Source organism: Psittacula echo (assembly GCF_963264785.1).
Source record: "Psittacula echo genome assembly, chromosome: 5".
NCBI lineage: Eukaryota > Metazoa > Chordata > Aves > Psittaciformes > Psittacidae > Psittacula > Psittacula echo.
The window spans coordinates 43,865,631-44,009,809 of NC_137739.1; the positions used below are offsets into that span (position 1 = coordinate 43,865,631).

The 144,179-nt window shown below is 38.6% G+C and overlaps 2 protein-coding genes across 2 annotated transcripts; both read right to left on the reverse strand.

The window, feature by feature from the left end:
* Positions 1-2,968: 2,968 nt before the first annotated feature.
* Positions 2,969-15,945, reverse strand: FAM98B (family with sequence similarity 98 member B). The gene is made up of 8 exons (XM_080619410.1): positions 15,793-15,945; positions 14,813-14,961; positions 13,876-14,010; positions 13,094-13,272; positions 9,709-9,789; positions 9,208-9,324; positions 5,063-5,230; positions 2,969-3,571 (listed from the first exon to the last, which is right to left on the reverse strand). Exons 1-8 carry the CDS (start codon positions 15,855-15,857, stop codon positions 3,203-3,205), a joined length of 1,263 nt encoding a protein of 420 aa, XP_080475536.1. The 5' UTR covers positions 15,858-15,945; the 3' UTR covers positions 2,969-3,202.
* A 28,030-nt stretch (positions 15,946-43,975) lies between these two features.
* SPRED1 (sprouty related EVH1 domain containing 1) lies at positions 43,976-104,277 on the reverse strand (the record flags this gene model as incomplete). Its single annotated transcript, XM_080618479.1, has 6 exons — positions 104,148-104,277; positions 68,672-68,846; positions 58,981-59,149; positions 57,665-57,714; positions 49,054-49,212; positions 43,976-44,635 (listed from the first exon to the last, which is right to left on the reverse strand). The coding sequence occupies exons 1-6, from the start codon at positions 104,177-104,179 to the stop codon at positions 43,976-43,978; spliced, it is 1,245 nt and encodes a 414-aa protein (XP_080474605.1). The 5' UTR covers positions 104,180-104,277.
* Between the last annotated feature and the right edge of the window lie 39,902 nt (positions 104,278-144,179).

A 144,179-nucleotide genomic window follows, 5' to 3' on the forward strand; every position in this document is an offset into this window, starting at 1 on the left:
AGTAATCCCAGCCAGTATAACAGGGATGTATTTGTGACATGTCTGGTCAGTTGGAATTCTTCTATATCGTTATCTACAGCCTTCTGCATTTTGATCAAAATATATCTGTAATTTTTCAATCTCATAAAAAATATGTTCCATCACCATTGTAAATCACCAGCAAAATTTCTTCCTTACAAACACAAGAGGAACATATGACAGTGGATCCAAATAACACCACACAAGGGATGCAAGTAACTTCAAATACAGTACTTTATTCCTCAGTGTTTACAGCTGCTAACAAAAGTGTCTCAAATCCTGAAAAATTCCCCAACCCATTTTTCAATTCTTGAGCAAACAAAACAATACTCAGGTAGATATTCACTACGCGTGAATAAACACAAAAATGCTCACAAACATATATATGAAAACCTTTTGCTTACAACAGAATTTTTGAAAATATTTTTTCTCAAGACAAACATACAACATTTGAGAAGAGGTTTAAATCAATTATTTTCATGGTATTATTGCATTTTTTGATAAATTAAAAGCATACATTCTGACACCAGAGGACAGAAAAGGATACCTTGATGAAATGTGGTGCTTACTTTAGTTTTCAACTACTGGCTTCACATTTTGGAATTGCTTAAAGAGAGACTGAAATGGCCAGATAAAAAAAAAAAAAAAAAAAACCAAAACAAAATCTCCAACCTATTCAAGCTTCCATTTTCTACATAGTTTACATAAAGAAAACTGAAATATGGTATTAAAATAATTTAACTGTTAGAATTACATGTAGGCATATAGCTGGTTCACTTGATGGTTTACTTCGTTCAGAACCACCCTGCCCTCTACAAACAGGATAAACCAATGAGTGTAAAGGCACCAAGACACATCCACATACAATTACACCTGTTGAACTAACACCAGCCCATCTTCACATCTTAAGACTGACAAAATCTTTAGGTATAGATAAGCCACTTGATTTCCCTAGCATGCTTCCTTGCGGAAGCTAAATGCTTGACTTCTGTTCAGAAATTATTTGCAGCAAAAACATTACATTGGGATGAGCAAATAGAATTTTATATTAAGGCTTCAGTTGTTAAAAACTCCTCCCTCCACTCCTTTGCCGACCAACACTTCACCTCCATGGCCAGCGGTCTCACTTGGTGTGTCACCGATCTGTGAGCTATTGCAGAGCATTCAGCAAAAACCAGGCTCAAGAGCACAAACCCCAGTAGTATGCTCCAACACAACCCTTGGGGTGTCTCCATAATGACTGCAGAGGCTGACAATGGTGTAGGCCAGAAAGGAGTGTGGAAGAAAACTGGCAAAGGAGCTGTATTGCTAGCAATTGGCTGAGGTTAAGCCATTATTTTAAGAGTTCATGTCCAAGCTAACATGTTCAAGCAAGGAAGACTCCTGCTCTTCTTTGTTAGGCACCTGCCTGTACCCTAAAGTATGGGTAAGTCCTTATTCTTTCACAAGCAGCATTCTCAAGCAGACTATGAACAAAGAGGAAATAATGGAAAGAAACTTTTGCCATTTATCTAGATTAAAATTTGAAATGAAAAGGTTGGTGATGGCTTATTAACAAAATCTGACACATGCTTATTAAAGTGATAATAATTTGATTTTGAACAGAGCTTCATATTCAAGCATAAAGCTGCTGATGAAACAGGTCATGCTGCACATATTCCTGAAGGTAAAATAATATCTGTCACGCAAACCAGATAGGGACAGCAATAGGAAATTTGGGCAGAAAGAACTTGTAACTGTAGAACATAAAAGCAGAATGAAATCCTGAAGTTCAACCTGCAGTTAAGCCAACCTGCAGAGAAGCCATACTCAAAGTGCTTCAAGGTTTCTGAGCTATGAAATCAACAGACATCCCCAAGTTACCAGATGCCTTCCTGAATATCTCCATAATAACATGCCCCTGAATACTGTCATGAGTGTATACTTGGGCATCATCTCCCTGTTCCACTCTGTACTCAGGAGTGGCCTCACAGTAGAGGAGGAGATCTAAAAGATGTTGGACAACAGAAACTGTCCTTCTCTTTAACTGACAGCTCTAAATTTAATTCTTGCCTACATGTATTTACAGCCATAATTGTAAGAAAGTTTACTCCTTATTCTAGAGTAACACTGTCTATGAGGGAGAAGGCACCCATACGATATCAAGACAAAAGTTTCTTTCAGGTTATCAGGCTAATTGGCTGGCAGAGTAAGAGAGTCACTGAGGAAGGGCAACTGCTGTATAAGATGTCTTATTAGCTGTACAATTGGTGTTTTCCAAACACAGAGCAAGTGGGAAGGAAAAAACAAAAAACCCCAAACAAAACAAAAGAGAGGGGGGAAAAAAACCCCCAAACCAGAATGAAAAGCCTTCTCAAGAAGCTCGCTTATTCAACCTTAATGTCTCAAGGCTAATTCAGAAGGAATATATAAATGAGCTCTTACCAGATATGATGCCTGCAGAAGTTTCCTGCCCAATCTGACCTTAAACTATTTTTATGCAACACCAATAAAATGGAAAACGGGTAAAATGAAAACAGACACTATCAATACTCACTATGTTTCTTTACAGTACACGCTCTGACCTACACTTCTCTCATATAGTTATTAACACACTAAACAACCCGATTTTATTTGTTTCTGAAGAGTATTAATTCAGAATGTTCTTTCATGTGAATTCTGGAAGAATAAGAAACCCAACAGAATAATTTTGACCAAAGCCTTAAGGATTTCACTATTTGGCATGAAAATTCGTTTACATGTCCCATACGAAAAGTAGATGAAGACAAAAAGCCTGAAAGCAGCATTCTACTTTTTCAAGTGTTTCCATCAGGTTCCTAGGCGTATTTTGATATTTCTACACAGAATTTTGGAGCAGGGGAGTGGACATGTGGCATGCAATAATTTGAGAAGCTTGAACATTAAATAACGTTTGTTTAGAAAGAGTTTTATTCAGTTTTTTGAGGCTTATTTTAAATAAAATTACATTAAAACCACCATATGAACAGTACGAAAAAAAGGACTTTAGTCATCACAGTTTAGTATAAAAGTTCGGTTCAGCTAACTAGAAGAATTCAATGACAACATCAGTTGGTGTAATGTTAATACTTAATTCTAACCTAAACCCAAGTTAACATTATCTAAATTCCTGACACCAGTAAACACCACCACTATATTTTGCCAGACTGTTAATATTTACACTATTTCAGTATCTTCGGTATCCTCCCCCTCCTCTGCTGCCATACGGATCACCATAGCCTCCCCTGCCACCATAACCTCCCCTGCCACTCTGGAAGCCACCTCCACCTCTTCCACCACCCCTGAAACCCCCACCTCCAAACCCTCCCCCACCTCCAAACCCTCCTCCGCCTCCAAAACCCCCCCCGCCTCCAAACCCCCCCCCGCCTCCTCTACCCCCTCCACCCCCCCAGTTGCCCCTTCCACCCCCACCTCCACCTCCCCAGGCACCTCTTCCACCACCTTCTTGTCTCTTTTGCCAAGGAGGCATTTCAGGAGGAGGTGGTTCAATCTCTGTTGGTCTGCCCCCACGGTCAGGTACTCTCCCCATCAGAACCTATAGGGAAAAATAGGTCATTTTAAGTTTAAAAAAATAGTAATAATTTGAAGGGATACAGGGTACTTCTCTATGCACAAAGACATGCTGCCTGCTCTCTACAGGAAATATGGTACCCTTGGTGTGGAACTTGACAGCAGAATCCCTATTTCCTGTCCTTGTAACTTGCCATAACACAACAGAACTCTGAAGTGATCCCATTTTGCCCCTGTAAAATTGCAGTAACTGCAGCTGGCTAGCTCATATCGCTTTTGTGAAATATTTATGAAGGAAATACATGCCACGTGAAGTATCAGTATTACAATAAACAATATACATAATTCATGTAATGCATATGAATATGTAATATATGTAATTCATGCAATATATATTCATATAGAGAAGACTCTTTATGATGCAGCTCTTCTACTTAGATTTCAAAGTTCAAGCTCAAACCTCATCAGCTACCAAAAACCATGAACTGGCAAATTGATACGCAACTCTGAAAGGAGCACCAGTTTGCCTTAGGTTAGAAACTACTCAACTCACTAGGGGCTGGAACAGAGTACACAAATGCTGAAGTAACACCTCCAAGAAAATTAAAACAAAAGGGATCTTGACTTTGGTGGATATTACCCAGTGTACAAAAACGGAGACTGGACAAACTTAAACAAAACATTAAGTTAAAGAACAAAAAGGTATCCATGGAGGTCTTTCTGTTGTCTCCGTATTTCCTAAACCTTCTGTGTAATGAATGTTTACATATGCTGGTCAGTCCCAGGCACTTCCATTAAAGTCCTCTCAAAAAAACTCCAAAACTTTCCCTGAGATCCTACAATAATTAAGAAATTTCAGTATTTCTGGGATCAAAACATATTAAAAGGTATCTAAATGAGGCACAAAACTTTGGAAAAATTCATAAGTAAAGTTTTAATAAAAATAGGCTTAGTCACCATTTGCATGGTGAAACTAATGCCATTACTCACAAGCTTCAGCTTTTATCATACACAAGAAAGCAGTACAGTGTTATTACTGTAGCTAAATCAAATAATTTTGCTTTGCAGCAAAATGACACTTCCACAGAAACTTCTATCATTAGAATATACTGATAAACTAAAGCTGCTGGTTTATGAACTGAAGGACATAATCCTGGCAACAGTAGCCCAGGAGCTGATACCAGAAAGACTAACACATATCCTTAACATGAGGCGTGCAGTTCCACTGAACTCAAAGAGGTCATTTACACATATGCACACACATATATCTCCCCATACTGCTCCTGCTCATCTAGACTACTTTTTCACCCTGTGGCATGACTGAATGTGTAATAACATAAGAAAAGAAGTTGCCGCAATGGTTAGTGGAATGCTGGAAACCTTCCTTTCTTAAAGCACCAGATATCTTACAGAAAGAAATGAAAGTATTAAGCAAAGAGTGTAATTCCAGAATGACTATTGACAGGTCTGTAAACTCCCATGTCCTTGTATCACATCCCAGAAAGAAAAAGCATACCTTGTTGATTGCACAGACTGTATTTTCTCGTGTTGATCCACTACTTGTTCTTATGATCTTCGACAAATCTTCTCGAGCAGCAAGAAGGTGAGCTAACGTAATAGTTGACTTTGGAGATAATGCATAGCGCTTGGGCTGATAGATTCGTGCTATATCATCTGTTTTTACCTAAATGATAAAAATCAAACACAACTTATTTGCTAGGCATAAAATACGCAAACACGTGTACCGTAAACCATGAACTGGTCTCAGCTTCAATCTGAACACAGGGTGGAATGCCTGAAAATCTAGGTTATCTTACAAAATATACTGCCAGTTGTTACCAATTCCCTTCATACTGATGAAACTATTGTACAAATAATCCTGCTGATGTTTAATTGATGCTGAAATTAACACCATTACAAAGGAAACTCTCCTATCCACTGTCATCAGATTCTTTAATGTTTTCCAACACATCTAAAGTCTAAAATTTACGTAAAAGTCCAAACTGCCCTCTTAAGAGCTTTACACAGCCGTATTTAACAGATCACTTCTAAATGTGATGAGAACAGAGCAGCTTCAAAGTAAGATCAATTTGTAGAAAAAAACCTAATTGTATCAATTCAGCAGAACACTTGTGCAAGCCATGAAAAAGTGAAGACTGAGAAGGGGAAAAAGTGAGGCTTTTTCCAAACACACCTTGATGTTTCATTTGTTTAACAAACAAGAAAAATAAATACACTCCTGGGGACATCTAGAGTGATCTTGAGAGTAAAACTGGATCTTGGAGGACCAGACAACAGGTGCTGTTCCTTTACTTGACTGTTTTGCTAGGCAATTACTACACCATTTATGGATCCATTTCAGTCTGCAAACTTATATCTTTTAGGGACTGAACAAGTTAAAAAAAAGAATCTAAACTATAGCACACACAAAAGAATGCCACAGCATCTGTCCTGGTTTAGCAGTAGCAGTCATTTTTTCTCCTTCTTAGTAGCTGGTGCAGCACTGTGGTTTTGACTTTCAGCCTGGGAATAATACTGATAAAGCCAATGTTTTTGGTTGCTGGTCCAAGGACTTTGTGAGTCTCATGCTCTGCCAGGGCGGAGAAGAAGCCAGGAGGAAGCAGGGACAGGACACCTGACCCAAACTAGCCAAAGAGGTATTCCATACCACAGCACGTCATGCCAGGAGGTAGAACTGAGAGTTATCTGGAAGGGTTGGAACGCTGCTGGGTGGTGGAGTTATCAGTCGGCGGGGTGGGGGTGAGGTACCGGTTGGTGAGCGGTTGTATTCTCCTCGTTATTTCCTTTATCATTATTGGTGGTAGCAGTAGTGATCTGTGTTTTACCTTAGTTACTAAATTGTTCTTATCTCAACCCGTGGGAGTTGCATTCTTTTGATTCTCCTCCCAATCCCTCCAGAAGTGGAGGGAAGAAAGGGGGGGGGAGGGGGAAGTAGACTGCGTGGTTCTGATTTACTGCCTGAGCTTAAACCACAACAGCATCAAAAGCAGATAAAGGTATCAACACCTATTTAATGGCGGGAAAAAAGGCAAGTTAACAACTAAACTGAAAAAAGAGAACAATTTGCCTCTTGGCTTAAAAAAAAAATAAATCTGAACTGCATCAATGCCAAAATATTTTCAATCCCAAAACCTTCTTGGAGAAGTTATAATAAAATATTTTGACAATAAGGAAAAAAGATTTAAAATCGTACGTAATTTTGGATTAATATTTCACCTGGTTATTTCTGTAACTGCATACTATTTCACATCAACAGTCAAGATAGGAAAATGAATCATCCTACTACTCCATCATCATTAAAAATTTAAACTATTGTTCTATTGCAAAAGTGTATTCTTTTTCACATTGTTTGAATGGAGTAAGATCAAATGACTTAAAATTTTCGCCTAAGTTAGTCATGAGTTAACACCAACTACATTTCAGAACTACACTTTAAATTTTAAAATATATAGTTGCATTGGTACAGCTATAAGGAAGTTACACTCAGGGGGACCTGTCCTGGCTTCTGTAAGCTAAATGTCCTCCTATTCCTTTCCTGCAGCATAAAAGCATTCACAAACCCTGCAGAAAATAGTAAGCCATTCCAAAGCAGCACAGCAGCATCCAGACTCCTGTCTTCTAGTGAACTACTTAGTGAGCTTCATGAAAACAATTCTGTCTGCAAGTGTCAACGACAAATTGCGACACCAGAAAGACTAGTAACAATACATACTTTCAGTAAGCTTTTGAAGTTTTAAGACATCCATCTTAAGCTTTCTACACCAACCTTTTGAAGGAAAGTTGATCTTGCAGCTCATGAGCAAAAACATTGGCCTTCAGCTTTCCACATGTATATTCATCAAATTACAAACCTTTTGTATCCTATCTCCCCACTCTCTTGAATAGAAACAATATATATGTATAGCTCAAAAAGATCAAACTGGTTAAATCATGACCGTTTTTTAATATACAGAGTGCTACAAACAAATGAAATTATCACAATTAAAATTATACCAACAGAGAAAATCCAGTGATTCAGAATTTTTAGCCATCTGAAGGATTACAATTGTGTGCTTTTCTCATGAGCAGCTATTTAAATAACCTGTTCAACTGACCATCTGTAGTATGTAGTAGTAGTATGACCATCCAGTAGATCTGAATCCAAGACAGGCAGCAACCACTGTAATCTCACTGACTTTATGGGCAGTGACTCTTTGCACCCAGTTTATGCTAAGGCCCAGTGTTTATATTCCTTTTGCATCTGCACGAGAAATGCTGAGGATCCTTCCCAATTTACTTGATTGAAGGGTGAATATAGGAAATGAAAAGGGGAGATGTGAACTTACTAAAGTGAGAAGTCCCAGCAGAGGATGCTAAAATTTATAATTGTGAAGCTATAAACAGATGGGTGGACCACTCGGTGGATAAAGAACTGGCTGGATGGCCACACGCAAAGAGTTGTGGTCAATGGCTCAATGTCCGGCTGGAGACCAGTAACGAGTGGTGTCCCTCAGGGATGGGTGCTGGGACCGGTCTTGTTCAACATCTTTGTCGGTGACATGGACAGTGGGATTGAGTGCACCCTCAGCAAGTTTGCCGATGACACCAAGCTGTGTGGTTCAGTTGATACGCCGGAGGGAAGGGATGCCATCCAGAGGGACCTTGACACACTTGTGAGGTGGGCTGATGCCAACCTTATGAAGTTTAACCATGCCAAGTGCAAGCTCGTACACTTGGGTCGGAGCAATCCCAGGCACAGCTACAGGATGGGCAGAGAAGAAATTCAGAGCAGCCCTGCAGAGAAGGACTTGGGGGTGTTGGTCGATGAGAAAATGAACATGAGCCAGCAGTGTGCGCTCGCAGCCCAGAAAGCCAACCGTATCCTGGACTGCATCAAAAGGAGCGTGACCAGCAGGTCGAAGGAGGTGATCCTGCCCCTCTACTCTGCTCTCGTGAGACCTCACTTGGAGTATTGTGTGCAGTTCTGGTGTCCTCAACATAAAAAGGACATGGAACTATTGGAACAAGTCCAGAGGAGGGCCACAAGGATGACCAGGGGACTGGAGCACCTCCCGTATGAAGACAGGCTGAGAAAGTTGGGGCTGTTCAGCCTGGAGAAGAGAAGGCTGCGTGGAGACCTCATAGCAGCCTTCCAGTACCTGAACGGGGCCTACAAGGATGGTGGGGAGGGACTATTCATCAGGGACTGTAGTCATAAGACAAGGAGTAACGGGTTCAAACTTAAACAGGGGAAGTTTAGATTGGATATAAGGAAGAAATTCTTTACTGAGAGGGTGGTGAGGCACTGGAATGGGTTGCCCAGGGAGGTTGTGAATGCTCCATCCTTGGCGGTGTTCAAGGCCAGGTTGGATGAGGCCTTGGGTGACATGGTTTAGTGTGGGGTGTCCCTGCCTATGGCAGGGGGGTTGGAACTAGATGATCTTAAGGTCCTTTCCAACCCTAACTATTCTATGATTCTATGATCTAGTCAAATCCTTCTCCTTCCAGGACTTGGATGTTATAACCACTGATGAGAAACTGGTTGGAAAGAAAACAACAGTAATGGAAGTGTATTTACATAGTATGTACCATTCAGTAGGAAGATCTGGGGAACTGTAGCAGACTCCTACGTACAGGAAGCAAAAAATTCATCCAGCTTACCTTTGCTCTGTCAGACCAGCCAAAAGACTGTACTGTCACATCCAGCCTCTTCATTAACATGCGTCGGCGACATTCATACTCACTCCGAAGAGCATCATTGATTTTTTCCAATCTTTCCTGCAGTGTTATAATAAAAATTCAAACATTCAAATCTATAAAGTTATAGAAGTCAATTTAAAGTTAACCCCACTCAGCAACTGAGATGTCAATCCCCAGATGATCACTATGAACTACATAAAATTTGAGATGCACTTGTGTACTGCTACAGTAGTATGTGCATACAAAATATTTTGAAAGTGGATGAATCCACAGAAAGTCTGGTTTATAACATTAATTCGCAAAGTATCTGATTAGCATCATTAGTATTTAGCAATTGAATTTTAGTGTTAATATTCAGCAATAGACCACTGATTGTAAAATGGACAAAGTTAGATGAGGCCATAAGCATTAATTTTGACATCCCATTAAATACAGAAAAGATATTGAGAGACTTTTATTTACCACTTGTTCAGAATTCAGAGGTTTTGTTAGTAGTGACTTCCCCACATGGTTATTTTGAACTTTTGAGAGAATATCCTTTATCTGAAACAAAACACACACTTCTTCTCAGAACACAAATTATACTTCTGTTTATTCCAGCACAACTTGCAGTAATCACAATCTGCTACTCTAAGATCAAATATAGCACACTTTTTTAGCAGACTCATAAAACCAGATACAGTTCTTCTGGCTTACCCATGACAAAAAGATTTCCTGAATACTTTTACTGCATGACTAACCTCCGTACAAAAATATTTTACAGCACACCACTTTTCCCATTTATAATAGAAAAATATGTATATGGCAAATTTATCAAGTGCATACAGGCATAAGGGCTAGTTAAATTAATCATTTTACTTATTATTAAGTGTTGTACCTGCAACTAAGAAAATGTAACAACTGGAAGCTAAGAGTTCTGTTGCCAAATGCTAGACTTGGCTACAAAGTTCTGGGGATGGGTGCTAATAAGAAAGGCAGGAGATATGACAGGTATACAGTCAGTCTCTCTCTTCTTTCTCCTAATCCTGTGATTGCTTCCATTTAACACCAGGTTTAAGACCTTTGCATTCACCCCAAATCAGCATTGCTTATATTTCTTCCATTAGTTTTTGCCCTCAGAAATTAGGGATGAGATGTGCTCTCTCTTCCTGCCTTCCAAACTCCACTGCATTCTCCTCTTCCATTACAAGAAACCTCTACATCCTTTTCTTGAAGGAACTTCCTTTGCACAGCTCTTCTCCAGGGTTCTGACTTGTCTGTCTTCTAAATGCAGCCAACTTGTTCTGCTTTTAGTGAAGTGTGTACACGATGCCTCTCATAATTTACTTCAAAATTTCAATGCATCCAAGCACATAACATACTTGAATTTAGATAAGTATCTGAAGAATCAGAACCTGGAGCAATATAGTTAGATCAGCATGACAGCAAGAGATTAAGAAATAAGTAATTACTAGAGAAGGAATAAACAGCAAATGAATTAAAAGTCCTATATAGGCAAGAGGTGTCTATCCATATACCATTAAGGTCAGCAAAATAAAGTCAAAGGTTCTAATGAGTTGAAGAGAAGAATCTATTCAAAATGACATTGGCTTCTAGGACAAAACAACCCAGCAAAGCCAAAACAAATACTTGATGTAATTTATAGCTATTGAGTGAGAGAAAATTTGGAAACCAGTGATGCTGAATACTGTGTAGAGATTAGAATTATTGCAAGTTTAGCTGCAAGGGCAGCTAAGAGGTAAATACAACACTGCGCTCCACATACAAAAAAGCCACACATTCTGTCATCACAAGATGATCACAGTTAAAAGACCTAACTCAGCACTGCATACTCCTGAATGCCACAAACTGAAAAATGAAAGGAAGTTTAGAGAAAATAATTAGGGAAAAGAATCAGTGAATATCAGAACTAGAAGAAACTAGACCAGCTAAATGAAACAATCCTTTATTGACTGGGAAACTGCCTCCAAATTTCTCCAACCTTTCTCTCCAAGTTAAAGAGGATACCTATGTAATTTTACCCAGTAACAGGTTTATTAATCAAGTAATATTTAAGGAGGAGTCTTCTCACTGATGAACTGGTCTACGTTAATGTTTGTGACACACTATAAGGTCATACCCAGATTACTGAATCTCCACCTCACTCCCCTACTCCCCTCAGCAGAAATCTGAGGACATATCCTACAACTATAATGATGAAATAGACTGAGCTGCCTTATAGCTGCAGAATACATTGTCCAGCCTTGACTGATGACAGGGCTATGAACACAAGAGCTCTGACATACCCGTCTGCCAGAGGACAAGAATACAACTGATATGAGAATCTATGCTATAACCCACATTCCTAAACGCAACAGTTGCCCTAGATTAAGCATCATAAGCACAAGTTCAAAGAAAAGACACCATTGCAACCCAGAAAGAAGCTACTTCCTTGTAGTGGGAACAATACAAAAGGATTGTCCAGGTAAGACAGCAGTGAAAACCTACTCAGAAAAATGCAAAACAAATTGTAACAGCAAAGTCATCTTAAAGTTCTCACACACTCAGCTGTAAAAAGCAAACCAATTAAATGCTAGATGGAGACAAATATACTTGACTATTTGACCTTCTGTATAATCCATGCCCATGGTAACATAAAATATTTAAGGGATTGCTTTGGAAGTTCACATGCTCTCTAAAAATAGTTTAAGAACAAAACAGTTACTGGATTTGTTTGATACAAAAATATTTACTTCAAAATCTGCTGTATAAAAATATAGTAATTCTTGCTGTCCTGACATTTTAATCCTCACAAAACAGTACTAGAATTGTTTCCTCATCCTTTAAAAAAATTTAATGGCTATAAAGATTAGAACTAAATACATCAAGCACAGTTAATAGTGCAGGAACACACATCTTCACCACCACCTGGATGCTGCTTTTCATAAATGAATCTATTAAAGGTACAGTTTTGTCACACTAAAGTCCTACAGACATAAGAAAACCATGCAAGTAACAGGCCCTCTCCCCCAAACCTCTAAATATTCAACTGCCCCCTGGCTGAGGAGGAGGAAGGAAAAGGCAGCATAATCATGCAAAAATTTTACTCAGCAGCACAGAGAGATTCATTCCATGTATCTCCCATAATTCTTAAAGGGGATCGGTCACCCACTCTCTCCACAAATACTAGGGAGAAATAAAGAGCAAAACTTTTAAGCTGCCTGACAGAGAAGATAAATTCCATCCCAAGAGCCTATTTACATTCTGCAATGAGGAAGTCAGATTAAGGATTGCATCTGTGAAATGAATTAGAAACTGGTGGGACCTGAAAGATACTGAAAAAGCTATCCTGTTGAATAAAGCTTAAATTGGCTTATTCTCTGGCTGCCAGTAAGTCAAGCATTTTCATCCTCTTCTGCAACTTAAGGAAATGGCACTGTCAAGTCAACGCCTCCAAGTAAGAAGGTCATACGCTAAAAAGCAAAAATTTAAGTTCTCAACATTAAATTAAAATACATCCCAGAAACAACTACAGGTATATAAATGCACAATCAGTTATTGCCCAAAGTCTTCTGCTTGCTGCAGCACATTTGAATGGGTAACATGAAAACTATGTTACTTCAACTCATGCCTTAAATTTGCTCAGCGAAGTATACCTCACCAGGTACATCACATCCTCAGGGAAATGCTGAAATACTTCACCTCATAAACAAAACAGTTAAACACTAAGCTTGCTTTCAGAATAAGAATTCCTCTACACTTGTCAGATAGGGCTTTTGTGGATTAGACTGTTGGGCCCTTAAAGAAGAATGCTTTCAGAAATAATGCTTACAATTTAACAATTGAGAGAACACATAAAAGCCCATACCTTTTGTTCCACATTGGTTAACAAGGGAGGAATTTCAGAAGATGAGGAGTTTGGCAGGCCCAGTGCATCACAAACAGCTTGCACTTCCTGGTAAATTTCATTGTGTTTTTCCAAATGAGAGCCTTTCATTTTCTTGTTGTGCAGTATTTTTAAAGCCTGAAGTTCTGTACTTAGAAATACTAGAGAGAAAAGCATCATAATGGCAGATTTAAAGACACATGAATATTTCTGCATCCACATTCCCATACACAAATACAACTATACATTTATAAGACAACCCTGATGAAAAGGAGACTCTCAGTTCTCCCCTGGACAGGTCAGTATCAGTTTTCTTTTCCTTAGCTAGTTTTGTATTATCCCACTGGTTCCTGCTGCTACTCCTTTGTCCAAGTCCATCTTAAACCTAAACTTTACTTTTCTCAATCATGCACTTTCAAATCAGAAAGCATTTCCTTTTAGGATGTCCAGACACTTCTCAGAAACACAAGAAGCAAGGTCTCAGTTTCAGCAGAGCTGGAACTGGATCAGGAGAGGGATGTGGCCTCAGCAGATTGAACCATACTTTACAAATAAAGTTTAATTTCTACTAAAATAGTTTCCTAATAGTTTTCTATTTTCCATTTCTGCACAAGTGAGCTGATGCATGCTCAGCTAGGTTGTATAACTGTACACACATACTTAGATACATATAAAGCACTACTTAATGTAATTGTAGAATAACAACAGAGCATGCACATACAATACTGTATTCTAAGTGGGAATAAAAAATGCTTATAACTTACAGAGGAGTTTAAGACAATCTTCTTTTTCTCTTAATCTGTCCTTGATGTCTCCAGATATAAGTGATGAATATGGACAAGCCATTTCTCTCAGAAAGCCACTAATCTCAAGCTGGAAGCTCTCTATATCTTTATCACCTATGGGAATAAACAAGTGCAAAGCTTTGAACAAGGTGGTGATGCCACAACAGTCTTCGAAGACTGATGCGCAGCTGAACATCACTATGAAGTGAAGAGCTTACATCACAAAGCAGCATATCAATGTACTTAATTTTTTGATGAACAAGTTTTAGGAGTCATGAACCCATTATTTCCAAAGGTTGTTTTTAGTTTTACTACTTTTTATGTGAAAACACAGTCAACACCAAATCTTATCCAAGTTCTAGTACTCAAAAAAAATCAGGTAGCGGTAACATGCAACTCGAGTATCCACACACAGTGCTGAAAGGAACACTGCACTGGACCAAGTAGCTGAAAATATTAGGCAGTGGAATTTAAGCCATCAAAATCCCTGGAAGTCTCAAGGCCAGGATAGATGAGACTTTGAGCAAGCTGGCCTAGTAGAAGGTGTTCCTGCCAGTGGCAAGGGGGTTAGAACCAGATGATCTTTAAGGTCTCTTCCAACAATGATTCCATTAAAATATGATTACATAAAACAACTACTCAAGGATGCATGAATGTACTTTTTGTATTTACGAAAATCTAAAAAAAAAAAAAAAACAAACCAAAAAACCAAACCACAAGCATCTTTTTTCTTTTGAAAGAAACTTCACAAAACAAGACTTAATCTATGAGCCACATCCATGCAAATATAAGCCTGTTTGACTACCCTTTCTCTACCTGCTAAACTTCAACATTGTAAATTCATTATCAGCTGAACAATATGGGCCTAAACCCACTGAGCAAATACTAAACTGCTTTAATAAATTAAAACACACACCATCTGCTGCAGTGATGCTTTCTTCCATATTACAAAGTGACTTTATTTGGGAACCTAACCAAACACAAAGCTCAAAAAACTCTGGTGAAGACAATCCATTTTCTGCTGCTTTGTTCAGGGCTCCCTCCTCCAAGAGAGGACCAGTGTACCTGCAGAGAGAGATACACGTTACTGATATGAAACCAGTTTACCATAAAATATATATGTTTTAAAACCATTTTGCCACAAGCTGATTAGTAACTATACTGGAAGTAATTACTCTTTTTAAGTTACTTTTATCACCACTCATTTATTGATCTATTTTAAAAAAAAATAGATCAATAAATGAGTGGTGAACAAAACGGTCTGTCGGACAACAGGATGCAGGCATCCGCACGTATCATGTGTTCGTGAAAACAGTTTCATGTCTCAGCATATGCTGAACAGACAAGAGTTCGAGTGTTTAGTCAAACAAATTTCCCTACAACATTATCTTGGTGATGTACTTTTGGGACAACACTGTCAACACGATAACAGAAAACTGAACTCAATTTTACATTGTTTCTGCTCTGTTCTACCTGTAGCAGTACTTCGCGGCGGGCTGAAGCTGGGCGGACAGTGGGAGGCCCGGCCTCCGCGCCGTGAGTAGACACGGCCGCTTTCAAAGCCCCCCGGGCACCCCAGCAAACACCCGTCCAGACGCGTTTCCTTCGCCTAACCCCCATTACAACCAGGGTAAGCCGAACGCTCATGCTGTGACCCCGATCCCGGGAGAGGCTAAAGGCCCAGCCACTGCCGCCATCGGGCCTCCCTTGGCACACGCCGGAACTCGAAGCCCGTTCCTCTGCCGCACGCAGCACTCCTCCGCCCCCCGACCCGGGCCCGACCTCCTCCCCGATGCGAGGGGTCCCCGCTCTGTGCCCGGCAGAGCAGCGAGGCGGCGGGGTCCCCTCGGCCTCCCTCCCCGCAAAGGTGGGGGTGCCGCGGCTCCCCCCGATTACCCCAGGGCCTCCAGCGCGTCCAAAATGTCGCATTCCATCTTCACGGCGGGCGCCAGCTCCTTCATTCCGGTACCACGATTCGGGCTCGCCGCCGCCCTCCGCGCGGCGTTGTGCCCGGCTCAAACCAGCCCTCCGCAAACGTGCGCCCGCCGTTGCGTTCCGCTGCCGCCGCGGGCCCCAGGCCCGGCAGGAGGCCCAGGGCTGACCCCGCCCGTTCTCCCTGCGGCTGTCCCTGCTCTGAGGGGCTGCAGAGCCGCCCGATGCTTCCGAGTCGCACGCAGCTGGAGATGACCTGCCAGGCATGCCGGCCCTTGCATTCTTGCATCAGTGAGGAGCGCCCAAGCCCCCTCACCCTTCCCTGGCTGAGTTGGTCTGGCCTTGCGGCTGTCCCTGTTACCCTGCTCCGGTTTTGGCCCCAAGCTCACCCGACACCTACCCCCCACCGCCAGGGGTTTTATGTGGATAAAACAAGGTTTCTAGGCCTGGACCACTCCAGTGTTTCTGGTCTCTCTCTGAATTTCGAACTGTGAAACTGCCCGAGGTGGTGCAGACCACGACTGCGAGGCCCCTGTAGCCCCAGTTTTGAACTCTGGGGACCAGCTCCCAGAGCCTGGTTGAGGTTAAAATTCAGATTGTTTATGATATTTTTGATATATTACGGAGGGAAGCTGGGGTAGGGGGGTTGTGTTGCACAAACACAGGCGTGTACAGTACTACCTATGAACATGACCAGCAGCTGCTGCCTGAGGAACACAGCATTTCCAGCCAGATGTGGCTGTTGTGATGAAGACCTTGGAACCAGCACACAGCTTTGCTGCCCATGTGGGACTTCATACTGCACACAGTAGAGTGGGATGGCTCACTGTGTCTCTCTGAGCACATCACTTTTCAGTCCTGTGGCCTGCAGGGATTTCCAGTTTCAGTACTGTTAGGCCTGCCTATTAATTGGAAAACTGGAAGGAAGGTTTTCCAAAACATGTCTTTGCCTGAGCATTGATTTTCTTTTGTCTTCTATTTTGAGATGTCTGGCTTGTCATTTCCAAGCTTTTCTTAGGGACAGCAATGTTAAGAGAGAGGCATAAACTAGTGCCAGCTTTTTTTGTCTGTTTGGTTCCAGACTATCTCTGTTTTATCCCTTACTCCCAGTCACTTCTGGTGAAGCATGCCCAAAATTCCTTCTAAACATGCTGTAGCATTAGTTTCTCAGAGTGTCTTATTTCATGTAGTTCAGCCATAGGCTCCTATCTTTCCTATTAAGTAGAAGGGAAATTCAACTTTTTAATTCTTTTTTTTTTCCAGTCTTGCCTTATCCAGACCTTCAGAAAACCCAGCATCTGAATGTATGATGAAGTGCTGTAAAGGTGTGCAATCAGACAGAAGTAATTACAACATAGGTATTCATAACAAGCAAAATATCCACCGTTTTTGAAGCAGCTATTTTGAATTATTTCCATTTAGCAGAAGATGTGACTTTATTGAGTACTAAGCTTTAAAAAAATTGCGAATGAGGACAGCCATGACATCCTCCCACACACAGCGACAGAAATCCAGGAATTTAAAACATTATTTATGGCAGTTGGTGCAAAGAAGAGCATCTTTAAGTCTGATAGGGTTATGTCGACCATATGATGTACATCAGTGCCAGCAACTCGGTGGTCTCTTTCACAACTCTTAACTATGTCTTTCTCCATATGACTGAGCCTCAAAAGGACTTTTGCTTCAAATGGGTTAACATAATTTTTCTAAATGAAGGAACATGTATATGAGAGCGAAGATTCTAAAAACAAGAACTGTTACTCCTGTTTAAGCAACATGGATGTCCAATTATTAAAGAAAACAAGATATGCAGAAATAGACAGAAATAGCCAGTTTTCTTTCCCCCTCTTTTCTGAAGTTGCATCTTGATGCTAACTGCAGTGAATCGTCACTGCACAGTTGTCTGAGAGACCGAGTAGTTTTCATGTCACCCAACAGTGCATGCTAAGAAAAAGAACTGAGAACAACTAGAAGTGAAACTAGCATAACATAATCTATCAAAACTGAAAAGTAATATGGTAATTTAAAAGGTACTGTGTGGTACAAGTAGGTGGCAGCATTATTCCCTGGGTCTCTCTTAGTAAATTTTTCTACATGTCATAAATGTATTTTGTGAATTTGTACCACAGGACAATACATAAGCTGTTGATTTCTCCTACTGTCTTTTGATAATGTTGCATATGTATGATAGACAAGCACATGCATCAATCGCTCTTTTAATTCCACAATATTTTTTTTTAATCCTAACTTTTCTGTATAATAGAGGTATTATGTATATGAGGAAATAGAAGTCTGAATTTTACAAATTGTGTCTTAAGAACCACAGGAGAAAGGCATTTTTTGTTGTGATCATACACTTAGGTTGCCTAACACCTTCTCGCAACTCTGCTGTTCATTCAGTCCACAGCTTTCTCCTTGCCCATTCCTGAGTTTCCCATTCACAGAGGAGGAAAAAAATCGTGATAAAGCTGGCTAAAAAATATTTTGTAGCAGCCTAATTTCACAGGAGTAGACTTTGCATTTGCCCTTTGTAATAGACAAACAAGAATGCCAAAGGAAGAGGTCTTGGCGCACAGCTGCTACTTTCACAAAAAAGGCGTATGTGGCTTCAACAAGGTCATCAGTGCCCTCACACTTTTCAGGTTTCATCAGGATTTCTTTTTTCCCTAGTCTGCCAGTTAGCCATCTCTCTCAGCAGTCATGTAAGTCCCAGAGCTGGCATGAGGAAGGAGTAGAAATGCACAGCCAAGGTTAGAAAATGAATATAGCACTGGATTAGTAGTGACTTGAATCAACTCAAACTGATACAAAATGGCATCTTAATTCAGCATGCAGCTGCAGCTATCTACACCTCTCTTAAATATATTGGAGAGTACCCTGAGTTGAAGGCAAGGTGCAGATAGGAATTTGCGGGGTGCATCTTCTGCCAATTCATATTAAATCTCTACAATTTCAAGTTGTCTATAATCTTATGAAAACCCAAACTATATAACTCCATTTCCTATTGACATTAAGCCAAGGTAAATGTCAGCCACTTACCAAACTACTTGTATGAATATGACAAGTCATATGTTGTTATGCTATTCAAAACTGCAGGAGAGGTGTTCCTATTGCCAGGCTTGCAAACGGGCACCAGGCATTCTCATACTGCCTAACAGTATGGGTGGGGTGGAAGGGTGGAAGGACTGCTTCCTTCTGCAGCAGAGCAGTCACCTCCTGGTATGCACTGCCAACAGAGCAGGCTTTTGCTGGTATGTGGTATATGCAACTTGTCTGCTCCTAGTAAGGAAAGTAAAACTGCCCACAGGTATACTAGCTGCACATCTTGAAAGATTCAGTTGCTTTGTCCTTCTACTATGCAGCACAGGAATAAAAAAAAAATGGATCTCTTGAATTCAAATAAGGAGACTGGTTTAGTGCAGAAGAGGTAAATCTGTAGTACTAAGAAACGTTTAGCAGACAATTATTGACCACTAGAGGGAATCATAGGAGTGGAGGAGTTGTGTATACTACATAGTAAATGCTTTCCCCTACCACAAGCTTGCGTATGTGCAATGCTATATTGTATGTGCACAGTTTAAAAATGATTGAGAAAAGACAGCACTTCATGCATGCTTAAGTTGATATAAGAAGTTTATATTAATTGAGGTTCAAACAGATCAATAACAGGTTTAATTGTTAAAATGAAATAATTTGTTTACACAGATATTTGTTTATCAGTTTAAATTATGTAAAATGTAAAAAAGTAACCCTGTAAACTTTTTCGACTTCCATCTGTAAAAAAGTACTAGCCATTCTTTCAAACCTATTAAAAAAATAGGCACTGTTCTTCAGACTTGCGGACATTTAAACAACTGTAGCTTACTTGTTTAAAAGCTAATGTTAAATTGATTTTAATCCTTCTACAAAATCCTTCTTATATTTAGAGATTATTCAGGACTATCCACCCCAAGCATTATCAACATAATTACATCATTGTGGAACTGGACTGCAAGTTAAAATTGATCTACATATATATTACATCACTGTTGCAAATAGAGTAGATGTGAATGATGAGTATATGAACATCACTGAACCTGAGTGGATTTATGCTAGCTACAGGAATCCTGCCCATTAGTTTAAGGGGTACCCTTCTGAAATTGAAGCTGACCTCCCATCATAAACATTTGATTTAGAAATCACCCTTATAACATCTCACAGACCAAACCAAGCCACCTGAAGTTGTGATGTCAAAGTTTTCAATCCAAAATGAATTATTTCAAGATATTATACACAGTGATAAATTCTGCAGAATGAAAGTTGCAATTTCTTGAAAGTGGACTGCTCTCAGACTGCTTTTTCAGGGGACATATCTCTGCAAATACGGTGGGGGAGAGGTCAGAAGAGGGCAGTCATCAACACCTTGCACAATGACTGCATCATACTGACTAGCCCTCCTTTTCCAGTACTTGTCTAAGGAGACACTGGCTCTTCATTGTCCTTGAATTGGAATAAGATGAATAAGGCACACCGAATATATTAATACACAACAATATAGCCAGAAAGGTGTTGACCATAAGCAGCTTTACAAAAGGAAAGCTGAGTGACTTATGGTATTACCAGCACCTTTCACCTCTGTCACGAACTCAATTTAATTGTTTTCTCACTACCAAGATAGTCATTACACCATGAGGACTATTTACTTCTGAAGTTTCTCGTGGATTTTTTAAAGAGAAAGTGAGAAGATGATTTAGTCTGTAGGTGCCCTGTGAACATTTGTTTGCAGAAGAGGCTGTGGAATACTGGTCATAATTTTGTGGACATTATTCCATTATGAATGGGACTGAAACCTCATACTAGTGGAACATATTAAGTGAGCAAAAAAAGACAGACCTGCAGTAAGTCTTGCCACTGCTACAGCAAATGTTCAGCCTGGCAGGACAAAGCAATGAATATTCCAAGTTAGTATTTCTCATTCTTTTAAAAATAAACTGTGCCCATTTTGATCTTCAGACCATATGGCATGAATCATTTCAGTGAAGCATTCATCACATCATGATTTACACTGACATTATTTCTTAGAAGTTAAGTGGTGGGGCTTCACTGTTAAGAGCTTCATGTATTACAACTGTTCTCTGTTCTCTTCCACTTGTTTCACTGAAATGTGACTTTATTAGTCTCATCTCGAAATTAGAGTTACAGGAATGAAAAACCAAGCACAAAGTGTTCCCGCTTTTAGGCTTTCTGTCTGAAAATTAATCTCCTCATAAATGTACATAAACTTTTATTTTACTCTTTTGTACTCATGTATGATGTAGTCATAGGTGCCCCTTTGATCTTGATTCTGTTTTTTTTTTTCATTTTAAGAAAGTACAACAGGGAAAATCTTATGCTAGTTCTTAGGCAAACACCAAATTAATTAAAGTATGTTGAATATTTAAATGGTGAAGAAGGTATGTGACCAGGTATGTGAGTTGCCTGAGAGGGACTCTCTGAAGTCAGAAATCTGCTACTGTGTCCCCACAACCTATGTCAATAAAACACTGGAAGGCTGCAGAGTTCTCCAGGAAGGCGTGTGTTCAAGGGCACCACAGGCACTGCGCTGCCTTCCCAGGGAAGCCAGGTATATGGACTTGCAAAAGCTCCCTCTTTCAGTTCACACCTCTTTTTCTTTTTTTTTTTACTTAATCACTACTTGTTTCTATATTCCGTGGATTTGCCACAATTTAGTGAATTTTCTGTGTTTTGGGGTTTGTTTTGTTTTGTTTTTTCACTATTAGCTTCTTTTTGATGAGGAGAACTGAAATCGGAGAAAACTGCCAGAGCTCTTGGATAACATGACTGAAAGAATCTCAGGAGGAGAGAGGCAGCAGAAGGCTGTGAGAGGGTGAGAGAATGGACATTTAAGGGGCATCTGTGTGTATATATATATTTTTTTGATATTTTTATATTTTAGTATTAAAGTCTAAAAGCATCAATAAAGTTGAATGCTTATACAGAGTAAAGCATTCAAAAAGTCATTAAAGAAAAATCGTAATGGGAGAGGTGATTTAGGAAAAGAGAAAAGATTTTAAAAAATTATTAAATATTAGCATCTAAAAGGATACACTGGCTAGAAAGGTTGAGCGTGGTTGCTTCATTCCCATGCTTCTCAAGTCCTGAGCGAGAGGAATATCCAAAATAGGAAGTGGTGAGGATTTGGATGCCAGCCTCCAACCCATAACTTTAGAGTTTTTCTACAAGACAACAGAAGAAAAAGAATTGTCCAGTCTGCTGTCTTATCTCTGCCTTCTCTGTTGCTACCTCCAAGCTCATCAATTTCTCACGCATGCTTTCCTGGGGTTTTTGATCCAGAAATTTTCTCTGTTCATCTCAATCCTGTCCTTGCCCCAGTTCTGCTCATGAATTTCAAGATACTGCAAAGCATAGAAAGTGCTAAAGGTTCAGCAAAATAGTTGCTTAAATAGTCTGATCTGTGTGAAGCAGCTGAGCTGACAGGGCTGAAGTAATAAAAAACTGAGTAAATTAAAGGAGCATGAAGCATTTGAGCCCAAATGATTGAAGCCTGACAACATTAGAAGCAATTAAAAAATGTATGATGTGGCCTTTAATGCATACAGTCTTCCTCTCATGGAAAAGTTAATACAAACACACATAAATACATATATATACATGTATATAAAAAGGCAGGTCACTAACTTGTATTTGTGGGTGGGGGTAGGTTTGGGTTCTTAGGCTCTCTCTTTCAAATGATTTACCTGTGTAGTGCTTGTAAGTTCTTGACCTGATTCTATTGGGTTCTCCTAGAAAAAGAAAGCAGGTATTTTTAAAAAGCTTATTTTGCTTTGTCTTGAACTGTAGGCCTTTTTTTTTTTTTTTTTTTTTTAATAGTAACTCAGCCTTTTGGGTTTTCTTTCACCCCTTTCACCCCCTCTGTTGCTATTCCTTGAGAACTGTGGGTGGCCGATGAAGCAGTGAACATCAGATGATGTCACTTAGCAACCTGATGTTCATAAATAGCAACAATCATTTTTCAAATGGCTATTTTTTCCCATCAGGAAAAATGCTTAGACCCAGTCCATTCTGACAGTGCCAAATTCTTCCTCTACCTTCTAGCATATTTATTGCTTATGCTCTCCTTTTGGGGGTCCAATTTCAAATGTTAACATCATGGTTGATGCTCTGAGAAGGCTTCTAATATATTTCTGAGCTTACTGGTAATGTATAATGACAATAATTGTTAGCACCCTTGGAGCTCTTTAAGAATAGTCTTCTCTTCCTTTCCCCAAATGTCTGCATTGCATGAATCTCAGATGACTTCAACATACTGTTTCTGAGATGAAATCAGAAGGGTCATCCACAAATTACTGTTTTTTTAAGTGCCTTTGGGGAATACTTAGGAAGCTCAGATTTTTCAGTTCTTTCAGGAAGAATCTGGCAGGATTTTTGTGCATCCTCTTAATACAGTATAATACTTTAAAATACTTGCTATGTTGTAAAAGACTACCTTTTTCCTCAATTATGGGGTTTTGCCAATAGCATACTTTTACATGAGCTATTAAGACAGAAGCCAAAAGATAAGGTTATAAACTATGAAAAGTAAAATTGTGCAAGCCTTTGAAAAAGATCTTGCAAAAAAAATTGCTTAGGAAATATAGCAAAATTATGCAACCACCTAGGCCCAGTGCAGCATGTCCCCAAGGAGATCTCTGTCTGAGAGCATAGAAAAAAAACCCAAATCCTGTCTGTGCAGCATCAGTTCCCCTCTCCCTAACCATATGGCTGCTCCTCAAAGACTTCGGGGCTCTGTAACTGAGAAGAGGGAGTAACGTGGGTGAAACCAAGACACTGTCATCATGTGTGCATGACCGCTCTTCTCCTTCTCACTACTTGCATTGCTAATTTGTGCACCAAGTAACTGGTGGCTAAACTACACAGATATGGAGAAGTATCTGGATTTCTTGCTTCTTTTGGTTTTTTTTTTTTTGTTTTGTTTTTTTTGTTGTTTTTTTTTTTTTTTTAAACTAGCATACTACACAGCACAGAATAAAAGACTCAGCTACCTTTTCATATCCAAGACTTTTGTCATCTGTACCTTCCTTCTGTGGAGCTGTATTTCATTCTGCAAAACTGGAGGGGAAAAAACGACATTAGAAACATTTATCCCACAAAGCTTTATATATTTCTCACATAGCTGTACTATCTTATATCAGCAAACTGTTGTTATCTGAGCCACTTCAGGGACATAGGGTCCTATCTGGAGGGTGACAGCAATAAAAGCACTATGAAATTTTAACTTTGGTGTGTCTGGTGGAAGCCAGAAGAATAGGAACTGTAAAATGCACCACTTCCTCTTGTTTGAGGGAAGTAGGGACAGCAACGGTACTTAATCAGCAGCTCTCAAAAAGTCTACTAAAACCTTTAAACTGAGCTTAAGAGGAGGGGCAGATACAGTGATCCCTGTTACATATTACTTTCTGTTTCTTCCACAAGCAAGTAAAGTTAAGACTAATGGCCTGAAAGAAGAATTCCTCCAGGCTGGGATTTGGATGTAAATTATGCAGACTGAGAAAATGAATGAGAGATTATGACATCTGCAAATGCATGTCTTACTCCTTGCCAATGCAAGAAGGTTTATTTCTGTGTGTATGTGCGGGGTGTGTATATGTGTTTGTTGGGTTTTTTCTTTAATTTTTATTACTATGTACATCATGTGATTACTTCCCAACATATTTTTATTTGCCTTATAGGCATTTTACACATTATAATGTGAATTAGAATTGGGAGACATAGCTAAATAAAGGACAAATTGTGGGGTGTAACAAAACTAAAATCACAAACAGTTATGAGCTGCAATAAAGATGAGTTAAGAAGAATATTTCATGCTCTTTGTATGTCAGTAGATGGTGCTCTGTGTACTATCTACATATACAGTGTATGTGCATAGAATGGTTTTATAGATAGTGATTATTAGTAACCTTCCCTTAGTGTAATGGGAAGGAATTCTGGGGGGAAACAGTATATTAAATTCAATTATAACGATTTTAATTATATTTTAATTATATTAAATTTTAATTATAAATTAAAATTATAACGATGTAATTTTAATGATATTAACTTAAAAATATACTTTTTGCCCCCTTTTTTTTAAAAACTTCTTTTTTTTTTTCTGTTCAGATTGTTCTTGTGGGGTTTCTGCATCAGATTATAAGATAGTAAATAAAAAAAAACTATTAAATAAGTTTGCTTCACAAATTAACTGATTTTCATTGTAATCTCCATACACACTTTCCATATCAGTCTTCTTGCAGACAAGTTAATGGGGGTGCTTAAATCTTCAAGTAGGTTTTGTGTGCTACCAACTGTAACATGCAACATGTCCTGTTCGAAATGCCTAGCCTATACTCCCATGAAGTATGAAAAGACTTAGAGGTTGAAGGTGAAGTTCATAAGACTGAATGATCTGAGCAGGAGATAGCTTGGTTATCCAGTGGGAGACATCGAGGGGCAGGCAGGGATCTAAGTGTCACTGTTTTTCTTTTAAGGAAGAGACAAATTGGTTTGGTTTTCTTTTTGTAATACTTAAGAGGGATGGACGGTAGCACCTGGTGGGTAGAGGAATCACCTAGAAGCAATGACACCTGTGCTGATGGGGACCAAGCCTGGGACCCACAGCCTAAAGGGTTACTCAGACAGTATAACAGTATGAACTATTGGGACCACCTCATATGCCCATCTTACTGAAGAATTTGTACTTCAGGTTTAAGTAGTAAATAAAGAATCATAGATAAAAAAAAAAGATGAGGAACCTCTGTTTTGTGAATCCTGGCAGAGCTCTGCCCAGCAGCTAGCTGTTTGGCATGGTTGCAGCTTGATGCACCTATATGTCTGTCCAACAGATAACTTCGCAAATGAAGTATTAGGTATTGAGTGACTTTAGGTGCCTTTCCATGTTCAGCAGATAAGGCAACTGAATGTGTCTCTTCAGAGACACTTGAGGGAAAAATCCTTGCTCTGAACTTAGCCCACAATCCGTATGAGACTCACTTGGCTGTCCATGAAATAGGAATACTATCACATCCTTTCTTCCTGGAAGTATTGTAAAGGAAACAACTCGGTAGGACTGAGAATGCAGAGGCACTACAGCTGTAATTGACAGAATAAGACACTTAACTTCAGATACATATTTCAGGAGAAGAACATACATTTTCAGCTGAAAATGCTAAATAAGTTTCTTCCTAGGTACTGCAACTGTAGTAAACATTTATAAAGAAATGACCAACTCTAGAATCAAAAGGAAGGTTAACAGTTTTAATTTTATATGCTGGCAGACAAATTCTTTTCTCATTTTGTGGAATTCATCCAGGCTTCTACTTTCTAACTTTGGTGAGTTACTCCAGATTTAAACCAGTGTAAGCAAGGGCAAGTTAAAAATACTTGTGCCACGATTGGCATTGGAAAATACATTTCTCCGTGATAGACATTAAACTGACTGCTGAGGCAGACAGCATGTCTTGCCCGTAATCATTTTGTATTTGCTCCTTTTCCTCAGTCCTTAAAATGAGTTCATGACTTCATGACTCTAAGAGTAAATACATTATATAATGAATACACTTTTTATTCAATATTTGTAGGAAATTAAAGTAAATGTTATATGTAATAATACTGCATGGAAAAAGCAATGATAATTATCTGATGAGAGAATTAATATGAAGGGCATTCAGTTAATCGTGTGGTCTGAGGTAAATGGCAGACTATCAAGTAAACCTAATTAACATCATAAAATAAAGACAAACAGCATTAGCCCACCAGCTCTTGGCTAATCAATTATTTTCTTCAGAATACCATTGTATGAAAAGGTTAGGGTGTATATACTCAAATAAACCACATTCCATAAATGAATTGTCACATTGTACTGCTGAAAAAATACCAGTAAATACCTTCTATTCCATTTATAGTATATTGCTTATAAGGATATACTTTTAATTTGGAACAAGAAAGGGTTTTGTTGGTTTGGTTTGGTTTTAAAGGAAGCTATCATGCTATAGCTAAGTTTGACTCAGACTTTCAATCTGCACTCTTGTAAACAAGTCCTTACTCTTGCAGATAGACCTCAGGAAATTAGTTTTGCCTAATGGCGTTTCCTCCCCATTATTCAGGTAGATGAACATTGCACAGGGAGAGGGGGATTAGTGAGAAAAGGAGAAACTACACAACCATTGCAATAATAGTGGTAACATATTTCAGTGCAAACAGTTGAATGGTAATAACTTTGCTGCTTTAGGTGCACTTCACTATTGCATTGGTCATCACTGAAGGTGAAGCATAAGCACCTGGGAAAAGCTCCTGAAAACAAGTATCTTTTCTGTGGATTATATTTTTAGTTGGGGGAAAGGTTTTGTAACATTTTCTTTGGGGTTTTATACAGCAAATATACATAATGTATCATTAAATTTGATTTCTGGTCATCCTGTTGCCTCCTTGCTGTTCATTAAAACCTGGAGGACTCCATCACTTGAGATAGTCTTTCCATAAATATAGTACTGTGGATAAACAGTATGAGATGTAGTTTGGACATGACAAGGATAATGTCTTTGTAGATTTATACACAGATTCTTGGACAAAATATCAGAGGATGGACAATACAAAACCTTTTTAACACTGCCTTTTTTCCCAAGTTTGCATAGAATTGAGTGAATATGACTCAGAGGGTTTTTGAAAAGTGAATATTTATTTTCTTCTAGATGAGCCATGTGGGGTGAACAGTTTCATCTCTCAGATGAGGGGGGTTACCAGATAAAAATAGCTACCAGTATGATGAATTAGGATGTTTTTTTATAGGGAAAAGAGTGAAATAGTGTTTTAATATTTTTGTGTCCATACAGTACCTATATGCTGCTTAAAAATAAGCAAGTCATTTAATTCTTTATGTCAATTATTAAAGGGTGAAAGGAGTAAAATAGGGTGCTAGCCCTGAATCCTTGTTCCTCAGTCCTGACCTGGCAGGTGGCCTTTCCCAGGGAATGTCAGCAGGGATTTTGCCATATATATTAGGAGTGACTGGGAAGGTACATAGAGTAGCAATTGTCCATCAGCTGGAAATCTCTGGTATGTTGTTCTGTAAACATTCTCACTTTGACCTGGGTTTCTTCATCTAGGAAAGGAAGAGAAGAGGGAGATAAAAGAAAACTGGGATAGAGAACAGTTTTTGTACTTTAAACTCAGGATTTGTGCAAAACACTGAGTTCTTCGACCATGACTGATGAAATTCAGTGGACATTAGCTATAAACTTCCAAATGTTAGGGTTGGGGTTTTTTTGCATAGGTATGACTATGATGGACTTTGATTAACTTTTCTATGCATTTTGTCTTGTAATACTTTGTTAGCTGTATGGTCCTTTTCCTGTTAATCCTTCATGTGGGGTTTTTTTCATCACGCAGCTTTTTTTTTCTTTTTCCTTGTAATGACAAAGTGTTGTCTAGTTAGATTTATCCAAAACTTATCCAACTGTTTATCTTTACTAGGAACTAATAGAGTAGACAACTCACTATTAAAAAGTAAAGCAAGTTAAGAGGGATACGTGCACGTAGTAAAGAGGTGGCATGGAATGACAGGAAAAGGCCAGCAGCTTTAAATTAAGAAAGGAAAATGATGTAATAATGATTAAACCACAAAACAGAACTCCACCACAGTGAATGAGCAATGAAAATAAGGTAATAAAAAGGAGTACTGAACTAGCTCATGAGACATGTTATTACAGTGAACATTATGCTAGCAGTGTTTATTTTGCTTAGCATTATGGCCACCTTCAAGGTTGCTATGACAAATGTGTGTGAGCGTTTAATGGAAAGTGAAGGGGTTTTTTTAGCTGAGAAGGCATCCACCAGCTCTCTGCCCACTCAATTTCCTAAATTACGTGCCATATAAATTTAACTTTATTGGCACTAGACAAATGTTAACATTAACCACTTATGGGTAAAGCAATTTTGGAAATATTCAGTGTGTTTCTCTGTTGACATTCCTCAACCCATACATTGAAATCCATGCAGTTACACAGTTTGCTTAAGAAAAGTATTCACTCAAAATGTACAGTGCAGTAACAGCACCTAAATAAGAAGTTCTATTAGCTAAAGAGCTGACCCAGAGATAAAATGAATATATACAGCTTCTACTGGATTTAAGGGAAATTAAAGCTGTTTTCATAACTGACTTTTTTTCATGGCACTGAAAGAGTCTTATTCATGTGTGACTAAGTGACACTAAAATTTATGCAAGCTTCTTACAGCAGAGGGAGTAAAGGAGGAAAAACCCAACAGAGTTTCTCCATGCAACTTACAAAAACATTGTCAATGTGGTTCATTCACTGAGCAATGACAAACTCAGAGGCCCATTACCAGCTGGAATGGATGTACTGAACTAAACAAAGAGGGAAAGTGGAATTGGGACAACCACAGTCTGAGAGCAAGTTAAAAATAGAGCACAACAAGGCCATTGGAATACAACACACAGGAGGGTCACACATTGACAGTGCTGCTTGCCAGGTTGTTGTGTAGTGATCCAATTTTTGAAGATTAAAATAAGCATTTGGGAGCTTTGCTGGCAGAGGAAGCATGTGGGGAGCTCCCACCTGGCCTAGCAGGATATGTAGGGGGAGCAGTAGGAGTCTGGATTAGCCTTGCAGCACTTGAAGCTGTTCAGGTACTGCTTAATAATGTACTTAATGAAAACACTAAATGGCTACTGGGGTCACAACGGAAATTCTGAGGCAGGAAGAAAAGCTGGTGTAAAAACAGAATGAGAGATCAGGGAGTCCATCTAATCAGACCTCATAATTTCAAAAAGAACGACCAATTTACTCTGCTTGGAACACAAGCTGAAGGTACACTGCCTCTAACCTGATAACTACAGAATTTTGGGACATTATTGTTTGAAACCTTGCTATATGCATTCTCTTTCCTGAAATGTTGTTTAGGAGGTGCTCTTTTTTTTGGCAAGTTTTTCTCTTTGCTCCTAGAAGACGGTTGGTAGAAAACTCTGTCATGGTCTGTACATCTTAGCACAAGATTGCAATTTTATTGTTGGGGTGCCTGATGCAATGTAACACTGTCACTACTAGACTAACAAAAGACATCAGGAGGCTTCAAGTCACACCAAAGGAACCTGTAAGACTACAAATAGTATTGACCATGTTCTTGTCTGATGTTTGTTGTCAAAGATCCAAAGCTCATAACAGATCTAAAGAGCTGGCCATGACCCTGACAAAAGGACTCTAAGGACTCTATAAGCAGCATGCATGTAGAGGAGACACATCTACAAACATTCCCAAAGTTGATTTCTTTCTAATGCTACAGGTGGCAAACAGCATAAGAGCCTAACCATGTCCATCTGCTGCTCAAGTAACACTGTATGTAAGCAGACAAGTGAGTGAGGAAAAAACCCAAAACCAAACCAACAAAAAACCAAAAACCCACCAAAAAAACCAACCAACCAACCAAAACCAAAAACCAACCAACCAACAAACAAAACCCACTAAAAAATCACATTTCTGGGACGTACTTGGTGATGGGAGAGGCATTGCCAACATAAATCCCATCTCAGCCTTCTCATTCTAGTCCATTAATGCCTTGAAAAACTGGAAGCAACCTTATACAATTGATGTTTAGCATCAGCCCTCAATAACTCCTCATATTTCACCTGAAGAAGATTGTCAATAAGCCATTTTAAGACATTGTCTACAGTGTTATCTACCTGACTGATAAACTGCTGCTTGCTCACTGATATATTTCCAGGCCAGAAAAGCCTTCAGGAAGCTTAAATTTTTGGAAGAAACCAAGACTGTGCACTCAGCAGTAATTTGCATTCACCACATTGTATATAAGCCCAGTTAACATTTTAAGCAATTTTACACCCTTGATGCCTAATATCTATGACAACTATAAGTTGCTATATTACAACATATAATTCACTTGGAGGATACTATAAAAAACCCTGACATTTGGGAAGAATCTTTGATTTAGTTCTGATTTGACGTCACAAATTACTGTCAACTGACATCTAACAGTCAGTATCATAAACAGAGAAGGTACTGTGATGACACATGATGACATGGCAGGCTTTTGAATACTTCTGCATTCTAGCTACGTCCACTGACACCAAGAAGCACCTGTTGATACCTACCTTCTCTTGACTAGCTTTCTCCACTTTTGTAATACGTCAAGAGAAGAGTGAATTTGGCAACCTTTCATGATCCTCTCTCAGCTCTTGCTGTAGATGTGTTCTTGACAAGCTACTTACTGTCCAGAAAAGGAAGCAAAGAACTCACTGAAAAATCACATTAGCATGTTATTACCAGCCATGTTTCAGAAGTTGTTTGAAGTCTGGTGACTATCCAAACATAAAAGCAGCTGCTGGGATTACTGCAAGTAGAGCTGATCTTCCAAGTCAGAGGGGTAGTTAAGCCCTAACTACACCATGTAAAACAGACAAAAAAATCATTGCAAAAACACGGGCTGTGGCTGATGAGGTGCCACCTGACCATCCATGTAAACATGCAAACTGAAATTCCCCTTGGGCTGCATCACAGATGTCAAAGTTCCACCAGGTCCTGGCAGTGTGTTCACTAAATGCTCTGACAGCCAAGACTTTCATCTCAAGTGATGTTGTGACAGCATGTCAGTCGCTCTGTTTTTGCAGACATGAATCACTCCTGATGTCAACCTTTCCTAAATGACCTTTGCAACACATGGGAGCAGTTTCATTTAAATGTTCTTACATCCAGTTACCACACACACAGTTTTGAACCGGGCATGCTTAAAGATCTTTTCTACAATATAACCATTGATTACACAAAGTGAGATCTTTCACACATGCAAACTTTTCAGAAGGCACATAATCCCAGAAGATGTCCGCATGCATAGCAGGATATAGCTTCACTATTTACAAATCTATATCACTTTGGTATCTCGCAAAGGACGGTTCTTTAACCAATAGCTCAGTAAGGAAGCCTGCATTTGTTAAAGGCTCATTTGGGGATAAATGATGTTAATAGAAATTATCCCTGATTTAGTACATGCTACTTGTGAATTGAAGAGCAAGCCCATACGGTGTTCTGTCCAGGTCTACAACAAGCCTCTACTGTGTTATGTAAAGGTTGCCTGCTCCATGAAGGGGAAGGCTTTTGCACTGTCCTCTGAAGATTAAAAGTAGATTTTCATATGCAGGTGCTTAGGAAGAGAGTGAAAAAATACACATCAAGGGATCAGGGACTTGAAAAAAGCAGTTGCCAAGTGCAGGTAGCTTTGCGCTTGAGGTATAACTAACAAATTAACAAACCCTTAGGGGTATGTTAAAGGTTACTTCTAGATCATGCTTTAGCAGATACTCTCTTCTTGGCTGTGTATCTGCCAATTAGAAATACTTGGACTGGACAAAGAACATTGTAAAGGTTAGTTTAGAAGATCTGAAACTACTCTTAACTCTAGTTTTTTAAATTCTTCTAAATAATAGTAACTTTCTTAACATACTGTTACAATACAAATCCGCTACAATTCTCACCCTACTTTTTCCTCTAAATGTAAATGCATATGTTAAAGGATTGAAAGGTAGAAACAGAGTAGCTGAAGAGAGAATGGAGATAACTGTTGTGGCAAAGGAGTTTCAATAGATACATATGGGCTACAAGTTCAGGCTGTGAAGTGAGAGCAAGTCCTACAGCTCCAATGGCTGACAGTCCTGAGGCCTGTGTGATCATTCCTCCTTCCCAAAGGTATATTAATGCAAGAGAGCAGTGTAGGGGAGAGGGACCTGGGGGTCCTAGTGGACAGCAGGATGACCATGAGCCAACACTGTGCCCTTGTGGCCAAGAAGGCCAATGGCATCCTGGGGTGTATTAGAAGGGGGGTGGTCAGTAGGTCGAGAGAGGTCCTCCTTCCTCTCTACTCTGCCCTGGTGAGACCGCATCTGGAATATTGTGTCCAGTTCTGGGCCCCTCAGTTCAAGAAGGACAGGGACCTGCTGGAGAGAGTCCAGAGCAGGGCGACAAAGATGATTAAGGGAGTGGAACATCTCCCTTATGAGGAAAGGCTGAGGGAGCTGGGTCTCCATAGTTTGGAGAAGAGGAGACTGAGGGGGGACCTTATTAGTGTATATAAATATATAAAGGGGGAGTGTCACGAGGATGGAGCCAGGCTCTTCTCAGTGGCAAACAATGATAGGACAAGGGGTAATGGGTACAAACTGGAACACAAGAGGTTCCACTTAAACTTGAGAAGAAACTTCTTCTCAGTGAGGGTGACGGAACACTGGAACAGGCTGCCCAGGGAGGTTGTGGAGTCTCCTTCTCTGGAGACATTCAAAACCCGCCTGGACACATTCCTGTGTAACCTTATCTAGGTGTTCCTGCTCTGGCAGGGGGATTGGACTAGATGATCTTTTGAGGTCCCTTCCAATCTCTAGCATACTGTGATACTGTGTGAAGACTGGGGAGCAATCGTATTGAAAAGTACAACCACTCCCACCTTCCCTCAGCTTCCTTCCCATCTTCCTGGAAGGGTTGCTTTACAGGGCTTTTTGCTGCTCTTGGGGCAAAAACCACCTACTTCACTTACACTAATGTAAGGCCTCAAGGCAGTGTTTACTAAGAAATGAGATCTGCATTTAATCAGCGTAAGAAAACAACACTGTCAGTGGGTCAGCACTGCTTCCACCCTCATGAACGTTTGTGTCAGTTCAGAAATACCAGGCTGACAGAGAAGAAAGCAAAGAGGTGACATGTCTAAAGAGAAGAGAGATTTCAGCAAACAATTATGCATTTTTTGGAAAGACTGGTAGATCAATGGAGAGAAAAGGTACAGAGTGCATGAAGTCATCAAGGATAGTGCAGGAAGGACTTGAGTCATGATCAGCATGTTACTGAGTAAGCTGATGAGCCAGTTCCTGCTTCAGAACTGGCTGGAGGTGAGCTAGCAGGCATCCATAGACACCAAGGTACTTGACAAGCAAACAGTGCAGTTCAGGTAATTTTGGATTTTCTAGAAACACAAAAATGACCTTGGTTTTAGAATATTTCATTATCCTGAACTTTGTAAGAGAGAAACAGAAGTGTGAACTGGCAATTACATAGTTAAAATCTACTCTGATTTTAACCACTTGAGACAAGTGTCTGTCTAAAACCAGGGTGGATGTTTGTTCATAGTAATGTTACTTTGATATTTTAGGAGAGGCATGAAGGGGAATGACTCAATCTTCTCAACTCCCCACCCATCCTTCAGCTCTAGACACTGGGCACAGTATAAATTTTGCAGTAGGTACAGGGTCCCAGAGCCACAGCCATTTCTAGCTGCTAACTCTGGATGTGGGTGTCCTGACCCTGCAGTCCCACCCTGATGCTAATGCTTAAGTCTGAACCTGTGTGTGTGCCTCCAAAGTATGCTCTGCCCAGGCATTTTTGCCTGGCTTTGCTCAGGAAGCTTGCCTCAGATTCCAGCCAGGTTTCAGAGATGCTTTTAAACTAGGCTGGTAATCTGGAAAAGGTTTGGAGGGCCCAGTTTATTTACTTAATTTTTCTTTACTAAACTATCTTAGTTAGCAACTCTGGGAAAACATTTTCTGTGCCAAAGAGTGTGTGAAGCAGCTGTTCAGTCCTTATGCAAACACCTGTGCATATTTTTAAGCTTACTAACAGTTGGGATAGCTTTCCCCCTCACCTCATACTATGCTAATACCTATTGCTTATATTGAAGCCTTTGTTCATGAAATATATTCATATTTTAATAATTCTGTCAGTGAAAAATACTGAGGTATAATGATGACATGACTAAAATGACAATCCTTCTGTGGCAGTTGAAATAACCAAGCATTAATGGTAGGATTTGCCTCCGAATTGGAGAGCAGATTTAGCAGGTACAAAATCATGTGCATCACTTCTCTGAGGCTGCTCTCTTCCTTCTCTAAAATATTAATCTTCTTGATTAAAAAGAAGTTACAGAATTGCTGACGCTGTAAGTGACTTCCGGAGATCGCATTGTCCAACCCTACCTACTCAAAGCAGGGCCGGTTTGAGCATGTTACTCAGGGACATGCCTGGGTGAGTTCCAAATGCTTCCAAGGATGGAGACCTGTCCGCCTCTCTGAGCAACCAGCTGCAAATGCACTAAAGCCTTCTGGATACTCCTTCGCAACCATGACTTTAGAAATACAGGTTTACTTTACTAACATAGCTAACACTGAGATGTCTATGCTAAAATGATTTAGAACTCTCAATACCACTGCCACTTTGGAACAGAGTGTTAATTGAAATGTCTGGAGGGCAGTCAACCTCCAATACCAATCAATTAGGTATTCATCTCTACAAATCCCAGACAACCGCTACGTACAAAGAGAATGTTGGTGGATTTCAGAGACAGTGACTATTATGGAAGAGCCAGGACCTGGACTATAACAGACTTCATGTATTTACTAAGGTGCACAATGAGGCTCAAAAGCCCTGGGGAAGTTTGAAATCTCTTGTGAATACTGTGTCAACTTGTTGGCTCATCCTGAAGAAGTTAATTCTGTGAACAGGGCCCAGGCAATGCTCCTCTTCCTCTTCCTCCCTCTCCATTCCTGTTATTCTACACACACAAAATTTAACTTCTGTCCCACACAGTACCTTTTCATCTCAAGGATCACTATTCCTACATATCATGCCTCCACCTATTTCCAGGCTTCTAAGAACTTGTTGAGGACCACCAAGCCTAAGGAAGAAGAAACAGTCATTTCCTCACTCAAGTAGCCCTGAAAGGAAAAAAAATTCTCTCCTTCATAAGCAGTGTTTTTAACACAGAGCTGTAATATCATGGAAAACACAAGTGGATCCTGCACAGCTGGTGACTCAACAGCATTTCTAGCACTGCTGAAGGCCAACAGTGACAACCCTTCCAAACTAATTTGTTCCGCCATGTTGGTTTCAACAACTGTTGAAACTATTTAACTGTATTACTGATGTGTTTGTTAGGGAAAGAGCAAACCAAGAGTTGTTTGGAGCTTCAGGGTTTGGTGTGTTTCCCCCAATCCCTTGGAAAGAGTTGCCCTATAATGTACTAGGGAGTTCATCCCAGTACCTATTTACAGACAGTTGTGTGCAAACAGGCAAGAGACAAAAGAAAAATAAGGTAAAACCATCTCATACTCAGAAACCAATTCTTTGGATTGGTCAGCCTGTGGCTGGATGCCCACGTAACAGAAAATGTCTCAGCATTACCATATTCAAGAGAGATACAATGTTGCACATTCTTTTGGCCCTTGCAATACAACTTTTAAATACTATTTATAATGTAATGTATAAATTAATTATGCATTTATAACATATAATCAGCAGCTATAATCGTCAAATACACACAGAGCCTGTAAAAAATCTGTATGCGGGCAGAGAAAGCTGAAGATGACTTCAGAACACACAAAGGGAAAAAGGAAGGAGTTATAGAAAAACACAGGAACGATCAAGTCACTGTAACATCCTTCATCTAAAGCAACACAGAAAAGCACCTAAGCACAATAGCAGGTAGGAAGGGACAGTCACCTATGGCAAAGGGACAGTGATAGCTGCTGACAGCGCTGATGTATTTTACTTCAGAAATAATGAAAATAGTCTCATAGCCTCAATCTGAAAGAACAAATTCACTGAACTACTTGCTGTTTACATGGGATAAAAAATGGCAAGTTACCTCTGTTGGGGAGGAGGTCTTTAGTACACATAAATGGATTTGTTTTCTACAAATGTAGTAGTGGAAAGAGAGAGCTCATATAGAAAGGGTCTGGCAGGTTGCAATATTGGAGTAAGGAAGATTAGCCCATAATTCAAAGCTAGTTTTGCATGCAACAGGAAGTTTAACCATAACAGGCTTACAATTATAGCATTGACTGAAGAAACAGACTTGATCGAACAATACTGGATCTATGTTTAAAACGACAATTCCTTCTCTTTCAAATTATTTATTGTTCATCCCACTAAGTATGGTTCTATCATCCAAACCCCCCTAGTATTTTCCACTGTTAGCAAGTTCATTAACATCTGCACCTTGTACATGGTGAAATCAGAACTACCTTATTGCAAGGTTGCTCATCATCATGGGAAGCAGCTACATCTGTCCTTCTAAAAAGTTTCAATTTTTAGACAGGGGATCATAGTGCAATGGCTTGCATTTAGGAGTTATTTCATTATCTACCATCTAGGCCTGAGAAGGAAAAAGAGCTTTCCTGGTCATGTTTTTTGTTTCTTTTCCACCTATCTCCCACCAAACGCTGAGCTTTTTGGGCAGCTTACCTTAACCTGATACATCTTGGGCTTAACCATATCCTGAGCTGCATCAAAAGGAGCGTGACCAGCAGGTCAAAGGAGGTGATCCTGCCCCTCTACTCTGCTCTCGTGAGACCTCACTTGGAGTATTGTGTGCAGTTCTGGTGTCCTCAACATAAAAAGGACATGGAACTGTTGGAACAAGTCCGGAGGAGGGCCACGAGGATGATCAGGGGACTGGAGCACCTCCCATATGAAGACAGGCTGAGAAAGTTGGGGCTGTTGAGCCTGGAGAAGAGAAGGCTGCGTGGAGACCTCATAGCAGCCTTCCAGTATCTGAAGGGGGCTTACAAGGATGCTGGAGGGGCTCTTCATTAGGCACTGTAGCGACAGGACAAAGGGTAATGGGTTTAAACTTAAATAGGTGAGATTTAGGTTGGATATAAAGAAGTTCTTTACTGTGAGGGTGATAAGACACTGGAACAGGCTGCCCAAAGAAGTGGTAAATGCCCCATCCCTTACAGTGTTCAAGGCCAGGTTGGACAGGGCTTGAACCTGGTCTAGGGGAAGGTGTTCCTGCCCATGACAGGGGGGTTGGAACTAGGTGATCTTAAGGTCTTTTCCAACCCTAACTATTCTATGATTCTATATATTACTCAAAATCAGAAATTGCAAGAGTTTTTTCGTTGATGGTTAAAAAAAAAAAAAAAAAAAAAAAAATAAATCAATAAAGCAAGCAGTAAATGCCAAACATGAATTAAATGTTCCTGGGTGCTGAGATGTGTCTGGAGTCTACGAAATCGCCACTTAGCTGAGGCTGAGAGGCTTACTCTGTCAGTGAAAGTCATCTTCTCAAATATTCCCAATTTTATGAATTCAGGGCATAGATAGCTAAAGCTACATGCTTCTTGAGGAACTGACTTGTCTCTTTCTTTTGTTTCTAGGTAAAACCAAATACTTCACATCATCCTCATTATGCAGTACTCCAAACAGAATTTAGTCAAATCCTGTTGTGTGTGCATGCACACACTCACCAACTTCAAGTTAAAGGTCTGAAACATGGGATTATTTTTTCATTCTCATCCAGTTACAAGTGATGTCTGTTTCCAAGCTATTCAATTACATTACATAGGTCAGTGTTTGCTAGAGATGGAAGTGATGATATAACCCTACAGAGAAGAGTCTTTCCATTCTAAAGCAGGAGTGCACAGTGATCCATGACACTAAGCCAACAGGTTCAAAAAGCAGCAATACAAAATACTGAGTATTAATTGCTATATTGCAAGGACTACTTGGGATATTTTTATGAAACCCTCTTTAGAAACTGGCCACTAAGTCCGTGGTCCACAGACTATAATCTGTGAATTAACTTCAGTTTTGGGTTTAATTTATAAACCCCAACAATCAAGTTTGACTTGTCAAAACCAAAAAACCAAAAAAACCCCCAAACCACCACCACCAAAAAAGCCCCTCTTATGTATCCTTTTTTTTTTTTTCTTGTTCAAAACCAGAAGATTGTGCACTATCCGTGATGTTAAGGTAGAGCTGTCCCAGATCTAATACTAGATTTTTAATTTTTATGAAACCATGTTTAATGCAGTCACGTTCTCACATGTGGTCTTCACATGGTCCTATAATATTTGTTAACCTCTGACTTTGTTAGTCAATCCCTTTGCCCATTTCCTTTCTCTGGTAGAGCTGCATTTTCAAATCATCAGCTAAAAGCTCAAGTATCAGCAGTTAATAGTCCATGTAATGATTACACCCAGCAATAACAGAATTCTTCAAGTTAGAAATGGATCAGATGAACAGCAAGAATTACTTCATTGGTTGTAACCAGTAAGAAAACATTTGTGAAAGCTAGAATCAAATACAATTCAATTTAGAATAATCCATCCTAGGCCTTGACCACTGAGCTTTCAAATTACAGCCTCAGAGAATTCCAAGTGTTCATTTTTCCTCATGGACTGTTTAGTTTCTCTTCCTTTTCTGGTATATATCTTATTCTTTCGCTTACTCAAAGCTTAGAATTATATTCAGAGATACACATTTTTGCGGTGGAGTTGAGTGAGAACTCAAATACGATTTACATGAAGGAATCTTGACCTCCACAGCATGATGTCAAGGACAAATACTGCTGTAAATACAAGGCAAACTGGTAATAGGCACATTTTTATTTAAAATATTATAGCAACTCTTAAAAAAGGTTCTTATGATGAGAGATGCTGGAGCTTGAGGTTAATACAATGTTTGTTTGACCAGTCTTTAAATCATAAAATGATTTAACATTTTACTTAACCAAGCAGAATACTATGGCAAAATGATTACCTGTATTTACATCTTTTTGTTCTGTTCTTAAGCTGCAACATTTAACTTCGCACACACTGTTCCAAGTAATCCCAACACAGAATTGAAAAACATGTCAGTCGTTTCATTTCAAGATAGTTTTAATTGGGTCATTACAGGAAAAAACATTTAAACAATTTTCATGGTGTTATCTGCTATGTCAACTTACAAGGTATGATGTAACAAACCAGTTACAAACACAAAGGCATATTTACATTATATACTCAAAGTAACAAGCTATATTCATAAATGAAACACCTATGGGATGAGTTAACTAAATTATACATCATTTAGTAGAAAAGAAATAGCAGTTGAGGTTTAATGGAAACAATATACACACATGAGGCACTTTGAGGTCATTAGGGTGGAAAGCAAATGGCACCAAGCAAAAGGACAACTATGTACAGCTATACTGCAGCTTTAAACATGGAGGCTTCTTCTTCACCAAATGCTTTTGATTTCTTTAAAGAACCACAACTTTTGCAATTAAGAGAGAGAAGCTTTCAGGGAAAAAAAAACAAACCCAAACCTAAACCACCCGCCAAACCTCTCCTTGTGTTTATTGGTGCACTGAAGGAAATAAAAGTTTCATCCACACAGCTACTGGACTAACAGTACCATAAGGTATCATTTTAAAGTTGTTTTGTTACCAGCCACCACCCTTGATCTTCATTTTATTAATACAAATGCATCCCTGTATTGGCTGCATACTGTGCCCTAAGCTCTGAAAAGATTTAAAAACCTAATTTAAACCTGTGCATTTTTTACAGGGGACTTCAGCATTATCTTCCAGGTACACATAAACAGGTCATTCTGCAGAGAACACATCTGAAATGGGAATGTTGTATTCCAACATGCACGATTAAGACATTCTTCAAAATACTGTTGCTTCTCTAGAGGAAACTGAAACAGTTAAGCCTGTGTGGAACATCCTTTACATAAGCTATGGAAATGAGTTTTATGCCATCACTTGCTGCTGTTTACTAAAGCGTTACCACAGTAATTGTAGATTATTATCAGAATATTGCTGTAATCTTACTCACAGCTGTAGGTATGCCCTTTCCAACTACTGAATCGCATGTGCAGGCACACAGACGAACCTGTGCATACTCAAAACTTCATTCATATCACAAACCAAAGGGCCAGGTTCCCCCTGCATGAACATCAAACTCCATCACTTTGCTGTGGGAAAGAATTAAAGAGGAGGGGAAAATAATAAAATAAAAAATAATCTCTTATGAACCCAGTGACAGAATCAAACGAATTTAATTTTATTCCTGATTTTGATGCTCTTGTGTAATAGGCAGTCATAACTATTTTAAATCTAACAAAACATATGGTTAAAGTATTTTTACTTTCAATCAATATTAATAATGAAGCTTAAGAAGCATAATGAGATAAAGAATAACAGAGTCCAAATTACTATTTTATAAATTCATAACTCAAGCTTTACATATTTTTTTAGCTTAAATAGTGCACCGACAGCCAGTTAAATTATGATGTAGTCATAGTACTGGGCTTGAATGCAGCTGAGTATTTTTCCCCCAGTAGATGGTGCAGGAGTGCTGCTGGCATTTAATTTCTTTCCCCACTTTCAACGGGAAATACTCAATTTTCATGGTAACCAAGGCTTTCAACACACCAGGGACTTAATATTCAATAAGGGTTTCCCAAGGCTTGGGTCTCTCTTCCAAGCAGCACAAAGCTCTCCTACTACATGCCTGACAAACTACAGTTCTGACCTTAAGGGCAAGGGGAGGAGCAAGGACTGGGGAAGAAATTTCTCTCTTCCCAAATGCTTAAGTATTACAGATGAGACAGAACAAATGTTACGTGCTATCCAAAACAAAAGATGCACAGATAATAACATCCCGTTCCGGAATGGGCTTGCTTAATCATCTCCTAACTGAAACAGGGGGCAAGACCCCTAATACCAAAAGAAAAGGTATGCGTGCATCATACAAACCCAGCCCTTACATAGTAAGCAGGTATCTTTGCAGCTCTTTTAGTTGCTCTCAAACTGGGCATGCAGGCTGACACTTCCAGCACAAGAAGAAAAAGTGAACATGTCACGTTTAGTAACCATTACCCTTTTAAGATGGATCAAATCTTCAAAGAGGAAAGCAAAAGATGAAACCATTTTAGCAGCAATGTGATTAAATGCAAGGTGAAAATATTAATGCACACATTCAATAAAAATATTAAAGCCTATATGTTTCATATAAAATACAGTACAGGACCAGGAGTTTCACTATGTTGTATAGTGCTCAGAGGAAACTGTTAAACTCATTTCTTTCTTGAAGTATATATACAACAGGATTCTATAGCATTTTCCTATACAGCCAGCAAGTTCTTTTCTTAGGTCATTCATATGTTTCTTCACCTTGAATTAGGAACCTAGCATGTACAAATAGTAAATTCCTCTCATTCACTAGAAAAACATCACTTTTTATCAAAGTTCTTTTTAAAGTTAACAGTCTATTCTAGGCAACCAAGTTTAGCTGAAAATGTGTGAAGCACGAAAATCAATCAGAGTAGCAGCTTTCAAATATATAAACAGTAAAAACCAAGACCGCTGCTACCATGTCATATTCTTGGACTTAATTCATCCAGTCAACTCTTAATACAAAACTAGAAGCTCTTCCGTAACTTCTACAGTTATCAATATATTTATTGTCTTTTCAATGTGAAATAATACTTTGAGATGATCTATGTACACAAGGTGGTCAATTCAAGTTGTAATATAAATATAAATGTTTTCTTTTAAAAAGTATTTTTACAGACAGATAATATTATATACATTTGCTTATTTTACTCCTGGGCTACAAAGGAAAATTAAGGACACCGATACATGCAGAAAGAAAAATTACATAAAATACACGGAAGAAATGCATAGGAAGTGAGAAAAAGTAAGTAATCTTTTAAAATCAATTCCTTTTTTTGTTTGTCTAATAACAAGGGTACACTGAGGACAGTCAGTCCTACTCCAGCCAGGATACCAAATGGGCACCATCGCTAATGAATTGTGACTGGTTGTAGTGTTTTACGTATCTATAATGAGAAGTAAATGTTTCTTACTTCATGACAGAGCAAAGCACGTAATATTTTAACAAATTCTCTATGGGTTAATCAGTTAATTCTTATCTGAAAGTTAAACACTTAGTAAGTACAAAGCCATAACAAGTATCATACACAATATACCACCACACAGACACATACATTCTCTCTCTCTCTCTCTCCCCACTTCCCCATCCTCCCTCTGAATTTCCTCAGTTAAGAAGTTCCCTCCAATTTTGCCTGGGCTGTTAATTTATTTCTCAAGCTAAGTCTTTTGTTGTTGTTTTTGAAAAAAAAAAAGCACACGGTACTTTTGTTCTTGCCCATTCAAATAAGAAAAAGTTGAAGTTCAAAATAATGAAAACAATTTCACTTTTGTTATTAATCTTTTGTTTTAATCATAGTACTTGATAAACAGCTGAACAGGATCCTAGTTTAACAGAAGGATAAACAAGAACACTGATGACAATTTGTTACAACTGCCTTAATGTACCTTTTGCTTAATGAACATTTGAATATGCAATAAAGTATTTTTGGAGGATATCCCAAAAGAAAACAACTTGCTGGTTGAGCAACAGAAACAACTTCCTTTTTGCTATTATGTTGAAATCAAAGTCATTTATATATAAAAATAAATGTTATGTTCAAACAAGAACATTTTAGACAATTACATCTGTGCTTAACAAAAAAATATTGGTCACTCAAGACTAGAATAATTAATATTTTAAAGGTTTTTAGATTATCAGAATGTATGGATACAACTCAACATAAACTGTAGCTGAAGGGAACCAGGACTGAAAATATCAATTTGTCCATCTGGAATAAAAATGCGACTAAATTAACTAATTAAATATTTAAAATACTACCATGGAATGTGACAGTAGATATGGTCCATACCTACTACATCAGAAGGAAGGGAAGTTTAACATGTAATAATTCGTACCTTACACATTTAGTTAAATATAAACATTTGTTATTTATACATAAAGTTGCTTCCAAAAAACTATTAATAAGTGATTTAGTTGCACTTAAAATCAGTTTCATTTCTCATTTGCCGAGTATTAACTTTTCTTAAGCTTAAATCAACTGTCACTAGTGCACTTTTAGTTAAAATTTCCCCTCAGGTAAGTTTTAATCCTTTTAAAAGAGCCCCCTTACCTAAACCATGAATGTACAAAGTGGCAAAAGTTAATCCCTTTTAGTATAATCATAGTTTATATACTCATTTTATAGCCAATAATAAGAATAGGCTTTCCTTTGCAAAATCTCCTTCACAACTTGCAACAAATGCCACGCACTCAAAGGAAATAGCTAGGCGTGGCTAGCACTCGTAAAATGCCAAGGTCTGACAAGTCTTGTTGCTTCCTCCACATCAAGCATCTCTTACATGAAAGAAGATTCCCTTCAGCTTGCCAAAAAGCTTCCACAAATCCAAGTTAGATGCTTCCTGGAAACAAAGATTTTTCAGCTCTGTTTGGCACAAGACTGATTCATCCTGCAGCTTTATGCTTTCCTCCACAGCACCCACACACCTCACCGCAGTGATGGCATGCTCTCAAGGGGAGGTAGCAGCACATACATGGAGCAATGAACGAGAGTGCCACCAGTGCTAACCAGCGTAAGCAGAACTTGTCATCACTAGTGTCACATGAGCAAGGATCAGAAAAATCTCCTTCAGAGTCCGACATGCAGTGATAAAGCATGCTCTCTGCGCAAAGCATGCAACTAACTTGGTAGATACATCTTTTAATAGGATCTGGCGCATCTTGACATTTTCCTCTGCCATTATCTTCATGATTAAACCTCTCCTGGCAGTATATGCAGCGGGAACGCTCACCATCCTCTTTTCTTCTTTTTGAGTTTTTAAATTTTGATGAGGAAGGCTGAGTTTTAAATACCACAGAACTCTTCGAGTCTTTCAGGGAATTCAACTTAGTTCCATCCCCACATGGGTATAAATAGTCAGATTTTTTACTGTCTGATTTAGAAAACGGTATATTTGAGTCTGCGTCATCCCTCTCCAGGTCGTTCTTCCACATGTCAGGATGCCTGTAGTCTGCATAACGACGTATCAAAATGTCACGAGGGTTTATCCTAACAATTTCATCTTCATCCTGAAAACTAACATGTCTGATTGACTTCAGTGGCACCTGAAATGGCAAAGCAAGATAAGTTCACTATAGTGAATCCCAAATTTATGTCCACCTACAATGTAAAACTTTGGTTAGAAAATGAAAAAACAGGATTTTTTTTCCTTGCTGCTTGAAGACAGAAATTTCAGCCTATTTTCTTACCAGTACAATTTAAAGACTTCGCCACAATAATCATCCTTTTGCATGATATCAGGACCATGAGCTTTAATATTCTTTCCTGACTTTTTAGTATTTCATAAATGCTTTGGATATTTTGGTATCCCCATAAAACTTCATACTGTTCTTTGAAATATGCTCAGAATTCAGATTTTAACATTTTACAGTGGCAACTGATTCCACAGATCAATTACACCTCACATGAAATTGCTGATTTCACATCACTGATTATCCACTACTTTAGGATTTCAAATTCCCCAATACATTCAGTGAGTTACTTGTGTTATCTAGAAGAAGCTTTCCTTTATTCCTGCTCTAAGTTTTCAAACTTCCTCCACTTTTGCAATAGGAATATTGAATATTGGTTACTTATTTTCAAAACTGTATTCCAGATAAGGATTTACCATAAGATGAATAATATTCAGTGGCATGATCAATCAAAACTAACAGCTTAAAAATGCACCTCCCCTTAGCTTATATACAGTAGTTAAATTGATTAGCTTAGGTCACTGGCATGCAAACACCCAAGTACTTTTAAAATTCGCAACTTAGAAACTGACCATAATTCAAGTCCTTTTATCTCAAAAGGCAAGTAAAAGGGAATGTGCTAAACACATAGAAAAACAGCACAGAGATAAGACACGAGTTCTTGTTTATTCCACCTTACAATCAAAGGGCATGAAAAAGTTGTTGAAGGTGTCAAATTTGAATCATCTAAACTGAAATGCTGCAGACCTTAGATATTAAGACAGTGAACTGCCACTAAATGTTAGTGAAATCACATTACATGTGACTTCCAAGAAAAGGTAAAAATAATGACAGGATAAACATTTAGGAGGTGCATAGAAGGAGCTCACAAAAATAGCAGATAGTGAGCAAAACAGCAGTCTCAGTATGCCCCTGTGTTCCTGCCTCATAGACAGGCAGATATTTTCCTACACTGTGGCGCTATTATGATCAGATCCAGAATACAAGCAAGCTTCAAGTCAAATTCCACCTTTTTCTCCTGTCAAGTGCACAGCCAGCCATCTCACAGTAAAAACTGAAAAACACCCACTCCTTAACCCATTAGCCTTACAAAGTCTTCCAGAGTCATGAATTATTTGAGAAGGCATCTTTGGCAACAGTATTGTTCCTTTAAGAATATTTACCTTATTAGTACTGATTAAATTAATGAGAATTAATATGTCACTATTCCATTGTCTAAGACAAGAGTAGAACTGCATGTTCCTAAACTGTGGTGTGTAGCAACAAACTACTGAAGATGGTATTTTAAGATAACACTCTACTGTTTCACTTTGCACATGTCTATGCTCCTACTACACTGAAGTCTGCAGGCCCCTAGTTTTGGGGTAGGAGGCAGAGGAGGAAAGAGGGAAGACAGCTGGGAAAGAGGAAGGAATAGCTTCTTAAAATTTATGTCAGCTTCTGATTACATAAGAATACCTGTAGCCTGCTCTAACCATCACTTCCCTGCTTAATAATGCTCATGCGGTAAGTACAGAACTGTAATTAGAGCTGCTTTGCCCTGGTAGTTTCAACTGGAGTATGCTAACATGAATAATACTTTTTTTTCTTGGCTCCAAGCCATGTGAGCTGGACTTCCACAGGGTCTCAAGAGTACAGGATGAAGAAAGGTTATATCCTATTCAGCTAACATCAGTGCTTTTCCATACCTTCACAGGCTCCCATGGAAGCAGTTAGGACTTCCCTCAGCTTATAAAAGCAGAGTGCTTCTCACTTCTGTTTTCAAACAAGAGAAAGAACCTATCGTTTTACCATCAATAACTAGCTATGGCTACCTGGCTTTTCTGAACAGTTAACAGCATAAATTTAAGGGAAAAAGCATAAAAAATGGCATTACAATTCTGTATGTTCCAGGCACAAAGGATCCTACTCAACTGTACATACAGAATACTAGGCATGCATTTAAGACAGTAGATAAAATCCATTGTTTAGAAGTAAAAAAAGAACAAAACCCAAACCTCAAAACAAAAAAACCCACCTCAACCTCCCATTCCCCAGACAGCTAATAGCCATTAAAGATCACTGCAAATACTAACAACTGTAAAACCTGACCTCTCACCAGTCTTTGAACGTTTCTTATTTGTTTGAACAGAACACACCACATACATAGAACTCATTTCTTTTTCTCAAGCCCCCAGCCAATCAGGAAGGGAGGAAGAATATGACAGCAAATTGAAATCCCATAGAGAATCTTATTATGAACATGATTAACCAACTGGAAATTAGGCAGAAAATTTTTGCTGACATAACTGAACTCACTTGTATTACAACTTACTTGAACAGGTGCACCTTTAAGTAAGACATAGACAATTGCTTGGTACTGTAGCCTTCACTGCCTCCCCTCAAACAGATATACCTGAATTTGCCCAGCTTGCAACTCCACAACATGAGGGCACCAGAAACTAAATATATCATCGCAAAGTACTACGTATAAGTCAAAGGGACATCAATGTATCAGAAGCTGAAGAGTGGAGGGACTTCAGTATTTTTTAGTAACAGCCAAAGGATTACATGTAAAGATCTGAACTGTCATTAATGACTTCTTCAGTCTGGGATTTTCAACTTACTAGCACAGTCAATCTTATTTATACAAATTGAAAGAAACCTTGCCTCAAACAAATTTGCCTCAAGATCTGCTGTGCCACATGGCCACATGCATGGCGTTCAGCACAGACAGTGCAGTGTGTGCACATACTGAATGTGAGATTTTGCTGACTTGCCTATGTTCTGTGTGCACCACAGAACCATGCAGAAAGCATGGGGTGTCAGACGCAGTTGGTGCTATAGTATAAGAAAAATAATTTAAAGAACATCTACTTAAATTTCCATGGCATCTCCCGTAACTTCAGTTGACAAGAAATGAACTGTCATTTCAAAGAAATTCCTATTTAATTTTTATCAGACACTACCCAGTACACCATCGCTTAAATTATCATTTTCTCAGTAGCCAGTTCTATATGTGCTCTTAAAACATACAAGCATTTTAAGACCACCACACTTTCATTTAGGATGAAGACTAACACACATACATCACTGGTTACTGCAGCTGTTAAGTGTTAGCTGCAGTAACCTGACCACCCATCTATTCTACTGATATTTGAAGGTAAACGGGAAGAGAAAAATATGTATCTGTTGACGCACAGAACAAACAAAAAAATGAGGTGACTCATACAAAGAGATAATTGGAGTAGTTCAACGATTAAAGATAGGAGAGTTCATAATTTCAAGTTCCTTAGTTATTTCTTGCTTTTTTTGCCCAATAAAGCAGTTAGAAAACAGCTGATACAAGACTTTCATACAGTCCTTTCTTTCTTTGCAATAATGACCAAGGGTATTAAAAAGCTGTATTTCAAGTCACAATTTTCTGTACAAGTGTTCACAACTACTTGAACTTGTGCTCTGCTTTGACTTCTGTTAAACCTATTCTAAAAAGCTCCCCATGTGTGTGCTTCTGGGCGCAAGACCCTGAAAGTAATTATTATCCAGCTCACTATTAGGTCTACTTTTACAGCCTTTAAAAACTGTCAGTTATTTGAGGCTTAGAAAAAAGCAAAATCTATATTGTTGAAGGAAAAGTTGTAACATTGCCTTTCTAATCTTTTAAAAACATTTAAAGAATGTCTGTACATCAGCCTTCCTCATGTTAGTGGGTTGTTTTCTGTTTTAAGAATCTGTTTACCAATAACTTAGTGCTTTTCACGCATAACAGATAACCCGTTTTCCTTTCTGTACCAAAATCGAATATTTTAGTTCAAATGGGCAGTTAGAAAGTATAAAATGTTTCAATAAAAATATTTAGCAAAAGCACCCCACAGTGTAATGCATCCAAGGTATCTTTTAAAGATACCTTTCAATATTTCTAAAAAAAAAAAAAAAATTGTATACATGCAACCAAGATCGAGCTCATGCCCAACCAACATTTTCTGAAAAATTTCAACAGCTTTTCAAGGCTGCAGATACTGAGTCTGTAATACAGAAATATGACTTCAGAGAAAGTGAAAGATTTATTCATGTTGTCTGCTGCGCTACAAGCTCAGGTAAATACCTTCGCAAAGTCTTACCTCTGCCATAACAACACTAGTATTTCAGCTGCAAAGCTTATATTGATCATTTCAAGAAGTTGAGAGTATAATACTATGTACAGGGACTTAGAATAAAAGCGCAGAAACTACACACTCTGGTGTTAACGCAACAAGCAAAGTAAGAACTGCTTCTTTTATCAGTAGTCTTACCTGGTTAGGTTGGCTAGGAAAACAGGCTTTCCTGGTGTTGAAATCCTCAAATGCTGAAGGCCTTATATTTCCACTACTGTAAGGTTCACTGGTTACTACAGTTTCGTGTTGGAAAAGGTGGTCTTTCATTAAGGAGCCTGATGTATTTTCTTGAGTAGTCTAGAATACATAAGAACACCCTTGAAATGATTTTGCATTTTCACAAAAAACACACAAACCCCACAACATTCATGCATGAATGCATTAATACTCTACATAAAGTGCTAGAGGCATCTATAAAATATTTTTAAATACACATTTTTAAAGTACTTATAAGTAAGCAAGTATTTTCTTTACTATGAGTCAGCCTTGGAAAATAGGAGTTCCTTTTCTGCAGAGCATACACAACTCAGGCATTAAAGATCCATGCCTTTAACTCAGTTATCAAATAAGACTAAAGAAGTTCTTTAAGGAAGGAGAGATAAGCCCAGTCTCTGTGATTATCCTTTCTCTCACTATCGATGAAGATGCCCATATTTACATACATACACCTGGAGGAAAAAATGTGAGGCAAAAGCTAGTCAGACCTTTTAATAAACTAAAACTAAGATCAGCTGAAAAGGAAGAAAGTCAGTTTCAACATAAAGTGGTTCTATAAAAGTATCTAATTACAGCAAGTATGTATTAAACAACTAATGACTGTCTTTTTGAAATTAAGGTTCTACCAGGCAATCTGATACAAAAATGAGATCATGTGGCAACATATAATGAGATACCAGCAGGATGTGTGCCATTGAGAATAAGGAAGAGGAAGAATGTTTGGGTAGAATATTGGCTTGTGACATGATCCGATTTCTGAAAAGAACAGAAAAAACAAACAGTTCTCATTTTTTAAGCTTAACTGGCTGGGATATACTCAGGATACAGTAAATATATCGATAAAAGTTCCACTGAGCTGTCAAAAAATGTACTGTTCAGTGTTTTGTTTACATTGAGAGATGCTGTAAAGTTAACTGGCTACTATCATCTGACATCACTGAGAAAATTCTGGCATCATACAACTTCCAGCAACAAGAATGTTACATTTCAGCTTTCATGTAAGGATTTATATATATGTATTAAGGAAACATTAAGAGGAAACAATAAAAACCCTCCAGAAAACTACTGAGGCAGAGGCAAACCTGAAGGTTTGGCAGGTTAAGTACTAACAAGTACACTTATTATCAGTTAAGTACACTGAATCATTAGTTTTCATTTATCAAAATACTTAAGGAACTTACTCTGGTATTCCATTAGCACCTCACATACGTAAAAGACTAATGTATCAAATTCTAGACACCTAGACAAAGTGCAAGTAGCTGTTCTGTAGCTGATCTTTGAGAAAGAAAATCATCACATCATTAAGAATTTATATATTGCTCAGAAGCACTCTGAGAGGAAAAACATTAGGATTAGTAATTAATAATCAGCTTTAATTAATATTAGAAAGCAGACACCCCATGAAAGACAAGGCCTCAGTCAGGTTAAAATTCCACTGAAAAATTTTGAAGACGGGCAAAACGCCAGGAAGAAGTACTTTTTGCAGATCCTTGAGCATGACACTACCACTAAGCAATCAGCCCTGTTGTTGTCAGGATTAAACTTTCTGGTCAAACTGCTGGAAAAGGAGTACAAAAGAAACATTGAAATGACTGGCAAGAGTTTATGATTTTATGGATGTATACGTATTTTAAGAGTAAAACCATCAAATATTAGTGCAGTATCAAACATCTTCCTAGCAGGAAGTACTCCTGTAGGTATATTGCCCAATGATATAAAAAGCTTCCAAAACACTGGTTTAAACCACAGGACAACTGCATTCAGAATGAAGAAGAAATGCCTACAACTATTTTGGGTTTGAGCAATGTTATATATGCTTACACCAAGCAGAAACTATTTAAACTAGGAACACACTTAACAGCTAGAAACCATTTTACAGAAACCACAGTGATAAGCACCTACCTAACCCCCTTACCTCCCCCCAGCTATTATCAATTTGAGTGGTCTAGGGAGAAGGATAAGATCTGCAAAAATTACTCCTCCTTCTTTCCCAGGGGAAAAAAAACCCACATACTCTCTTACAAGCCAGTTTTATCCCTGGGTGAGATTTGCAACAGCCTGCATTATTTCCTGTTCCTGCAAGTGATTCACACCTTTTTTTTCTTCAGAAATAAACTACCTACACTACAGAGCAAAAAGGACACATGCACATACTCACAGACACACATGCACACACTCCCCTTGGCAGTTCAGGAGGGCTTCATCTACTAAAGGATACGGGCACTGATCACTTATTACAGTGCTAACTAGCAGTGCCAGACACTGATGTATAAAATACAAACCTTAATCCTAAAGCAACACTTTGTGCCCTATACACAGCAATTATGGAGGAATGCTTTTATAAAATTCAAACACAGACACCACAATTCAAGCTAATTGACTTCAAGGACAAATTTGGGGGTAGAAGGAGACAGAGAAAGGCATCTGACCTTTGTAAGGCAGGAACTCATGAGACAGTTGTTCAGAAAGCACAACACTCAGCCTACCAATCTGCACACTATGGGTAAGCAGACACAGCCTAACTTCTGGTATTTATGAAAAAATCAAAAGCGCTCAGGTCATTTATGGTCTTATTCAGCCTATAAATACTCTGCAGAACCTCAGAAATGCCAGATCAATTTCCTGAACTCTGTATTTTTAATTAAACTGGTAGTTTAGATATAGCCAAACCATGTTTATTAGTATCAAAAAGGCTTTCTTTGCATGACACTTCCTGCTTTAATTAGATGTTCTATGACAAAGTCATAAACACCTGAAAACCCACATTTATAATGGAAACCTGTAGGAAGAGGCCCTTGAAACAAAAATTCTATTGCATCAGAAATGCATTAAAGTAAAAACCAAACATGTAAAGTTTTCCCAAGAACTAAGCTTGGTATATTAAGTATACAGAACATTACACACAAACACAAATGCACACATTCCCCTTTTCTCCTGTCCAAAGCAATTACATCGCCCACATTCAATATCCTTTAACCACAGCCTGCAATGTACAGTACTGGCATAGGTTATTCAGTATCATCTGTAGAGTAACCTACGCCAGTTTTTAATGCACAACGGAAATCTGGTTTGCTCCCAGCTGCTGGTATAATAATTACTGTCCTATGGTTGCTAAGAGATACCCTGAATTTTTTTCCAAGACTACTAAAACATTTCTGTGCGCACAGGCAGAAGGATGCTGGGTAAAGCAATAAAATGACTCCAGCTGTAGCTCTCCAGCAGAATTCAAAGCCAGATGACAGCTGTAGAGAAAATGAAAACCAGACTGAGCTTCTCTTCTTCTTCAAATTTTCTCTTCTTCCTTCTCCCAGTTTGCCAAAGTCTGGGAGAGAATTCAAGATTGTTCTGCAAACATTGTTAAAAATGTTCTGCTCTAAGTAAGTTTAATGATTACACAGAAGGATGGATAAGAGACCACATTTCCGTTGCTTCCCAGCTCTTGTATTTACTTCCCATGAGGCCTGAAAATCTGCTGTTTAATGCTAACTAACACAAGAAGCATTTAAATGTTTTTTCTTTTTTTTTTTATTGTGAATAAATGATAAAGATTTCAAAAACATTTGAATAACTCCTGCTTTAGCCATTTCTAAGAGTGATGGAGCAACTATTTTCATATTTGGCAAAAAACCTATTATAATCAGGTATATAGTTCTGACAAGGACTGAAATATTACTTAAATTACTCTGAATGTTTTGTACAGTTTCAAGTAAAAAAATAAGGCATTTGAGACACCTTTTTCTTTCAAGTCTTTTCTACCTAAATTATATATTCAGCATACTAGAGGTTTTCAGGGATTCCAAGGAAGGAACCAGTAAACTAAAGTGTAACTCTGAGGAAGCTAGAGAGAGATGGAGATGTAAACAGGCTGTCAGTGATACTGGGGCGGGAGGGGAGAAGACTTCTTAGTTTTGAATACTACTATACAAAAAAGCTTAATAAACCCAAATAATTTTGGCACTGTGTATTAGATTTATTTTAAATTGATGATATAAACTAGTATTACTTCCAGTTCTAGGAACTACACTTAGCCAATTTATTCAGTGCACTAAATATTGATAATCTTTAGTTATTTATCATGTATTTTCTTCTCCATAAAAGCAACACAGTGTTAAAAGTAAACGATTACGTATTTTCTTCCAAGTCATAGCAGCAAGTCATTATTGTAAAATAAAACTTCTGCAAACCTTTTGTTAAAGACAAAATAAACTGAATGGCCACTAAATACTGCATTTACGAAGAGGTCACTAAATAGAGTATTTACAAAGAGGCATGTGAACCATTTATGTTCTCTATGCTTGCACCAGAACTGCTTAAGACAATGTAAGTTGCAGGCCTTTCCCCCTTCATATTGACAAAAAGCCCAATGCACCAATATCTGAAGGAACAAGCCAAACTTTCTTTTTCTGCTTGTACCTTATCAGCCTGAAGTTTTCTTCTGCCAGTAGTAAGAAACTGAAGAGCATAAGCGCTTCATTTCTTATTACTTCAAAACTGTTAAAATGTATTGCTAGCCTATAAATAACACCAGTATGGCTGAATCAACAAAACTTTAAAGAAATTGACTCAAGTGCTCCATTTTTCAGTTCTCAAAAGCAAGAATTACGCATTTCAGTATCCAAAACCACACAAAAATACTTCTAGATGTGCAAGCTCTAGATTTCATTTAATTAGATATACTTTTAAGAAAATTAAGTTTGATTTTTACTTTTTTTTCTTTTTCCCCTCAGTTAAGCTAGATGGGATTTAGAGCAAGAAGTTTATATTTGGTAGAGGAAAAGAATCTGAGCCAATCCTTGAACAAACAAGCAAACTGACTTAAGCTGCTTGTCTGCTGCATTCAAAATGCCTGGTTTTATATCAAAAAATCCAAACCTCCTACAAAAACAAATTCCCAGTGTGTACTTCCATATAAGTATATACATTCCCAGGATCCATTTACAAACATTGCAGGAAGTCAGCTAACTCTGCATTAGCTCATTTGTGTATTTCTATTTGAAATTCATCTAGTAAGACTAAGGTTTATTTAATGATTTAAACAATTTGCATATAATATGTTCATTAAATAACTAATAGCAATTATAACAATTTTAGCAACCTTTACAAGCAAGTCTGAACACCCTTAAGTGATAGAATTTTTTAATACTAAGATTTTAATATTATTTGCAAACAGAAGAGCATCTAAAGAAGCTATGTCTTCTTCACATTATAAGCTTGATCTTCTGTACGAATGCTTTCTCTGTGAGGTTTTATTTTAAAAATGTAATAAAAAACCCAAACAAATCTAGTTACCCAAGATACAAGACAGTGAGCAAAATGCTAGACTAGAAAGCACAAGAGCTCAATTTTTGAATTTGCATTTAAGAGTTGCACATACAAGTTTTGGACAAGCCTTATTTCTGCCTGCTACATCCACAAAATGTGGTAATATTTATTACTAGTAGGCATTGAGGTTTTACAGCAGTGCCACTGACTAGATCAGAAGGCTGTGTGTTTTGATCTTATTTGTATAACTTTACTTGCCTTCTATAGCACCAACTATAACCAGCCAGTAAAATAAATTTATGAAGCATGTTTTGCTTTCACTAATCGTCTTCATTCTTAAAAACACAGTTAATGAAATTTATGTATCAACTACATGCTAGATTCATACTTGCATACACATATTCAAATATGCACTAAATACAGGATTCCAGCTGTGTAAGATGACAGCATGGGCAAAACACCTTTACAGCAGATGACGTAACTGACAGAGACCTATTAATATTTTCAAATGTACGCTGATGACATCCTGGGGACTTTATTTACTATACTAACAAAGAAAAACATGAAACCAAAGAACACACGATAGTTACTACAGAGTATAGACAAAAATATAAGTGCATTAAAAACATGCTATAAAAAGTAAGTGTGAATTAAACCTTTTCTCTTTCTGATATTCTGCTATCTTAGAAGCAACTTACAACTATTTAGTATTTTTAATTAACTGGAGGAGCTCCACTGCTTGATCTGTTGTATTTCATTCCTTAGAGGTTACAAATTACAATTCTGGAAGAATGTTCTGATGAAATGACAAATATCCCACTGCCCTCAGATCCAAATCTCAACCTGCTCTTTAACATTCTATTCACACTCTAAAATGCCCTTGCATAGATATACTCTCAAACTTACTCAAAAATACTATTAGAGATTTGGGAAAACAGTTTTACAGAACAGGGAAAAAAAAAAAAAAAAACAGGAAAAAAATTCTTAGCTCTTTTAAACTATAGTGGAATGGGAAGAAGGGAGGACAAGTCAACATGACTCTTCAAGTATATAATACATTATCTTTAAACAAAACGGTCTTATTAGTCCTTCAACTTAAAAACTCCTGCGGTATCAAGTGCTGCTTACAACAATATCAGTCTTGGAAGGGGAACTAAATAAATCATTTGGAGGACAATGTACACTATTTGGTATTTCCAAGATATTCTTGATGACTAGACCTGTGCCTGTAACTAAAATGCTGTAGCCTTTCTACACTGACATTCACAATCCTGCAATTACAGCTTTGTTATTGATACATGCACCTCATTTAGATGAAACATAGCTAAACCAACTGGGTTCAGCCTTCCCTGCATTTCTGCCCCCACTTTCCCTTCTGGTATTGTTGCAGATAGGCAATTCTAGTATCATTTATTTTACTTTGGTATGCAGCAATACAGTAAGAAAGACTGGCTAGCTTTTTTTGCCCCTAGAAAACAGATAATTCTTGCTATCTATCCACAGCATGAATCTACAATAGGTAGCATGTGTTGGGTGGTGAAGAAATGGAATGTAACTGATAATTCTACCAGCAGTTTATACCAAACAGATTATTGGTACCTGTAAGTTATATATAGAGAAAGCTTTTTTTTAAGAATGTACATATTATTTTAAATATATATAAAGTAAACCTACATCATCTACTTATGTATCTAAATATATCTATATTTACATCTAAATGAACACACTTCTCTCCAGTTTCCCAACAAGAAACTTCGTAAATATAAAGAATCACAGACATTTTCTTCAATTTTGGCATCCTTACATAGAAATGTAACAACTAGGCAGCATAATCAAGTGGTAATTAGTCTCCTCTAATCTCATTAGGCCTGTAGAAATTGCTCAATTATTAATCCTTGCAACAAAGCGTGTTTAAACAAGTCTTTTAAAAGCTGATTAAGAATTGCATTAACTTTGGCACACATTTCCTCCACCCTGTCAAAATCTCACTCCTATTTTATATCCAAAATATCTAATATTTATAGCAATTTTACTTTATAAAGTGCCTTAAAATAAAGCACTGCAAATAAAGAACAACAGGTGGTTACACAGCCAACACTTACACAGATACATCTCTCCTACCATAAAATGGAAAGAAATCAGGAGAGTCTTCTGCATTGCCACTGCATTGCAGTATCCTTTCTAAATACTTGACTCTCAATCTCCTACTATAATTTGATTCTTACCCATTTTTCAAAGTAGGCTGTTAATTTTCATGGGTTTGTGTTGCAAAGGTTCTATACTGCATCTATCAACAATGATAAAGAATTTAATTTTGCATAAATGACAAAACTCTTTCCCTCAAGAAACTAATTAGGAATACTATCAGTTTTCTGAATAGTCACTAAGACGCCTGAGTCAACTTGTTTCTAAATCAGTTCCATATTAAATTTCTGCACTTTGAAAATTGAATATATGTGTGAATAAAGCCAAGACTTTCCCTGAAAATGTGAATAGGAAAGAAGAGATGATATGCACACATAGACACAAGTACATTTTTACTCAGTTATATTATATCTATTTAATGTACATATGTATCCATAATATCCGTTTATACCTGCTTTTTAAGTACATGGATTCTTGGACATTACCAGGTAGTGCTACACAAGTGTTACAGTACTTGTATTTGTGTAAAGCATTACATATCTGAAGCATGGCAGAAGATAAGTTTTTACATTTTATGCCATTATGACCTATATTGAATGGTGCAAATAAAGATCAAGAAAAATGTGAAACTCAGCAAATGACTGCTTTCTCTTCAGTGTGTTTTTAAAAATTAGCTGAACTTCCACCCTTGTTTGGACTAGATTCTTTAAACTGTTAACTCAGCATCTTTTCAACTCTAACTATATAATGTCAGAAGTGTCTATCACTGTAGAGTGAGATCTGGGAAAAAAATAGGATGTGCATGTAAAAGAAGAAAACTCCTGATCCTTTTATTCTTATTTTCCCAGAATAATACTTCATCTTCCCATGAATTAGAAGAGGACACCTAACCTCTTGAGAGGTTGTAAAAGCAGACATTGTAAATGTAAAAATAAAACTCAGGATGGTTAATCATCCTATTGACCGGCTACTTGTCAATACACAATATTGTAAGCCTTCTACATAATTGTTCTGGAACTTATTTCATTAAATTGAATTTTGGCACTCCTCTTATTTTGCTTATTCTAATGAAAATAATTGTTGAATTAATTAAAAAAACTTCACATTTAAAAATTTAAATGCTCACCTGAAAGCAGTCTTCTGCCACTTCAACATCATTTTGGGAGGGTGGATAACCTACAGAAAAAGTAAAAAGACAAGGTTATTTTCTTTTCATTTACAGTTTAGTGCTTCCAGTAGTCCACAGGATCCTTCAATATTTGGCTATGGTAATACAAATATGCTGGCTTTTTTAACCAGTAGATCACTGTATTTCAAGTTTCTTTTAATAAGTACCATTCATTTACACATTCTGGATTTTGTACACTGAGTACTCCTAGCCACACTCCTCTGCCTTGTTGACACCCTTCTCATAAAAGCATTTTCAAAGCGTCATCAGAACTCAGAAGCAAGGGAATATATTCTTGCTAATATAACATTTTGAAAATTAGAGGCAGATACTTTTGGTTGGTATGAATGCACACTGTGGTATATTTTGATATAAATCAGCAGAAATTGGAACTGTGAGACCCTAAGTGAAGAAAGGATTCATATGTTCTCCAATTATTTCTCTTGCAGGGACATGGATGATATCGGCACATTTCAGAAGAAGTCATTCTAGTATGTCAAAAAGGATTTCTCTTCAGAAATGTTTCTCCCTTTGCTAGTATGATAACACACATTAAATACCTAAGTTTACAGTACATCAATAGCTCAGAATATTTTGTTTAAATTTCTCTCTTTGAGTTACTTTTCACAAGCCTGAAAGAGATGTTCTTTCTGTTCTATAAACAGCTGTTCTCTTCCATCCTTGCCTCTCCCCATGCAGGAGCGTATTTATCATATTTTCAGTTCAAAATCTAAGCTTGATGATGTTCTTCAGTTTGCTCACTAGTTTTCAGTTAGACATATTACTATTAAATTCTTCTGCTGTCCCATCTAAACCTCTTCTCAGAACTACTCTGTCAGCTGTTAGTAAATAAATAAAACTATTAAATGAAAGCACATGCAGATAAAAAGAGAACTCAAGGGGTCTCAACAGTTTATCCTCTAAGAACACAGAGGCTGTTACAAGCTTCTAGGAAGATCGAAGTAAGTAAGACAAGTAACACTCTAGCTTCCCCCATTTCTTCATCTCTAAAAAAATAGAGGCAATGCTTTATTATGGAGGGATATTTTGAGAAATTACCTTATTAGTGTCTGTGAAACAGTTTAAGACACTTAGATCAATGGCACTTTAGAAATGCAGGAAGTACTATTAAAAACCTGTTAGAATCTCAATATGCTATAGATCAATTCACATCCTTAAATACTGCCAGCATTACTGTTAAGCAAAGTGCTTTAACTTATTTACTAAACAGTCACGATACTCCCCCCCCCACCCCCTTCATCTGAAATATGTACCTTGAGAAATATCCTCTACCGCTCTTCGAATACCTCTATCAAATGCTCTTGCATCAGCAGGACTCTGAAATGTGAGGCCAAACTTTTTGTCATCAATCTTCCAGTGGTAAAAAGTAGGGGTAACTTTGTTGTAAACAAGGTCCTTCTTTAATGTGCATTCCAAGATCACCTTCCAGAAAGGAGACAGAAGGAAAAGATATCACTGACCAATGTATCAAATTTGAGAACAAAATTCAGTCTTTGTGAGTTACTAGAAAACATACATTATGAGAGTGGGAAATGGCCTCTGTTCAAATTTCTTCCTGTTACAAGGATGTAATTTTAACCTTGTTTCCATTATGTTCAAATCATCTACTAACAGTTGCTCATAGGTGGTATGGGTTAAGGACACTATTTGTATACAGAGTAAATCTTCCCAGCCTCAAAAGTGTATGATCCCTACAGCAAGCACTTCTGTCACAGTACAGACTTGCTAGATATTCAGCAAATGAAATAGGCCACACTTCAAAAAAAACATTACTGTGCTGATATCAAGTATTACTCTATCACTGGTAATCTCATTTGTATACTTATTCTATCAAACTTTTAAGCACTAGACTAACTTTATGCTGCTTTCAGCCCACATCAGTTGTCTCCCAGAAAGGCTATGAGACAGGAGAATAGTTTTAAAATCTGAAATTAATCAGAACTAAAATCTTTTTGAACGTATTACTGCCTGTACCTAGACACAAATGTATTTATGGCTCGTGCTCAACTATAATGAAAACAGTAATTAGGAATAATAGAATTAATTGGCAACAAAAACATATACATGCACATTCAGTTACGAAGCAAAGTTGCAGCCTTCACATCATTCCCCCACTCTAAATTGCCTGTTTTTAGAAATATCTGCATAATTCATTTATCTGCAAAAATTATGTTACGCTACATTGTTACACTGAATGTTTCTTGATTAAAAACAATCCAAGGTGAACGAGAAATTACAGAAGGACATGCACTGATCTTTTCCTGTTGCACTAGGTACAATAAAAGGCACAGCAAGACAACCTGTACTGCTGTATTACTACTAGATTCTAAAACCCTTACTGAGAGATGATTGAGTATAATATCATTTTAAAATTAATGTATTTCCAGAATTAAAATTTTAATTGTTATGAATGCAGCATTGAGAGAAAATTACAAAATTTCTTACAGCATGTGGAAAAAATTAGGTTAATTATAACAGATAACCTCCAAATTTAAAAAGAAATATCTGAACTTAGATTATTCTTGCAAATCCCTCTGTGTTCTTTCTCTCCTTTCCTTATCTATTATATAGGAAAACTGTTGTGGGTTTTTTTTCCTCTTACTCTTCATTACCCTACACCCCATCACTAATCATCTTGAGTTTTACTGCCTTTTAGCTCTGTCACTAGAAGGATGACATTATTTCTGCACATATGAACTCTTCCAGTTTATATGCCCAGAAATAATTTTTGTTACTCCACTCTGATTCCCTAAATGGTCAACAAAACATAGGTACAACTGTCTACAAGGAAGCACAGGAAAGAATCTAATTATTTGCTGCAGGTGTGCAGGAAAAGGTGCGGAAGGATTAAAAAAAAAAAAAAAAAAAGAAGTATATTGTATAGTTCTGCAGTTCTAAGGTGTGTTAAATGATCATTCTTTGTCCCTTTTGATGCTTTTAAACTTGTTTGCTCCTAAAATGAGGAGTTAAAATTTGAAGATTTCTCAAATCACTGCATTTTCTAGGTCTGTGAGTACTTTTGGGGGAACTCTACTATATTTAACACTAGCTTTTTCACACTATATTTTGTGTGCAATTTCACCCAAAACATCAACAAGAAGTACTGCATTTTACAGCGTCTTAGTGAATACTTGTTCCCAAAGGAGTTAATCCAGACTATTTCATACTTAAAATTCATACCTGAATGACAAGCATTTTTAAAAGATAATGTACCACTGGAGATAAACTACTGGACTTATACTTTACTGAGTCAAAGCTATAATTTTCAAAGAAATCCAAACCAAAGCAGAAAACCCCCAAACCAACCCCCTAACGCAAAAACCACTTCTACCATCTGAACCCTCAAACACCCCCCTAACCTCCCAACCTCACAATATTTCATAAAACAAATGAAATCAATTATTAACAAAACAATCATTCAATCATTAACAAAATAAGCAAACATCTTATCAAACACCAGAATTGTTTTCAGCTTGATCTGAGGAAACAGCAAGTGTAACAGGACAATACTGTCTTTTCAGATCTAAAGCTGTATGAAAATAGACCAGTTAACACAGGAGGTAAGTGGTTAAGGGCACCGAAAGGGGAAAAATTAGTTGCATCAAAATTGTTTGTGTTACGAAATATAAGAATCCATACAGGTGAGACTTTATGCCTGCCCAACCTGAGAGAAAATTCAGAAGACGTAGGTCAGAATTAGCAGTAGGACACAAATCTATAAAATCCCTGCCTGCCATAGCTTTTGTTGCACACAGAAATATTAAAAACCTAAACCAAACAAAAAAAAAAAAATACCAACCATCTCTTAAAACATTTCCCCATCACCAGAACACTTTTACACTTCACAACGTATTTTTTTCCCCTGTTAAATATAATGTCATCAAAGGCTTCTACACGCTGAAGCATGTAAACTACCAGTAGAACTGGGGAGGAAGTGTCCTAATACATCTATCTCCAAAGCCTGGAACTGGAAACCAAGCCTTTAGCAATACAAATATTTTTTTTTTTTGTGTCTTCAGAACATCCGAAACTCCAAATATTTTTACAGTACTTCGCTATGGTCTGAACTCTGTGCATCATATGTGAAGATGGTATAATACTCTCCCACACAACTATCAAAAAACTGCCTTCTGAAACATTTTTTAGGTAGACCTTCCCTAAAATCTCCAGTGATAAGCACAACAAAAACCTGCAGCATTGTAAGTGACTACAGCTTCGAATCATAGAATAGTTAGGGTTGGAAAGGCCCTCAAGATCATCTAGTTCCAAACCCCCTGCCATGGGCAGGGACACCTCACACTAAACCGTGTCACCCAAGGCTCTGTTCAACCTGGCCTTGAACACCACCAGAGATGGAGCATTCACAACTTCCCTGGACAAGCCATTCCAGTGCCTCACCACCCTCACAGTGAAGAACTTCCTCCTTATCGTAGAATCATAGAATAGTTAGGGCTAGAAAGGACCTTAAGATCATCTAGTTCCAACCCCCTGCCATGGGCAGGGACACCTCCCACTAAACCATGCCACCCAAGGCTTTGTCCAACCTGGCCTTGAACGCCGCCAGGGATGGAGCATGCACAACTTACCTGGGCAACCCATTCCAGTTCCTCACCACCCTCACAGTAAATAACATCCTCCTTATATCCAACCTAAACTTCCCCTGTTTCAGTTTTAACCCATTACCCCTTGTCCTATCACTACAGTCCCTGATGAAGAGCCCCTCCAGCATCCTTCTAGACCCCCTTCAGATACTGGAAGGCTGCTATGAGGTCTCCATGCAGCCTTCTCTTCTCCAGGCTCAACAGCCCCAACTTTCTCAGCCTGTCTTCATACGGGAGGTGCTCCAGTCCCCTGATGATCCTTGTGGCCCTCCTCCGGACTTGTTCCAACAGTTCCATGTCCTTTTTATGTTGAGGACACAAGAACTGCACACAATACTCCAAGTGAGGTCTCACGAGAGCAGAGTAGAGGGGCAGGATCACCTCCTTCGACCTGCTGGTCACGCTCCTCTTGATGCAGCCCAGGATACGGCTGGCTTTCTGGGCTGTGAGCACACACTGAAGCCGGCTCATGTTCATTTTCTCATCAACCGACACTCCCAAGTCCTTCTCCGCAGGGCTGCTCTGAATCTCTTCTCTGCCCAACCTGTAGCTGTGCCTGGGATTGCTCCGACCCAGGTGTAGGACCTTGCACTGGGCATGGTTAAACTTCATAAAGTTGGCATCAGCCCACCTCACAAGTGTGTCGAGGTCCCTCTGGATGGCATTCCTTCCCTCCAGCTATCAACCGAACCACACAGCTTGGTGTCATCGGCAAACTTGCTGAGGGCGCACTCAATCCCACTGTCCATGTCACCGACAAAGATGTTGAACAAGACCAGTCCCAACACCCATCCCTGAGGGACACTACTCGTTACCGGTCTCCATCAGGACATTGAGCCATTGACCACAACTCTTTGCGTGCGGCCATCCAGCCAGTTCTTTATCCACCGAGTGGTCCACCTATCAAATCGATGTCTCTCCAATTTAGAGACAAGGATGTCACACGGGACAGTGTTGAATGCTTTGCACAAGTCTAGGCAGACGACATCAACTGCTGTATCCCTGTCCCTTAGTTCTGTAGCCCCATCACAGAAGGCTACCAAATTGGTCAGGCAGGATTTCCCCTTAGTGAAGCCATGCTGGCTGTCACCAAGCACCTTGTTGTTTTTCATGTGCCTTAGCATGCCTTCCAGGAGAATCTGCTCCAAGATTTTGCCAGGCACAGAGGTGAGACTGACTGCTCTAACGAAACTGTTTTTTTTTTTAATAAACATGGGTTACTGTTCTGAAGGTTTTCTTTATTTAGAAGCTCAATATAAGACTTCAACACCAATATGAAGCACCCACCATAGCACCGAAGGGGAAATGTTGTAGAGTTATCAGACTCAAACCCGAAGAGCTTGAGATCCACATGATCAATATCTAAATTCTCAGAGCATAAACAGGGCTATGTCTACTTATTACTATTCAATGAGAAAAAAAACAAAACCAATCCTTTAATATCTGTATGTCATTAAGTGCAGCACTAGCAAGTTCATAGCTAACCACAGAAATACTTGCTTGATCCATGTTTCTTTTCTCACTTCTACAAGCTGCATTCTTTAAAGATATTAGAAACTATTTCTCTTGTGTAGACAAGATGAATCTCTAAAATGAGAAATTTTAAACCTCAACATTTCAACCCCAAAGACTTTTTAACAAAAATGAGCATATAAGATATTAGCATCATTATCTAGGGCTTATTTCAGAAGCAAATATGCATTTGAGATAAAATTCCATTTTGACAACAGACCCCATAATCAAACATTTCTAGATACTGGATACTATTTTACCAGTTTCTAGCCGTACTTTCAACAGCTTAAATACAGTATTACATGTAGGTAGTTCCTCAATTTTTCATTCCCAGCCCGAATCTACAAACATATAAGCACACAGGTTTGGTGAAACTTCTGAATGCCTTTGCTACCGAACAGTATCAAAGGCTTTTCTCTAGTCTTGGGACCAAGCAGCATGACCCCAGTATATTCATGCTATAGACCATGTGGCCCCAGTGACATGATTATCATCTTGTGTTTGCTTTTTTTTCCTAATTCAAAACGAAAGATAATGTAACGGCTGTACTACCACTTATGAGAATCAATCTTTTCTCAATCTTTAAAGCCAATTAAAAAAGTAAATGATTAAGTTTCTGAACAGCAGATTTTTTAAACAGAGCTGTATTTATATTCAGTTTCAGCTTTGTATCTTCCCCTTTACAAAAGTACCTCTTCTTCACAAGAAAGGTTTTAAACTTTGTCGCTCCCAACTCATGACCCAAAAGATACCAGTCACTTTTTGTTTTCTTTCAGTAAACTTGCATGGCAAAGGACTGGAGAATAAAAATTAAAAAAATCAAGCAGAAAAGTCTGTTAGACTTTTAATTTAAGAAATGAAGACCTTTACATAAAGATTAGACTTTTCATTCCAGAATGTAAAATTCACCAAACCCTGAAAAACTGTGAGGCTGAGCCTAATGTATTTTTAACACTAATACTATTAAGATAGAAGAGAGCTACTGTAAACACAGTAAAAGAGAGCAGCAGACCTGACCAGGTTAGGAGGGAGTGCAATTGTTCCAAGCAGACTGGCTGGAGCCAGATCTAGGAAGGTGAGTATAATAAAGGAAGAAACATGTAATTATGTCAGTCTTCAAGAAATACCCTTACATTCCAAGTCAGATCTAAACAACCTGAGCAAGCTACAGGGGAGCATTCCCTTTCCTAAATTAATTCAGCAGTGCCACCACTTCGATTTTTTTTTTTTCCTCAGATAACCAGGATGCTTTTTGTGAACCCCATGACACGTCTTAAATAGCTCAGTACTGCACAAAAACATTGAAACTTCTACATGTAGACTGAAAGTGGCTCATAAAACAGCTGACAGCAATTTAACTCTTGGGTATATAAAGAAACAAGAAACTCTCACCCTCCTCCACATCCACTCCCACAAGGAACTTCAATATTTTGATGGTCAGTCCCAAAGTATTTAATTTATAGAGCACAGTTACCGACTGAGAGCTAGTGTCTTTAATTAATTATTATTAAATGCCTACATAACCTATAAAATATATGGAGAGATCCAGCACATTGGAATGGAATTGCAATGTAGTGTCAGAAGCAGTACTTGGAAAAGCAGCAACTAAAGCTAGTTTACAAGCAACAGTAAGAGAAGAGATAAAAGATATCTAATTCTTTTTTATTATAACCATTAAAGAGGCACCTGGAAGATACCACCGTCAATACCTCACCTATGGATTTCAAGTTGCTTTGGAGTAAATTCTACCTTTCTACTGATACATAGGCTGACCACTAATACTGGCATTATGATTCCCATATATCTTAGGTAGAAGTAATTATTTGAATACCATTTGCTCTCTAACCTGAGGTATTTCAAACCCCATGCTTCCCTGTGTCCCAGAAAAATGCTCCAAATTTCACGCTATAGGCTTTCTAGAATAAGGCAATTTCTGCACCTTTTCTGGAAGCTGAGCCAGTTCAGAAAAGAAAGGCTTATGGGCCGGAGGAAATAAAAATATAATCTAGTTATAAAGGTATTTTAACAATGTATACTGGGGGAGGGAGAGGTCTGTAGAGTGAGGGAAGATTCATTTTTAAAGATTACTTTCTTTTTTAATCCACAGGAGTATTTTCAGAAATGGCTGTGTGTACTTTGCAAAAAAAGTGAGTGGCTTGGAAATCGTGGTCCAGCTGACTGAGCTGTAATGACTTCTGGATACTACAACAGCTTAAGCATCCCTGAAGACACGTGTTCAAAGTCTGAATAATGGAAATGTTCAAAATGATTTATGGCTCAGGAGCTTTTTTAAAACAATACTGCCACTTTCTCTTTGCAAGTGCAATGGCAGAGCAACCAAGTAAACCAAGTACAACTAACCTCAAAGATTATTCAGATATACAGATTTACACACTAAGGCCATTCTAAAATGAGATTAGAGTGATGCTGGAGCAGGGAAACAGCCAATTCAGTATAACTCTTGTTCAAAATCAGATGATCAAAATACCTAGTCCCTACTCAACAGCGAACCTGATGAACCCATAACAACTTCAACTTTTACTTTATTTTTACAGAAAAAAAAAGAAGAAAGTATTTTGCGTCACTGAAGTAATCTTCAACAGTCCTTTTCAGGGTCACCTCTTTGAGAACACAGCCTTCTTCACCCTTTCTGTTGAAAGTGTTAATTGCATTTCAACTTCTTGGTGTTATTTTTCTTGGTCTTTTCTTTGTGTTATGAAATATAATAGTCACCTGTCAATTCTATTTTGACTAAAAACACAGTTGTTTGGCTTCATTAAAGAAAAGGTCTATATATGTGCTTGAACAGTGAATCCAAAGGAATGTCTTAAGAAAAAACGTAAAAGCATTAATTATATTGAAAATCGAAACAGTGACTGCATCAACAACCAAGATAATTTCTCTTCCAGCCCATTATGGTCCTTCTGAAAAGGTGTTACCACCCAGCAAGGTCCTCACATACCTTGGTGTAGGATCTTGTTTCTTTTGTGCCAACAGGGGTATTGTAGCATACTGTGCAACTGTTGTTAATTCGTAACACACTAGTTGTTGCTTATAAATGCATTTATTTGAAGTCCGAGGAAATACACATATATAGCTTCATTTTACTCCATTACCAAGCATCACTTGCTCTACAGTATTCTTCCCTTTAGCCTTAATCTGAATTTGTTAGTTCCCTGAACTTTATTCAATATACACTGGATAGGTGTTCTTCTTAGCTGCATTTATCCTGTTTTTGAGGAACTGACTTCCAATAGCAACTTCCTAAAACTGCTGCAAGATCAAAATCTGCACTGACAGACTAGTTAGTCACATTTGTGGGCAACAGAGGAGAGGACAGATGGACACAAGATGGGGAACACACAAAAAACCAAACCAAGCGAAAAGAAAACAATAAAAAAGAAAAACCAAACACCCAAACCAACTGTTCAGGACAATGTTTGGAAAGCATTCATAATAACCTGAGCTCAGTTTTGGACAGGAAGAGGAGCAGAGACATTTAAAGCCTACTACCAGCAGTGGAAACAAAAACAAGGCTTGCTAAGGGAAGCAGGAGAGTGAATGCAAACAGATCAGGATGCCGATGGCTACGACATTTTCATACGCATGAGCGAGAAACACTAAATCAGTTTTCAGTTCTGAGCATTTTATTACCCTCAGATTCTGAAGGCAAACTGTACATGTCAAAAGCACTAAGAATTAAGAGAAAACTGTCAAGTATCTCTAAATGCAATTAAGCTCCTCAAAACCAGCCTCAATAAGGCTTAAAAAAAGTTCTAAAGGGAACTACTGCAAAGTGAGGAAGGAACTGCAGGTGCACATAGTTGTGCAGGAACACAGGGTACTCTGCTAACAGCACTACGCCTCCCTGAAACAACTGAGTCAGCAGAATTTCTATTTATATGCTCTCTTCCTACAACAGCCACAGTAAGGCAGAAAACTCAGCAGTCCTGCCTCAAGAAAGAAATGGTTGAGAAAGAATCATCAGTACAGTATATAAGAAGCAGTTCTACCTTTAAGCTTATACAGGAGTCATAGCTTATTGGCAGAAAAGAGTAAGTTCTTGATAGAAATCATTAAGATGGAGGTTTTGTGCTTTCCTCACTTCTCTTTGTTTCCATGGTAAGACACCCCCCCATCAGAAACTTATTTAGGACATGAGTAGCCAAGCAACCCTTACATCTTCCATAGGTCTGCATGTAGAAATGGCTGAGATCCTTTCCTTTTGTGAGGCTATTTAAGGCAAGTTTCTGGTATTTTATTTAATGTAGCTGATAAACGAGTACTGTCTACTGTTCATCAAACCAGATCAATTCTTGGGCCTGTCAGCTTCATGCTTTCATCCAATACAAAAGCTGTTTTCATGTACAATGGCTATGTTTTGCCATAGCCAAATTCCACAACTGAATCATTACTGAGGAATTCCTCCAGATTTGTGTTTTTAACAAGTTCTAATTTTCCAACACTCCTGCTATACACAGCATCACTGGCATATAAACAGGTTAGTAAGTAGTTTTAACTTTAACCCTCTATTAGAAAAAACACCTGAATAGCAAACTCTTTCCCCAAATGGGTGGAAATCTGTAATGAACAAAAAGTATCTTCTAAAGTTTCTAAAAGACCAACGTGCTTAATTCTAGAAATGCATGGTATTACACCTAAAACAAATGATTGGCTCTTTAGGTATATAATCATTGATATGGATAAAAGCCAAGCAACAGCATTAGGCTGAGACTATAAATTTACTTTCTAGCCTACAAGCAACAATAAACATTTACTCTTAGGTCCTATGTGGTTTTAATAGGAACATTAAACAGATGTAAATTGTTACCGTTTTATCCCTGAGTCGTTCTCCATGGATAAGAAAATCAGCACAGCTATTCTCTTCCTGGGGAATGACTTTGAAGACTGTGACACAGCTTAGTCCACCCCCTCCAAGTGGCAACCATCCACCACTTGAGTCATCCCGGGTCATCACCACAGCTCGCACTCGTGCATAACTATTACTGGAAGAGATGCAAAAGAAGAAATTAGTTTTTCATAAACAAACCCCAGCTAAATGTAGTTAAATAAAAAACCAAAACAATAACAATAAAAAATTATAAACCCACAACCAAGATCACGATAACAGTGTGGAGGTTCAATCCTTCCGTAACAGTCACCTAGAAGAAACCAGTCTAAGACAACCCTCTAAAAAAATGTTCTTCTGTATTTTTATGCCTCCATTAGGACTTCTTGGAGCTTACATGCAATTTGTTTTAAAAAAAACTTAACCAGACAATGTAGTTCCCCAGAGTCAAAACTGATATTCGTCTAAAAAACTTCACAGTCAGTGATCTAGCTAGAGGGTCAGGGGTGGGAAGAGAGTAAGAATCAACTCCTGATTTATTTTAGACTAATCATGAAGCCAGTCAGCCACCATGAAATTGCACAGAAAAGAGAACAAGAAAGCAGAAAGAGGTCAGGCCTTCTGCCACTGAAATCTAAACAAGAACAGGCTTCTAGCCAGAAACCCTGCTTCCCTTCGTTCCTCTGTCCCTCTTCCTCACACACATAACTCGTCCTTTGCAAGGGGAGGTCAGGACACACACACTGTGGGGTCTGACAACAAAACCAGTTATGGCTACTTAAAACTTACTATTTGTAGTATCTACTAGCTGGTTCTCTCCTGTATTTGCAGTGTGTGGAAAGTTATTTGTATTTTACAACTGAACATTTTTTTCCATGACTTAACGTTTTTATAAAATAAACAAAATGGTTGTTACTTCATTAATTAAAAGCCAAATTCCTTTTCCAGAGTCTTGGAAAAAGGTTTTGGTGACATTCTCTCTCAGGTTTTATTTTATTTCTTTTAAAATAATGACACATTTTAGCTTTGGTTATGAATTTGCTGCTACACCAGCTGGAAAGCCCCATGGCTTACCAAGGATGTTACAAGATCCTGCTTTCAACGTATGGTTTACTGCATGAATGCAACAGTCCATGAATGAAGATTCCAACACTTTAAAAGAAATGAGCTTCACAGTATCTTTTGCAACATACTGCTGATTGAGGGCTTAAGTATTTATGCCAGTTAGCACTAGTAATATCAAATTTAAGGACCAAACAGGAAACATTAGAAAAGTAAAAAGTTGTTCCTTCTGTACAAAATTATTTGTGATATAACCATTCATCAAATTGTTGTATTTTAAAGTGATCACTTCTTGCCTTTTTTTTTTTTATTTTCCAAGATGTCCCAAAATAACTGAAGGTAGGCTTCTTTGCGTACTTAATATATTATGTTCTCACACACATGATTCACACATATGATTCACGTATAGATATATATATAAGAGAATTTTGCTGCAAGCATCTACAGCTTAAATGCATAACGGCTTGCAAAACGGGAAATAAAACAAGACTATCTAATTTTAGTTTATAGGCAAGTGAATTTGTTTATAGAGACTTTGTTTGCTCCCTCCAAGCAAAAAATCAGCCTCCTCCTCCCCCTAAACCTCATAGTTAAAATGACAGTTCAGTCAATGTTTCTCACCATTTCTGTACCAACATCTTTTAATAACTTCTCCCACACAGCAGATAAATATAATCAAGAAAATTCCAATCCTTCATTGTATGCATCTATCAATTCTAATAGCTGCAAATAAAAATGGCTATATCTTGGTGCTTAATAATATTACTGAAACTTGGTCTCTATTACTGTATTTCAGTCAGAGATAAGTTCAGGCTGTAGCTGTACACTTCAGACAGATAAAGTCTTTTATCTCATATGTCTCAGGTGAAGAGGTCTCTTCTTACAGAAACTGAGCACACTGGGACTTTCCTGTGAAACAGAAACAGGATGCACCAACTAGTTAAACCTACACACTCTTTGCTATTCTCCACTCAAGTGAACCAACAATATAGCTTAAAAGTTATTCATTCTATAAATCTGGTCATAAATCTTAGTATTAGTGATCTCTTGTATATCAACAGATTGCAGCAACATTTCAGTTAAACATCATTTAGGGATATCACAGAACTTAGAGAATCATAGAACTTCACTCAGGCTACATGAAAAAACCTGAACTGTAACAGAATGATTTTTTAATTTTTTAATTTTTTTTTTAAATGAAAGTTTATGCTCCACATCCATTTTCTTCCCAAAGATTGCTAAGGAGTAGCTAAGATGGAGGATACATATCATACCTCAGTGGCTTCATTACTTCCGTCTGCCATAAGATTTCCATCAGTGTTGGGTTTTTTCCCCCCCACTTCCCTATACAGAGCCACCTAGTCTGGTTTACTTAACATTCTTGTGTTTTGCTTCCATGTTTTCTAAACTGTTTTAAACAAGATTTACCCTTTAAAATATTCTAGAAACTACTGTCAAATCCACTGCATTAGTGCAGGAGCCAAAATAAAACTCCCCAACAGGTAATACCTAATGAATAACCTCTTAAATGGAAACAGTTTTTCAGAGAACCACCCTGTAAATTAACTAGACAAATTCACTACTGTACTTGCAACAATGCCAAAGACTATGAAGAGATTTTGCTTAGTTCTGTGTTGCTGTTATTTAATATTATTTTTTAAATTTTACAGGGACTCAAAATTGGCAACAATAGTTATTTTTAGTAACAATACAAGCTGGCTTGCAATTAGCCACAAATCAGCAGAAGAACTTATGAGTGATTTCCATTTCCAAAAATCCTCTGCAAACAAAACAGCATCTGCCCGTCACATCGCTGGTGCTACCCAAATGCTTGTATCTCTAAGCATTTTAGCTGCCATCCACATTTGGGAATTTTGTAACAAACTGCTAAACTGCTGATGTAGCTTAGCCATGGGGAAAAAGTCACACAAGGCCCCAGTGTTTTCCAGCACCACACCTACAATGTAACATTTTTACCTAGTCCTGCATGTTTACCAGCTCTATCAGGAATAACTAAACAAAAGAAAACCAACCAAACTGGGCGATCTGTTGAGCATTGCTCTTTATTGCTACCACAAGCATGCGAAACAGACCATGAAGAGCAGCACTGCAACAGCAGGCCCAAACCTGTCGTATCACATACAGTCTTTCCTGAGACCCCCTGATTTTGGTTGTGGCAACTGGAAACTTGAGACAGAAAAGTCATCTTAAGATAGCGGAACATATTGTGTCAAGTTTAATTCTAAAAGTATTAGCAAATGAAGATGATTCTTGTTCCAAAAATCAAAAGCTGGAGTGGGGTGAGCTAAGAAGCCTGAGAAAGCATTCAGGGGCTGACACAAAGGGCTACGAACCATAAGTGGACAGGGAAGATGCAAGACTTACATTCCTTGCCTGCTATCAACTTTAAGAGCATCAAGCATTAAAATCTGACCACAAGCTTTAAAGGCACTCTCCTCCCTCCAAAAACTGTGTTTATACCAGTATAATGCTCTTGGGCCCAAAATGACTTATGATCTGGATGACCAAACTGTTGTTCAAGCCCAGGAAGCAAGCCACTGATCTTGACAGGCTGGGACCTTCAGCTCAGCAACTAATCTTGCATTTGGTGGCTAGGGGAAGGAACACTACTGTAATTTCATCACTAAATTTTTTTTTTTAATAAAAAATAGATTATTTTGATAATTTGTGGCATTTCTTATGTGTAATACCAAGCCAATTCAAGATACCGATCATTATTACAACATTTGTCCTTTCTTCCATCAGTGATCCAAAAGAAAATGAAGGTTAAAAATTTTCTGCCAAAATATTTTTCCTAAAGAAAAAGGGGAAGAGATGTTGAAGGAGGAAAAGAAAAAAAACAAAAGCAGCTATCTTACAAAATCACAGAATGGTTTGGATTGGAAAGGACCTTAAGATCATCTAGTTCCAACTCCCCTGCCATGCTTATAGCATTACATTTATTTTAACCCAGTTCCAACAGTATACAAGTCTTCCCTCTCCTAGATTTATATTAAGCATTACCATTCTTTTATTTGTATTGCATCCTGCACATTACTAATTTAATACAGGACTGAAAAATAGTAAATGATCTCAGAAATGTTTGTTAATACAATTGAACTGTAACTGCAAATTGGTTTTAGTACTATAAAGCTTACTACCATCACCATCAACAAACCTTGATCTTCAGTAGGAATTATAACCTGAACTATATGAGAAACAGACCCTCTTAGCTTCAGTAAAAATATTCGACATTATGGTTTCTTTCAAAGCTGGAAAGCAGATTTGCAGAAAGGGACCTTGGGTTTCACATGGACACCAGGTTGACAAAAAGCTGGCAATGTGCCCTTGAGACAGTGGATGCCAGCGGTATCCTGGCCTACCTTCAGAGAAGCACTGCCATGACGTCAAGGGAGCACTCTGCTCAGCACTGGTGAGGGCATACCTGGATGGCCACGTCCAGTGCTGAGCTCCCCAACACAAAAGTGATAAGGAGCTATTGGCAGAGTCCAGCAAAGGCCAGTAAGATGGCTATGGGACTGGAGCATGCGTCATGAGGGAAGGCTGAGAGAATTAGAACTGTTCAGCCTGGGAAAGACTCCAAGGTATCTTATCAACATATAGAAATACATTTTTAACATCAGGGATGACTTTTTCACTGTTAGGGTGCCTGAGCACTGGCACAAATTGCGTAGAGAAGTTGCAGAGTCTCCATGCTTAAGAGATACTCAAAAGCCTTCTGGATATAGTCCCGGGTAACCTGTTTTATGTGGCCCTCCTTGAGCAGGGTGTGGTGGCTAACATGACATCCAGAGGTCCCTTCCAAACTCAATTATTCTGTGATCTTTTCTTTTATTTAACATCTTATTTCAAAGCATAGCAATTTCAATAAAATACAACTTTATAAAGATAACTAATATGGGTTAATTTATGGGAATTCATGATACTTTGAAGTAAGAGTTGTCACTATGCACAACTGCTATTTAAACACTTCTGACAAGGCTGAGAAAAAAAAAAGGCGTTCTGAAAAATCGTGACACACTTAGCTATGAAATTAAACTATCTTTGCTGGCATGCAAAGTAACAACTCCAGGCTGATCTCCAAATCAGAACTGGTGAACTGGTCATGTATCAAGGCTCTTTACCTTTGACTGTCACTTTACACATGTACTTTAATCCGTCCAACTTCTGGTGCAATATACTTGTGTGTTTGTAGCCTCACCCAAAGAACATACATGAATCACACTTGGCTTTTTATGGTTCTTACTGTCCAAACAGCTTAGCAGAAGATTTTACAATTCCCAGCTAGTGAAGTGTTCTTGAGTACGTGCATACCCAGAACACCAAAAGGTAATACCAGATCACTGAGCTAAAGTCTGCTTTACTTGCAGATAACACTTCTTGAGTATTGACTCAATCTAGAAAAAAATAAATGATTTCACCAGTATCACATGAACATATCCCTTCACTGCTGACGTTATAAATCCCTTTGTTTCTAAAAGTTTAGAGAATGACTGCCACTGACACAAAACGTTAATGACTTATCTAGAACAGAAGGACATGCAAATACAGCATGAGTACTAAAGAAGACAATTTACATCAATAAAACATGACAATATATCCTATTAATTTTTAGGAAAAGGAAACTATATATGTTTTGCCATAACAACAGATACTACATCAGGCATTGCCTTGCATGACTGTTACTTTTCTCGTCTCAAAATTGTACCAGCAAATTAGAATATACACCAAACTATTATGCTCATAGAAGGCAAAACATTGCAAATTTACTCCTTTAAGATAGAGGCAAGAGGTATTCCTCACAGTAAAGACAGGAGGTACAGCAACCACACATGGCTACTATGTCTACAAGTTTATTTTGTGAGTAGCTTAGCAAAAAAAGACACAGATTTCCAGGAGGAACTATAGACAAATACTGTTACACTTAGCATGCTGGTAGCTTTGGACTCTGCAGAAAAACCTGAACAGCACATTCCCACTCAAACAAAAAACCCCAAACAAACCAATATAAAATTCTACTTACATAAACGTGAACTACCAAGTAAAAGGGCTAGAACCCAAAATGGCAAAGGAAAAAAACTATGCGAAAAACTCCACTACATAGCAAGGTATCCTGCAAGAGCCAAAAATACTTGATTATACAATTATTATTTAGCAGGAGAGTCTTGTAAAACAAGGAATTTTGACAGTGTACCTACAATTCAAAGAGGATAATGAGACACAAATAAACAAGTGTCCAGAATGGGAAACTGTTAAAACAGCATATTGCTGTTACGAAGTGTACTCTAGGACACAAAATCAGAAAAATAATAATAGAAGCACTAGAACCACATTCATATTTGAATACAGACAACTTAAGATTTGTGACTGTGTGAAGTAGCCAATGCTACAAGGAATAGTAGCTACTACAGCACAAGTTTTTGCAAAGCACAAGAGAACATGAAGAAGCTGTTGTAAAGATCTGAAAACCATGAAGACTACACACAAAGTAGGCATTTGACATTTCTGTGAGTAATATTTTAGCCTTGCTCCCCAGCACCTCCTCTTGTTTAATAACTGTAGCTAGTTTCTATTACTTTTGTATGGCATCCATGAGGATTGGTTAAATGAAGTAATACTTTAGCACACTAACTGAGATCACAACACGTGCTTGGGTTCCACCACTTCTAAAGCAATTGCCTTCTGGAGGCCTAAGTTTTCATAAGTGTATGGATTCTGTAACACTGTCTCGTTAAGCTATATTACACTTAGAAAATTGCATCTGATATCAAATACATAGCAAATAAAAACCCCAAACTTATTTTATTTTCTACCCCTCCCCACAGGAGTTAAAAAGAATCAAAGTAACATTCAAAGATGGGTCCACAGGTTTTGGACATGCATAGCTGAACTAAAAGGATGGTTTACAGTATGCAGTTCCCCTTTGTAAGAGCTGGTGAGATGAGCTGGACATGGAAGATGCTTTTTAATGACTTCCACAGCTGCCTGCTTAACAAAAGAGAAATGCTGGTACCAGGGACTGCTGGATTAAACTCCATCCAGTTTTAGGAAGATGGCGTAACACAATTGGAGTGGTCAGATCTTGCTACGTATATGCCCAAGTTTAATGGGTTTCCTCCAGAAAACCCTAAATTTGTTTCATTTTTTACAAGTTGACAGCCACAAACTCCAGGAATATCCACTCTTCATCCAAGCCAGGCTTCTCCTCTCTCTGTATTCTCACATGGTTTTTTTCCTCCTTACCCCAGAGTTTCTGAAGATCCATAGGAATCTCTTTACTCCATTTATAGCACAGAACTGTCTGTAACCTCTTCTAAATTCTGTGAAATCACTACTCATTTCTTACCAAGTAGCAATCAAGCTACTGGGTACTGATGACATGTGTTGATTGTGACTTGCTTACCACGGAAACATGTAGGTAAAGATGAAAAAGTCCACAAATAAAGAAAGAATTAAATTTTTACAGAAATTACCAATTCTTTCCAACCTGGCAGAAATAGAGGAACACCTAAAGAAACGATAGGAGATAAGCTTTTCATTTTCCTCCACACTTCAGCAAACCTGGGACAAGCACAAGTTTGTAGCTGAAGGCAGATTCCACTGAAACTAAGACAACACTTCCACTAAATGTCAGACAACATCCATCCAGTCTAGAAGGAAACACCTCTTTATTTATTTAAAATATAGCTTACAGATTCAGGTGTGTCTTTTATTTTCCTTGGAATAGCAATGATTACTACAGTTTATGATAAATAATTAAAGGAAAGTTTTTCAGTTGTATTTGAACAAGTCAGAATTCTCTTTTATCTCAGGGCCATTCTCCTCCAGTCTTACATACTCACAAAGCCCCTGAGCACTCAAGTACGCAAGTACAGTTAGATCAGCCTCATAGTCAAAGCTATTAGTCATCTAGCCATCAAGATTAAGGATGGCATAATTCTGGAAACTCTGTTAACATGAGATATGCATGTATTCATCAACAAATCATTTTGTAATAAAGTTCCTGACCACTAACGTAAGATGAAGATAACAAACACATTGAAAGGAGACCTAGTAAGATTCCTTATGAACAACTTTAGCTCCTTTAAGGATGTGTGACTTCTATAAGAAGGCTGTACTGAATATGCCATTTTCAAACCAGCACCTGAGTACTTCTTATTTCACAGCCCCTTGTATTTAAAAGGATAGCACTCCACAAATAGTCCAAAAAGCCATTATTCTCTCCTCCTAACACACCTAAGGATTTATTTAGCAAAAATAAAGGACAAATCAAGCAGACTCTGCTACACTTTCTCTAACACACCAGAAAACATTGTTTCAGATTTTACATTTATTATATCTGAATTTCTTTCAGCTCATCAAGGACTATACACTTGATGGAGCTGAGACCATCTGCAATGCATGTAATTCAACAAAGACCTCTGCATGTTGGGATTCAGTATACACTGTTTAGCTGGTGAGCTGCTACACACTCCTGATTTTTTGGCAATACACTTATAGAGGAAAAAAAGCCTCAGTCCCACTGAGTTTACACACCTCAAGCAACACTTGGTATTAGGTAAGCAACCACAAAATTTAAATTTTAATCTTGTCACAATAAAACAAATTTATAAAAGGCCCAGATCATGCCTGGCATACATTTCCCACTCAGCCTGCACAGAAAAGGAACAGAACAGTAAACCAAACGAAGCATAACCACACTTATAAAAATAATCTTCCTTTATCTGCCTTGCTAAACTGTGAGATTGCTAAATGAATATTGTATAAGAAATAATTTTAAAACTATGTGAATTAAAAATGTAGTATAATTTGTTGATGCTCTTTGATCTAAAGCTTGTCTCAACTTTCACATTGACATGGCTTTTCAAGGACTTTAACCTGACCATATGAAAGTGATCTTGTGAAGTAAATTATATTCAAGGAAAACCCCTTTCTCTTTTTAACATAATCACAAATCGACAAAAACTCAAAAGGATGTTTCAAACACATACAAATGGACAAATCATGAATGCCCAAACCAACAAAACAGAAAGACTACAAGCCATACTGCAAAATGCTTAACAAGTAGCACCAAAATTGGAGCAAAGACAAAAACCTGAACGAGTCTTAACAAAAATAGCTTGTGAACTTACAGATCTATTTTAAAGGTCTGTGTTCAGTAACTGAAAAGAAACTACTACTCCTTTGCTATGCAGCACCACACTTTGTGGTCTGAATTGGTCTTTTCGTAATGTTAACAAACCATGAATATTTGGGATAGAGGAAATAAACTGAGAGAAGTAAAAAACAAATGGAACTACTTCTATTACAATAGTCCATCAAAGCAGAACAAAAGATTAAGAAGATTATACAGAATGTTTTAATGGTATGCCCTTCATAACTCCAATATGTCAGCAGGAACAACATGTTCTACACTCCCAATATATACCTGTATGACCCATGTTTGATAATCTCAGTAAAAATTAGCATCCTCACCAGCAGTCTCACCAGCATAGAAATAGGTAATTCACAAGTCCTAAATTCAGAGAACATAGGAATACTAACAGTGCATCAAAAAAGCGTAAGTAAGCCTTTTGCAACTACATTCCCTGTTCCAACTACTACTAAAGTAATGCCTTCCACAAGTTTCTGCAAAACACTTCATACATAGGTCATACATGAGCATAACAGAGCAAACAGCACACTGAAAAGCCTCTCAGTTCAACAGATTATTCAAGTTGTATTAGTTGCTGCTGTTACAGCAGAAAAGGTTAGAAATTTGTAACCACCTGCACAGAAAAACTACACATGCATCCCCCCACCCAAATATGTAACAAAATAAGAATACATTCACACTTCATAAATGATAGCTAGCCATGAAAACTCCTACAATAATCACTAAATTTCTCAGTCTACTCAGCAACTGAAAAGGGATCTACAAGATTAATTTTCCTTGTTTTGGCAACAACAAAGTCCTAAACCAAGGGTTACAACACTGAGATCATGAGATAATTTAGTTTAGTTAGTTTATGGTTATATTTTGTTGCTTCCTCTTTGGACTTTTTAAATGATTAATATCATTAGAAAATACGGGTTTAGGGTGGGATTTCACTGTAAGGAGGAAGTTCTGAAAAGGGCGCTGGAGATAGCGAAGTCAAAATGCACAAACTACATGAGTATCAAGAAAGCAAGTGCAACATGACATGACACAAACTCAAAACAGGTTTTTACACAGTAAAATCCAAGCAAGGATTAAAAGAAAGGTCTTTCTGCTCCAGTCAATCTATAAGACAAAAATGTCATGTAGGAACAACTAGGCAGTTTTTTTGGTGCAGCTCTAACATCTATGTTGCATAGTTTTACTAAACAAAACAGATTGCCATCGACACTAAAACTGTTTGAAGTGGCTATTTGCCACTTCTATTACACAAAATAGTATACGATAATTTATAAAATCTAGTGTAAAGTAAAAAATAGAAAAATCTTACTAAGTCAGTAAGATATTCTGACTGCATAGTTGAAGAAATACAAGTAGAAAATTAAGTATCTCTGCTCAGAGAGACAGAAGATGACATTATATATTCAATAAATATAAGAGAAATACAACTGGTGGAATGGAAGAATAGGTATAGATGGTGAAGATCAAACTCAAGAAACAGGAATTGAAATTTGGCCGTTTAATTTGTACCCATGTATTTTGCTAGGGACTTTTGTTCTTATTCCAGTAACAGAAGAACCTTCTCTATTCCTATCCCAAGCACAGGGTCTACCACAGAAACAGTAAGAATTAAAATTCATTTTCCCTTATTATAAATAACACTGAATTTTGAATATTTATCTGCAATGAGATGTCCAAATAATCCCAGTAAATCAGAAGTCATTAACTGCTTTACTAGCTAACAAAAACCAATCAGCATTTTATTATGCATCCTAAAAAGCAAGGTCAAAAAGACCAATAACATATTACAAGTAACTTCTTCATTGATGATAACAAATCATCTAATTTTTGAGCCAAAATTTTCACTAAGGAATTTAATCCTGAAGTACAGGTTGCATTATAAAAGTTCACCTGACAGAACCCTGTAGGCTTTGCTCACAACCCAACACTGGGAATACATTCATCACCGTATAAACTTTAAATACAGGATATATAAGAGTACGTTTGAGAGCTCTGCTTTTCGTATTTGGTTGCTCAAACATCACAAAGCAATTGTATTTGAAGCGAAGATATTCCCTAGTCATGAGATAATTCCTACCATGCATTCATTTGCCTGCAATTTTTATCCATTACTTCCAGTGTAATTAAAGACTTGTTTATTAAAAAAATCCCAAACAACTATTGACTAAAAGAAAAATCAAAAGAGAAGCAATTGTTTCAAAGGATTCTAGAACTGTCACTCTGCAATTTTAACTACCTGATGAGTAAAGTAGCTCATCCTTGCTTTCTTCACCCACATGCTGACTGGAAAGTGTTGTATATTCAGTATTCCACACAACTATACATTTGAGGCATTTTTACAAAAGGCTTAGGGGAGAAAAAAAAAAAAAAAAAGAAATATATGTATATTGATTATTCCACATAAAAAGCTGATATTTAGAAAAAAACAGCTGACACAGTTGTTTCTTTAGGAAGCACAAAAAAGAAAAGATTGCCCAAGAGTTATTTAAGGGGAAGAAAGGGGAGCTAAAAATGCCAGAACTCAAGTAACAAAAATGAAGTAATAGATGTTTCAAAGGTCAGTGACATGAAAATACTGGGGTGGAAGAGAAGAATACAGCTTGCATAAATTCTTCCCTACCAAGTAAATAATATTTTAAAAAGGGGACTGGTGGGGAGAGAGGGAGGGAAGGATATGAGAAAGAGAGGAAACAACATCTGCTTTTTCCAAACAAGAAGCAGTCACATGAGGAAAAACTGTGTGCCCTTCTTCAATGTGTGCAGCACAAACAAAGTATTTGATTTTAACTGTAGGAGAGAAACATAATTACAAAGCATATCACTGTTCAGCATGCAGTTCTTATGCTATGGCTTTCCATAATACACTTAATCTTTTTCTGCATTGAAAGGGAAGTATAAAATCTAAATCTAAAGTAGCAGCTAAATCTAAACTAGTAAAAATTTGTTAATTAGGTCCAATTAAAATACTGAATTTTTTCATTTTTAACTGTGTATGGAGTAATTTTCAGCAAATACAAGCTATTATATTACAATCTCTATCATATTTTCCCCTCAGCACTGGTGAGGCCATACCTTGAATACTGTGTTCAGTTCTGGGCCCCTCACTACAATGAAGACATTGAAGTGCTGCAGCAGGTCCAGAAAAGGACAAAAAAAGCTCGTGAAGGGTCTGGAGCACAAGTCTGATGAGGAACAGCTGAGGGAACTGGGGTTGTTTAGACTGGAGAAGAGAAGGCTCAGAGAGGACTTATCGCTCTCTACAACAACCTGAAATGAGGTTGTAGTGAGGTGAGGGTCGGTCTCTTCTCCCAAGTAACAAGCGACAGGACCAGAGGTAACAGCTTCAAGATGTGCCAGGGGAAGTTTAGATTGGATATTAGGAAAAAAATCTTCACAGAGAAGGTGGTCAGGCATTGTAACAGGCTGCACACGGAAATGGTGGAATCACTGTCCTTGGAAGCCTTAGAAAAACGTTACACTGTTTAGTGATGGTTTTGGCAGTCCTGGGGTAATGGCTGGACTTGATAATCTTTAAGCTCTTCTCCAACCTGGTCGATTCTATGATTCTATATTAATAGTTTTAAGTAACACAGGTGGATTAACTTCTAAGGATCATAAAGGACTGGAAAGAATGGTTCTAAGAAGCATCTCCACAGTGAGTAAGCAGAGACAGATGAAAATGCAAAGCAATCACATCATCTTATTTTTCCTGTAACCACTTCCTGCAACCTCATTTCAGGAGAACAAAGACTAGTGAGAAAATATAAAAGTGGTGACCATTCTACACTATCTTCTACCAAGAAGTACAAGGCAACTTTCACACCTGCACTTACCATTATTGTTACAGCATTTTAAAGTTACACGATTTGGTACAATTGCCAGAAGCACTCTCTATCCTTCTCTTGCCCCGACTGTTTATTTACTCCTTTCTTCACCATTTATGCAGCTTTGCAGTGATCAACACTGGGAAGCTATCTGAATCAAAAGTAATCCAGAAGAGAGGTTAACTTCAATACAGAACAATTATCCAACCTTAATCAGTAAATGACTGGTTTTGGTCACAAGCCCCTCTTGTAACTGTTCAAAGTAGTTCTGTAGATACCATACTTCAACACAAGTTCCAGAGCAGTGTCTGAACACATGTATGACTGTTTGCTTCTCCATCTGCAACTGCTGCCAAACTCTCATTCACATAAGTCTGTATGGATCAGGAAAAGAAGGGGTCAGCCATATTACAGCCCAGTTGGAGTTTAATTGCTTCTTTACATTGCATATGTATTTTGAGATTAAGCCACAAGTAGTCATACGAGAACCTAAGATTCAAGTCACAAAGTCTGGAAAGTTTGATCTCTTTCTGCAGTATCAAAATAAGTTATGTTTTAATTTTTTATTTTTTTCTGGCTTTGTGCCTGTGGAATGATGAGCACCAAACATGCAACAAAGTTACAAATAGTTTCCTTCCTCACAAGAAATGTACATTTTCTTTCTCCAAATTCTTACTGTGAGAGGTTTTGGCCCTCTTTGTATTTACCAAAGCCCAGTTTATATGCTAACAAAACAAGCTGAATTTCCTTTATGTAATGACTAACTACACACAGGGAAAGCCCTCTTGACTCCAGAAGACGCAAGGGGATTAACTTTGATAGCACAGAAAACAGATACTCTGAACACTGCAAAAAGTTTATCCCCCAGTGTAGTAAAAAACAAGATGCAGAGAATCCACAGTTTTCAAGAAACACAACTGAAAATGTATCACAATATCAGAATTAATTGTAAGCGCAGGTAACCTGCATGGAGCTTTTAGTTTTGATATCATTAATTCACATAAAACCTAGTATTTACAACATGGACTTAAAATAAATGAGCACTATATTGTTGCAGATTAAAACACTGATACACCACACCTGGCTAAACATTTTACTCATAAACCCGTAATTTTACAATAAAGTAAAACTAAAGATTGTAGTCCTACTGTACGAATTTAGACATCTGAATGCAGACTGTAATAAGACTCTGCAAGGGTTAAGAGTACTCAGTCTGAATCTCTTTATTGGAAAGGAGTTATAGCAACCTCTATTTGGAAGAAGTTTAATATATACCAAACAAATGTGATTTATCTGAACTGATTCATCAGCTCATCTTCATTGATGCATAGTCACTAACACTCAAGGAAATATCATCAAGAAAAAATTTAAATAGGAAAGTAAGAACAACCTAGAAAAACACATCTGACAACTGAACCTTTCCACTAGAAAACATTTATTCATTTTAATGAGTAACAAAAATTGATGAAGTGACTATACTGTTAACTACTTGTTGCAGAGACTCTTTAAATTTTAATTGAGCCTAGTCAATTTACTGGTACAACACATTTTTCAAGCTGCAGTACTACTGGCATCATGAACCACTGTTGCTTTTATCACTTTTTTTTTTTTAAGTTTGTGCTCCTGCATTATTACGCCAAGCACATAAGGGAGAGGAAATACACATCTCCCTTCTTCAAAAGAGGAAGAAGAGAGAAAAAGAAAACCACGAAAATCTTTCAAGTTCTGCAGCTATTTATTTTTTAATAAAGATCATTATATATAGAAAGTTATTCAGTATTTCTGGAGAATGCAAGGAAATACAAATACCATGAATTTCAAGCTTTAAACACTGGGTTCCAGTACATTGGCACTCAGAAGAAAAACAGCTTCCAGATTACACTCATGCAAGCATTCTGACGCAGACAGACGATGCATCTCCACTAAACAAATTAAAGGGCGATGCTTCATTGAGCCGTTATATGACAGGAATACACTATACTACGCACAGCACATAAATGCTACATAGATCTCTCATTTTGTGAGGTCCTTATTAACTGCACGGTTTTATTTATACATATCTAAACAGTCATACATGAGTTCTACCAGTGATTCAGCATCTGTAGGTCTGCAGCAAAAATTGTTTGATTTTGTAGAATAACAGGAAGGCAACTAAACCTACCCGCCCAACTCCAGCCTGAATCCTGAACCCTTTTCTTCTCCAGACTTGGGACACAGTTCTGCTGCTTCCTTAGCGTTAACTCAAATCAGCACACAACTGTAAAGCAAGCTGGTTGTGCAACCAAAACAGAAAATCCGTCATGCCAGAAAGATTGTTCTGACAGATCAATGCCCCAAATCACCTGCAGTCATGTGCCCTTTAGATGTAAGGTCAAGGCTGCATAGGTGAATACAAACTATCAGCGGCATCCCAAAGCTATACTTCATCATTAGAAATGCAGATCCACACAACTATTTAAAGACTTATATAAATTATTCATTTGGAGAGGGGGTGGGGGATTTATATATAAATTATTATTTCATTCAGAGGAAAACCATAGAAGTTGTCCTCTGGCCCATACACAAATTTTAATTCTAAATAGACTTCTTTGGGTTTTTCTTTTTTTAATTTTTGTTTACTGCTTTAACTCTGGTTTAAATCAGTCAAATTGATGACCAATAACATAGCCACTTGTGCAACATAAAAATCTGTTTGCTCTTCCTGTACTGCATGGGAACAAATACACAGAATTACCCCTTTGCTTTAAGATCCCTAGAAACCAAGAAAAACGTTCTGCTGCATTTGACATATTTCAATCACTGCAGATACACTATACATACTTCCATCACCAGATGTGAACCCTAGGAAAGTCTCATGTCTCATTCAGTCAGGTTACTGCTACAGTAGTGTTTTCCAGATACAGCCAGCAGTGCTTACATTCAGTTGTACATAAAGTTTGAAGAAAAAAAAAAAAAAGAAAATCATTACTAACTTCACAATAACTAGAGGCTGAGAGCATCACAGACTTCTTTCAGATATCAACTACTTTTATCATTATAATTTGAAATTAGCCCTCTGAGTCTATTTATGCATTTACTCTTGATCCTCATGTTACAACTTCCAGCAGCAGTTACACGGTTAAAACCAGACGCCTATTAGAATAAACTTCTGGTGGGAAGTGCTAAGAACTCATCCCGCTGCCTACCAAACCATCCAGAAATCTGTTCTCACTCCTACTTCCTCCTGTCTGTTCCTTTCTGAAACAGCAGTAGGGGGGTTGGGAGTTTGCCTTTCCTCTACTGGATCACAGTTGTGTACATGAACTATATCAGACCATATGGCAATCTCTTTCAATTCATAAGAGACAAAACAAGCTTCCTAATAACCCAATACAAAGAGATCCAGGTAAGAGATACCAGTGTTCACAGCTCCGTGTTCACAGAGATCACAGTATCACAGTATGTTAGAGATTGGAAGGGACCTCAAAAGATCATCTAGTCCAATCCCCTTGCCAGAGCAGGAACACCTAGATAAGGTCACACAGGAATGTGTCCAGGCGGGTTTTGAATGTCTTCAGAGAAGGAGACTCCACAACCTCCCTGGGCAGCCTGTTCCAGTGTTCCGTCACCCTCACTGAGAAGAAGTTTCTTCTCAAGTTTAAGTGGAACCTCTTGTGTTCCAGTTTGTACCCATTACCCCTTGTCCTATCATTGTTTGCCACTGAGAAGAGCCTGGCTCCATCCTCATGACACTCCTCCTTTATATATTTATATACACTAATAAGGTCACCCCTCAGTCTCCTTCAAACTATAGAGACCCAGCTCCCTCAGCCTTTCCTCATAAGGGAGATGCTCCACTCAGTTACTAAATGCTGCCAATACATTAAAGTAACAAGAAGGAACTACAGAAATGTTGCTTCAGGGATAAGAGTAGCCATGCCCATACTCACACAAGCATTTACAGTGTGCTCCAGCTTCTCTCTCCACCACACACAAAAGTAGTAGCCACCTGCCTATATGCAACTTCAAGTAGTCCAGAGACAAAAAACAAAGACTCAGATGCACTATTCAGTACGCAGGAAGGCTTTGACATAAAGAAAATTACTGTACTGAAGGAAACACAGTGCCTGTTTAATGAGCAACACACGCAGAGGATAAGCCTACTCACAGGAGAGTGAAACTGAAGAAGAGAAAGGTTGAAAGCTGAAAAGAAACCGCTGGAGCTGCCTGGAAGCTGCCAGACAGAGACAGGCCAACCAGAAACGCAGTGGAGATGGATTTTCCTTTCATGAGGGGAAAACATTAAAACTTTATTGAACACCAAAGTGCAAAAATCCAATTAGAAAACAACCCCCAAACCCACCACCTCAGGAGAAATTCCACTACTCACTCTCAATGAAAAGGGGGTAACTTCTCAAAAGGGCCCAAACTCTGGATACGTGAAGTTGCGTTTAGCTCTTTCGTTAAACTAGGACCGTCTGATCAAGTACATTGAATAGGATCTTGCTCATCTCCTTTTCTAGAAATTAAAATAGATTTTTAAAGATAGCTTATTTTTAATCTTACAAAATAATGATTTCATTTTATGACAGCTTTTAGGCCAGCAAGCAAGTTCTTGTATAAAGCAGCACAAAATTTTGTCTACATTTCCACACTAAGTTTTAGGGCACAGAACTTTCATAAACAGACAAGGAACCAACATGACAGAAAATAGCTCCCTCAGCTGGAGCTGTATAATTTTTACTTTTTAATTTAATTCAACTAGTAGGGTCATTATGTATATAACTATATTATATGTGTATAACAAGACACTAATTTTCTTCATTTTACTGTTCACTACCATGTTCTGAAGTTCTTTACTACGACATAGCTAGCTTAATGAGAATAAGAAGCATCTGCATCAGAGGGAGAAGGGAGCAAACTGAAAGCAGTATAAGGTGATGCCCATTACCTGCCTTAAAGAAAAATGAAAAACACCAAGACAGACATCTGCCAACCAGCTGGAGATATATCCAGGATCTGCCTCTATTAGAGCATAACTACAAGAAAAATAAAAACTTGACCACGGTTTGCTGTTGCATCATCTCTTCTTCAATTTTAATATTGTACACAGTGTGAAGAAAGACGTGGGCCATACAGGATAAGACTGAGTAATATTCTGCCTTTAATTTATAGGTGTTAATGTACCTGTAATCTGTAATCATAGAGCCATGACATTTGATATAATAATACCAGAAGTGTTAGTGTAAAGAACAATTCACTCCTGATGTTGAGGTTAAATATTCATCCTTCGCAATTTAAGAGAACTGAACACTTCTCTCTGTTCGCATGTCATTAAAAAAAAAAAAAAAAAAAAAAGTAAACAAAAATCCGTAAGCAATTAAAGAAATAAGGAATAAAGTGGACAAGAGATTTTGACAAAAATCTCTAAGCACTAAACTAAGAAGCATGACCACATCCTTGTTTGCCTTAGAAAAAGCCATCCTTTTTGGAAACACTGCCCTAGACATGACAAAATAGTCACTTCCAGAATAACGAAGAAAAACAATTTTCATTGATAAGCAGCTATAAGAAGGCACCATTGTATTTCCTTAGTTCTGCTTTCTGTCATAGTTGCATGTTAAGAAGATTAAACATCCCAAAACCTTAAAGGTTCAAACGTTAGTGTCAAGAAGCTGAAGAGCTGTAACTTTCCCTCACTTTAAACCTTAGAATAAATACTAGCAAGAGGATGTCAAAGATGTCACTGGCCTATCACATTTGCAACATTCAGAAGACAGCTGTAAAAAGCCAACCAACCAACCAACCAAAAAAGCCAAATTAAAAACCAGAACAAAATCCCAAACAAATCTACCTTTTTAAAGAAGATTCAAAATCCATGCTTAACAGCAATGACCTAAAATACTATATAGTCTAAAAGTTAAAATACTAAACCTTAGAAGTCCTACAGATTTCAGAAAGCTCACAGAACTTCTTTAGGAACAAGGTTCTCTAATTCACGCCACAATAATTTAAGGTTCAGTTAGTGTCAAGCACCATTATTTCTTAAGGGCTTTTCTCAGATAGATTATGTGTCAAATAGATTTAACCCCAGAGATGTAACATGATCTTACAATAGTTATGACTAAATTACAAGTTTTAAAGTAGACAGCCATCAAAGTAAGGAGAACAGGCAATCCTGGATTCAGGAAATGTACATTCCCCCATAGTCAGCTAATGGCAACATTAATAGGATGTGATGGATTTTTCTCCACCAGGAGAAAATATTGCCTGCATTTCTGCTTCAACAACCCACACCAGCTGACTAATGGAGTTATATTTTTGTCTCATATGAGGATTGTTACTTGCCCATCCTCTAGCAATTGCAGAATGAAATGTTAACAGCAGCTGTGGGGTGAACAGAAAAGCTGCTCTATTTGGTAGCCAAGATTCAAAGCACAGGCCTTTCCCCTCAAACAGTGAAGCTCATTTTCTGTCACAGGGTGATGAAAAGACATAGCACAGAACAAGGCCACTTTTAGGGCTTAAAGTAGCTAGCTGAAGATACTGCTAAAGAGTAACAAATCTTCACAGGGAGTAAAAGTAAAGGATTTGCAATAACTAAAATTAAGGTTCTTGGACAGATAAGAGCCCTGAGGAGCTTAGTTGTTGTTGGAAAGAAAAACTGATGAATCAAAACAGGTTTCTCAAAACAACTCTTATCAAATACTATTAAACATTAAAACTCTTTACCTTGGCATAATAACAATGCTAATCATACCAGACCAGTCCCAAAGAAACACTTCCGCCACACTACTGAATAATCAGCATATGCCTGCAACTAGAACCATCTTTTTATGCAATCACTTGGGCTTCAGTCCTGCAAAAATTTAAATATATCACTCTGAGTAGACCTACAGATCTCTGTGGAAGTCTGTAGAGTTTATCACACACATAAAAGCTAACACATATTTGTAAGTCTTGAAGGATAATTGCTTTTGGCAGAATATAAATAACATTGCTCTAATGTGTTTCAGCATCATGGTCTCCTGCATTAAGAACCAGGTGTTCTGGTGAAGCCTGTCATTCTTCATATAAAGAGTGGCAGATGCATAGCCCACAGAGACATTTAAACTTCCCTTTGCATTTTCTTCAAAGTTTCAGAATAGTGTTTGGGCATTATTTAAAAGTAGCAAGAAAGCTAACAAATGAAGCTGATACAAATTGCCTAGAAATGCTTTCTTACTAGTGCCATGCATACCACTGGTGGGACCGGAGGCAATTCTTAGACAAACTATCTATAGCTTCCAACACTTCCAAACAGTACACCAATATAGGCTGTGGAGTTTACTAGGTATTTTTCCACAACCCAGAGCACTGGGTGACAGTGAAATAACTCAATATGAGAAGAAGTCTTAATAAGGGATTCTAATGTTCACTGTACTATAACTCAATGAAAAAGCTTAAAAGACGCTACAAGAAGAGCTTTCAGATAGCAAGACAGGCATTTGAAATAATTTTAGAAACTTAATGCCAGTAGTTTGCCTAATTGACTTTAAAATGCATATCTAAAACTAGGCCTTAGATTTCTCTCCTTGTCAGTCTTCTTTATCTTTTCAGCATTGTCTTACTGTCTCTACTGCCTTTCATTTTAACTCCTAGCAAGAATAAACTTGAGCAAAGAATAGGAACTTTGGTAACTGTCAATGACATTGAGAATTAAAAGAATGGTATATATCACCTCTTGCAGTCACTACTGCTTCTGCAAGCCCAGCTGGAACAGAAGATCTGTCTTGGCAGAAGGCCCAGCTCTAATAAGGGGAAAGGAATGAATATATTTTCTAGACATTGGTAGCTCTTACAGCAAGGTTTACTTTTGTCCTTCCATTCCATCCCCCCTTGTTATTCAATACCTTAATCTCTCTAATCCCACCACAAAAAACAAAAAAAAAACCCCAACCAACCTAACAAACAAACAAACAAAACCAACCCAAAACCAACAACCCCAAAAAAACCCAAAAAACAAGCAAAGACCCACCAAACAAAAACCAGGAGTTTCACTGATGATATACCATAAAGATTTTACAGCTGAGAAAGTGCTGCATGCAACAGCAGTCCAACAATGCTAACAGCAATGAGGGGGAAAAAAGTTAATTAAAATACTCAGCAGCTCTCTCAAATCTGTGATTTCACATTTACAGCTTGTAACTGGCCCAAATAATCAGTTAGAAATTCCTTGCATCAATCGGTTTCTATTAAGCACATTTTATTTTGTGCATAAAAATGACACAGATCCACAGGTAAATTGGATAGACAGATTTTAAAGTACTGACCTAACTCTTTATCAAGAAATCCTTTGTTTGCATCTCAGATGTATCTAGTGTAAAGTAGCATCTCACAAAAATCAAACAAACAAACAAACAAAACCTCACAAAAACCCAAGTATTAATGGGCCAGCCCTGAATGTCCTTGTTTAAGGCAAAGCCCAAGAGCACCAAAACCTCCCCATCTCCCTTCTCCTGCTAACACACTACTTTAGCATCAGAAAGCAAGCAGATGACACTGACATGACCATAAATTCAATGCATTTCCTAACAAAGCTGAATTACTTAATTTTTTTCCCTAGAATATCATGCTTACCATTTTATCTCATCACCTTATTCACGAGATTCTTGTGAGACACACTGTTTCAAGAAAAGAAATACCTATGCAGTACATAATGTTCTGAAATACTGTTTAGATGCTAGGACTACTTTCAAGTTCTAACATTCAAAGATGAACAGCACACTATACCAAAAGATTAAAACTGAACAATCTGGCATAGCAATTTCAGTTCACTTCAACTTCTCAATGCCTGAAAACACACTTGTACTAAGAACAGATAAGCCATCCAAAACTAAATTGCTGCTAAAGTAAAATGAGGTCCTACCAAACAAACAAATGTCTAAGTTTTCCACTAAATAATCAAGAAACAAATAATGTATTTCAGCTTAAACTTCTTGATGAGGAAACAGATGCATGTGGAATCTAACCAAGTATAGCAAGCAGAAAAGTCAGACAAAGGATTGCCAGATCCTTTAAGGCAATTCTTACTGTTTTATATAAAGCATTAACACGCATTAATATTAAGGTAATATCAGCATTAACACCTTAATAAATTATAGTACTAAATTGCTATTAATTTCTGATGTCCTCGGAACACTTTGTGCAGATATTAATTGCATCTCTGAAGATCTTTAGGATCTCAGTTATCAAATTTCTTCAACATTCTTAAACAGAGATTTCTAACCTCCCAGAAAGGAGAAACCATAGCTGACCCCTTTGTAGTTTTATCAAGTAGTTCTGAACCATGATCTGCCTTGTCACAAAAACTTCCCCAAACCATTTCAAACCACAGATCTGCTTTAAAAAGCAACAAGTGAGCAGTTAAGTTCAGTGGATTTTAAATAAATCTACTCCCACTCTCCCTCATTAACTGATCTCTACTGTAAATTTGCTTTAGATGCTTTAGATGGTTAACTGTATAGAGACAAAGTTACTTTGTGTGTCAAAACGACAGCACGGTACTATTTATTTAGTGGAACTGGACTTGTCAGTGTTAGTAAATCACAAGGCATTAATGGAATCCTTTGTATTTCTATCTTAAATGGCTTGTGTACTTATACAACTTTTGCTTACTCTGAAATACTTTACAAGTTGACAAGAAAGAATCTGAACACACCTCCCTCAAAAAAAAAAAAAAAAAAAAAAATCCTAAACCCATTCTGAAGAGTCAGATTATGTAAACAGTCTATAAAAAAATATTATTGTAAATGCACCCATAGCAGGTATCAGATACACCACTACAGAAGTTCATATGGTTTGGGGAGGGTGCATTTATAAAGTAGTTCAGACTTATATCTCAAAAAACCCCACAGAATTACAAAGATTTGCTTGTGAGTACCCTTTTCTCAACAGTTTTACAAAGGAACATCAACTTCTAGATCTTCAAAGTTACAGACAGATAATTTAATTCAATCCCAAATAGTATCATTAATACTGAATTCAACTCGATTCCTGTGGATCTTTGAACCTCACTTGTAGCAGCCTCAACCACCAGATTCAACAACTGCTGCTGCAAGGCTACATATTGAAGTGAATAAGCCACACACAAAGCATTTTCTATTCTGAAGGGAATTGTATGTAATGGAACTCACAAGACTGAAGATCAACAAACGGAAGTTTTATCACTAGGAAAAAATCCCAAGCCACAAAAAAACCCCCCCAAAAACCTACAGAAGTAATGCATAATCCTCCCAACTTCTGTCAGATATTACAGTAATTTCCAATAGTGAAGGCATACAAATACTACCTGATTATTTAAAACTTCAGATATATCTGAGCTTCTTGTGACTCTACTGGAATAATGCACAAAGAGAACTTCCTGCTTTTTGACCAACCTTGTTATTGACAAAGTCAAACAGAAGCAATTCCTGACAAAATTATTTGCTGAGCTATAATAACACCTTGCAGAGGAAAGGAAAAATAGTCTGCTGGAGAACACCATTTTCCAAGGTAAATAAAGACAACAAAAGTTGCATCCTACTGAAGACACAATACAACTAAATTGAATTTCTTGGTTAATGATAAAAGCTTGAATAGCATCCTTCAGTTTAGAGTGTTAAAACTGTATTTCTCAGGAATCAAATATATCATTTTATTATATAGACAAAATAAAAGAATATCTGTCTCAGACAAGGAATACCAAAACTGGACAGAAAAAAAAAAAAAAAAAAATTTCTTTCTCACCAAATACACCCTAGATCACAGATATGAATGCTGCAATAGGGAAATGACAGTTATACTCTCTCCACTGTAAAATATCTAAACTGTAAGTTGGACAAGAAACAAAATGTAAAAAGCAGATACTTTCTACACAGGATGCAACTATTTCTGCACTATCTGGTTGTAATTGCCTTGGAAAGAAACTGTGAAGCAAGCTCTGATAAGCTGGCCAAAATTACTCCTGCCCTTAAGAAGTTACACTTGTTCCTTCTTTTGGCATCAGAAAGTTAGTTAGGATACCTCTTGAAACTTCTCTACTGAAATGATCTTTTCCTGAAGCACATGGAGAGATTTGGATCACCATGCCTTATTTGGGATGATACATTGATCAAAGCTCATTGTTTGCACCCTTCAGTTGGAAGGAGCGTGAGGGCCTTAAAGCTTACTTAAAAGGTTTTATTTCATTCACTGAGCTTCAGTTGTGGGATCAAGCTCATGCAGCACAGACTTGCTGAAAGCCAATCCTGTACCTTCCAGTAGCTGCTCAGGTCTAAAAAACCAGCTGAAGTAACAGATATAGTAAACTTATTTCCAATCATTCCATAAGTCTAATCCATACATTTTGCTTTTGTTTTGAAAAGCTACACACATAGCTGTAGTTCTACTTCAGGAAGATTTGATCACAGTCATAAAAAGTTGAATTTTCTGCAGTAGAGAAGTCTCTCAGCATTGATTTTCAACAATACTGCAACTTCTCCTTTCAACGCTGAAAGAAGGATGAACTTGCAGGCCGTGGGAAGCATTCTGTCTTTCTTCAGCAAAGGAAACACATCTTTTTATTTAGGTTATGTTTTTTATGTTCCAGAGTGGCAAAACCCAAGCTTCTTGCTAGCACTGCTGAAGGGTAAAACCCTGGTATTAAGACCTATGAGGGTGCTCAGTGGGCCGGTCAAAATATCTTGAAGAGACAATAACCAGTGTCTTATTTTCCAGAGAAGCCTTTCAGGATAAGCTATATGAGAACACTGATTCAGAGAAATGCTCAGAAAAATGCTTCCTAAAATGCTAAAACCAAAACTAACAAGGATAGCTCTCTCTAACAGGCAACACACTTCAAAACACAGAAAGATACACTACTTTCAGCAGTAAAAAACAACCCAAACGAACCCAAATAACTATAAAAAACAAACAATAAAACATAACAAAACCAAACTTCTCTCCCCCCCCAATCCAAACAAACAACAAAAAAACCAAACACAAAAGCCCCAAAATAGTTAATAACAAAATAACTAATTTAGGAAAACTATAGTTTTAAAAAGGTACAGCAGGCAAGAGAGGGAGAACTCTAATTAGAAAACTAAGCTTACTGGTTTTCCCCTAGTTAACAACTTACTCCAGAAGGAGAATAAAGGCCCCCATAGGAAACTACCCTTTACTAAACTATAGCACTCCAAATTCCTGTCTTGTTCTGGAACAGCTTCCCTGAATAGACTTGTTCTTCATCCAGAATTCAACTAACAGCTGAAGAAGAGCTCATGTTTTCTACTTTGCTTCAGGGGAAGGACTGTGGACATATTCTCCCTTTGCAAGATTTGCAGGCAGCCATAACAGAGAAATAAAAGGTAGTGATATCCTGCACTGTGAATCTAGGAACTTCAAAGAAAAACAAACCTGGTTTTGTATCAGGGACAAACATTCAACGCGCTTGCACAAGCATCACCTTTATGCTGTGCACAGCACCTGAAGTGTATCATATAAGGCACTTAAAAGCACATGATAAGGCAACATTACTGCAACTTCTGAAACCACCTCCAAAAAGTCCTCTTCACCTCCAAACAATCTGAAAAAACAGAGAAGCATCTAATCGCGTAACACAAGATTCCCTCAGCCTGCCTGTAGCCAAGAGGCTGGGGTGGAGGTATGGTCACGGACTCAATTTTCAGCACCCCAGGCAAACGCTTAACTGATTTCTACAAATCCTCCATTACCTAACTCGGGGTCATTAACATGCACGATTCTTTTCCATCACCATAGTAACAAAGCAGGTACATTTTAAGGTGCATATGGGGGCTCTTCTAGAGGATGTGTCAAGTTGAATACAGCTAAGACAATATAAGATACTTTAAGCTAGACCCGTTCAGTACAAATACAGAAAGCATGAACGTACTGTGATAGAGATTATCACAGGATTGTTTAAGCAATGGTTACACATCCATTAAAAAGTTTTCTGGAGGCTGAAAGAAGTAGAAGATGAAGCAAGATTTAGTCAGGACATTTATGGGCCTTAATGCATACGAACAGCTGTGCAATAACAGCCTGATTTTAGACTCCTCAACATCTTCAGGAACCACAGAGCAGAACATAGTAAACATTTTTAAGAACAATATGGTTTACATATCAATTTCCATTAAAAAAAATCTAATTAGGAAAACACATTTACTGATTAAGAAATCACAAGCAACTGGCATTTTAGTTTCAATGACAGCTGCAAGTACTTTGCACTTACATGCCTGAAGTATGACGCTATTCCTGTAGGACACACAAGGACACCACAGAAATCCAGTCTTAATGGAAACCTGTATGTAAGGTGCCTCCATGGCAATTATGGTCATACATGTCAACAGCCTAACCAGCTCTGTGCGACTGACATCCCACGGTGGCATGACTTGCTCATAACAGATGTCATTATTGCCTTAAAAGAACCAAACCAAAAGTCCAACATTACTAAAACAATTTCTCATACTACACTAGAAAGAGCTTCCAAACTGGGAGAAAAACAACAAAACCAAACCAAACAGAAAACACCACCAAAACCCAACTTTCAAATAGGAAGAAATAAGAAAATCATGCCAGCAAAAGCATGCAAGAAATATACTACGAGTCCGGTTAGAGTAACAGCAGTATTACCAACTGAAATACTCCCACAGTTGAAATGGGAGGATTAAAGACTAAAACCAGACTAAACTGCAGAAGCAAACAAACAATAAAAAACCTCAACCCCTAACAACCCCTAACTAACTTAGAACATTGCCTTACTTTTCAGTATTAGTAGTTATAGAATTTTAGCACTTATTAAGACGCAGTCTTCAATTTCGCAGCACCACCTGTGTGTGATCAGAAAGTACAGTCCTCTCTGGCACAGGATGAGCAGCAAACGAAGCAAGGGGCTGAAAAAAAGGAAATGTGTGTTTCCTAGCATTGAAGGTTTGTGAGCGGAGTGCAGGCAATCTGATCATACTCCTGGCTCTGTCTCATTATCAAAATCATCAAAATTCATGCCCCCTGGCCACATGGATTATATCTGCACAAACAATCTCAGTTTTCAGGCCTGACAATTCTCAAGCATTTAATTTTACAACTTTACATTCCCTTAGCACTCTCATCATGTGCACACTGGTACCAGCCATCATATATCATAGTTTCTTCTACAATTGTTTGGGATTTTTTTGGGTTCATTTTTCTTCTTTCCTAAAAAAAAAAAAATTCTACGTTTTAAAAAAAAATTCTACAAAATTAAAGTAAAAGACAGCAACCCCAGTGCTTTTTCTAAACAACATCAGTAGCACAGATCAGTAACATCTGAACTACAAGTGGAACTTGTAATAACATAGATAACTAAAAGAGGGGAGACTCACGCTGGACATGAGTAAAAAATTCATTACAATGAGGGTAGCAAAATACTGGCACAGACTGCTCAGAGTGGTGGTGGATGCACCATCCATGGAGACATTCAAAGCCAGGCTGAATGTGGTTCTGGGCAACCTGATGTAGTTGAAGATGTCCCTGCTCATTGCAGGGTGGTTGGAGTAGATGACCTTTGAAGGTCTCTTCCAAACCAAACTGTTCTATGATTCTATGAACTGCTCCCTGAAGAAGGCACAAATGTACCTATTTCAGTTCTACCCTACTAGGAAACGTCCAATCTATCTATTCCTGGTCCTAAAGGGAGCAAAGACCAGTGATTAGCAACAGTAATTAGTGCTTAAAAACACATAGGTTTGGTACATAAGGTCAGCCACTTACATAGATTAAAAAACCCAAAACAAACCACAACTACCCATTTTAAAAGTGTAATAAACCTCACCTCTAGATCCTGAATTACCTCCTTTACACCCTTCAGAAATGCATTCCTGCCCAAGCTGCAACACGCAACAGGCTCAAGCTGCTATCACAGGCTTCATATTACAACATGCTACACTGGGATCCAGAGTGAGCTTGCCGCTCACAGAAAGATATACCTAAGGCACAGAGTACTTTATCACATCTGAAGGAGTGAAAAGTTTCTAGGAAGCTACATGAATATTCCTAAATCAGAGCAGACTCTCTACTCCCACCTTTCCCTACCCTTACTTAAATCCTTTGAAAAAGTTAAAGAGAGAAATCCCTTCTGCCCTCAAGGTTTATACCACTTCACCAAAACAGTTCTGCACAATTTCTGAAAGAGAAAAAAACCCAGGCAGGAATCCTCATTGAGAATTATATTTCACCAGTTTTGGGTTTATTTAGGAAAGGCAGGCAGTCTCAGTAACAATTTTTACTAACCCGTACCCCAGTTTTCAGTAATTACTTGCTTTATTAGTGAAATTCTCAATGCTTCTTGTTGCTACACTTGTTTATTCACAGCACCTGACTTTATCAAAACTTTACTAAAACTGAAATAAATCAGTTTAATCTTTTGCCTTGACAAACTTCAGTTAGTGTAGCAACTCGTCAGTACAAGTCAAAGAAAAAGGGTAACTGTCAACCCTTGTCAGATCATCTTCGAGAAAAACTTATTAAACATATATTTGGTACCATTTTTCTAGTTTCTTAAAGAAAAAAAGAAAAAGAAAAGAGAGAAAAGGAAAAAGGACAACTCTTCCACAGACCTGACACTTGCTTTCACAAACCGTTCAAGCCAGACATTGGTTTTTATCACAAATATTTTATTGGTCTTTATCACAAATAGCAGTAGTCAAAAATTTCAAACACAAGAATGAATACATCTGGGGAGGTGTATTCATTCGTGAAGGAGGAAAAAAAAAATTACTACTTCATTTTTCAGTCAGTTTAGATGTTTCTACAGCACACATTTGGAGAATTGTGTACCTCACGCAGGAAGAATATTTTCTTCTGAATGGAAGTTTGGTATCAGGCAACAATGCAGCATGGAGCACAGTAACTGCTGAAGTTTCTATGGCCTATTTTCCCTGTTTGTATTGAAGTATTTACCGTCATACGACAGCAAGTTATTAGAGAAAAAAAATGCTTGTGATCTTCTTGCATATATAATGCATTTATCGTCATTATATTGGGACATTTTTCTTATTTTCCCCATCTTATTTGGGAATTTGGGCCTGCAACTGTGTGTAGCAAGTCAGTTATTATTTAATAAGAACACATTCATAAATAATTTTAGTACTTACAGCACTCAAATGCACATCTTTTGTCCCCTAGCATATCTAAAGATTTATTGGCTAGTTGAGATTTTTTTAAATTCTTTTCTTGTTATAGGTACAAAGAAAACAGTGAATATAAATAAATGAATATACATTATTTTAACACACTGGTATCACAGATAGCAGCATGACCATTGCGTAAGTGATAAGCTTGAAAAGATGTGAAAACACATGCACTTAAAATGTCTGCTTATTTCCTACAAGGAAGTGCTTCTCAATGCCATCATTGTCTTACAGACCGATTCTCATGACACATATTTGTCAAGTATGAGAGATACCATGTTTACCATAGACTATAAAATATGTTACCACATACAACATAATACTACCTCACATATGAGAAAACACACAGGGAGTAATGCCAGCCAACAGATTTTACTAGATCAGAGTCTAAGCACTAGCAAAAAAAACAACGAAAAAATCTTCTCTTAGGGAGTACAGGAAAAGCGAACACAACAAATACACGTACTGCCATTGTCTAAAGTCTAGAAATATATGTTAACATGGCATACCGAGAGAGCAGCCAGTCCCCTTCCTTCCCTCAAAACCAAACACTGCTGAAGATTATTTCTGCTGAGTATCAAGACTGGTTAGAAGATACACCTAAAAAAGTATTAGAAAGTATAAAAAAAATGTTGCAAATATGTTTACATCTTACTGAATTTTAATTGTAATATTTGTGCCACATTAGTCACCAATAACTAAATAAATACTTCACGACTAGAAGTGCTTTCAGAAAGAGGAATGCATATTTTCAAGGGAGAGAAAGGAGGAACAGATTTTGTATTTTCAGGGACCATTTTTTTTTGTTTACAACCAATTCCAGCCATTCAGTGACTGTGCAAACTGTGCTAGTTAAAATTTGCTTGCTTAAATATTGTTGCACATTAGAACAAAGAGGGAAAAGACACAGATAGCTCCTTTTCAATATAACGCTAAAGAAACTGGGATCCTCAAAAACATGTCAACTCCCAGCCATCTTCCAAATTCCTTTAAGGAAGCTGCAACACATTTCAATTGAGAAAGAAGAGTAACAGGGAGAAAGCAGACATTTAAACACTAGAACACCACCATTTAAGCCAAAATACATTGCATGCCATATCACAGTTACATTTTTTTAATCAGGGAGTAACAACCAAAAAAGACAAGAATATTTCCTTTGTCTCCTCTTTAAATTTGTGTCAATATCCTAAAAAGTATTTTTTGTTTCTGATGTTTCTCATATCCCATCAAGTCATCATCAATGCATACGACTTTTCCAGACATACACAAGACTGGGTAAAATGCAAAAATGCCAGTGTTAGGACTAAAACCCACTAGGAATGCCCTCTGCTTTAATCCCATGACTTCTTATCCTATCAAGATGTATTTCTTTCAAGAAACACCTCTACTTTTGAAACACAGGCTGGTGTCTTCACTGTCACTTAACACTTCAAGAACATTAAATTTTAATTGAATAAACAAGGGAAACACTCAGCATTTTTTTAATTCAAGTATTATCGCTGGCTCCAGTTATGCTAAAATATCCAGAAAATATTTTTCTGCAATACCACAGTAATCAAGAAATGCTGCTAAGGTGAGCCCTTTTTTTGCTAAAAAACAAACAAACAAACAAACAAACAAAAAAACCAAAAAAAAAAAAAAAAAAAACCCAACAAAAAAACCACCCAACCCCCCTCCCAATCAACAAAAACCAACAAACAAAAAACCCAGAACAAAACAACCCCCCTGACTCAAAGATTATATAACATGCAAATATAGTTTCACCTTCAAAATTGTGTCATGTAACATAAAGCCAAAGAGACAGCAAGAAGCAGTTCATAAGACTGGAAAAGTCTCCCCAGGACTCTAGAGGAGCCATTCCCCCAAAAGAAAATATATCATGGTTGCAATGATTTCATATAATCACTTGGTTTAGAAGATGCTTTCCTTAACAAAAATAAAATTTTGCCTCTTTTTACAAATTACATTAAGGGATGAAGAATTCCAAAGCTTATAGATATGTCCTAAATAGCAGAAAGAAAATTAGCCTGCTGAAAAGTGTTAAAACCCTCCCAGAGCTAATAAAACCAAACTAGCTGGCTTTACTTTCTGCCATATGATTTCATGTTCATCTTTCAGTATTTAGGCATGTAATACAGGAAGTTCTGAAGCACAAATGAAGCATAAACAGCATTTTCATAAATACTGAAGAAAGACGTGAAGATACCAAATATTTTAAAAATTTAGTTCAGCTTTACTTTTGAAATCAACACTGAGGATATTTATAACATCATAATCTAGAAGCTGTTAAACAAATAGCATTAGTATATATCTGTGTTTCTTTAATTTATAATCTCTTTAACTATCTAGGAAAATGAGTATAAGATTACCTATATTTATGTAGCAAAATAATTAGCACATGATAGTCTGAGTTTGTAAAAGTAAAGTACATAAAACCAACTCTGAATATAATTCAAAATCATAAGCATTCCCTGAAAAAGAAAGAGGCCACCTGCAATACAGAGGAAAGTAAACAAGCCAATAAAGCAGCATGCCTACTTTTCAATAGCAGCAACTCAGACTCCATCTTAAGTCTGTCATCATTCATCCCTGCTGAATGAGGACTACGTAAGGTAACAATCATTCTGTTTCACCTAACACTGAAATTCAGTAGCATTTATAGACAGCAATAAAACCTGCCACCAAATCAGGAATTTTGGTAGAGTGCTTGCTGACCTGTCTGCTTTGACATTATTATGTTAAGTTGCATAAACAGCAATTTGACCCATAAATCCCACTAATTCCTTCCTTTAGAAACTGACAGTATTTGTGAACACTACATTGTGTTCATGCTGACCACAGTGACTGCAAAACACCACTGGGGAGGCAAAAGGGGGAGGTAAAATTATCTGGAAGCACAGAAATACTCTCATTTAACTAATAACTAACTGACAAATACAAAAACATATTAAGAACCGTGTGAAAATCACCAACGAGGACTCATTCATGGCAATCATAATTTTTCATATGGCTGCCTTCCAGATGTTCACGGCTGACAAGAAACCTAGTAGTTCTTAAGGCAGCTTTTTTAATTGATCTTTTTCACTACCAGTGAGAATCTAACATTATTAACTGAGGTCAAACTCTAGATGCCACAAATATTTATATCTTACTCCATAACATGAAGTTTTATAAACAAAGAATAATGCTCAATTACCAGAATACTCCCAGAAGCCACAATGACACAAAATGCATTGCAAAGTACCCATATTTACCCTTATATGCCAAGAGATTTGTTAATGAATTCAAGGCCAGTGATGTCGCCAATTATATTGATAAAATTAACACCATAAACTTTTAATATATGATGACTTTCAATTGGTAGATCCGCCTTATTTTCACAAATGGTTGTTTGGAGTTTCAAGCATATTTCCCAGTCATTTCAAGTGACACACTTGTGCTACGTGCAAAAATCAACCAAAGAGAAATGACAACTCTGGCCTCACCAAAAATGCTGTCAAAAAAAAAAAAAAAAAAAGGGCAACTGAAACAGAGAAAAGCGATATTTTTCTTATTTTTATTCTGATATTCTCATAACCAAAGTTAGAAGAATCTATTATTTCAGAAAAAGCACTGTTTATAGTGTTTTGTAAGGTTATACACATTCAGCTTTATAACACTGAGTTAACCCAAACCAAATACTGTACATGAGCTTTCCTTTCTCATTTTAAGTAAAGATTAGTAATCTTTCAGGTATTCCCTTAGGTTGCACTACCAACAAAGACTTCTCCACTCCATAAATGTATAATTAAAGACCAGTTTAGTGTAATTTGTTAAGATAATGAAATAGTGTATTCATGAGCAGTGAATATCACCATTTTAACACTGGCACCACAAAACAGCTGCATCAAAAAATTACACTGTCTGCTTCAGGAATGCTTCAGCACCAAGTTTCATTCAATTTGTTGCTGGTTTGTTTTTGTTGGTTTTTTTTTTTTTTTTTTTTAATTTTAAAAATACTTAAAATCAAAGTTAATGCACTGACCTCTAAACAGTTTCTGCCATATTAAAACATTTCTCTGTTATTTCAGAGGTTTCTTCAGCCACGGCATAGGTTAAGGAGAAATGGCGATAACTAATCTCCTGCAAAATCCTCAATGCAAACAGGGGAAAAAAAAAAAAAAAAATCAAACCAAACCACAACTGCATTGCTGATTTCTATCAATTTAGTTGTCTTCACTGTTACCTGCATTTTATAACAGGCAGTATTTTCAGATGTCTCATTTGGTACGACCGGTTTCCTTCCTACACTATGCAGATATCTTGCAGATACAAGACGGTATTGTTCAATAAAATGTAAATTGCCCAAAATGTATTAACATACTGTCTTGAAAACACGTTCACAATAATGACTATAATCTTCAATACTTTGGTTTTGAGTCAGTGTCTGGAGGTGAAAATATTTCAGCGTTTTATGAATAAAACTCTTCCTTGCTTAAATGTTGGACGGCACAGCGACAACGCGCTTCCGAACTAATGCTCCTTTACAAGAAAACGACAAACACACGCTATGAAAATGCCCACCCCCCATCTTTAGTGCGAGCTCCCCTGCTCGCAGCCATGAGCCTTCTTTCTGCCGCCCTCTCCGCTGCGCCTGCCGGCCTGGCTCCTCTCCCTTCCCGTGCAGGTCTGATCCGCGGAGCTGCTGAATGCAGAGGCTGTGCTGCACTGTGAATGGACAGCCAGGTATTTTATGAATGGAGCGGATCACGTGCTCCCAGCACCTCCCCGAGCTGATATTTCCCACATAACTGTGTCAACAACCAGCGCGCAGCACATATTAATACAGCCGGTCCTGGAGACCTTCCTCTGCCGGATGCGGGAGGGTCCCTGCACCGTAGCAGCAGCTCGGGGCACTCTGCAGGGCAGGTTCTACCGCAGGTCAGCCGCGATGACGGCAAGGGTTGGTTGGTTTTTTTTTCCTGGTTTTTGGTGGTTTTTTTTTTTTTTTTTTTTTTTTTTTATGAATGGAGATTGTGGTATGCAAATGAGAGCGATTCACAAAAAAGGAAACATGGCGGCGGCCCTGGCTCCCCGCTCTCGGCCCCGCGGGCGCCGCAGCAGATTCCCCGGCCCGCCCCGCGTCCTGCTCCGCGATCAGCAGCGCGGAGATCCCCAGGCCCACTGCCCCTGCCCGCACCGCTCCCCTGGGGCCGGGCCGCCACGCTTCGGCGAGCGCCAAGGAAGCCAGGCAGGCTTTACTGCGGAAGGCAGCGAAGCGGGTAGCGCCGCGCTCCCGCCGCGGAGCCGCTCGGCGGCCGCTGTCGCCCAGACGCACCAACGACGGGCGCGGGGCTGCCTTCTCTCCGCCATGGCCGCGGCCACCACCCGCATCATTCATAAAATCGGCCCGAGCCAACGCCGGCACCTCAAGTCGTAACGCTAAGGCTCGGAGACTGCAGCGAGCGACCTTAAACGTCCCGATCGCAGCCAAAGTTTCAAAATACTTCATGTTCGTTCTTCAACGCCATAAAGAACTCGCTTGTTTCCTTACAAGCATTTATCTCCTCCGACCCAAAATGTATTTCAAAAGACAGACTACATGCAGGGGGATACAACCGCACACACACACATACTCTCTGGATTTCCTCCAAACCAGTCACATTAAAAATATTGAGAGCCTTGAACTGTCCCCTTCCTCCTAAAATAATAATAAAAAAATAAAGAATTAAGATCCCAAGTGCTTATTAACAGAGAAAAAAAAAATGCTCCAGGGTAGGTTTTAGCTGTATTTACACTGACTGACTCATCCAATTAAAATTCAGGAGCAGTTTCCTGCAGGATGAAGCTCCCACACACTAGTTTCCATGTGAAATATCTACAAGTAATAGGATTATTATCAGAGGTAGTACGTGCCGATACCTCCCTGGGCATTCGAAACCCTTCCCCCTCCCCCAAGACACTGTCGTTACCTGCACCGTTTTCTATCGGGCTTTAACTAAAGCACGCTTTTCTGACCCCCCGCTCGCAGCCCTTCTAAACCAAGCCCCTTCACAAAGACAGAGCTTCAGGGCTTCCATGGACGCGAGCAGAAATGCGCAGTACGCGCAGGGGGAGGCCAGGACACGTACGTGCGCAGGCAAAGGCCCCCGCGGGCATGGAGCCGCGGGACGCGCCGAGCCTCGGCCCTATCCCGATCCCGAACCCGGGGGGAGCCACCGCTGCGGCGAACAGGGGGAACGGCCGCTTACTCGTTGTTAGAAGTCGCCGTCTCTTCGCTCATTTTCTCCTCACCGCGATCCGACAGGGAGACGGAGCAGCACCGACTCAGCCAGGGCGCAGCCAGAACTCACCAGAAACTTCACCATTGTTACCCCCCGGGCTGCCGCCCCCGGCCAGGCCCGGGCAGCGCCGAGAAGGGGGGGAGGAGGAGGGAAAACGGTGGGGTGAACGATCTTTATCCTGGAAACACGAAATCCTGTTGTCCGGCACTGCAGCGTATTTCCCTTGTCTTTAGAGATGACGATGATGATGGTGGTGAAGGCAGTGGTAGAAACAGCAGCAACAACCACGGATCTTCTGCTCTTGAGCTGCTTCCAGCTAAAGGGGGACAGAGCGGCAGGGACGAGGGAGGGCTCCGCGATGCAAAAAAATGCACCGCACCGTCCTCCCGCTGCAGCTCATCTCCCGTTGCAGCTGCCTTCAGTGCTGCTGCTGCTCTCCTCCTCCTCCCGCTGCTGCTCAGCTGCCTCCCTCGCCCAGCCGGGGCAGGAGGCGGCAGAAATTCCTCCAGACACTGGAGCCGCCACAGGCAGGGGCAGGCGTGGAAAGTGGGGGGGAGAAGGGGGGCCGAGCGGCTCGGCTAGGCTCTCCCACCCCCTCCGAGGCGACGCCGAGCACTGCGGAGGGAGGACGAACCGACCCCACGGAGAAGGCTGGTGACGGGGGGAGGGAGACGTTTTAAACCAACCCCGGGGGTGGGAAGCGGGGGGGGGACGGAGGAGAGGGAGGATGCGTCACGGCTGTTTGTGTGAAGAGCGGAGCGGGGAGCCTGGGAGAGAGAAGCTGCTAGGGTCACAGAGGAGCCCTGGCCGCAGGACGAGGGGCACGAGAGGGAGGAAGCCCGCGGGGAAGTTCAGCGGCCGCGCTCCCTCCTCGGCAGCAACTCCATTAGCTACCGTCTCGGCTCCTCGCAGCCGCCTCCGCCTCCTCCTCACAGGAAAACTGGGCGGAAGCGTTGACTTCAAGCTTCTTCCGCCGCCACAGCTTGATCCAAAATAACCACGGGAAAAAGGGAGGCGGGAGAAGAGGGAAGAACGAGGGGAAGAAAGTAATCCCCTTGACCCTGAGCCCGCGCCGGACGCATCCGCGCCGCCGCCCTCCCCGCGGCGCCCGCCGCTGCCCTGAGCTCGAGTTTCCTGAAAGTAGTTCCCTTCCCGCGGCGCTGCCTCATGCGCTCCCTAACCGCCGCCTCCGCTGCAAACGCGCTCACGGCGCCGCGGAGGGATACAGGAGCTGTCCTACTGTCGCCGTCCTTCCTGCGCGGAGGTCGCAGGGCCGGCAGCGCGGGGAGACCCGAGGGTGTTACTTTCGTCCCATCAGTTCCTAGCCCTTCCTGGCCCAACCGGGTCCGGCCCAGCGCTGCCCAGGCGGGGCGCGCGGCTGGCGGCGCTCTTCAGCGCGGGGCCGCGCAGACCTCGGGGCAACCGCTGCGGACCGGACCGGGGCGGGCTCGGGGAGTGACGGGCTCGGGGGCCATCTCCTTAGGTGCCGAGGGGCTTGGGGCAGGCGCGGCAGATCACTGACGCGTTGGGATTCCACTCTTTTGACTACTTCTCTAAGCCGAAGCGTGCGGCAGCCCCTGGGGAGCGCGGGGTCTGGCGAGTCGGAAGCCCGTGTCCCATTCCTGGTAGCTGGCGCCGGTATCGCTTCCCTCAGCCAGCCGTGCGGCGGCGAAGCGGATGGGCGGGCGAAACAGGAGGTGCGGCCGCGTTAATAGGGATCTCCGCTGCTCTGAGGGGTGCCATGTAAGTGTGGTAGCAGAGTACGTCCCTGAACGAGCGGTGCGAAGATCACCGCCGCCTCTTGGAAGAGGAGGGAGCCCTTCCGTACCGAGTTCTCTTAACTCTGGAAGCCTCAGCGCGATTCTAGCTGGGTGTCGGCATCGGGGTGTGTACGAAACCCTGACCTGGTCCTTTTCTAAATACACGCTGAAATTGAGACATTTGTAGTTGACCCCGGTAAACAGTGAAATGAAGCAGCAGCAACAGAACCTAAATCCCTTTACAAGAGCTTGAAAAGTAAATGTACCGCTTGATCTGTTGGAGAAGTGGAGCAGTGCTCCCCAAGGACCTGAAAATCATGAGTCAGACCATCAAGTAAATGAGGTTATAATAAAAGATTATATTGTGGTTTTGTCTGTCGGTTGGATTTTGATTTCTTCCTGCCTAGTCTTCGCATGCATGCCTGCCAACTGATGCATCTCACTGTCCGAAATTTATGGAGTAAAATATTGTGGCGCTGCTGTAAGAGATGTCGCTTCTTCGGTGCACCTTCGTTACCCTCGGTGTACTCGCTCACTTTTTCACAGCTGCTCTCTGTGAGCCTTCTCTGCCAATGCTAGTCCCATTCTGTTATTTTCCTGTAACTGTGGGATTTCTTCCTAACTCTGGTGGTGCCACAGGAGCAGGAATGAGCTGTTCTCTCTTCCTGTCTGAAAAAGATGAGGTGATATTCCCTTGGCAGTAGTAACACAACTGATTCCTACACTTCCGTAGGTTGGCTGCTTTTCCCAAGGAAGAGAGAGACTGGACCATGGGAAATCAGGAGAAGGAATTTTCACCCTTTCAAGGGAACCTGCAGTGCCTCATGTCATTGTAGGCCGGACTACAAACTTGAGTCATCTGAATGCTCAGAAGCAGGGTTGTATTGCATTTACCAAGGGTATTTGTTAAGGAAAATCTTCCTTTTCACTGAAGTTTCGAAGTACCAATTCGTCTATGGGTCTTAATGGTGTCCAAAGATTTTTCTTGAAGGCTTCTGTCACGGACAGGACTCAGTCGGAGATCAATGTGATCAGACAAAGCCATTTATTATAGAAAACTAACTCTTTATATACTATTTCTTAAAGTTGTTTACACTGACTTGGCCCATTGTGAGTGGATACATATCTTTAAGGCACTTAACAACTAACATATAATTGGTTAAGCACAGGTATGAGAACCTGACCTTCGAAGTTTTCCAACAGTCCTCAATTTAGCAACTCAGTAAATTCCAGCTTCTTCTTATCTTGCTGGGATTCTTACTCCCAGTGCCTCACTCCCATCCTCCTTCACCTTTAGTTGTCCCTTGGTTCATGTCGAACTCCATGTAGGCACTTGCTGATCTGGGTATGTGGCCGTTCTTTGCCAGAAAATCATCCACAGGCTTCCTTTTCCTGTGATTGAAAACGGTAAGAAAATGCTGCAGTGAGGAAAAAGCATATATGGTTTCTGTCAGGATTTTAAAGATAAATCTCGTTTTATCTTAGCCCGCAAGAAATACACATTTAATTTCTAGATGTTATGTTTGTTGACATTCCTATGGGTCGAAATTCCATGTTTCTGCAAAAGAGTTCTGCCATAGACGTAATGGAACAATTACAGTAAAAAACAGCTCTCAAGCTCTCTCGATATGATAAAAGCCCTGTAGTGCATTTCAAGCAGCACATATCTCAAACCTGCAGTAATGAAGCTGGCTTCCTTATTTTGGGAGGCTTTGAGAGGAATATTTCCAATTGTTTTGTAAAAACGGCAAAAAATGGATGAGTTATTCATGGCGTAATCTCATCCAAACACTAAAAATACATTACAAACCCATTTTTATGCTATTCTACAGTTCACATAAATCAAATTGAGTATTTGATAGTATCCCCTCAAGGGCTTTGAAAATCAGCTGTGGGGACATAATACTATTCTCCTTAGCAGTGAGATTAGTTTCAGAGAACTTCCTGTCTTGTGACTGGCTGGTAGTGTGACTTCCTGCTAATTTAATTCTGATTTTCTACTGTCTTCAAAATTGAAATATGTAACATTCAGTAAGCTAATGGCTTTATTAAGATAATTTGATTAATACAATCCTGTACAAGAATGCTCAAGAATCAGCTCATTTGGTCAGATGGTGATATAGCTCTATTCAATGCATCTTATAAAAAAGACACAATGATTACAAGAAAGACCATTAATCTGGGTGGATTTCTTTAAATTTCTTAGATATATTTAATGTAAAAGTTATTTTTCATCATGGCAATTCAATAAAATATGCTGTTTTGTAATATATCATAAATAATTTCAAATAATTTCAGTCTCCTTAAGGTTTTCATGGGTGTCTTTATTAAAAATAAAATGTGTATTCAGTTGTCAGCTGAAAACTGTGCCTTCTATTTGTCTGTGTGGAGGAGGAAAGGGAAGAAGGATCCACTGCTTCTTCACATGTGGCTCTTCAACTTCTGCAAGCAGTCTCATGCTCCAGTATGCGTAGCAGAGATGTTGCAAGCAGTTTATCTCCCTTTGCTTAAAGACCATAAAAAGGACAGAAAATCTGCACTAGTCTTGAATTTGAAACCCTGTTTGTTTGTTTACCTCTGCCCAGGTTGGACAGATGGGAGAACACAATCCTGGAGTATTGGTATCCTTTGACTGGCAGCAGGTTGTTGCAGGGCTGTTTTTGTTTTTCAGGTTTGGGGTGGGTTTTTTTGGGGCAGAAATAAATGATCAGGTGTTTTCAGTGCAAATGGTTTATTTCAGGAATATGTGTGAGCCCTGCCTGTGCAAATAAGGCAGAAGTAGGCTAGGCATGGGTGACACCATTCAGAAATCTTAGACAAATGACCACTTTGTGTCCCAAGCACCACATGTTTTGAGGTCTTGTCTTTCTTTGTACATTCTGTGTCTCTTTGCTTTCTGTGTGATTTAAGTGATAATCTGTTGTTGAAATCTGGCCTTCCTCTAGATGAGCTAGAAAAGGTAGAAAGGGAAGCTGCTAGTTCTTTTCACTAGCAATGCTGAGGTATATTCACTTTCTGGTGTAGGTACAGGGATGACTCCTTAGCTAAAGACAGGATAGGCCCAGTACAGAATGGGGCAAATTTGGTTAAAAATCATAATTTTTTTTACATTGCTTTTGCTGTTTTCCTACATCCAATGCCTACTTTAGTTACACTTTACAAAAAAACTAATTTATGTGTCAATGCCCCATTGTAACATTTTGATAGCTGTGGACCTTTGAGGTGCAAATATTCTCTAGATTGCTTCTAGAGACCCTTGTAAATGAGAAATGGGGAGGCAACAGTTACTTCTAGAGGACAGTGAAGGCAATGTATGTAATTAGGAAGCCATGTAACATGGAAGAAGAAATCTTATGTAAGCAAAATAAAAATCTGTATTCTGAATTTCTCTATTTTTGTCATTTTCACACATGTATGCATCCCAAACTCATCAGCGTTTGTCCTTCTGTGACTAACACTAGTCTTAAAAATGCTCAGTTAACCAGGAGTAATTATGATGAGGCAGCAGTCTCCTCTGTTACAAAACGTGTTTACTTGACTAAGTGGGACTAAAGCATTTCTCATATAATTTTGCTAAGTATAGAGCCAGCGTACATTTGGCGCAGTATGCTTATTCACCATTTCTTGGAATGGTTCCATGTGTGTCTGTGATTGTCTCTGGCAACAGAGGTGGTCAGGAGTGGCCATGGAGTAGCAGGCCACTGTCTGTGGCAGAAGAATCATGTCTAGAAGAGGTATGAGGGGAGGTTAAGTTGCATGAATTCTTATCGGATTGCATTCACATCTTAAAATCCTGTGTAGGATCAGTGGAAGTTAAGTAATGACATCCAAATTAGCTGGTCATTGCAGGGTTTAAGTGACCAATTCTCAGTTGAGGTTTTAACTCCTAAATACGAAAGTTTTGAACTCTGCCTCCACAAAACACAATGATGCTTCTATTTTTATCCAGATACTAATGATAAATTTACAAAAAAATGAAGGTTGGATGGATGTTCTGTCATTTTGAGGAAAATTACTAGAGGTTATTTGGGAATTTCTTCTGTAATAGCTTTCATCCAGAATCCTAGTGGGAGTTAGACTCTGGGTGGTCTTTACACGCATCTTAATAAGGATTTAGCTAGACTGAGCAGATTAAATCTGTATTACTCTTTCACTAAAGTCAGATTTTGTGAAGTTCTAACCAGGAATCCTGTTATTGCATACAAGATAAAAAAGTTCTTGTTCTATGTGATGCTACTGTCTCAAAAAATATTTTCCAACAAGATACAAAACCACATTAGAGTAAATTTTTTCTCAATTCCAGTGTATTTCAGATGGAGGTAACTCATCAGAATATCAATTTTGTACATCATTCCAGTTAGTGATTTGTAACAACATAGAACTATTTATATGAGATAAAAAAATGCTAGCAATTGCTGCTATGTGTTGGAAATGCATGTATGCTGGAAAAATGGAGATCCAGGTGGGAGGATGCAGGGGACATCACATGACTTTTCAGATGTATCAGCTGTTGTAGCTTTGATGTGGCCAATGTGGCTGGTATGCACAGCAATCACAGTGGTGATCTGCGGTATCTGGTTTTCAGTAACTTCATTCTAGCCTTTCTAAGCATGCTCACAGGATGTTTGGGGATAAGCGTACATTCAGTACGCTTCAGTACATTCAGTTTTTGTGAAACCTTATATGCCTTTGGTAAGTGTGTATCCCAGCGCTTGAAAGTTCCCCCACCCATTGCTCTCAGTGTAGTTTTTAACAGCCCATTGTACCATTCGATTTTCCCAGAGGCTGGTGCATGGTAGGGGATGTGATATACCCACTCAATGCCATGCTCTTTGGCCCAAGTGTCTATAAGGTTATTCCGGAAATGAGTCCCATTGTCTGATTCAATTCTTTCTGGGGTGCCATGTCGCCACAAAATCTGGTTCTCAAGGCCCAGGATAGTGTTCCGGGCAGTGGCATGGGGCACAGCGTATGTTTCCAGCCATCCGGTGGTTGCTTCCACCATGGTAAGCGCATGGCGCTTGCCTTGGCGGGTTGGTGGGAGTGTGATATAATCAATCTGCCAGGCCTCCCCATATTTATACTTCAGCCATCGTCCTCCATACCAAAGAGGCTTTAACCGCTTGGCTTGTTTAATTGCAGCACATGTTTCACACTCATGAATAACCTGGGCAATAGTGTCCATTGTTAAGTCCACCCCTCGATCACGGGCCCATCTGTATGTTGCATCTCTGCCCTGATGCCCTGAAGTGTCATGGGCCCACCGGGCCAAAAATAATTCACCTTTATGTTGCCAATCTAAGTCCATCTGAGCCACTTCAATCTTAGCAGCTTTATCCACGTGTTGGTTGTTCTGGTGTTCCTCAGTGGCCCGATTCTGGGCAGCTAGGGCAGCATTGCCGCTTAAAGAAGCAGCCTCACCTTCCTCCTACTCTGCTCTCTTCCTTATCTTGCACCTTAGGTGGCCCAAATATTTGTGTGTTGAGCAATGAACTGTACTGGGGAAGTCAACCAGATTAAAACTAGCATGGGAAATAAAAACTGGTTAGCCTTTCAGTATTTCCAGTTAACCATGCAACTAGATAAACAACCATGCTTGCCGAAGAATGGATAGCAGGGAAGGGGGAGCAAGAAAAGGGTGGCATTGCAAAACTTCTTTTTATGGAGGCAGTGGTGAGTTGGCCAACCTGAGGTGGGGCTTGGTAAAATACTGCAAAACAGGTAAATAAAATGCAGAAAACAGACAATCTAAGTACACAAAAGAATGAGTGCAGTCTCATTTGTTTACTAATGGTTATGTTAAGCAGTAAATACTCTGTGACGAACATGCAAAATAATATTCTAAATTTAACATAATCTTTCATGTTTTGTTTTTGGACTTTTTGGCCCGTTATTATCAATAGTCACTTAGAAAATCATGCCCCAGGATCCTGCAAAGGGAAAGTCACAAATATACTCAGAAATTACAGTGGTGCCTGCTGGCCAGCAGCTGGGGCAGATTCATTGCAGTCATTTCAGTCTATATAAAATAGGAACTGGAGACACATTTCTGTTCCATATGCAGAAATGTGTTGTCTAGGGGAAATTGTGGTCTAATGCTCCAAACACAGAATGACCCATCAGCAGTTCTGGTTCTCCTCCCAGCCCTGCCACCCTTGTGTTGTGCGATCTTTGGCCATTCATTTGAAAATCAGTGGGAATGGTATGATTGAACAAGAGCTTGCAATGTAATTGAAGAGATTTCAGCCGAGAGGCTGTGGTCTCTGCGTATGCAGACTTTTAATTAATTTCAGGGCAGAGCTGGGAGATTAGTTTCAACCCTCCACTGCAGGGAGTTAAAGCAAGCCTGTTTCTTTTGCAGCGAAATGAACGAAGAGAATCTACACATCTGTTTAGTTATGTTCAGCCATCAGGAAGTAGGTTCCTACATCTCTCAACTTCCATGGGAGGACTTTCATGGGACCCTGATTTCTCTCACTTCTAGAAATGAGAATGAAAATATCTGCTATATTTTTAAATGTGCCTCAGAGGTTCAAATGGATACTTAATTTTCTCAAGCTTTTCCATTCCAATAGAAGGAGAAGAGAGGCAGAAATGGATATGCAAGGTCTGAATGGAGTGTTAGCTCAAGTGCAAGTGACCATTGCACATAATTTTTGCTTTAAAAAATAGACTGTGTGATACCAGGTGTGCAAAGAGAGAACTTGCCCTGCACCACTTCAGGCACCCAGTTACTCCTGTATCTTCTTCCACCATGCTTATTACTGACATTTTATTGAACTTGTTTAATTTAAAAGAATGCTAAAACCTGAGACTTTCTGCCTTGTGCTTGTTTCTTTTCCCACAAATGGGTTTGTGCTGCAAAGCAGTGTGACAGCTAAGCTGTATATGCCATTATTTATAGGAGCCACACAGAGTTGTGCTAAATTAACTAATGGCATGATTATGCCATCAAACAAATACAATTAAATTGTTATATGAGCATACTGTTTTTTGTAGAAAAACTTTAACTCAGGGAAGGAAGGTAAAAACTCAAACCAGCAACTAATAAACTAATTTAAAAATCAAGCATCCAGGATGGAAGGCTTTTTGGTATTTATACTGCATGTTTCCATTCCTCCTTCTTTACTACAAAGCAAATTCACACTTCTATTTAAAAAATCACTGTGTTTTTTCTTAAGTAATGGAGATTGTGAATATTACTTTAGAATTGTAGTATACTTGAGATCTGGGCTATATTTTTTCCAATTGCCTAAGAGATTTTTCCTTTGTCCAAGAAGGTCTTGAAGCAAAAAGTCCTCTCGTTTACTTCCCCGATTCAGGCTCATCATGTGTAAGCCTAGAAACTCACTGCTTCTAGTTATCAGCACTCAGGCTAGGATGTATCTCTAGTTTAGTGACCGGCTTAGAGCAGACACCCAACTTTTAGATGACTAAAGTCTACTTACATGCGCTTTCTATACTTTAAAAAATGATCAGTCTAGCAAATTGGTATCATACTCCAGGGTCTCTCAGATCCTGAATTGCTGTGATGTCTCTCAGCTGAGAAATAAAATGAGGTCCTGATTAGCAGCGTTTATTAAAAGCCCTGTGGCACTTTTTGCCCGAGCTGACTGTAGATGGGTAATCACATCTATGGTTACATAACGAAGATAAACATTTCACGGCGTTATAAACTCTCCTGCTGTGAAGCATAAGCCACCCACCAACTGCCTGATTTTAGGAAGAGCCCTCTCTATTACATAAGTGTTCAGTATGGGGGATTCTTGCACCTGCCTCTGAAGCATCTGGTACTTGTCACCTTCAAAAACAGGATTCGAGACTCGATGGACAGCTACTTTGAGCCAATCTGGCAAATTTTATGTAACCAAAGGCTCTTTGTGACAGGAGGATGTGCCATAGTTCTTGCTGATGTATCTGCCAAATTCCCAGGGCTATTTAAAATGTGTATTGTATGTTCTTCCTTAAAAGTTCATTTTTAAGCTGCTCAATACAAGGTAATATTGTAGGAATCACTATCCAAATGTGCAAACGAGTGGGACTGTATTCATATGTGTGATTGTGGGTGACTTTTAAGTACATTCCTGTTCATGAAGAAGCAATGAATTGCTAGCAGAGAAAGTGGGAGTACTATTACATAAGTTGGAGCTATCCGGAATATCTTTAACTCGTTCTCATGTGCTTTGTATTTTTGCTTTCTTCACAGAAAGGTCAGCACAGGTGTAACTGTTTAACATCGGCTGCCCCTCACCCTAGAGTCAACTCCTCCTTACAGTGTTTAGCTAGTGTGGATTCTGGTTGCTTTCCCAAGCAGATCACACAAGTGCTATCAAAATGCCCATGAAAAAATTTACACAAGAGATCTGTATCAGGGGATTTTATCATTTATAGGAAGAAAAATTTTATGTACCTTCTACTGGAGTAGGATCTTTGGTTTCAAAGCAGTCTTCAAATTGGAAACCTGTTATTTTTCGTGAGAATGTATTAGGCTCTGGAATGGTAAGTAGTCATGTTTAAATCAAAATATTTGCTTACTAGCCCCTGTTTAAGTTTGACTGATGTCTCTGAGAGTTAAGCACATGTATAAAGCTAAGCGCATTCTTTACCACTTTGCCGTTTTAGGACAATGTAACTTGCTGCCTGTAGCAAAACACAGCATTTCGTAAAGTCTCATAGTGCATAGCAACACAGTGAAACATTTTGTTGTGGGACATTAACAATACCATATCTAATTGAAGCATAATGCGCTTTCAATAAAAATTTGGCAGTACTAGATGCTGTATACATGTTCCTTGGTAATGATATTTAGTATTTTAATTAATCCAAAGCTCTCCAACCAATAGACTTCATGAAAAGCTCTCCAAACATTTTCATCCATTTATGTGGGTTCTGAATGTATCGTCTCTTTGTCTTTTTCCTGATTGCACTGATTGCAACTGTCACTGAGTCACACAGCTTGTTTTTGGGCCTGCCGCCAAGTTGATTACAACAACTTGTGAACCATAAAAAGGTAGTCTCAGATCTCAGAGCTGAATTATAAAGAAAAAGGACACACTAAAATCAATCAGAAAAAGGATGGACTCAGAAAGTATTTTTGCTTCGTTCCCACGACTTTCTCAAGGAATAAATTAGTTATCAATGGTGAAAATAATTATTTTGAGATGCCATTGGCAGCTAAAAATGGAAAAGACTTTGAAGCTGTCTGTGGTCTATCAGATGTTAGAGCAGTACCTGTTGGTGCAAAGGTCACAGACACACAGGTTTAAGGGCAAATGTGCCAAAATAATTTCTTAGTTACTTTCAGTGTATTTCAGTGTTGTTTATTTCTCAGTAAATCACTGCTCTACCAGCTGTCTAGGAATATTTTGACATCTCCAGGGTGTAAACAATAAAACTAACAAATTTCTTTATACAGTAACATTTACACCCATGGTCTTTATACAATAGATGGTAAACATACCAAGTCGGAAAGAACTAAGCTGCTGTCTTCTTGGGGCCCTTAAAAGCACTGTTATTAAGAATAATACCACAGCCTTTTATGGATGACTGACTAAGAAGTTTTCTCTTCCACAGCACAGGATGGCTGACATAAATAATTTTGTGGAAAAAGTACTGGAGTTCCCAATGGTTTAACCCATGTATTTTAATTGCAGGAATTCAGTGTGGACTTGGTATGTAGATAAATTTTAAAGGTTTCAGTCCATGTAGTGAAGCACCAACTTAAAAATGAAGTTTTTCATTAGATAAGCTAAAAGTATTCTGTAAAAAAAAATGGAGCAAGATATTGACCTATGTTACATAGTATTTCTTCCGTAGTGACCAAACGTTGTGTTAGAACAACCCAACTTGTTTGTTCTCCATACTCACAGTGGGAAGATGATCTCTGTCTTCCTCCCCAAATTAGGAGAAAATATCCTAATTTTCAGCCTAAATTTATCATGATAAGATTATACCCACCTGTTTTCATGACAGCACTGTCTGCTATCTTAAATAGTTAATTTCTCCCTTGATACATTTATAGTCCATCATACCAGTCCACATATTCTGGAGGAACTGGATCATAATCTTCCATTTTATTCTCATATGCCAGGCTCTCTGTTTCAAAGACCAGTTGAATAGCCCATCTCTGCAATGACTTCAGCTTGAATTCATCCTTCTTGAACATGAAATGCAGTAATTGTGCAGAATAGTTCATGTGAGGTATTGTCAGTCCTCTGCACTAATGGTATTAATCCTTCCATGTCTCTGATACTGCGTTTCTCTTTCGTTGCTTATAGCAGATTGGCAGCTCAAATAGTTTTGTATCCAGTTAATGTATACATGTAATTCTCCTCCCCAGTTGCCTCTAGCTGAAGACCTTAGTTTTATAGAAAAATTTTTGTTCTCAGTTTCTGAGTGCTTGATTTTGGCCTTTGAATTTCACTTCACTTCTGTTACTCCAGTCCTCAAAGTTACCCAGTTTTTCTGGTGCAAGATCTTCCTCTTGCAATCACTTTGCTTTGGCAGTCCACCTCATAACCACAGATGTTTTCTGTGACATCTACATCCATTCACATGCAAATAAGACTGATCCCAAGAGCAGTGCTTAGTGGAGAGGAACTTCACTAGCTGCCTCTGTCCAGCTTGATGCTTTGCTTTCAATATTTGATGAAAAACATCTGCTTTTTGCAAGGTGACATGGAGACCATTGCTCCTGCATGCATTTTTAAATGAGATTTTAGGATGCATTTTGTAAATAGAAGAAATAGAGATAGGATAACTGATTTTTATCATTTTTTTAAGAGATAAAAATCCTCATTTAAGGCCTTAAATCTATTTTAATCTGTTGAAGTTCCACCTGTTCTCTCAGACTGCTAAGATTTGCAAGCAATTCACTAGTTTATATGAGATCATTTTAACAACTTCAGAGCAATTAAGGTCAAATAATGTTAATTTTCACATTGAGTATAAACAATTATAGCCTAATTTTGGTGCTTCATTTGATTCAGAATTCAGATTGGAAGTCATTAGAAAACCTACAGCTTGTCTCCCCTTTCATCCAAGTTTGAATAAAAATTATGGAAGTAAGACTAAAGGCTTTTGTGAGAAAGAAGGTTGCCAGGTTCATTCGGATCCATGAATTCAAATACATCTTGGAACAGTAAGGCAGAAACCATACTTACTCTTTCAGTTTAATCTGCAAATCACTAAGCTGCATCAGAACTAGCAACAATTTATATAATTCTTTACAGTTTCAGTATACAAGGCAAGACATAAAGACTAAACTAACACCTACTATCTGCTTTCTCTCATTTCTTAGGTTGTAAACTGTTTGAGGTAGGGCTAGTTTTAAGAGTATTCTGTTTCCATAGTGCTTAGAAAAATGAGCTCTTATTCCTAGTTGGCACTATTGTAGGAAACACCGTTTCTGAAGAAATATGGACAAAAACTGCCCTGTTGTCAGTGAATCATGGATAATAGTAGTGCTTTACATATTTCCTTTTAGCCTCCACATTCTGTAAAGTTAAAAAAGAAAAAATCTTCCATTGTGAATAACAAAGTGGATGTATTTGCTGTACAAAGAGCAGTGTTCAGTTAATGTAATGACTAAATCCAATCCACTAATACACAAAAAATGTAGTCAGATTTTAGAACCTATTTTTAATTCTTTCCATTGTACACACAAGCTGCAACATATATGATCTGACATTCCTACATCTCTGATCTCTAGAGGAGAAGAAGGGGATTTTAAACCCTATTCTTGATTTTCTGGGATCGATTAAAATGTTCAGCACAGCTGAATCGTGCAGGTGTAAATTGTCTGTGTGTGGGAGGAAGAGACAGAATTGCTTCTCTTCAGCCTGATCTGACTTACACTACAGCAAACAGCCTTTTCTCCTCTACAAAATGCGTGGTAGTCAAGAAGCATACTGCTTCTCTTGTGATCTGGGGTACTGACAGAGTGTTTCCAGTTATTCATTCTAGATGGGAAATGCAGACAAGTACAATGCAGAACACATGGCTGGAAATGTGCTCCAGGTTTTTGGTGGAATTCTTCCATTGCTAAGTCAATCTTGTCCTAAATGTCTTTGAAAAGCCTTTGTTTTTAAGCTTTCATATACACACACTCATTCACATACATGCATGTATAGCCATGCATACATACGTGTGTGTGTGCCCACAGATATGCATGCATATGCATGAACACCTATCTCAGTTGTTCCTGAAAAAATGAAGAATTTATAAATTAATAAACCTTTTCAGCTATTTTTCTTACACAATATTTTATTTACTTTGCAGGCTTTGAAGCTGTTGGTGTCAGTGCCTACAAGGCTCAAAGATGTGAGCTTCGCTGCACTAGCCATTGATGTGCACACAGAAGAATAACCAGAAAAGAGTGCAAGTCCAATAGCGTTTGCAGACAGAAATGGGAGGCATATACAACTAGTATTTGTCCATTGTGTGGAGATTAGGGAAACTAGACTGTAAGTAGGGCACTTAGATCATATGCCTGAAGATATCTGTTGTATATTATTTCCTGCTGAGACTTGCCCAAGGTTATTCTGAGTCTCTGTGTTAAGAGCATGAATTGGTTCCAGATCTCTTGATTTTAGTCTAATATGTTAACCACAGATAATTTTCCTACATTTCTGGAGGAAAGACATTGTTACTGGGAATATACAGTTTTGCTAAAAATATAGACCTGAAAATGCTGTGTATCTGAGATTGCTGGGAACTGTTATTTAGCTTGACTTGCTATGAATCAATTTAGAATGGTAGGACTGGGCACAGTAAAAGTGGATTGGTAAAGCATTTTGGGAAATTGAGAAATTTTAAAGGCCCTAAGGGAGAATTAAAGAGCAAAACTTTCTTGGAAGTCAATGAGGAGAGCAGCTGATTGACACCTATTTCACAGATAAATCAAATCCACCCTGTGTGCAAGATCAATTGTTAATGGAAAAGCAAATCACCTTTGTTTTAGTTCTGGTCACTTGACTAGAAAAAAACTTCCTGTTCATAGGACACAGACTACATGGAGAGGTACAAAGGGTCATCCAGTAGAAAATATATTTTGAGGATATACTCAGGCACAGCCACAGGCTGGGCAGAGAAGAGATTCAGAGCAGCCCTGTGGAGAAGGACTTGAGGGTGTTGGTTGATGAGAAAATGAACATGAGCCGGCTTCAGTGTGCGCTCGCAGCCCAGAAAGCCAACCGTATCCTGGGCTGCATCAAGAGGACCGTGACCAGCAGGTCAAAGGAGGTGATCCTGCCCTTCTACTCTGCTCTCGTGAGACCTCACTTGGAGTATTGTGTGCAGTTCTGGTGTCCTCAACATAAAAAGGACACGGAACTGTTGGAACAAGTCCGGAGGAGGGCCACGAGGATGATCAGGGAAGTGGAGCACCTCCCATATGAAGATAGGCTGAGAAAGTTGGGGCTGTTCAGCCTGGAGAAGAGAAGGCTGCGTGGAGACCTCCTAGCAGCCTTCCAGTATCTGAAGGGGGTCTAGAAGGATCCTGGGGAGGGACTCTTCATTAGGGATTGTAGTGATAGGACAAGGGGTAACGGGTTAAAACTCAAACAGAGGAAGTTTGAAACTAAATGATCTTAAGTTCCTTTCCAACCCTAACTATTCTATGATTCTTTGGACTCTTGTCTGTTTAGATTCCTGTCAGTGAAGTCTTGAGATAACATCTCTTTGCTGATGTGCCCTCCTGAATGAATATATTAATTACCTCTATTAAAATAGGAAATACCATCTGAGCAGCACTCCTATAATGACACTTCAGGTTTTAAAACAGAAACAAAAATTATGTTTATCTTCAGGAATGAGGAGTCAAGCAAAACAGTCATTCAGCACATTGTCTCTTTTATGTGCCCTAATCTGCTGAAACCATCAGAAAGATTTTGCTGTGGTGTTTTTCATGGTGTTAATGATCTGATAGGATAAATGGTATTTCATAAAATATAGCATGTTTTGGGTTGGAAGGGGCCTTAACGATCATCCAGTTCCTAACCCCCTGCTACAGGCAAGGACACCTCCCACTAGGCCAGGTTGCTCAATGCCCCATCCAACCTGGCTGTGAACACTGCCAGGGATGGCCAGCCACAGCTTCTTTGGGCAACTTGTGCCAGCACCTCACCACCCTTGTAGAAAAGAACTTACTCCTAATATCTAATCTGAACCTACGCTCTTTCCATTTAAAGCCATTCCCCTTGTCCTTTCACTACATGCCCTTGTAAAAAGTCCCTTTCCAGCTTTCCTGTAGGGCCCCTTTAGGTACTGGAAGACTGGTATATGGTCTCCCTGGTGCCTTCTCAGACTGAACAAGCCCAATTTGTTAAAAAATTTTAAAAATCCAGGAAGAGAATACCTGTGACAAAGACGTAGTAGAAAAAAATCAAGGAGGGCATTTTTCTTGGTCTAGTGATAAATCTCTTAGTACTTACAAGCTTTCAAAGATCAGCTGCTCTATTTTGCAGTGGAGAACTTGGATACAATACCTAGAAATATGGTTTTGCTGGTTTTTATTAGTATAGTGTTTATGTAGTTATTGACTCTAACAGCTAACTTGAACTTTCAAGCAGTAATTGTGTATGGCCTACTATTCTTTTATGTTGTTTTGAAGTGCTATATCATAAATCCTGGCAGGAATTTTCTGTCCTCTATTACTTTTCTAACAAATGTTGCTAATATTCAAACTGCCAGATATGCATATGTTTGCATGTACTTGTTCAATTTTGCTTTTAGAAATGTTATTGTGTTTTGTATGGCTTACAAAAGGTTTGGGATCAAATTTATGCCTGGTGTGAGAATCTAGAATTATATTACAGAAGAAATATTAGCTCATGGCAGCCATAAATGTATATGAAATGTAAAGAAAACATAATCTTCTGAATTACAGAAAATATGCTCTTTGATATTGTCTTCTGCCAACCCAGCAGTGCAAGGGACATTTCTGGAGGAAAGACATTGTTACTGGGAATATACAGTTTTGCTAAAAATGCAATCTCTTGATCTAATGTTTTAGTTACAAGTTAAGGCAGCCCTGAAGTGATCTGACTTTGGGACCAACAACTTCAAGACTTGGGGAATTTAAAAAGAGCAGTCTCTTGCCACTACTAATTCTCTGAACATTTAAACTACATTCAACTAGACCAGAGGGGTTTTCCTTTGTCGTTTAATCCTTCCACAACTCTTTCTTCCTCCAACAATGTCAATGCTGTTGGGTTTTGTTTTATTTTCCATTAGTAATAGAGTCACAATCAATGGCTTTCTGGGTTGGTGATCATCTGACATTTGCTTTGGGATTACCTCAAACTGTCAGACTGCTGCTGTCTCCTATGTTGACCATGACCAAATTTCACTGCTTATATGGATGCTAGCTACTGTATGGTGATTACTTATATTAAATGAAACACATGGAAGAAGCTTTGCCAGCATCTTGATGAATCTTCTGGGAACAATTCTCTTGTGGTTCAGCTGCCTTACTATAGTGCCCACATCACTCCTTTTCAAATCTATGACTTATTTTTCTACGGACTTTTGTCATTTGCTCACAGATAAGGCAAAGAAATGTGAAGTCTGAGAGTTGGTGCATGCCATTTCTTTCCAAATCCCACACATATTCTTCAAGCACTGTAGACCACGGCTAATTTCTTAGGCAAATCAATCTATTTTAAATGAAAAAATAAACCAGATGCAAAAAATGCTGATGTAAAATTCTATACATTTATGATTAAAATGCTCTCATGGGATACAAAAACACATGGTATATGCTGCTCTAGGATTACTCACAGGTTTGTTAAAGAAGTCATCCTGTTATTCTTAGAAACAGTTCTGAGAACATTTCTTTTGCTGTATGATCACAAATAAATCCTCCTTCATCTCAAAACCCACAAAGATTCAGAAGCCCTTTCTGTGCCACAAATTGATCAGGATACCTCATTCCATGATTTTGTATGAATCACTGTATCTTTTTGAGCAAGATTGTTACTATCACATAAGTGCCACCTCGATAATAGAAATCTAAAATGCTATCTCTCATTGCTGACTGAACAATCACCAGCTGGAAAAAGCAGTAGCTGGTACCAGGCAATACACAAAAGGCAGGGGAATCAATATTCATCAGCCAATGTGATAAAGAACTGAGCTGGAGTATTTTTCTCTATCTTCAAGTAATTCTCTTTATTTTTCATATTACATTTTTAACAGGAGACTGAATAACTATATAGTCATTCATGTGGAGGCTCCTTACATGGATCATGGTTCTCAAGCTGCACCTTACAAGGTGCGATCAGCATTTAAAGTAAAATCCCTTTCCTGACCAGCTTCTCTGCAAGTAATATTTTAAGGAGAGATCCCCTATACAGGATATGACTTCTTCTGCTCCTGTTTGTATGTGTTTGAAAGTGCTCTTTCTAGATTTCAAAACTGTTCCTGATTTGGCTTCACACCTTCCTGATTTTGTATTCTGTTCTTCCTATCCCATTCATTTCCCAATTTTAGGGGGTTTTCTCTCTTCTTTTTCTGCCCTTCTGTGAATAATTCTTCCGTATGTACTACATATCCTTTCTTCCAAACAAATGTGGTTGGTAACTCTTGTACGGAAACCAGAGTTGGTGAAAACTGGAGTAATGCTCCTGAAAAAGCTACAAAATTTCGACATTTTCCTAACAGTTTCGCTGAAGATCTCAATTTCTACTTTAAATACACTTTCTGTGCAATATGTTAGTGATTCAGTATATTGAATGTATATACATAGATATACAAATCCATCAGGCTTTGTAATGCAAAAATACATGAATAAGCAAGTTCCTAACAATCAGAAAGAGGAATTATATCTTCACAGAGAACAGAAATGTCCACTAAGACTAGCAGGTACACTAATTGTCCCTCAGACTTCCATCAGATTCTGCATGAGAAAGCCTTCCCTAGTAAAGCCATTCAATCATACAGTGCAGAATATTCCTATGAGGCATCTGGTTAGGGTTTATTTGACCAATTCCATGTTGTGCTATCTTGGCATGACCATCACTAGGATTTTGAGGTCTGAAACCACCCTACAGTAAAACACTATTTTTTCAGTATAGTTATGAAACAATCACAGCATGAAGTCCATCACTACTTCCTCATACACCACAAGTTAGGAAATGGTGTGGGATCACATTTGCCTGTTGCTATTTTCTTCATGTAATTTGTATTTTTATTTTTTTAATTTATTTTTTAAATTTTTATTTACAATCCTTGTATTTTTCGCAGAGGAGGGCGAGCTACCAGAAACCAGCACACAAGAAGCTATTCAAGATACATGACAAAAAGAGGTCAAAAAAAGCCAGAGAAGAGACTGGTCCGAGGAGAGCAGCGCTGTGTTCTGTGAGACGTAGGCAGTGAAACATACTGGTAAAAAAGTAACATGTGCCCATTCTTCTTCCTGTTGTTTGAAATGCAGTATTAGATGCTGTCTGAGATTAGAAAACACACAAAACCAAATCTACATATGCAAGTAATTTAATCAAAGGGATGGGAGGGGTGACTAGAACAGATCAAATACCAAAACCATAATTTGCCACAAGAAAAAGTGTGGAGCTAGGAATGGAGTGGGTAAAAAATTTAGTCCATATGGTCTAATTACTGATGTTCAATGTCTTTGTCATATGCCAAGTGCAGGGAGGTGTAACTGCAAGTTTGTTTTCCTGGCTGAACTTTCTGATGGTTGCTTTCTCCATATTTCTGTTAAAAGAGTGATAAATCACCATGAACTACTGCATAACATTTTCTTCTTACTGAAGGAAAGGCTGTGCCTCCAGTCCTCGCTAATCAATATAGAGTATATGGAAAGAAGGGCAAGAGGGCGTGGGGTGTTTCTTACTGCTTGCCAGTGGCACCTAGAGGGGTGCTTTAAGCAACATAATTTTTCTTCTGATCGGGCAAAAATTCAGCAGTAAAACCATAATGTACTTGTGAGAGCCCTTGGATCAGGACAAGCTTCCTGCCAATGGGACACATGCAAGAGTCCATGCTGAGCTTGCCCAGGGAAAGTAGAAGTTCCTGTGTTCAGGGAACTGGGCCAGGTGAGCTCTAGAAAATGGACCTTACAGTTATGGAGAGACCAGTGAGATATTTTCCCACTGACCATAACTGTTTACAGTATCCCAAGTTCTCTTAGACTATAAGGTAAGGATTGTGAAACACAGGGGCAGAATCTTTGATGCAGTTCCCCTCGGAGCGGGAAGAGAAAGCGAGCAGGAGGTATGAAACCACCTACAATTTGCAGGGTTAGCATTCAAATACTGCTTAAATAGTTGACACCATTGCGATTAATTCTCATAAGCTATAACTTCAGATTGGGAGCCATGTGGCACAGAGACAGTGCTGGCAGTCTTTTCCTTAGGATTCAATTTGGCACAGGAGTGCAGGACGGAGGATGGAGGGGCTGTGGGACCCAACTGGCTGGTAACACAACACAGGTGAGCTACACTGTGAACAGCTTGGTATTCATCCTCCAGGTTGTCTCATTGTTCTGGTGCTTTATCACAGCTGCGTGGGATGTGTTTTTCCCTGCTATGAGAAATAAATTTATCTTGCAGTACTCCTATTACTCAAATGGGGTGAGGCATACATGTTTAATATCAGTGCTGGCATTTTTGGAAAGCTTTCTAGATTATGTTTCCTGCTGTGTTCAGAATTCTCATCTGCTCAATAAAACAGTTTCTACCCCTGTTCACCCCCCCTCCCAGGCAATCACAATTGCCAATTTCCAAATCAAAATACTCTAGCTCTTTTGAGCTTCATCCTCTTAGAAAAGGCATATCTAGTGCCAGTACTAATAATTAGATTTAGTGCCAAACTTCTGCTTGGTTCAGTCACACATTTTAATCAAACTTTCAGAACTGAGTAAAATATTAAGCACACTATTCTACTGTTAATTCTTTTGTGAATTATTCAATAAGTATAAAGCAATAATTGGCTACTGTATGTTGTGACTGATAGCCTCCACCTCCACTAAGCCACAAGTACTCAGACTCAGGTTGTTAATGTATTGTTGTACAGATTTTTTTTTCAGGTAGGCCAGTAGTTGACATCTCCACTTATGGGCAAGAACATTTTAATCCAGATAAGGATTAAACATTCAGCTGATGTTTACATGAATTTTACCAGCAAATTCAACAAAAGCAAGGTTAGCCTCTTAAACAAACTGTTGGAAATCTAAGCAAATGCACTTTTACTACCCAGATTTTAATCACTTCTATGTTATTGATTGCAGATAAGTTCAAGTCCATGAAAGGACAAGTATCTGTCATTTAGCCCTCTAAGAAAGGTGCTTGTATGCAAACTTCAATTTTCACCTCCTTACTTCAGTGAAAACAGTATGAATAGCTCTGATCAGTGCAGGGAACTATGTTGTGTTGCAGAGCAGTCTAACCAATTGCCAGTTATTAGTTTCCAAATCAAAGCTGTTTATTAGGCATTCAAGAACAAATCTATGGACATGGAAAAGTCTACTTTTTAAAGGAACTTGAATAACTTAGAAATAGCTCTGCTTACCAGGTAAGAAAACCCCATGCCATGAAAACTTGAAGTAACAAATGTGTTCCCAGGCTGAAAGTTCTAAGTTTGCAGGAAAACTTAAATATTGTCTATAATTTCATGTAAAGTGGTTAAAGTATTACCATTATAGTTCTGAATATTTGCCCTTCTTGCATGAGTGTAATGACAGTCCGACCTATACTGCTCAGAATAATCAAATCATATTGTGATGATACAGAGAATAAATATTGCAGGGAAAATCATGTAATTTCTTTCGTTAATTCTGCATGGCATATTCTCTGGCTAAGTATAAGAATGTCAGTGAAACACAGAACACCTTATCTTGCACATATTACAGTTGAAATGAACCAAAACCTGATAATCTAATTAACAATTATCTTGTGTGTAAAAGACCTTCACTACATTTTAGTACATTAAAAAATACAATAAAGATTTCCTAAGTTTTAAATCCGTATTTCATGCAGCAAGCAGGCAATAACTCTGCTTGTGTGACATACTATTATCAGAACTTCTGCTTCCTAGCAAAGATCAATCAGATTGGTTGTACTGGTGACTGAAGTGTTGCAAACGTAGGGAGCCATATGCGGATTGGATATCTGTGCATATTTAGCAGTTCTCACCTTAACTTATGCATGTGTTTCTGTGCACGCACATGTATGTATGCACGATCGAAGATGGAGAGGAATGTTATAAGTAACTTGTAAATAAGTAACTTGATAGGACACCGGCATACAAAGAGAATGTTACCTTAAGGGCAATGCAAAAGCTTCATCTATAGCTTTGCTGTAGTGGAAGCAGCTGTGTTGACTGTGTATTTTTTACAGTAAGGATAGCAATGTTCACATAAGCTCCCTTAAGGTAGATTTAGACAAGCTCATTGAAGGAGTTTGTGTGCTGTAGAGAGTTTATGCTCACTGTTAACCTGAATTAGCGTTGTTTTTAGTGCTGAGGAAAAGAGAATCAATGTAATTATACCAAGTTTGAAATAACAGCTCTCTCCACTTAGGCACAGGTAATAAAATGCTGAAGGTAGCACAGTTACCAAAGGTTTCAGGAAGTGCTTAATTTTGGTTAAAGGCTGGAAAATAGGTTAACTGATTTTATTAATGAATTTAAAAAAATTCAGGCCAGTAATATATTGAAAAAAAAAAAACAACAACCAAAAACCAAAGCAACAAACGAAACTAAAAGCCATTTCAGAGTTTCATACTAAAACCCGCCATATTTTATGACTGAACACAAATATATTGCCAGCTATTGCACGACCAGTGATGTAGTTCTGAAATGGAACGTTGGCCCAAAGCAACATGACAAATAATGAATCTGCAAAACAAGTAACAGTAAAAAACCCCTTTGTTTGTGTGTGAATTTGTATGTTTTATCCCATAGAGCATGTAATATAAGCAGAATAATACTTGCCCTAACTTTTCTTCTTGAAGTCTTGTTTGCCATTCATTTTTCTCTTGAGTAATGATTTACACTCGAGCTGAATGCAGACAGTGTAAAATAACATCTCCACATTTAGGAGCATTTTATACCCAGTCTCGGCTGGCATTTGTGGAATTGCTATGCAAGAAGAACAATGAGTGAAGCTCTTCAACTGTAAAAATGGATGATTCAGCAAACTGTTACTTATATGAGTCATCCTTACTCTGCTGAGCAGATTTTTGATCTTAATCACTCTACACTATTCTGAGAAAGAATCCTGAAGAAAAGCTGTAAGAGAAGTAGCTCCCACCCATTGCACCCCTACTTTGCAGGCAAAGAGTACATATTACCTACAGTCAGATTGTCTGGATCCAGCTGGCAGGTTATGAACTGGCTGTGTTCAAAATAAGACTTGTCTTGCTACAATGTCCATATTTTCAGGTTTCTTGTTCTTGTATGTAAACCCAGTATTGGCAAATTAATCTGCAGCACAGAATGTTTTTATTTAACAAATCACTAATTTATCACTGGGACAAAGCCCATTTCTGTCAACGAACTTGAGCAGTTAGTCTGGTGACCTTGTCTTTGCATAGAAATACTAAATGAAGGGCTTCTTATGCATTTCATATAGCATGAAAGGACAGGAAAGCGAGAAGATGAAGTTCAGAAAATATTTTAAATGCTTTTTAGGGTCAGATTTATCTGCTGACTCCTGACAATTTAACTTTTTGGTTACAGAAAATCTTTATTGCCTTTTTTGGTAAAATGTTTTCTGGAATGACCTCCATGTAAATTGAATTCCCAAATCAGTTGTTGCTTCCATATGACCAGAACCTATCAGTTGAAGTTGTGGCTTTTATTCTTAGATAGATGTTTTCTATGCAGGCCATAAAAAGTTCAGTCCTAAAAGAGAAACTTTTCAAAAGTTGTGTCCAATTACAAAGCAGTAATTTAGGTGAGCATGGCTCCATGGCCAGTTTGTAAGGTGAGATGATGCAAGGATTGGGTAACTGAGTTCACTATGGAAATGGTATTTTTTAAAAAAGTAAGCCTAATTTCCCAGAGTTGGTTATTTCTATATTTGTTGGGTTATTTATCCTAGTAAAGAGCACCGCTCAGTCTGAGAGTCTTTGGTTTCTTATCTACCCTATTTACATAATTGACAATGACCTGCATGTGCAAAGTAGCAAAGAAATCATTTACTTTCCTGTGTTAAGAGGCGTCTGCCAGAACTCCATGTTGTCTTTAAAACTGGCGGTACTTTTTGATTAAAAAATACTTTACTTGGCAAATTCCAGTCTTAATCCTACAGACATACATACCAAATGTGGAAACCTTTTAAATGCTCCGACATTTCATTTATATGCCAGAACTAAAGGTGAAAAAGGTCATCCATTTTGCTGGAACTCATCAGATAGACTACTCCTCCATGCCATACATCAGCTTGCAAGTATGTATGTCACTCATGAATGGGTAATTACTGGGAGGGCAACAAATGCGGTCCAGCCAGTTTTGACACCCACAAAAATGCTTTCTTTTTGTGCCTATGATGAATGGCACATCAGAAAGGTTTCTTCTTTTCCTTTATGGTTGGCATCCTACTTCTTACCTAGATGAGTACATACTGTACATATCTCAAGCTTACAAAATATCCAGCTTTAAAAATCTGTTGTCTTACTACCTAAATAATAGTATAGAATAGTCATTATGCTTAGTCCAGAGGAGGTTGCTTTTTTAAACAAACATCTCTGAGCAAAAGTCTTCTGCTCATATTCAGTACAATCACTAGGGTAATACATTTTCAAAATCAAGTACTGGTCATGTTCACTATAATAAAACTCAGGTACTATAGAAATATTTTATGGATTTATCTTGTCATACTTCTTTGTAAAGTTGAACACCATTTTAGAGATAGGGAGATTGTGTGAGAAAGATAAAGTGACAAAACTGAGGCCATGAAAACAGCTCTACAGAGGCAGAAAACAATTGAAGCTGTCAATGTTGCAATATTTGAGCCACACTGATGCGGGATTTATATCATGGAATCACAGAATGGCTTGGGTTGGTTCTTTGGGACCTTAAAGATTGTCTAGTTCCAGCCTAGCTCCTTTAGTTCGAGGGACACCTTCTACCAGACCAGGTTGCTCCAACCTTTCCTTCAATATTTCCAGGGATGGGGCAGCCACAACTTCGCTGGACAACCTGTGCCAGCGTCCCACTACCCTCACAGTAAAGAATTTCTTCCTAATATCTAATCTAAACGTACTCTCTGCCAGTTTAAAGCCATTCCACCTTGTCCTATCACTACATGCCCTTGTAAAAAGTCCCACCTCACCTTTCCTGTAGGCCCCCTTTAGGTACTGGAGGGCTGCTATAATTTCTTCCCTGAGCCTTCTCTTCTGCAGGCTGAACAACACTAACTTTCTCAGCTTGCTTTCATAGGAGAGGTGCTCCAACTCTCTGATCATCTTATCTCATGGTACTCTACCAAGCAGATCCCTGAAAAGGACAAACTCTGCGCTTCTCAAGTCCAGGGTAGTGAGCTTGCTTCGGACCTTCCTCGTGGCCCTAAGGATCTTGAACTCCACCATTTCAGTGCAGCCAAGGCTGTTCTCCGTCTTCACATTCCCCACCAGCCCCTCCTTGTTAGTTAGAACAATGTCCAGCGTAGCCCTTCTCTTAATTGGATTCTCTGTCACTTGGAGGAGGAGGTTATCATCAATTCATTCCAGGAACCTCCTGTATTCCCTGCTGTGCTGTCCCTCCAACAGACACTGAGGTCATTAAAGTCAACTATGGGGATGAGGCCTTATGAATGTGAGGCCGCTACTATCTGTCTATATCTATAGATATAGATATATGATATAGATATATATATAGATATATGATATATATATAGATATATTGATATAGATATATGATATAGATATAGATATATGGATAAGGCTACTGTCTGCCTTATCCACTCCTGGTCGGGCAGCCTGCAGCAGACCCCCACTGTAATGTCATCTGTCCCCACTCTCCCTTTAATCCTGACCCATAAACTCTCAGTTGGCTCTTAATCCATTCCCAGGTGGAGCTCCATGCACTCCATCCAGTCACTGACAAGAAGAGTGATGTTCCCAATCATTTTTGATAGAAGAGTTCCAAACATTGGGTTCTGCTGTCAGCTTTGGAATTTTGAGTTGTGATCTCAGCTGAGATCTGTCTCTAACTAGCTGATTTATGGCTATTTAATACTAGGCTATCTTTGGAAGACCGAAAATATACATGTTGTGTCTCATATATATACGGAAACATGCTTGAAAAGACAAGGAAGAGAAGGTAGCTTAAGAGGAAGGTGAACACAGCTAAAAAATAAGTCTTTGTGTTTACCAAATTTGGGGCTAGTATACAACTGAGTCCCACCAGGTGACAGGTCACATTCACCTTCAGATGAAGTGACTCTGGGAAAGAACATAGAATGGACAAAGAAAAAACTTCAGTCAGAGAAATAAAAAGACCGCTACTTAAACACCAATTTCAGGCAGAGATGAGTCTGATAGGAACATATCCACTTTCTCCCAGAGAGCCATTTATGCCAAGTCTTTGGAAAAGGGAAAGCTGAAGATATTGTAGTCATTGAAGCTGCTCTCTGACCACCTGGGAGTTCTTTTTATATAAAGCCTATCAACAGTTAAAATTGTTTTGTCTCACGGGAGTATTGCAGAGCTGCTAAACTGGCCTCAGGGTCAGTGTCTTCATATTACAGATGAGAAATTCAGAGCCTTCTCAAACTATAACATCAGGTAAAGAAACCTGATTTGTGGCCTTCATAAATCCAATCTTCTATTTAAAGAAGAAAAAGGCTTTCAGATTGATTAACCATGCCAAGGAGGGATTTGGAAATACCAGAGCGGAAACCTCTAACATTGCTCTAGCTCAAAAAGATAATTGTTAAGTAAACAGAACTTTCAAAGCAAGAGCTTTGCTCTACATAGCAAATAAGCACTTAATCAGGCTTGTAAATGGAAGAGAGGCATCTCAGGTATTTTCTGAAGGTAATTTAGGGGCACTTGGGACTGCTGTTATGTGCTCCAGTTGGTACCCCTAGTAGATTTATAGAAGTGGTCATAAGAAATTTTCAGAAACTAGATAAAGGTTCTTCAGAGTTGCACAGAAGACAGAAGATAATCCTGGAAATGCCAAAATTGATGGGTAGTACTTCAGATTTATTTTCCCTTGTTATTCCTGGAAAAAAAGGCTCTGATTAGTCCTGTGTTTGAGGCACATGGAAAGATTCTTACTAAAGTAGAAAAAGGGTAGTAGGAAAAACCACAGAAGCTGTGTAATAAAGAATTGAATTGTGCGTGTGCATATTTGAAGTTCTGTATTCAGAAAGAAAAGAAGGCAACAAAGGACATGAGGAAATACTGGGAAGAGAATGAAAATATGCTGAGGGGAATTACTGTTGCTCATTTCTCTTCCTCAGCTGGTCAGGCTGCTTTCGGGAGAATTACTGAGAAGATGCGTCACAAATTACGTATCTCTCACTGCAGGGACCCTGCTTAAAGGTGGACTTCACACGCGTAATTTGCTCAGGTCTGTTGCTTACAGTAGGGGTGGTTAGGAAAGATGGGGTCCCAGCTGAGCAGGAATTGTAGCAGCATGGGGACTGGCAATGCCTTCTGGCAGGGGAGCACTGAAGGCTGTACCCTCGTACACCCCCTCTTCCGCACAGAGGTATCTACGGGTCTGCGCTCCTAGCCAGCTGACCCACCTTCACAACTCCACTGGGTTTTGGGTAATGTTACTGAAGAAGGAAGAAACACGGTTGTTCTTCACTAAAAGGACTTGTTCTCTAGCAATTCTCCAGTCATATACAGTGTAAATTCACTTGAGCAGCTGAGGTATGACTCTGGAAGCCACTTCGTCACGTTCTGCATTTCCTGTTTAAGAGTGATCCCCACCAGTTTCCATAAATACTTAACAGGATGCAATTGAGGTATGTTTTCCTATGGATATACTGAACATATTTAGAACAATCACATTAGTGATTTCCCTCTCCTTTTTTTTTTTTTTTTCCTCAAGTATTGTGAAGGAAAGTGATCTCACTGCCAAAAATTGGACAAGATTTGTCCAACTCATATTTTTTTCAAATTTAGACTTATGCATCCATAAAAAGAAATGAATTCTAAAGCTAACAGAATTTTCTTGCTAACTATTCACATTTCCAAATGAAATAAATTGCTTTTAGAGACTGTCTCCCAAGTGAAGCTAAATTCAGTGGATAAATTGAATGACATTTTTCATGTCTCTTCAATTAAAAATATCTTTTGTTAAAAAAAAAGGAAAAAAAAAGAATAATGAATATAAAAAAGAGCACTTAGAGTAGAAACAAACATTTAAAGCCAGGCTGAGTCTTCAGCCCATACAATAAAAGACATGTACCACCAATGCAGGATAATTCAGTGGTTCTTAAAATTACAGTCTATTATAGTGTGCCAATCATTTTCTAAATCTGCCATCAAAACCACATACCTCACTAAGAGATCTTTTTTTTTTTTTCAAGGCAGCAAACCTGTTATTTTCATGACTTAAAGCCATATGGTCTCTCTCAGACTTTCCTCTGCAGCACAAATTCACTTGTAATATTGATATTAATTCTCTGTTCAATAAATGCTTGTAAATCACACCTTTACCCATCTACCATCCTGTGTCAAAGAAGTGGCACTCCTATATCCACAAACATTTCATTCACATTGTTTTTTTGAGTGTTGCTCTCAGACTACCTTTTCCACAGATTTTATTTTTATTGGTTCTTCAGTTTCATGGCTGTCTGTCTCGTGTGCTCAGCCTCTTGCTGTGGATACACTAAAATGTGATTGTAATTGGTGAAGTCACCAGACTGCTGAACTGATTCTAGGTGGATTTTCTGAAAACAGGCCAAATGATCCCATTTTAATAGATAATAGATAATAAATTGTCCGCCACAGGAGTTCTTTGTATCACCATTAAGCAGTCGTGCTTGTAAATATGTAAATATTACTTTACAATTTGCAATTAATTAACTTTTTTCTCACAGAAACTGATTTTCTTCCCACATGATAGTAATGTTCTTAGGTTGTTTGCAAAAAAGCTTACAGAATGTACTTCTGTGTTGAATTTTGATTCTTAAAGCATATTTTGGCAATTGTGAGTACATTACTTTCCAGTCGCACACTGAGTGAAATAGGTAAGGTTGCTCTTTAGGGAGGAGACATTCCTTTTCTCTCTGTGTGTACATATCTTTACAGAGCCTTCTATAGTCCTTGGTGATGCCAGTCCTTTGCTGGAGCTCATAAAGCCAACTGTATAATAAGAATACTATGACACTGGGAGGAGAATAAGGAACATAAATCAACAATGTTTTATGTTCCTCATGACCTTTTTTAATAGATACAGGTTGAAACTAAGTTGGCACCATGCTTAAAATATCCAAGACCTGTTCTTGTTCCTGTTTTCACAGGTCTTGTCACTGTTATGTTCGAAGTAGAAACTACTGGCTTTACTTCCCGTGTTGGTTTTCTTTCTTTCTTTTTTTTTTTTTTTAATTTCTTTTTGCTACATAAAAGGCTGCTGACATTTCAGATGGCAAATCTAGTTTCCTCCAGTTCTCAAAAGAGGAAGCCTGACTTCAGTGAGCATGTGAATCAGATACTGCTGCCAAATGGAAATAGTGTCTTTTGGGGCTAAAGCTTCTAAGAAGGGATCCTGTATTAGCAGCATTGTGCTTACTGCATATCCTGAACACAAAGCCAGGTAATGACATTCAAATCTGAATATGCAGAAGGTACCTTTACTAGCAGATCTCCCAATTCCCACAAGAAAAGAGGGATTTGCAGCCAAATTAGGGAAGTTCTGCAATCACTCCCATGTCCATTAGACAAGGAAAAGCTGCACCAAGGTAAAAAAAAAGGACAATATAGGTCAGCGGTAAGTGAGGTGAATGTTCTTTTTTTCCGTCCTTTTAATTGATGAGGAGTCACTGGATAGATAAATTAAGTCACAAGCCACAAGGATCATTTGGTGACTCTTCTACTTTGTTAAAGCTCAAGTGGCAGGGAAACAGGAGTTCGGTGAGTTTGTTAAATTGTCGAGACAAAGCCATCCATTAGTTTCACAGAGAATTTTGGTATTTGAAGAGGGAAAAATTCTCTTCTAGTGAAACAGCCTGCATTGTTTCTCTATCATTTGTCTCTACAGGGTTCCCTTTCACAAGCTTTACTATGACTGGGATGCAAATGAAAAGACAGGGTGGGGAAACATAAATTATGACCTATGGCAGAGAATTTTAAAGCAGAGGGAAACTTAAATACAAGTGTAAATAGAAACAATGCAGTGTAAATAAAAGTAGAGGTCACATCCACTCAGCACAGTCACTGCTGATTTTATTATGGGAGCGACAAGGGACTCCAGCAGAAGCACTGATTCCTGCTGTGTTCTCTGCTGCTCATAGACAGAATGTAACAGGTATCTCTGCCACCAGGAGCTTCTAAGCACAGCCTAATTTTATTCAACATCTTTACAGAAGAATGTGTTCTAAAAGAAAGTCACGTTTCTTTGGAAGAGTGAGGACACCATAGAATATTGCATACTGTCATAAAAGGAATTGTGTCAGAAATGCTTTCACTGATTACATTGCAAAGAGAACAGATTTATATTTATATCTTTTTTCACATAGATCTCTTTAGATATCATGTTATTTTCAGTACTCAGGAAAGTACAGCCTTTCCCAAGCCCCTTTTGAGAAAACTGTATGTAGTTATGGAACAGCACTCAGTGGCCTTGGAGCAAAAGTGTCCAGTGTGTTCTGAAAAAAACTATATAATGTGTAGGAAACTTATATGAATCATCTTTATTATCACAAAAGGAAGCATTCAATTAGAAACAGACATCTGAAATGTTAAGTGAGGTCATGGTAGACCACAGAGATTGGTAAAGTGAGGAAAAAACATAATAACATGCTTGCATTAGGCTGGTATACCATTTAGTACTAGTGCAACTGTGGATCAGAAAAATGTTACTTGCCAAATAGTGTTTTTGCTTTAGTGGTCTGGCTACAGTTACAAAGTAACTGTGAATGACAATCTTGTCATATAAATGGTTAGCAGATATGACAATCTTGGCATGTAACTGCTTAGCAGGTATTAATTTGAGAATTTAGGCAGCTGTCTGGTGCAACCTGATATATTTTGTAAGTAGTTTTCCATATAAAATGTCTCACAGAAGGCTTCACAGTTAATCATCCTTTGTGTATGCATACACAAGAGGATAGCAGTTGCAATATAATCCGTATTTGGCATATAGAGGCATAGTATAGGCAGAGGCCAATCAATTAAGATCTACTGTAAAAGTAGACACTCATAAACAGCAGCTAATTAAGAGTTTATCTGCATGCCACTATGCATAACAAACCCTAATATTTCAGCAAAGCATAATAGTGTGTGCAAGTTCAGCTGTCATAGCTCATCAGATTGGAGGCTTATGTGAGGTGAGGACATAACACTGCGCACAACACTGCGCTGTATGTGGGAGTAGCAGGGTAGGGTATGACAGGATGGTTCTGCTGTAAATTCTCATCACTGTTTACATTTCTCAGGATTAAAACCTTACAAAAATGCCTCCTCAGTACTACCATATACCTTTAGTAAGGTAAGGTAACCCATTGTGCTCTTTTTCCTAAAGTCAAAAAGCAAGAACTGAGTGTAATATGAATTAATATGAAAACGTAATTAATATGAAAAAGCATCTTACAGCATCAGAAGGCAGATGCTTTCACAACACCAAAGAAGCAGCTGAACAAAGGAACAGCATCATTAAGTGCTTCTGGACATTCAAGAATGTGCCCAGGCTCTTTAGAAAAGACAGGGCCAGGAGGCGGGGAGGGGGAGTTGCTAGTTATGTCAGTTGTAGGCTGGAGAGTATGGAACTCTGTCTGGGGACAGGTGATCAGTCAACAAAGAGTTTTTGGGTCAGGGTCAAAGGGAGAATAGCGATGGGGGACATTACTGTGGGGATCTGTTATGGACCACCCGATCAGGAGGACTCTGTGGATGCACTCTATAGGCAGATAGGAACAGCCTCATGCTTGCAGGCCCTTGTTCTCATGGGAGACTTCAACCCCCCATATATCTGTTGGAGTGAAGGTACGGCCCGGCACAAGCAATCCAGGAGGTTCCTCAATTGTGTGGAAGACAACTTCCTTCTGCAAGTAATAGAGGAGCCGACAAGGAGAGGTGCCATGCTTGACCTCGTGCTCACCAACAGGGAAGGGCTTGTTGGAATTGTGACGCTCCAGGGCAGCCTTGGATGCAGCGATCACGAGATGGTTGAATTCGAGATCCTCAGGACAGTGAGAAGAGTGTGCAGCAAGCTCACTGCCCTGGACTTCAAGAGAGCAGACTTTGGCCTCTTCAGGAACCTGCTTAGTAAGGTTCCTTGGGATATGGCCCTGAGGGCAAGGGGGCCCAAGACTGTTGGTTGATATTCAAGGATCACCTGCTTCAAGCTCAGGAGTGTTGCATCCCAACTAGAAGGAAGTGCAGCAGGAGGGCCAGGAGACCTCCTTGGATGGATAAGGAGCTGCTCAGGAAAATTCAAAGGAAAAAAGAGGCTTATAGAAGGTGGAAGCAGGGACAGGCAGCTTGGGAAGAATACAGGGATGTTGTTTGGGAAGCTAGGGACCAGGTGAAGAAGGCTAAGGCCCAGTTAGAATTGAACTTGGCTAGGGATGTTAAGGATAACAGGAAGGGATTCTATGGGTGCATTGCAAATAAAAGAAAGACAGACTAGGGACAATGTGGGCCCTCTCCAGAAGATATCGGGAGAACTGGCTACCTGGGATTTGGAGAAGGCTGAGGTTCTTAATGACTTCTTTGCCTCGGTCTTCACTGGCAAATTCTCTGACCACACCACCCAAGTCTTGGAAGGCGGACGCAGGGACTGTGAGAACGAGGACCCTAGGCCCACTGTAGGAGAGGATCTGGTTAGAGACCATCTTAAAAACCTAAACGTACACAAGTCCATGGGACCTGATGAAATCCATCCGCAGATCCTGAAGGAGCTGGCAAATGAAGTTGCTAAGCCACTGTCCATCATGTTTGAAAAATCATGGCAGTCAAGTGAAGTTCCCAATGACTGGAAAAAGGGAAATATAACCCTCATTTTCAAGAAGGGGAAAATGGATGACCCAGGGAATTACAGACCAGTCAGTCTCACCTCTGTGCCTGGCAAAATCTTGGAGCAGATTCTCCTGGAAGACATGCTAAGGCAAATGAAAGACAACAAGGTGCTTGGTGACAGCCAGCGTGGCTTCACTAAGGGGAAATCCTGCCAGACCAATTTGGTGGCCTTCTATGATGGGGCTACGAAACTGATGGACAGGGGCAGAGCATTTGATGTCATCTACCTAGACTTGCGCAGAGCATTTGACACTGTCCCACATGACATCCTTGTCTCTAAATTGGAGAGACATCAATGTCATGGGTGGACCACTCGGTGGATAAAGAACTGGCTGGATGGCCACACGCAAAGAGTTGTGGTCAATGGCTCAATGTCCGGCTGGAGACCGGTAACGAGTGGTGTCCCTCAGGGATCGGTGTTGGGACCGGTCTTGTTCAACATCTTTGTCGGTGACATGCACAGTGGGATTGAGTGCGCCCGCAGCAAGTTTGCTGATGACACCAAGCTGTGTGGTTCGGTTGCCCAAGGAAGATGTGAATGCTCCACCCTGGTGGTATTCTAGGCCAGGTTGGACAGAGCCTTGGATGGACATGGTCTAATGTGAGGTGTCCCTGCCCATGGCAAAGGTGGTGGAACTAGATGATCTTAAGTTCCTTTCCAACCCTGACTCTTCTATGATTCTATGCGATGTTACAGTACAAAGTGTGTAAGCACATCATTCAGTGGGAGAAACATGACAGAATTAAAGTGGCGCTTCTTAGGCCAATATGAAGAATACTGTCATTTCCTTCCATTTCCTATTAGTCCTACAGAACTCTCATTTTCCTCACCACAAAGTAGCAAAGATTGCAGAGCAATGATATCATTAAATCATAGAATTGCAGAATGGTTCAGTTGGAAGGGACCTTAAAGATCATCTAATTCCAGCCCCCCTGCCATAAGCAGAAACACGTTCCATTAGACCAGGTTGCTCAAAGCCTCCTCCAGCCTGGTCTTGAACACTGACAGAGATGGGACATCCACAGCTTCTCTGAACAACCTGTTCCAGTGTCTCACCACCCTCATAGAAAAGAACTTACTCCTAATATCTAATCTGTCGTTTCTCTCAATGCAGAAAGAAGACCTGATGGAGCTATTTGTCTTTTGTAAAAGGAAAATGTGATTCAGAGCTACATCAGAATCCAACTGACTGTAATTTTAAACCTTCCGACATTTATTAACAAGGACCAACTGTTTGCAGTCTCTATCAAATGCAGGGAATATTGTCCACCAGATGAGGATATTAGCACCCAAGTTCAAAGTAGAATGTGTAGTGGACCTGTGTAACTTGTTACTAAAGGACACTGAGGATGCTGGAAGTTTACAGAATTTCAGGGAAATGTTGGCTAACTGGGACAGAGATCTGTTGGTGGATTACTGAATGAATGGTATCAGGCTTAGGAAGCCTTCCAATCTGAAAGAATCGAGGGGTTCAGGGAGTACTAGAGAGTATATGTTTGATCAGTTTTTACTGGGTTTCATGCATCTAGTTACGGACATATTTGGAAATAGAATATGGGGCTAGACAAACCCTAGGTTCTTCTGTTCTTATGTAAAGAAATTTCTGAATTACCAGCTGCTGGTTATCAGGATCTTCCAAATACCAGGGAACGCTGACAGTATCCTGTTCTGACATTCTTCTGTAGGTCCCTGCTGTTGACCAGTGCTGGAGATAGGATGTGGGACTACATGGACCTTCGGATCTAGTGTAGCTGCTCTCATGCTTAAGAACAGCGATCTAATTCAGGATGCTACTCTTCCAGTCACCTTTTTTGTCAAGACTCTTCAGAGGCATCCAGAGGCATCTTCTGGCATATCCTACTACCTTTCATCTGTCAAGTAAACTCCATGGGTAATTCCAGAAACGGGAAGTAAAAACAAAGTACTTACTTGGGAGGATGACTGTGATCGTGGCTTGGTTCCACAGCTGCAAAGCTTTGGAACTCCCCCACTGTTCACAGTCTCACAGAATATAAGACCATTACAATTGGTCTCAAAGATTTTAAGAAGAGTTGTTTATATAATAACCCTTTTATCTTCAAACAATGTCTTTTGGTCTAAATACTGCACCTATGATCACAAATTGCTGCTTATTATGTGGCTTAAAATAAACAAACAAAGGACAATAGAAAAATTGCAGTAGGGCCTTTTGCTTAATTTCCTGAAAATACAGAAGTGGCTTCTTGGTGGGACTTTCCAGACGTATGTACTCAAGTCAGTTTTCTCTGAAACCACAAAAATGTCTCAAAGTTTATGCCTGTTTGTAATTGTACATTTTAGAATGTTTCTGATTCTGTTAGTCAGAACTTGATGAAATATTAAAGGAATGTGTACTTCATTTTTTTTTAATGCTAAAGCTAACAAAGGATGATTTTCAAAAAATATCCAAGTCAGGCATCTAAGCTCCTTTTCAGAAGTGAATTTCAAAAGTGAATTTTCCATTCAGCAGCCTAAGTTCCAATGAAAATTAAAGTCATGTATTTGTGAGATGTTTAATCAAGGAAATAAATGTTTTAATTAACTAGGACTGGTTTTACATTGAAATGTATTGTCATCTAAGGTCACCAGCTAAACATATAGGAAAGGCTTTTTTCTACCCATATTAGTACTGCATGTAAAATACATGGTAAAAAAAAATTACCAGAATGGGAATTTGAAATACAATTTTAATAATGTCAGAACAGAGACACTTGGTTTCTCACTGTCTTCTACATTATGAAATTTATTAACGTCCATGCTTATAAACACAATGAGCCTGAGTAAAGGTTTCCAAAGGTCCATGGTGACTTTCAATGACCATAGGCAACAAGGTAGCAAATATCTAATTTCAGCTTCGTCTACATATCACTGCTTTCTTTTTCGCTGAGTCATGGTGGTATTTGGCACTTCCTCCAGGTAATGAGGCCTATGTATTTCACAGTCTGTCCATAAGCATGCTGCAAGTAAGTTGTGGTCATATTTTTCTGGTTTCAAGTCGGACACTGTAAATGTAAAATGTGTCAAACTTTGTCCTCAATATGTAAAAAGCCCATTCTGTATGCTTTAAACAGCAAGCATTCTGCAATGTAACTATTTCTGTGTCACATGCATTTATTATTTCATTGAAGATATGTAAAGATTTTGCAAGAAGGCACAATTAATGTAGTTTTACCAAACAGGCTGCTAAGTTAAGTGGCAGAGATTTATTATACTAAATGTCATTGTTCACTAACTTGCTCTTGTGGTTTGTGTACACAAAAAATGCTTTCTAGAAGTTCTTTTCATGTTGACCCACTGAAAGGAGTTCCTGGATTCCTTAAATAAAAATGTCTTAGATCATAAAAAAAATATCTTGAGTTAAATGGGAAAGAAGAGTGTAGGTAAAACTTCAGAACCACATGGAAGCACATAACAAGTGGCATTGCTCAGGAACATTAAAATCCCTTAATCTTAGTGAGTCTGCATCTGATTTTATACATAAATGATACAAAGAATGAGATTCTAGCTTTTAGGAGGATCATGAAGAAGACAATTTCTCAGGGCAGGAAGAAGGGAAGGAACTATGAGCCAGAAAGGAGAGCCATTAATGTTTTTTGGTTTTGGTTTTGTTTTTTTTTTCCTCAAAATAGCTATTTTACAAATACCCTGAGAGTATCTGGTACAGAAATGATCTAGTTCATCCATGAGATGATAGACAAAAGAAAGTTTACTCCAAAATTCAGTGTATCTTACAGCCCCATTCATAGAACAAATATCTGAAGTAATTAAGAAACAATCTGCCTCCAGAAGAACACAGTGCAAGTTGGTCTCTTCTAAAATGAAATAGGATAGATTTTCCTTAATTTGCAAAAGAATGATTTTTCAAGTCTATACATTTTTCATAGGTGTCTTGACAGAAAACTGTTCACAGCTGTTAATGTTAGATTTTGGCTTCCACATGCTAACTTAAACAGGGAAGCAAGTAGACTGGTGAATGGGCTTGTATTTGAATAGTTAAGACAGAAGTGATTCTTAAATACAAATTTTGCAAATACTGAAAGCGGAGCCTCTTAAGAAAGTGTTGGGAAAATTCTGCAGTACCGTGGTTATGTAATGCACCTCAAGGATTTCCAGGATCCAGACTTGCTGTCTGCTACATGCCCTTCATAGAACAAGTATTTCTGTGACTTAGCCTTTAGTCACATGCTTACCATTTCATTAAAGTATGCTGAAAATTTGACAAGAAAACACAAACAGGATGCTATCTGCGCATGTAACATTCAGGAATTTGTCTCTCCACGTAAAAGCCTTGTCTAATATTTTTTTTATGTCTATCAATGGCTAGACAGAGCCATACAGAGCATATGCCAGTAAATTTGCTTACCAACAATATGTTGCATGCTGAAGTCTTGAGATTTTCTCTGTTACATAAAGTGTGGCCATTTATTCGTATATAAGACAAATATGAATAGCTACCAAGCTATTGATAAACAAGACTTTTTCTTTGATCACTGTACACAAAAATCCATAAAGAATTTTTGCTCCAGCTATTGATGTGTTAAATTTCCATCCAATTCATATTAGGGACTCTTTACTCAGGGAAAGATAGAAAGGAAACCTCTGGAGCCAAACTGAGGCAGCTTCTAATAGATTATTTGTCCAGATGACTGTGAATTTGTAGCCATCCAAACCTGTAGGTTATGCAAGAGACCCTCAAACCATGAAGACAAAACTTCTTTGGGTGTTCTTGCATCCATCTTTACCACCATGCTGGTGAGTCTTCTTGGTAGCAGCTGCAAAGTGGCCTCAAGGAATATTATGCTTCTCCTCTGCATTATCTTCCTATTAGTTTTTTATAGAGAAATCCAGAGAGGATTGTGATTCAGAGAACAGCTGCTTCCTTGATTTGCCTCTTCCTGTTCTCACTCAAAGGCTGCTGTATGTAAGCAGAAGGACATTGACAGGGTTGCAGGCAGGGAGGGGTGGAAGCCATGCCCGGAAATAAGTACTGCTTTCCTCAAAACACAGACAGAGACACACTTAAATATACCTGCTAGTTGTTTTTTGTTCAATTCAAAGAAGAATTTGGCTTGAGTGCAGCATAAAGTTTTTTGAACACTGAATAATGTCCCAATTCCAAAGTAAGAAAGTAAGAGGAAATAGTGTTGTTATATCTAGTAACTCCTACATTTTAAAATATCTGTGAAAATTCTTGACACAGTAAGGAAACATACCCTAATTGTTCAGAATGAGAAATCATCTTAAAGTCTTCATGAAAATCTGGGTTAGAGTTTATAACCCACTCAAAATATTATTTCTCTATGCTTCCCCAGCATCTGGAATCTAGCATATTTGACTACCCATGGTGGGCAGAATTGTTTAATTTAGCTTTCTATATACAGCCTGTAGGTTAGGAACAGGAGACAGCACTCTACAATTTTAGTGATTGTTGTCTGTTTATCATAATTACAGAGATATTTTAAACTTCCACGTTTTGTTGTAGGCATAATATTAGGTAGGGAATAGCAGCAAAACATTTTGAGTAATCTGTTATTGTGGACACATCCTGAAGTCTAGCTATGCTATATTTACTCACTATGTGGTTAGATGAGACTAGACTGAGGATGTTATTTTTTTGCTTTGTGTTTGAAGTTGCAAACGTTGATTTTTGCAGTCTGAAATTGGTCAATTAAAAGAAATAATAATCTCAGGTTGTAATTCAAAGCTGTACATATGCACACACACAAGCAGATTTTTTTTTATTTTTACTTTCTGGTGCTTAGTTTATATAGCTGTAGCTCAATTTAATTCAGTTCAGTTTCTGTCAAAACAAAGCTGAACAATATAAAAATATGAATTCACATCCAACTCCAATACAACCTTTATTATGTAAATATCCTTAATATATCCTTTATATATATGTATCCAGATCCTGCATGCTGACCTTGTTACTGCTAAATACAATCAAGCAGAAAACATTGTAAAGGAACAGAAGTTTAAGAAAAGTGTACATGGAAGTTACTCAGCAGGTATATTTAAAGTGACAAGTCTTTTAAAAAGACCTGTACAGCTTTAAAAAAATATTTTTGCATCAGTAGTACTCCTAGCTGCAAGGACCTGGTTTAGCATTTTGAGTTAAACTGTGACTGCCATAACATCCTCTTAGTTTTGTGGCTACTGTAAGTAGCAGGGGTAATTGCAACTACTGTTCAGGGAAGTTCAGGAATTCCTTTTCTACAGGATCAGGAGGCCAGAGGCACAGAGGGATAGGGAAGGAAGCTGAATTATGCTGTTTCCTCTGCACAGGACGATACAATTCATAAATTATAGGCATTATTTACAAAAAGCATAGGTGAGCTGCGAAACAATTTAAATTAATTTTGGGCTAAATCTGAAGTTCTGTTTTTATCAAAGATTCCATTTACTGCTCTGAAGCCAGAAAGGTACCCTGAAATGTTGTGGCTAAGGTTTATTGAGATGTGAGATTAGTAAGTGTTTATGCAATTTTGTTATACGTGTGGAGCCTACACCTATATAAGGTCTTATTTGTTTCTACTGCAATTTCTTTTATTTCTAATAAACAGCATAGTTTGTCTTAGTAAGATGTACAGCATGTACCTTTCTTAGGACACAAAGGGTCACCACAGGAACTCTGTCTTTCAAAACCAGAATTCAACGTCACAAAATGTAGAGAAATATTAATTTTGCAGCCATCAGTCAGTGCTTCCAGATATTATTTTTCCTGAATTTCTCATGACCTCTTCACAAAAAATTTCCTTCCCTGCTTCTCTACCAGCAGAGCAGTTCACAGAGGTGCTTCCTAATCCACATCAGGCAAAACCAGGAGTTAGCTCAAGTGGGCTGACTATTTTTAGCACTGTGAGCTGGGGAGCGTTCCAAGGAACCTCTCTGCTGACAAACTGTGAGGACCAACAACCTTAAAAACAAGAGAGGTGATGCAACTAGAGACATGAAACCTATGTAAGAGGGTAAGAATTGTGAATTGCTCCTGCCCGTTTCAAAAGAGTACATCTGCTGCATAAGTCACATAGTTTCTCCTCAAAATTTTACCCTGATA

Coding starts and splice junctions, on each gene's coding strand:
- FAM98B (XM_080619410.1), bottom strand. CDS start 15,857: ATGAAGGAGCTGGCGCCCGCCGTGAAGATGGAATGCGACATTTTGGAC. Junction 9,325..9,708: donor CTCTGAATTCTGAACAAGTG/GTAAATAAAAGT, acceptor ATAACACTGCAG/GAAAGATTGGAAAAAATCAA. Junction 5,231..9,207: donor GCTGGTCTGACAGAGCAAAG/GTAAGCTGGATG, acceptor TTTATCATTTAG/GTAAAAACAGATGATATAGC.